Source organism: Chiloscyllium punctatum, chromosome 3, assembly GCF_047496795.1.
Source record: "Chiloscyllium punctatum isolate Juve2018m chromosome 3, sChiPun1.3, whole genome shotgun sequence".
Taxonomy (NCBI): domain Eukaryota; kingdom Metazoa; phylum Chordata; class Chondrichthyes; order Orectolobiformes; family Hemiscylliidae; genus Chiloscyllium; species Chiloscyllium punctatum.
In genome coordinates this window covers 58,392,070-58,508,470 of record NC_092741.1, presented here as the reverse complement: position 1 = coordinate 58,508,470, position 116,401 = coordinate 58,392,070, and the positions used below count along the sequence as shown (strand labels likewise).

The 116,401-nt window shown below is 40.4% G+C and overlaps 2 protein-coding genes across 3 annotated transcripts; both read left to right on the top strand.

Moving 5' to 3' along the window:
* The first annotated feature begins 8,881 nt into the window (after nucleotides 1-8,881).
* ube2j1 (ubiquitin-conjugating enzyme E2, J1) lies at nucleotides 8,882-47,269 on the top strand. Its single transcript, XM_072553746.1, has 8 exons — nucleotides 8,882-9,147; nucleotides 22,890-22,963; nucleotides 27,290-27,421; nucleotides 33,502-33,586; nucleotides 36,100-36,205; nucleotides 37,269-37,398; nucleotides 38,041-38,181; nucleotides 44,658-47,269. The coding sequence occupies exons 1-8, from the start codon at nucleotides 9,117-9,119 to the stop codon at nucleotides 44,937-44,939; spliced, it is 981 nt and encodes a 326-aa protein (XP_072409847.1). The 5' UTR covers nucleotides 8,882-9,116; the 3' UTR covers nucleotides 44,940-47,269.
* Nucleotides 47,270-55,782: 8,513 nt separating this feature from the next.
* LOC140454656 (gamma-aminobutyric acid receptor subunit rho-2-like) lies at nucleotides 55,783-114,580 on the top strand. 2 transcript variants are annotated; one of them, XM_072549586.1, is made up of 9 exons: nucleotides 55,783-56,121; nucleotides 60,326-60,432; nucleotides 81,165-81,232; nucleotides 89,012-89,235; nucleotides 90,949-91,031; nucleotides 92,583-92,723; nucleotides 95,880-96,032; nucleotides 101,052-101,248; nucleotides 113,868-114,580. In XM_072549586.1, the coding sequence occupies exons 1-9, from the start codon at nucleotides 55,931-55,933 to the stop codon at nucleotides 114,165-114,167; spliced, it is 1,464 nt and encodes a 487-aa protein (XP_072405687.1). In that variant the 5' UTR covers nucleotides 55,783-55,930; the 3' UTR covers nucleotides 114,168-114,580. The 2 variants fall into 2 exon arrangements, with proteins under 2 accessions (XP_072405687.1, XP_072405697.1); XM_072549596.1 differs by lacking the exon at nucleotides 55,783-56,121 and having other exon boundaries at nucleotides 60,361-60,432; nucleotides 81,121-81,232.
* Nucleotides 114,581-116,401: the final 1,821 nt, after the last annotated feature.

The following is a 116,401-nucleotide window of genomic DNA, read 5'->3' as shown; positions in this document are numbered from 1 at the left end:
GGGAAGGTAATTGCAGCAATAGTTCGACATTTCCTAATGCCAGAAATGCCATTGGAATCTTTGAAAATGGCTAAAATTCAAATGCAAATGAAGCAGCATGAACATGAAAAGGAAAAGTTTGAATTATGATGGAAAACAGAAGAAAAGCTAGAAGAGAGAATAGAATAGCTCTAGCAGAGGGAAAAGAAGAGAATATCCCTGGCAGAATAAAAAAAGGAAAGGAAGGCCCTAGCAGAAGAAAGGGAAAAAGACAGATTTTGAACTTCAGAGGTTAGAACTGAAAACTCAAAGTCAACTTAAAGTGATGGAGGTAGAGGTAAAAGATAGGAGTAGTGATGAAGTCAGTGATGGTGAGCAAGTATTCCTAAGTTCTTAAGAAGGATATAGAAATCAAAGTTTGTGAGAAGATTTGTAGCTCGGGTGCTCGTTGTTGTGGTTCTGTTCGCTGAGCTGGGAATTTGTGTTGCAGATGTTTCGTCCCCTGTCTAGGTGACATCCTCAGTGCTTGGGAGCCTCCTGTGAAGCGCTTCTGTGATCTTTCCTCTGGCATTTGTAGTGGTTTGAATCTGTTGCTTCCGGTTGTCAGTTCCAGCTGTCCGTTGCTGGACAACACTACTATTATAGGACAAGCCAAACAGAGAACAGCCAGGGAATTCCTAGAGGCATGGCACTCATCCACAGATTCAATCAATAAGCACATCGATCTGGATCCAGTATACCGACCATTGCAATGGACAGCTGGAACTGACAACCGGAAGCGACAGATTCAAACCACTACAGATGCTGGAAGAAAGATCACAGAAGCGCTTCACAGGAGGCTCCCAAGCACTGAGGATGTCACCTAGACAGGGGACGAAACGTCTGCAACACAAATTCCCAGCTCAGCGAACAGAACCACAACGATATAGAAATCATTATCCATCTCATTTGAGAAAGTGGCCAAATAAATGAAATGACTGGTGACCACGTGGGTATTGTTGTCCAAACAAAATTAGTAGGTAGAGCTAGTGAGGTATTTGCATCATTATTAAAGGAGGTATCTGGGGAGCAGAATGAGGTGACAAAAACCCTCTTAAGTGCATATGAGGTGGTACCAGAAGCCTACATGCAACATTTCAGGAATCTAATTTTGATGTAAAATTTTACTCTTGATCTGATTATACTTGTATGGGTAGTCCAACTCTTGGGGAAAAAACTTGAGTAACTCTTCTGATACTGCATAATGGAATGGTCTTTGGAAATCTGGTAGACACAACAATTATGGTCAACAAATACTAATTCCCACATTTTGTTTCAGGTAGCGGTCCTACACAAGCAAATAAGATTCTTTAAAATTGTTCCTCGCATGAAAGGATCAAACAAAAAGTAATTTTGATAGGTGGATAAGGGCATTGAAAATAGATCAAACATATGGTGCTCTTGGATGATTATTTTGGAGGAGTTCAAAAATTCACATCCTGAAGTAGTGAGAACTAGTGTAGAAGAGCAGAGAGTTAAGATTGCAAGATTAGCAGAGGAAATGGCAGATAAATCAAAGTTTGGCTTCCAGCATCAATTGGTGAGGGATAGAAATTGGGAAAAAGAGAAATCTTAAGGTGGTAAAGAAAAATGAGAGCTCATTGAAGATAGTAAAAATAGTTTAGCACAGCGTAAAAAGGAAAGCCATGAGGGGGAAAGAGATGTTTAAAAAAAAAAGTTCAGGTGTTTCCACTGCAATAAGTAGGCCACATGAAGTTGCAGTCTGTGTCAAGCTTCTTGTGTTGTTGGAGCTGCACTCATTCAGGCAATGGAGGGGTATTCCATCATACTCCTGGCTTAAGGCTTGTGGATGGTACACAGGCTTTGGGGAGTTAAAGTGTGTTAATTGCTGTAGGATTCCTAGACTCTGACCTACTTTTGTAGCCATTGTATTTATACAGCTAGTTCAAAATTGAGTAAAAGCTACTCCCTTTTCAGTGATTAGCATTGACATACAACAATGCTGTATGCTTACTAGACAGTATATATAAATCAAATGTCAAGTATAATATGTAGATTATGTAGCTGGCTGTTTTTATTATTCTGATTCAAACCATTAAAGCAAATGCTGATTTAGAAAAAGTCAGGCTCATATGTGGCTTTTAAACAAATTAATATATTATTGAATTGTTGAAAATATTTCATGTAGGTGCAAAAACTTACAAAATTCTACAGAAGCCAGGAGACTGATCAAGTTAACCAATGTACATGCCCAATCTACATAATGAGGGAAGTTCCACAATAAGACCACCTACTTGCATTGCTTCCTCATGTGCGTTTGCTCGAGGCATATTTGAGGTCTGTTGCCATGTTTGATAATAAATTTAAACAACTGAAATTGATTTAATAGTTCTGCAACTTGTTTTGAGCTTGGTACAGCAAAACTTGGAGAAGATGATGCTCTTCTAGCTAAGAATACAGTTGTTCACTTTTTTGTTTCTCCACATCGTAATGTTTCTTTATACTCCACTGTAATTTTTTCATTCCCAATTTTCTTCCTTTGCCACTTGCTTCATTCTCATCCAACTTAGCTTCTCTTCACCATTTTCCCTCTGCTCAAAATTTTCAAATATTTACCTTTTTCTTTTTGCCTCTAGAACAATTTTTCATGCTCCCCCAGTCTTGACAACAGATCACTGTCTTACAGGTATTTTATTTCCTCCTCTTTTTCATATTTCAACTGGAGTTGTGAATTTCTGCCTAATGCATAAAACTCTTTCAGTTAAAATTTCCTGCTGTACATCTGTCCCAGTGATGCTTCTCACTAGTTTCTTACTAGTTTCCTCTCTTTACAGTCATCTTTGAGATTTTTTTTAATTGATGTATTTTTCTTTCCTTTTGAGTCATTGCCAATTGTCCATTTTATCATTTTCCTATGCTGAAATTCCATTTTGTGTTTGTGATTTCTCAGTCATTTGTATTAGATGTCCATAGCGGATATCTGCAATTCTTACCTCACCCTCTCTCTGCTTCCCCACCCATTTCCACAAAGTATTTTTTTAAACCATTTGAAGGAGGATGAAGGTGATGTTTTTTGCCATTGCGAGTCTGTAAGCTACATGTATCTTAAAAATTCAAGAAGGACCTTAAACAAAGTTGGTACGCATATAGGGACCAAGAAAAAAAAACAAATAAGGTTTAGGCAAAATTGCAAATTTGGATCCTAGACATTTTTTCTTATAGGATCCATTTGTTAATGTTGTGAGATACAGTGAATTTACATTTTATTTTAGTGCGTTTGGGTTGTGTGATTTTAAAATATGGTTGGTTGTTTAAAATATTGTGGATTTCTCAATGGTACAATTTGTCACAGCTGTCAAACATGCAGAGTTTTCAGAGCAGGTGGTTGGATGTGGGTTGGCCTGAAGCCACCTCAATAAGATAGCTCTTATAATTACAGCTTTGTAATTACAGAGCATTAGCAAGTCAGGGAAAACCCTCAAAGAGCTGTGTATATTTAATACGATAGAGTAAAGAAAGCATGGTATATGTGTATACACTAATGAATACCACCTTCATTTGTCTTTTGTTGTTTTCTCTCCCCCATGCTGATTCTCCATAGGAGATAAGAGTGTCCAGTCACATTTGTTTCATTTTAACATCTTTGTTAAATGTTGGTAATTGTTTTCCCACACCGTTGTCATTTGTGCAGTATCAGATTGGACATCAGCTTTTTGACCTTGCAAGACTGCATTTAACGGAGATTGACACCTGAAATATTATTGACCAGAATATGAGAGAAGCTGCTCTTGATGTTCAGTCAAACTAAAACACTCAGTTTTAGAATTGTTGATTTTAAAATGTATTCTTTCCTAGGATGTGGACAATCCAAATTGTCCTTGAACTGAGTGGCCTGCTAGGCCATGTCAGACGGCAGATTTAATATATTTCTAAGAGTCTGAAGTCACTGGGACATAACTCTAGATGAGTTTTTATGACAATTTATAGTTTCACAGTTACCATTACTGGGGAAAACTTTCAATACCAGACATTGAATTTAAATTCCACTAGCTGCTGTGATCCCAAAGCATTAATCCAGCCCTCTGGATTACTAATGACAATAGCACTAAGCCACTGTTTCCTCCTAGCCAGTGTTAAGAATTCAATTATCTCACCAAACATATTCTACATATCAGTTGTCACCACGTTCCTCTTTTAACAGTTATAGATAGGGTTAATGATAGATGGCTTTTGCCTACAATGGGGCATGTCAAGACTAGGGGGCACATTATTAAGGTGAGAGGAGAGAGATTTAAAAAAGACATGAGGGGCAAATTTTTACACAAAGGGTGGTTTGCATGTGGAACGAACTTCCTGATGAAGTGGTGAACGTGGGCACAATTGCAATGTTTAAAAGACATTTGGATAAGTACATGAATAAGAAAGGTTTGGAGGGCTTGGGCCAGGAGAAGGCAGGTGGGACTAGTTTTGTTTGGGATTATGTTCGGTATGGACTGGTCGGATCAAAGGGTCTGTTTCCGTGCTGTATGACTCTATGACTAAGTAAACACAGTGCACTTGAAGTTATTAATTTAAGGCAAAGAAATAAATGGGACCAAGTATCTGCAAATCTAATCTAAAAATCTCAAGATAATTTATTACCTATAATTTTGTTGTTTTCTGGACACATCTCAAAGGAACAAAGTTTTTGTTAAAAGTATTACTTCCAAAATAAAATGGTAAATCAATTGCAGTGCCAGCTTATCTATCTACCCTTGTACTGAATTGAGGAAGCCTGGCTAGTTACCTTATATCTTCTCACCATATCTTCAGCATCTGAACAGTTCATTTTACAATTGTATTCAATTCATTCATGGAATGTTTTGCTAACACAGGAAGGTCTTTGCTGTTTGCTTATTTATTGCCCATCCATAGTTAACTGGAGGAGAAAGTGATGGTAAGCAATCCCTCAGTGCTTTTGGTAGTGTGTTCAAGGACTTTAACCTGATGACAGTGAAAGAACGATGGCACAATGCTGAGGAATCCCTACAATGATGTACCAGGACTGAGAAGAACCACAGACATCCTTCATTTACAGTGCAAACTGGTGAAGGGAATGAACCGTGAAGGTGGTGGATCAGGTACCAGTCAAGCAGGCTGCTTCGAGCTGGATGGTGTCAAGTTTCCTGAGTGTTGTTGAAGCAAAATCCATCCAGGCAAATGGAGAATATGCCAACATATCCTTGATTTATGCCTTGTAGATAGTGGACAGGCACTGTGAGACAGCAGGTGAGTTAGTCACTGCAGAGGTCCTAGCCTTTGACTCTTGTTGCTACAATATTTATGTAGCAGTCCACTTTGTTTCTGGTCAGTAGAAACTCCCCAGATGTTGACAGAGAGGAATCCAGCAATGTTAATGTCATTGAACACTATGTGTGCTCGTTCAATTCATTCTTGTTGCAGATGGCTATTGGTTGGTACCAGTGTGGTGTAAACATTACTTGCCACTTACTGGCCAAATCATTGCGTTAAGGGTTCAGATGTAGAGGCATTTGTTAAGTGTGTACAAGAAAATTTTCTGATTCAGTCTGTGGATGTACCTACTAGAGAAGGTGCAAAGCTTGACCTACTCTTGGGAAATAAGGCAGGGCAGGTGACTGAAGTGTCGGTGGGGGAGCACTTTAGGGCCAGCGACCATAATTGTATTGGTTTTAAAATAGTGATGGAAAAGGATAGACCGGATCTAAAAGTTGAAGTTCTAAATTGAAGAAAGACCAGTTTTGACAGTATTAGGCAAGAACTTTCAAAAGCTGATTGGGCACAGATGTTTGCAGGTAAAGGGAAGGCTGGAAAATGAGAAGCCTTCAGAAGTGAGATAATAAGAGTCCAGAGAAAGTATATTCCTGTTAGGATAAAAAGAAAGGCTGGTAGGTATAGGGAATGCTGGATGACTAAAGAAATTGAGGGTTTGGTGAAGAAAAAGAAGGAAGCATATGTCAGGTACAGACAGTATAGATCAAGTGAATCCTTGGAGTATAAAGGCAGTAAGAGTACACTCAGGAGAGAAATCAGGAGGGCAAAAAGGGGACATGAGAGAGCTTTGGCAAATAGAATTAAGGAGAATCCAAAGGATTTTTACAAATGCATTAAGGACAAAAGTGCAACTCGGGAGAGAATAGATCCCCTCAAAAATCAGCAAGGTAGCCTTTGTGTGGAGCCGCAGAAGATGGGGGAGATACTAAATGAGTATTTTGCATCAGTATTTACTGTGGAAAAGGACATTGAAGATATAGAATGTAGGGAAATAAATTGTGACATCTTGAAAAATCTCCACATTACAGAGGAGGAAGTGCTGGATGTTTTGAAATGCATAAAAGTGGATAAATCCCCAGGGGCTGATCAGGTATACACTAGAACTCTGTGGGAAACTAGGGATGTGATTGCTGGGCCTCTTAGTGAGATATTTGTATCATTGATAGTCACAGGTGAGGTATGGAAGACTGGAGGTTGGCTAACGTGGTGCCAATGTTTAAGAAGGGCGGTAAAGACAAGCCAGGGAACTGGAATCCTGAGGGACAGGATATACATGTATTTAGAAAGGGAAGGACTAATTAGGGACAGTCAACATGGCTTTGTGCGTGGGAATTCATGTCTCTCAAATTTGATTGAGTTTTTTGAAGAAGTAACAAAGAGGATTGATGAGTGCAGAGTGGTAGATATGATCTATATGGACTTCAGTAGGGCGTTTGACAAGATTCCCCATGGGGGACTGCTTAGCAAGGTTAAATCTCATGGAATACAGGGAGAACTAGCCATTTGGATGCAGAGCCGGCTCGAAGTTAGAAGACAGAGGGTGGTGGTGGTGGAGGGTTGTTTTTCAGACTGGAGGCCTGCGAAAAGTGGAGTGCCACAAAGATTGTTGCTGGGTCCTCTACTTTTCATCACTTACATAAATGATTTGGATGTGAGCAGAAGAGGTGTAGTTAGTAAGTTTGCAGATGACACCAAAATTGGAGGCATGGTGGACAGCGAAGAAGGTTACCTCAGATTACAACGGGATCTTGATCAGATGAGCCAATGGACTGAGAAGTGGCAGATGGAGTTTAATTTTGATAAATGTGAGATATTGATTTTGGGAAAGCAAATCTTAGCAGGAAGGGACAACTTTTTCATGCAGAGGGTGGTACTTGTATGGAATGAGCTGCCAGAGGAAGTGGTGGAGGCTGGTACAATTACAACATTTAAAAGGCATCTGGATGGGTTCATGAAGGGTTTTGAGGGATATGGGGGAAATGCTGGCAAGTAGAAGTAGATTAGGTTAAGATATCTGGTCGGCATGGAAATGTTAAGTTCTGTTTCTGTGCAGTACATCTCTATGACTTATACACTTAATGGTAAGGTCCTAGGGAGTGTTGCTGAACAAAGAGACCTTGGAGGGCAGGTAGATAGGATAGTGAAGAAGGTGTTTGGTATGCTTTCCTTTATTGGTCAGAGTATTGAGTACAGGAGTTGAGAGGTCATGATGTGGCTGTACAGGACATTAGTTAGGCCACTGTTGGAATATTGTATGCACTTCTGGTCCCCTTTCTATCGAAAAGATGTGGTGAAACTTGAAAGGGATCAGAAAAAAATCTACAAGGATGTTGCCAGGGTTGGAGGATTTGAGCTATAGAGAGAGGTTGAATAGGTTAGGGCTGTTTTCCCTGGAGCGGCGGAGTCTGAGGGGTAAACTTTTTAGAGGTTTATAAAATCATAAGGGGCATGGATAGAACAAATAGGCAAAGTCTCTTCCCTGGGGTGGGGGGAGTCCAAAACTAGAGGGCATAGGTTTAGGGTGAGAGGGGAAAGATAGAAACATTCCTAAGGGGCAACCTTTTCATGCAGAGGGTGGCACATGTATGGAATGATCTGCCAGAGGAAGTGGTGGAGGCTAGTACAACTGCAACAATTAAAAGGCAGCTGGATGGGTAGATGAATAGGAGGGATTTGGAGGGATATGGGCCAGGTGCTGGCAGGTGGGACTAAATTGGGTTGGGACATCTGGTCAGCATGGACAAGTTGGACTAAAGGGACTGTTTCCGTGCTGTACATCTAAGTTCAAGATCAATGTGCAATCAGCAAACATGTGACCCTGTGTAATGAAGCTGAGGTGATACATCTCCAACAGGCACAACTTGTCCAGGGATGCACTAAGTTCGAGAATACTCCTCGCTATTACTTTTGAGTGTTGTCAGAGCTCATAGCCTTCCGCCGTTTCTCGCTATCACGTGGTCAATTGATTTGGTTGGAAACTGTGATGCGAGGGAACTCTAAAGGAGGCCGTGATATATGATTGACTCGGCACTTGTAAAGTAGATTCTGGATTAGTGGTGCTGGAGGAGCACAGCAGTTCAGGCAGCATCCAAGTAACTTCGAAATCGACGTTTCGGGCAAAAGCCCTTCATCAGGAATAACAAGTAGACCAATCGTGTAAGCAATCTTAGCGAGTCAACAATTAGCAAATAATATTGTCGCTTGTTTGGGTTGGAACATTCCAGAACATCCTTTACACAACATGGGATGGAGCGCATTTATATCCGAAACAGTATTTGACCGAGATATCCTTGTTCAATATTTTGGGTTTTTTTCTCTAAATAAAGTTGACGACTTTCGTCTGTCGAAAGAGGATGTTGGATCAATGGTAATACTACAAGCTTCACTGGTTATTACTGTCACTCTTCCTATTTACAAAGTTCGATGTGCTGTACTTTTGAGTGTGTATGTTGTTCACTAAATGCACTCCCATAAATTTGAATGGTACTGCGGATACGCTGTGATGATGGGAAGGAGGGAGTCACGGCTTTAATTGATTTGGTTCCGGTCCCGCCGGGAAACTCGAAGGCGGTACCTTTATTGCGCGTGCGCCGGAACCACACGGTTAACGCCACGTCACAAAAAGGTCAAAGCTCGCGCTGGAAGGTTTGGAGAGCAAACTGTTCAAAGCCGGCGCGCGCCCCCGGCCTGATTAACGCATTGTCCGCGAGCCCCCCGGGGTCCAGCCTGGGTGGTGGGTGTGTGTGACGGTGCTGCTGTGTCCGCGAGCCTCGGTGGTGGTGGTGGGGTCACAGCGTTTGTGACCGCGATCCCGTAAAGCCGCTGCGCCGCCGCAAACTGACAACATGGAGGGCCAGTACAACCTGAGGAATCCGGGTAAGTGAAACGAGTGTGGAAACCAGAGACCGGTTCATTCTTTCCACACATCCCACCCCCGTGAGGGAGGGAGGGAGTGTGCGCGCGCGGGCGGGCGCGTGCGTGTGTCTGAGATGCCGTCCTGCTCCAGCCCATTCCCCGCCCCCGCCGCCGCCTGTCATACCGTAGAGACGACACTGCTGCTCTCCTGTCGCAGGCCTCTCACTTTCTGCCCTGGTGTGTTGAAGGCCCGAGTTGTGCCTCACTCCTGAGATGCCTTCAGATTCCGGTTGCTGTTGCTCCTCGGTGCTTCGCTGGGCTGGCACCGAAGTTGTTTCGGGTGGCTTTAAACATCAATCCTCGATTCGCTTTTTGCTCTGTTATAATCTTCCATTAGGCAGGAGGTCAGATGGCACACCGCTCAACCTCTGCCAGCTCTCTTAGTCTTGATCTACCTAGAACGTATATAATTGGACTGCTGGTGTGGTATTCAGCCTCTGAGGGGGTTTTCTCTTAATCCCACACCCGCCCTGTTTAAATATTGGGGAAAACCAAAACTACCGCTTGGAACTATTTGTCATAAACTCCATTCTCCTCTAGAAATGTATCAGGTTAAAGTAGACGGTTCAGAACCTGTTAAACTGTTGTCTCTAATTCCATCCATCAGAAGGATCGTCTGTTTCGGACTACTAGATTTAGTTATTCAATTCCTTCTGTCACTTCTCTCATTCGTGCCTATTAACTCTGTCAACTAATTAGAGTTATAGAGATGTACAGCATGGAGATAGACCCTTCAGTCCAATTTGTTCATGCTGACCAGATATCCCAACCTAATCTAGTCCCATTTGCAAGCACTTGGTTCATATCACTCCAATCCCTTCCTATTCATAAACTTGTACAATGGCATTTGGATCATTGCCTTTTAAAAGGCAAAGTAATTGTACCAGTCTCTACCACTTCCGCTGTCAGCTCATTTCCATATTTGCACCACCCTTTGTGTGAAAACGTTGCCCCATAGGTCTCTTTTATATCTTTCCCTCCTCAACCTAAACCTATGCCCTCTAGTTCTGGACGACTCCTCTCTTCCCCCCCCCGAAAAGAATTTGTCTAATTATCCATTCCATGCCTCTCATAATTTTGTAAACATGGCCTTCCCAACTCCTATACTCAAGAGCTCTGACCAGTAAAGGAAAGCATACCAAAAGCTGCCTTCACTATCTTATTTATCTGTGACTCTACTTTCAAGGAGCTATGAACCTGCACTCCAAGGTCTCTTTGTTCAGCAACACTCCCTAGGACCTTACCATTAAGTGTGTAAGTCTTGCTAAGATTTGCTTTCCCAAAATGCAGGACCTCACATTTATCTGAATTAAACTCCATCTGATCAAGATCTTGTTGTGGTCTGAGGTAGCCTTCTTTGCTGTCCACTACACCTCCAATTTTGGTGTCATCAGCAAACTTATTAACTATACCTCTTATGCTCATATCCAAATCATTTATATAAATGATAAAAAGTAGAGGACCCAGCACCAATCCTTGTGGCACTCCACTGGTCACAGGCCTCCAGTCTGAAAAACAACCCTCCACCACCCTCTGTCTTCTACCTTTGAGCCAGTTCTGTATCCAAATGGCTAGTTCTCACTGTCTTCTGTGAGAACTAACCTTGATAACCAGTCTCCCATGGGGAACCTTGTCGAATGCCTTACTGAAGTCCATATAGATCACATCTACTGCTCTGCCCTCATCAATCCTCTTTGTTACTTCAGAAAACTCAACCAAGTTTGTGAGACATAATTTCCCATGCACCAAGCCATGTTGATTATCCCTGATCAGTCTATGCCTTTCCAAATACATGTTCATTCTGACCCTCAGGATTCCCTCCAACAACTTGCCCACCACCGAGGTCCGTCTCACCGGTCTATAGTTCCCTGGCGTGTCCTTACCACCTTTCTTAAACAGTGGCACCATGTCAGTCAACTGCTGGTCTTCTGGCACCTCACCTGTGACTATCAATGATACAAATATCTCTGCAAGAGGCCCAGCAACACTTCCCTAGCTTCCCACAGAATTCGAGGATACACCTGATCACGTTCTGAGGATTTATCCACTTTTCTGCATTTGAAGACATCCAGCACTTCCTCCTCTGTAATATGGACATTTTTCAAGATGTCACCATCTATTTCCCCACTTTCTATAACTTGCATGTCCACAGTAAAACACTGGTGCAAAATACTCGTTTAGTATCACCCCCACCTCCTGCGGCTCCACACAAAGGCTACCTTGCTAATCTTTGAGGGTTCTATGCACTTTTCAGTTACTCTTTTATCCTTAATATATTTGTAAAAATCCTCTCCTTAACTCTATTTGCCAAAGCTATCTCATGTCCACTTTTTGTCCTCCTGATTTCCCTCTTAAGTATACTCCTACTGTCTTCACACTCTTGTAAGGATTCACTCTATTTCTCCTGTCGTAACCTGACGCACGCTTCCTCCTTTTTCTAAACCAAACCCTCAGTTTCTCTAGTCATCTGGCATTTCCTATACCTACCAGCTTTTCCTTTCACTCTAACAAGAATATACTGTCTCTGGACTCCTGTTATCTAATTTCTGAAGGCGTCCCATTTTCCAGCCGTCCCTTTACCTGCAAACATCTACGTCCAATCAGCTTTTGATAGTTGTTGCCTAATACGGTCAAAATTAGCCTTCCTCCAATTTAGAACTTCAACTGTTAGATCTGGTTTATCCTTTTCCATCATTTATTTTAAATCTAATAGAATTATGGTTGCTGGTCCCAAAGTGCTCCCCCAACTGACACCTCCGTCACCTGCCCTGTCTTACTTCCCAAGAGTAGGTCAAGCTTTGCACCTTCTCTAGTAGGTATATTCACATACTGAATGAGAAAATTTTCTTGTACACACTTAACAAATTCCTCTCCATCTAAACCCTTACATTGGGATTGCCAGTGTTATGTTTGGAAAGTTAAAATCCTTACCATAATCACCCTATTATTCTTGCAGGTAACTGAGATCTCCTTACAAATTTGTTTCTCAATTTCCCTCTGACTATTAGGGGGTCTATAATACAATCCCAATAAGATAGGCCTCTTGCACTGAAATAAATGCTGTTTAATTAATCAGTCCTCCTGTCTTGATCTCTGCTTTGTTCCTGCCTGCCCTGACTGTTTGACTCGCTTCTTTTCTCAACTGTACCAGCCTTAGATTGATCTTTCCTCAGTATCTCCCTGGTTCCACCCCGCCCCCTTACTATTTTAAATCCTCCCGAGCAGCTCTAGCAAATCTCCCTGTCAGTATATTCATCCCCTTCCAATTCAGGTCCAATCTATTCTTATTGTACAGGTCACTTCTACCCCAAAAGAGATTCCATTGATCCAAAAATGTGAATCCTTCTCCCATATACCAGCCCCTCAGCCACGCATTCATCTGCTCTATCCTCCTTTTCCTACCCCCTCTAGTGTGTAGCACTCGGAGTAATTCAGATATTAACACCCTCACGGACCTCCTTTTTTAAATTCCTGCCGAATTTCTATATTGTCCCTTCAGAGTCCATAAGACCATAAGACATAGGAGTGGAAGTAAGGCCATTCGGCCCATCGAGTCCACTCTGCCATTCAATCATGACTGATGCGCATTTCAGCTCCACTTGCCAGCGTTCTCCCCGTAGCCCTTAATTCCTCTAGACAACAAGAACCTATCAATCTCGGCCTTGAAGACATTTAGCGTCCCGGCTTCCACTGCACTCCGTGGCAATGAATTCCACAGGCCCACCACTCTCTGGCTGAAGAAATGTCTCCGCATTTCCGTTCTGAAATGACCCCCTCTAATTCTAAGGCTGTGTCCACGGGTCCTAGTCTCCTCGCCTAACAGAAACAATTTTCTAGCATCCACCTTTTCAAAGCCATGTATTATTTTGTACGTCTCTATTAGATCTCCCCTTAATCTTCTAAACTCCAACGAATACAATCCCAGTATCCTCAGCCGTTCCTCATATGCTAGACCTGTCATTCCAGGGATCATCCGTGTGAATCTCCGCTGGACACGTTCCAGTGCCAGTATGTCCTTCCTGAGGTGTGGGGACCAAAACTGGACACACTACTCCAAATGGGGCCTAACCAGAGCTTTATAAAGTCTTAGTAGTACATCTCTGCTTTTATATTCCAACCCTCTTGAGATAAGAGACAACATTGCATTCGCTTTCTTAATCACAGACTCAACCTGCATGTTTACCTTTAGAGAATCCTCGACTAGCACTCCCAGATCCCTTTGTGCTTTGGCTTTATTAAGTTTCTCACCATTTAGAAAATAGTCCATGCTTTTATTCTTTTTGCCAAAGTGCAAGACCTCGCACTTGCTCACGTTAAATTCCATCAGCCATTTCCTGGACCACTCTCCCAACCTGTCTAGATCCTTCTGTAGCCTCCCCACTTCCTCAGTACTACCTGCCTGTCCACCTAACTTTGTATCATCGGCAAACTTCGCTAGAATGCCCCCGGTTCCCTCATCCAAATCATTAATATATAATGCGAACAGCTGTGGCCCCAGCACCGAACCCTGCGGGACACCGCTCGTCACCGGCTGCCATTCTGAAAAAGAACCTTTTATCCCAACTCTCTGCCTTCTGTTAGATAGCCAATCCTCAATCCATCCCAGCAGCTCACCTCGAACACCATGGGCCCTCACCTTGCTCAGCAGCCTCCTGTGTGGCACCTTATCAAAGGCCTTTTGAAAGTCCAGATAGACCACATCCACTGGGTTTCCCTGGTCTAACCTACTTGTTACCTCTTCAAAAAATTCCAACAGGTTTGTCAGGCATGACCTCCCTTTACTAAATCCATGTTGACTTGTTCTAATCAGACTCTGCTCTTCCAAGAATTTAGAAACCTCAGCCTTAATGATGGATTCTAGAATTTTACCAACAACCGAGGTTAAGCTGATTGGCCTATAATTTTCCATCTTTTGCCTTGATCCTTTCTTGAACAAGGGGGTTACAACAGCCATCTTCCAATCATCCGGGACCTTTCCTGACTCCAGTGACTCTTGAAAGATCTCAACCAATGCCTCTGCTATTTCCTCAGCAACCTCTCTCAGAACTCTAGGGTGTATCCCATCGGGGCCAGGAGATTTATCAATTTTAAGACTTTTTAACTTTTCTAGCACTATCTCTTTCGTAATGGCAACCATACTCAACTCAGCCCCGTGACACCCTTTAATTTTTGGGATATTACTCATGTCTTCCACTGTGAAAACTGACGCAAAGTACTTGTTAAGTTCTCCTGCTATTTCCTTATCTCCCATCACTAGGCTCCCTGCATCAGTTTGAAGTGGCCCAATGTCTACTTTTGCCTGTCGTTTGTTTCTTATGTACTGAAAGAAACTTTTACTATTATTTCTAATATTACTGGCGAGCCTACCTTCATATTTGATCCTCTCATTTCTTATTACACTCTTTGTTATCCTCTGGCTTTTGTATCCTTCCCAATCTTCTGATTTCCCACTATTCTTAGCCACTTTATAGGATCTCTCTTTTTCTTTAATACATTTCCTGACTTCCTTTGTCAACCAAGGTTGTCTAATCCCTCCCCGGTTAATCTTTCTTTTCTTGGGAATGAACCTCTGTACAGTGTCCTCAATTATACCTACAAACTCCTGCCATTTTTGCTCTAGTGTCTTCCTGGTTAGCCTCTGCTTCCAGTCTATTTTAGTCAGTTCCTCTCTCATGCCCTCATAATTACCTTTATTCAACTGTAACACCATTACATCAGATTTTGCCTTCTCCCTTTCAAACTCCAGACTGAACTCTACCATATTATGGTTGCTACTTCCTAAGGGTTCCCTTACTTTAAGATCTTTTATAGAGTCTGGTTCATTGCAAAGCACTAGGTCCAGAATAGCCTGCTCTCTTGTGGGCTCCATGACCAGCTGTTCCAAAAAGCCATCCTGTAAGCATTCCATGAATTCCCTTTCTTTAGATCCACTAGCAACATTATTTACCCAGTCCACCTGCATATTGAAGTCACCCATGATCAATGTAACCTTGCCTTTCTGACATGCCTTCTCTATTTCCCGGTACATATTGCGTCCCTGGTCCTGACCACTGTTAGGAGGTCTGTACACAACTCCAATTATGGTTTCATCCTTTTCCCTTTCTATGTCATTGGTGCCAATGACCTCTTGCTGGTACCCCTCCCCTTTGAGAACATTGTGCACCTTTGAGATATCCTTGATGCTGGCACCAGCGAGGCAACACACATTCTAATTTTTTCCCTGTTGGCTGCAGAAACTTCTATCTGTGCCTCTGACTAGAGAGTTCCCTAATACAATCGATCGTTTGGAACCCGACATCTCCCTCATTACATTGGAGCCTGCGTTGATATCAGAAACTTGGCTGTTTTTGCTACATTCCCCAGAAAGTCCATCACCCCAGCATTTTCCAAAACAGCATAATTGTTTGAAATTGGGATAGCCACAGAAAATTTCTGTACTACCTGTCTACCCCTCTTACCTTTCTTGGAGTTAACCCATCTACTTGACTGTATGTGCAACTTTCCTCCCTCCCTATAAACTGACATCCATCACACCGCCTAGCTCTTGTAAACCTCTCATTGCCTTTAACAATATTTATTGCAGATATAATCCTCACTAGCCCAGAAACTCTCTTGAAACTCCCACATTTGACAAGAGCGTATCACTCTATTAAAGGCCACTTTGCTCCTTCCAATTTATAGACCCAGAAAATTGCTTATTGGTTATTGCTCTTATTGCTCGACTAAACACTGCTCCAGACTGATTTAATACTTATGCATTATATTTTTAAAATTTCATGAAGAGACAGATCCCAATAAAAACATAATCAGGAAAGAACCCACGCTACTCACTGTCATATTGTAGCAATGCTATACTTAAAAGTATTCACTTACTGTTTCTGTGCTGTGACCTCCCAAGCAGGTTCCTCCAAGATCAGTTGTGAATTTTGTTGTTTAAATTTTCCTAGATACACTCTCTGATATCCAGCGATACATAAATTAAAGCAGCAAAGGCAATAACCGTGCAGATTCACTGTTGTCAGTTAACAGTGTAGGTTTCTGCTCTCGCTCTCACTCTTACAGACCATGTGCTTGCTGCCTTTGTCTGTCTTTCTCCCTTTTTAAAAGTACGGTTGTTTTGACTTTGTTTTGGAACTTTTGGAGAAAAAAATGCGACAGCATATAAAACTGTAATTGCTGCTCCTGGAATTCGAGGAAATAACCTCCAACACCTAAAATACCTCAAAAAAGGAGCAGCTGTTACAGCTACAAATTTTTCCCTGTCCTCTATCTTGGATTACCCAGAATCCTTTTTGTTTGGAGTGAGTGCTATTTCTTGGTACCTTTTCGAGCATATCTCTGAACAGTCACTACTTATTAATTCTGGATCCTAGCCTTTTGGTATATGTTTTGATGGCTGCTGGAGGATCGGTGTAAAAATACTGACCTGCTGAACTTGTTTTTCACCACCTGTGGGTTGAATTTGGGATTATGAAATTATTGGGAAAAGGATTGATCAAAAAGGATGGTTGGTCAAGTCAGGCATCCACTGGGAGTGTTCGTATGGAGGGGTGGTGTGGTGATTGGTGGAAGTGGTGGTTGTCAACTTCAGCCTTAAGTTAGAGTAGGTTTTAATTCTTCCAACCTTTCCTGGTTAGCTATTCAGGTAAGTGAATTAGAGACCTCTCAATATTTTTTTGAAGGGTTCTAGATGCTGGCTATTTGTCCACCAGATGTTTCAAGTCTTGACTATCTGAGGCCCATGTCTTCTGGTCTGAACCAATTGCTGCTATTACTAGACACATCTAAGTTGAATCTGTTGCCAATTAGTTCTCTTTTTTTTGTATACAGATCCTTTAATTTTGTTCAAAAAGTGAATTTCACAATTAGGTTATAAACAGTGCCATTATAAACTTTAAAATATCTTATTTCCTTTATAAGCAAAATAGCCTATGTAGAAATGAATGCAAACTTTATATATTCTTGTGATTGCTGATGAGAATTTCTGACAGTTCAATAAAATGGGCACTTTATGGAACTGTGTACTTTGGGACTAATACTTTCAAAATAGAGTTGTGGATTCAGGAGTCTATCTAAATTATCTAGCAATTATTGTGATTTTTTTAAAAATTCGTACCTTGCTTAGTACTGTTTGTCATAACTTAAATAGTGCATAAGAAATCAGAACTGAATAAAATTTACAATAAATTTGCCTGTTTAGGATAAGTTTAGCAAAAAGGAAGTGTGCTACGTGTGGTTCTTAAAATATATCCGAGAGAGAAAAACTGCAAATAGCTGGAGGATACTTATGCATGAAACCCAGAAAGCTAGCATGCAAATACAGTGGGTAAAAAGGGAGGTTAATGCAATGTTGGCCTCTTTCAAGGTGCTTGGAATGGAAGAATAGGGAAGTCTTGCTGCAACTGTACCAGGTGCTGGTGGGACCACATCTGGAGCATTGTGAGCATTTTGGTCCCCTTGTTAAAAGATATTATTTCATTGGAAGCAATGCAATAGGATGATCCCTAGTATAGAGGGTTTGCTTTGAGCAAAGGTTTAAAAAGGTTGGGACTCTACTCTCTAGATTTTAAAAGAAATCACCACTCATTGCAACATATAGAATTCTTGAGAGGCTTGCACGGTAAATGCTGAGAAGATATTTCCCCTCATGGGAGAATCTAGAACCAGAAGGCATTGTCTCAGAATTCAGGGGCACCAATTTAAGATTGAAGTGAAGAAGAATTTCTGAGAATTGAGTCTTTGGAGCTCCTTGCCACAGTAGTGGGGGCAGAGTCCTTGTGTATATGTAAGGCTAGGATGGATTCTTGATCAGTAGGGAAATCAAATGTTATGGGAAAAGGGCCAATTGAGTGTTGAACCATGATCTCATTAATTGGTGAAGTAGGCCTGATAGGGTTAATAGCCTATTCCTGTTTCTATTTCTTAAGGTATTATAGATATGTATTGTGTCAAACTTTTTTTTTGCAGTTGACTTGGCTTTTGGGTTTCAGAAAAGAACAATGGATTACAATCTAAACAGGCAGTGTGTGAATTAAGCCTGCAGGAAATGGCTGGTTGTATTTTCCATGGAACTCTATTAAGGACGTGTGAGAGCACTTGAGTCAGTTGTCTGCAAAGTCTATTAACAAGTGAATTTTTTTTTTAACTACTTATTCTTCAATAAACTTTTTTTAAAGTTTTTTAATGTACAAATATACAAAAATGATTTACAACATGATTTATAAATAATTAATACTGTTTTTATAGTGTCCGATTACTTTGGGTGACATCTCAGCCAACCCCAACATTGTTCTTTCTAAAAACAAAACTCAAGACCTCGGGTTCTTGATCTCCAAGAAGTGAGTGTTAAGATTCTTCATTTTTAGTACATGCTACCCATTGCCCAGAGATAAAACAGGAGCAATAAAAAGGGAATCCCCATATTGTCATCACTAGATTTCATTAACTTGATATGGCTGACTTAATGCACGTAGACTAGTGAACTCAGCATATCGTTTAGCTCTCTTTTTATGTTTTTGGATATTTCAATTTAGCGTTTCTATTTTTGGTGCTGTTTGTATGGCTTAATTTAAATGACAAAATTGAATGTTTACTGTTTTTAAAGAAAACTTTAATTATTAGGACATTTTAAAGTTGGTTAGAGATCTTTACACGCAATACTTTTTTTACCCATTCTGTCAAACTTGGACTGAAGTGCACCAGATGAAATTTTAATGCATTACCAGTAGGGATGTACTTTTTGATTGAATCTAATGCAAAGGGGAAACTGGCTAAACAGAACCATGACCATTCTTTGGAGCTGTAATATGTGTCATTCAAGATTAATTTATGTTTTTCTGTTAAGTCAGCAAGTTTATTCCTAGGTTAGTTGTGTTCCATTGCAAGTGTTTTATACATTTTTATTGTTCATGAATTGTGGACTTGCTGGCTAGACCCACATTTTTATGCTCACTCCTGATGTCCTTGCACAGATGGTGAACTGTTGCAGTCCATGTACTTTAACCTCAGTGCTGACAACAAAGAAGTTCCACGATTGAGTCAACAACAATGAAGTAATGGTAAAATAGTTCCAAATCAGGTTGAGGTTCATAGAGGAGCTTGTAAGTGATGATTCCATGAATGCTGCCCCCATCTTTCTGAGTGGTAAAGGTGCTGGGTGAAGTATTCTTGCAGTGCATGTTGTTGGTGGTACATGTTGCTGCCACTGTATGAATGGTTTGGGCAGTTTTTGACATATCTCTCGGGCCAGTGAGACTTTAACCTGGGCCATCTGATACAAAGGTAGGGGCGTGATTACTGCGCCACAAGACTCTTGAGGGAATTACTGTTTAAGCTAGTGGATGTGGCTCCATTGAAGTAGATTACTTTGACCTGAATGGTGTCAAGCTGCTTGTCTTGTTAGAGCTGTATCCATGCAGGCAAGTGATGCATATTCCATTACACTCCTCACTTGTGCTTTGGACAGGCTTTGGGGAGATGTGGTGTGAATTAATTCACACAGAATTCCTGACCTTAGCCTGCTCTTGTAACCTTTTTAGTATTTTTGTGGGAGTGCAATTCAGTCACTAATCAATGTAAATCCACAGGATGTTGCTGATATAACACCCGTATTCAAAAAGGGAGGGAAGCTAACATGGGAAAGTACTACAAACCAGTTTAACATCTGCTATTGGGAAAGTGTTAGAATCTATTATCAAGGAAGCAGAATCAAGATATTTGGAAAGTCAAAACGCGATCCATTAGAATTGGTTTTATGAAGAACAAATGTTTGACTAATTTGCTAGAGTTGTTCGAAGATGTAACAAGCAAAGTGGATCATGGGGATGCTGCAGATGTAATTTATCTGTACATCCGGAAGGCATATGACAAGGTGCTGCACAAAAAGTTAAATCACGAGTTTGGATCATATGGGAGAGATGACTAGCTGATTGATGGACAGAAGGCAGAGTTGGGATAAATGTTTTTTTTTCTGGATGGCAAATTGTAACTAGTGGGGTGCCAAAGGATTCTGTCCTTGAACCCCCAGCTATTTACAATCTACATTAATGGCTTGTACACAGGGATGGAAGGGTCTATTGTCACATTTTCAGATGACGCAAAAACTGGTAAATTGCAATGAAGAAATAAGAACTTCACGAATGGATATAGATAGGTTAGGAGAGTGGGCCAAAATGTGGCTGCTGGAGTTTAACATAGATAAGTGCAAGGTCATGCACTTGGCTCCAAAAAACAAGGTGACCTTTGGGCTGCTCCAATCTAGGTGTACTCATTCATAAGTCACAGAAAACATGCCTTCACCTGTTGACTGGGAAAAGCAATTGATGGGTGTGCTACTCTGGAGCATTATCAGCCCATACTGTGCAAATTGTTAATACACTACTGTATTTCCTGTTTGCATATCTCAGATCTTTACCAAAATAATTTTTGGAAGAATTGTTCAGAAGAATCAGTAAAAAAATTAAGTTAATTTGCAAGTAGTACCTGTACATGGTTAATTTTGTACAGTCCTTAAAATGTGCAATATAAGTCAAATCCTGCAGCAGACTGAAATTGAATTTATTAAAAGAACTGTTAAGATTATGTCACACTGAAACTTTTTAAAAAACTACAGGCAGTTCCCCGGGTTGCAAGCAGCTCTGTTCTTGTGAGCATTTGCAAGTCGTTTGTATGCAAGTCAGCGCACAGCACATAGGAAATAACTGTTCATAATTACAAGGAAACATTTGCATATCATTTTTCAAATTAATGTTAATACACTCCTGTATGGGCTGCATTCATTAGTTGGGCGTTTTTAAATTGTGGAGTAGCTGTGCACAAATTTTGCAGTGGTGGTGATTACTTTGTGTTTGCTATTATTCCACTGGAATTCGCAGGAAGTACAGAAGCAGTGAAGTGTAGAAATTGCTGCTATGAATCAGTTTCTCTTAAGTTGAGACCCTTTACTCTTGAAATGTTGTCTTTGTGCATTTCCACATTTTTTGAATTCTGCACTTTTAAAGTTTATTCTAGCTTTTGCTTAAATCCAATCATGATTGATCTTATTTGATCTCTTGAATTAAAAGCGAAGGCTAATCTGTGATTTTTAAACTTTGGATTTTCTGTGTATGAATACTTGTGCAAATGGCCCAGCAGTTCTAATAGGCAGATAGCTATTATGCCCCCAGCATGAATGACTATGCACGTCCGTACCATGCATATGTGCTGATGCATTCAAGTAATTAAAATAGGAAAAGTTGAAGGGAATAAATCTATAACTGTTTAACTGACAGGTTTACCCTCCCCTCTTTTCTCCACCCACCTCCCATTTGATCTGACCCTTACCTACCCACCTGATTCATCTCATCTACTTTCCCATCTGTCATCTTGCCTCCTTAACTATTTACCATGAATCATGCAATACTACCCAAAGTTAAATAATAAAACTAAGTAAAGGGAATAAAATATTCATTGTGTGCTGTTAGTCAATTACAGCATTATCTGCTTCCATGGAATGGTTTGGGGGATGTGCGAGGAAGCAATGTAATATATGAAAAATGCAACACTAGCTTCATTCAGTTTAGCTTGCAGTGTAAAATCTAGTGCTGTCTCAGAAACTTGTATCTTTTGCTAATATCAAGCTTTAAGTTGACCCCATATAAGTGCCAAGCTTTTTGGCTCCTTTTTATCAAATAAAAATTGTTACTTAGCTTGCAAATACATAGCCCTCGATCTTTTACATTCTGCATTGTAAATGCATTAGGTGATATTGGTTTGTCATTCACTGCAGCATTTTCTGGAATAATGTTAGACACATCTCTATGACTATAAGTGGGTTAAAGATACTAGCTTAGCTTTCAACTTCCAACAGTCATAAGAGGTCTACGTGACTAAGGATGCCCTTCAACCCATCGAGTCAGCACCAGTAAAAAGCAACTACTTTGCTATTCCAATTCCAAACCCATTTTCTAGCACTTGACATGTCTAAATATGAAAATATTATGAAAGTTTCTGCTTCTAACGTCCTTGCAGACAGCGAGTTCCAAATTTTAGCTGCGCTCCAGGTGAAAATAATTCTCCTCACATATCCTCTAAACCCTCTGCCCCTCATCTGAAATCTATGGCCCTGGCCATAGATTTCTCTGAGGGGGCAAAAAGTCCTTCCCATCTACCTTCTCTAAGCCCCTCATAATTTTATACATCTCAGTCATGTCCCTCTGCTCCAAGGAAACAACCCCAGTATATCCAATCTCACTTCATACTTAAAATGCTCCAGCCCAGATAATGTTCTGGTAAATTTCCTTGACGATCCTTCTATACAATGGATTCCAGAATTGCGCCCAACCAAGATCTTGTACAGTTCCAGCATAACCATCTGCTTTTAAACTCAGCTAATAAAGGCAAGGGTCCTATACGCCACCTTTAATTCTTTTATCGGGATGTCCTGCTACCTTCTGGGATAGGTGAACACATTAACAGAGGTCTCTCTGATCCTCTGTTTCCCAGAGTCCTACCGTTCTTCGCATTTTCCCTTGCCTTGTTGTCCTACCCAAGTGCATAACCTCTCTCTTATTTGGATTGATGGTAAGCCCCCAGGTCAATTCTCACATCTCCAGCTCTATGGCAAGTAACATGTCATTTTGAATTGTATTTATCATACCCTGTTTCTTTCACTTTGACCTTTTAATCGCTGATCTGATGCTGAAGGTTATATTTTGTTTTAACAGCTGTTAAACGTTTAATGAAAGAAGCACAAGAGCTGAAAGACCCAACAGAACAATACCATGCACAGCCTTTGGAGGTAAGACCAGATTAATTACAAAATGAAATCTATTTTGAGTGTATGTTTTTGCTAATGGAATGGAGACATGAGCAGCCATCACATGGTATACTAGTGATTGAGGGAAGATATATGCTTTGGTGTAAAAAACGGAAAGTAAGGGTATTCCTTAATTGATCAGTTGGGAAGCATGGATGTTCACAGGGATCTGGATGTCCTCGTAGACCAGTCGTGGAAAGCAGTTGGCTGAGTGCAGCACACAATTAGGAAGGCAAAGGCTATGTTGGCCTTCATTGTAAGAGGATTTGAGTTCAAACGTATGAATATCTTGATCTGAAAGCATATAATTATCATAAGGAGAGTGTTGGGGTTTCCAGGAGTGTCAGATGAGGGGAAGATATGTTTGATTTAGTCATGTATTGATTAGAGTTTGGAAAGCTGAAAGGGAATCTGATTTAAATGCACAGAAGTCTAGTAGGGCTGAACAGTCTAAATACAGAGAGGATGTTTTCCCTGATTAGTGGGTTTAGAACCAGGGGTTTCAGTCTCAGGGTACAGGGTAGATCATTTTAGAATGGAGTTGAGTAAAATTTCTTCACTCAAAGCATAGTACACTTGTGGAATTCTCTACCACGTAAGGTTGTGAAGGCAGAGTCATTGAATATTTTCATGAAAGAAAGAAATATTTTAGATTTCAAAGGTGTCTGAAGAAAATGGGGGAGGTGGATGATCTTTAATTCCATAGCTGATTCAATGTGGGCGGCACGGTGGCACAGTGGTTCGCACTGCTGCCTCACAGTGCCGGAGACCCGGGTTCAATTCCCGCCTCAGGCGACTGACTGTGTGGAGTTTGCACGTTCTCCCCGTGTCTGCGTGGGTTTCCTCCAGGTGCTCCGGTTTCCTCCCACAGTCCAAAAACGTGCAGGTCAGGTGAATTGGCTATGCTAAATTGCCCGTAGTGTTAGGTAAGGGGTAGATGTAGGGGTATGGGTGGGTTACGCTTCGGCGGGGCGGTGTGGACTTGTTGGGCCGAAGGGCCTGTTTCCACACTGTAAGTAATCTATTCTAAAAAAAAACTTTGCTATTTAGACATAGTATCAAAGAATATGGGATGCTTTGGAGTAAATGTGCTCTCCTTGATGAGGTACAAAATGGAAATAGATCATTCAGTCTCTTGAGCCAACTCTGCCATTCATAAGGAATGCAGAAAGAGTTGGACATGAGGTTAGTTTGGCTAGCTATGCCACAGAGCCTATTTTACATTTCCAGTGAGCTATAGAACAATAGAGACGATTAACATTGTGGAGACTTTGCATTTTGTTTTGGAAGAACCATAGCATTCAGTGCTGAATAAACACCTTTTTTAGTTTTGTAGAGTTTTAAAAATTGGATTAGTGGTGTAAAATTTTATATTGGATACTATAGTGATGTGGGACTTTAAAAAAGCAAATGCAACAGGAAAGCAAATTGGGTCATTTTCAAAGTATAGGAGTTTAAAATAACTAAAAGTAAAGGTTCTTTATGCATGAAATGTCTAATAATATCATCTGGTGGCATCAATAGAGGAAAATGATTTGGATAACTAAAAGCCATTACAGGTGGTCAAGAATGGAAAGTAAATATTCCTAGATACACTTTGGAAAGAGTGGTGAAATAGGAAAGATGCCGGATAGCAAAGGATGTCATGAAGACATTAGTGAGACAGCATCTGGCTCAAATGATCATGAAGCAATATCAGTTCGGATGGAAATTAGAAACAGCAGAAATTTGTTTTTAAAAGCAGTAGAAGAAGCAGCTTACAGGCCTTCTAATGGCAGTGATAGCTTTAGTCCAGTAATAAGCAAGAAGTTATAGGCTTTGCTACAAACCTCATTGTAATAATTGTGGGAATCTTAATATTCACACAGATTTGGACAACTAAATTGGCAAAAGTGATTTAGAAGATGAGTTTGAATGTTTATATGACCAGTTGGCCTTTCTTGTAAGGGAGTTGGAGTACAGGAACAAAGAATTCTTGTTACAGTTGTACAGGGTGTTGAAACCATATATGGAAAAGTGTGTACAACTTTGGTCCCTACGTACAAAAAATATATTTACATTGGCGAATTGATACCTGGGATGAAGGGTTGTCCAATGCTGTGAACTAATCAAATTAGGCCTATTAAAATAATGAATAGTATTCTTGTTGAGCCTTGCATGATTCTGAAGGGGCTTGATAGGGTAGATGCTAACGGGTTGTTTCTGCAGTTTGGGAATCTAAAATGCTGGGTTGTAGGATTGTATGCTGATCATTTAGGATTGAGATGAAGAGAAATTTACCTCATTCAAAGAATTGTGAATCTTTTGAAATTTTCTTTCCCTGTGAATGCTCTATCATTGAATACATTTAGGCATGAATTGGTCAAGCTTGGTTTCTTGTGGAATGATGGGATAGTGGGAGCTGGCAGCAAAGTAGAATTGAAATCCAAGGTCAACCACGATCCTACTGAGTGACAAAGAGTAGGCTCAAAAGACGTGTAAACTACTCTTTCCATTTCTTGTGTTGGTAAATTTCAATGGATGCTGCATGTATAGACTTCCAGAAGGCATTCTGTTACTCATCACACAAGACTGTTAATGGAAAACTTAAATGCATTGAATTGGAAGCAACCTGTTGACATGGGTATAAAATTGGCTTTCTTGCAGAAGACTGAGGGATGATAAACATGTACTCGGTAGGATGTGACTGGCCTCCCATACTTCTGCCAGTGCTTCTCTGAAGTACAATCAGTTCATCTTAGTAAGAACATTTTGAATTTGTTTTCATTCTACTTATTGATGCTGGCTGGAGTCATCTTTCCACGACAGTGAAGCTGCTGCCAAAAATGCATCTTGCCTGGTCTTGCATTATAAAACTGCAACACAGGCCTGGTGTACCATGAATTGTAATCAGTTTTGGTTTATTATACAATAAGTATTCATCATTTGGTCTTCTGCTGTGTTAACTTTGGAAATAATGAAATAATACAGGTACAGCAAACAAATGGTATATTGGTCTGCATAGTGAAATGATCGGAGTAAAAGAGCAGGAATGTCTTGCTGCAATTGCATAAGGTCTTGATGAGCCCTCATTTGAAGTAAGTGTGCGGTTTTAGTCCGTTTATCTGAGGAAGGGTGTTGTGGCAATAGGAGTGCAACAAAGATTTACCAAACTGATTCCTTGGATGGCAGGACTGACTTATGCAGAGAGACTATATCAGTTACAAGAATATTCACTGGAGCTTAGAGTAAGGGGTGATCTCATAGAAACGTGTAAAATTATAACAGGACTAGAGAGAGAGTAAATGCAGGAAGATTGTTCACAATGACTGAAGTCCAGAACCAGGGGTAGCAGTAACGATATGGAATAATCTGTTTTGGACTGGAATGAGGGCCAATTTCTTCATCCAGTGTGGTGAGCCACAGAAAGCAATTGGAGGCCAAAACATTGAATATTTTCAGGAAGGAGTTAGATATAGGTCTTGAGCTTAAAGGGATCAAAGGAAGAAAGCTAGAGAAATTCAGGTGGCCTAATTTCTCCAAGCAACTTCATCGGGTTAGAATTATTTTTAGCTTGCTCTCGCACTCCTATCTTTTATGATTCTGGATTTGTATTCTGTCTCAATGTGAATACTTAATTCTGACTGAGGAGCTTCTGTTGCTTGCCTTATTCAGCCACCATTGTATCTGGAGAGTACTGTGCTAGTCAAGATGTTAAATTACTGGATATCTACACAAAACAGGTTTTCTCCACTTAAAAATGTCTGGACAGTTGTCAGCAAAGTGAATGACCAGCTATTATAGATGGTGAAAAATCCTGTTATGGGCAGCATGCTGGCTCGGTGGTTAGCACTGCTGCTTAACAGTGCCAGGGACCCGGGTTTGATTCCCACCTCGGGCAACTGTGCAAAATCCACACCGACATTCTCCCCATGTCTGCATGGGTCTTCTCCAGGTGCTCCACAGTCCAAAGATGTGTGGGTCAGGTGAATTGGCCATGCTAAATTGCCTATAGTGTTGGGTGCATTAGTCCGGAGTAAATATCTGGTAGGGGAATGGGTCTGGGTGGGTTACTCTTCAGAGAGTCGGTGTGGACTTGTTAGGTCGCAGGGCCTGTTTCCATATTTTAGGGAATCTAATCTGATCATAACCCAATATGCTTCATTAAAAGTTAGAGATTACTGTCTCCTTCAAATATGTTTGCATATTGCAGATAAATAGCATGCATTTATACTTTTTTTATAGGTTACTTTTGTTTTTAAGATTTAACTTTAAATTAAACAGTGGTCAGATTAACCTTTTAGCTTTTTCTCCTTTTTTTGCTTTAAGGATAATCTCTTTGAGTGGCATTTTACCGTCCGGGGTCCTCCAGACTCTGACTTTGATGGTGGGGTTTACCATGGCCGAATTGTGCTTCCTCCAGAATACCCCATGAAACCACCCAGCATTATTCTGTTGACAGTAAGTGTGTCTGAAGTGTCTTAACAAAATTTTGTAGTATTGCAGCCATATCACTATGGAAAAGTGAAGCCCTTCAATCAAAGCAGACCTCTTACTTTGAGTTGCTCAGTTGGGAAACAACTAGGATTCCAATTGTTGCGTTCTGTTTCATGATTTTTGTACCCTTTATTTGAACATCCCTTTTTTTTATGATTTAACTTTGCTATCCTGTCATTACCATGAATGGATTGTTACAGGTTTCTACCCTGGCACAGTATGTGCAAATCTCTTGGTTTTTAGTTAGCATTTCCTCTTTTAGTAAGGAGATGTATTCAACTTAAGAACAAAAATAGGCATCTTGGCCATTCCTGCATGTTCTGCCATTCGATGAGATCCTTGCTCATCCCATTTCCGCATATCTCCGTCTACTTCTGATGCCTTTCACCCCTCAATTATCAAGAATTGACCTATCTCTGCTTTTTAACATAGTCAAAGACAGTGCTTCCATCGCTTTGAGGAAGAGAGTACCAAAGACACTCACGATACTGCAAAAAAGCATTGCTTCTCACCTTTGTCTTAAATGCGTGACTCTTTATTGAACAATTACCCCTAGTTCTAAGTCTTTGCACAAGTGGAACCATTCTTCGCACATACCAAGACTAATCAGGATCTTGCATGTTCCAGTCAAGCCATCTCATGCTCATCTTGGTTCCGGCAGATGCAAGCCAATCCTCTCAGATCTTTCTTCAAAAGCCTACTATTGTGGGTTGTAGTCTAGCAACCTTCTATGATCTGCTTTCAATGTATTTAGGTCTTTCCTTTTTAAATAGACCATATCTAGAGTACTGTGCCATTAGAATTGGTCTCCGTGTACATAGTACACCAGGTCTGGTTTTAGCAATGTTGTGTATAACACAACTTCCAAATTTTTGTATTCAGTTCTGCTTATTATAAATTACAGCATTCTGTTTGTCTTCCTGCCTTTTTTATTCTTCTGCCAAAATAGACCATTTTACATTTTCTACATTTAAACAGTAAACTTTGTTTTAACCGGCACTTTATGAATAGGTAGTTTTGATAACCTGCAAAAAATTATATGCTTCAAATACCATAATATTTATTGTATTATTTGGTCCAATCATTATAGTTTATTCATTTCATTAACTCAGTGTAGATATACTTGTTCAATTGAGTGGCCACATGAAATACCACCAGTTGATTGTTTCTCCTCAAATACCACTATCTACTGCATTTTCCCGTATAGTCATTTGAAAGTGAGAGAGAAGGCTGTCTGCTGGGGAGTTTTACTTGTCAAAATTTCATTATTTATAATGTATGCTGCAACAAAGGTATAATAGTGATATGTATATTTCCCTGCATTATGTTTCTAGACTTGGGTTGTGTTTTTATATGGATTATATGAATGTCTTGATTATCCGGAATATTTGATCAACTAGCACACTCCAAGTACCATACATACTGGTTAATTAAAAAAAATTGCTGTACTTCATTTGTCAGATTTCTTATCCAGTCAGTTAACGTATCTGTATTAATTTGTTCTCAGTTTATTTTCCAACCTATTTTTGTCGTCATCAAATTTAACAATAATATATTTAGTCCCTTCATCCAAGTCATTTATATTAAATGAATAAGTTTTAGCTTCAGCACAGATCCTTGTGGTGCACCAGTTACATTTTGCCAATCAGAAAATGATCTAATTAGACCAACCCTCTGTTTCTATTACTAGTGGATCTTCTGACTGTGTGCAATAGGTTATCATCTATACCATGAACTATTATTTTCTGCAATAACCTTTTTGTGGAACCTTCTGAAGTGCCGCCTTCAAATTGAATTACGGTACTTTTATGGTTCTCCTTTATTCACAATACATGTTACATTTTCGGAGTTAGTTCATTGTTTAAAAGATGACTTCCTTTCCTCAAAACCACGTTAACTCTGCCTGATTGCCCCTATCCTACCTAGATGACCTGACACCATGTCTTTAAGAAAAGCTTCTAACATCTTCCTGTGACAGATGTTAAGCCAACTGGCCTGAATGTTTCCTGTTCCTGTTTCCACTTGAATGGAGCCATCCCCAAATCCTAAGAATTTTTTTAAATTAAAACCAACGCACCAGCTATTTCACTTTGCTACTTTTTGAGTCCTTGGCTTAAGTCCATTAGAACCCAACAATAAGTAACCCTTTAGCTCAAACAATTTGTTCAGTGTCAGTTCCTTGATGTTTGTTGTTTTGAGTTCCTTCATCCCTTCTCATTTCTTCACTTACAGCTTTTTTTAGAATATGGTTAAGACAATGCAAAATACCTGTACAGTACATCTGGCATATCCCTGCTTTTCTTTATTACTTCCCCAGATACAACTTTGACAAAACATTTTAACTTTTTTTTTTGAAGTTTCTACAACAGATCTTGCTTTCTTGCATTCTCTCAAATTTAACTTTTCCATCCTTGATCTTTTAGTTAGTCTTTGGCTTTTTTGTATTATACCCAGTTTTCTGACCTGCTATCCCAGCTGAGTAATTTTGTGTTTATCTTTAAATGTGCATCTTTTTGGATTTTTCCTTTCTCACTTATTATTTGTGTTCTGTGTATTCTGAAATTTTCCTTTTAAATGTCTGATACTGCATCCTTTTTGACCCCTCTCTGAACCAAGTTAACCTAATTTGCCAGCTTGATCTACTTTCAAGCCCTTCACAATTGGCCTTATTTTAAGTTTTGTAAAATGCTTGTCTTTGATCTGTGCTCCTCTCCACTAAAACTGTTATGTGAAAATCAGTCATCTTATGATCACCACAATCCAAGGGCATTTAGATCATTAATCCTATCTCCATGCTCGATACCAGATCTTGCATAATCTCCTGTCTGGTTGGTTCCAGAACATTCTCTATGAAGCTATCCCCAAAACATTCCTTGAACCCCTTACCTAGGCAGCCTTTGCCCATCTTATAAACTTATAGAAATGTATAGATTTTATCCCTTTGGATTATTGGTGTATGTATCTGGCAAGGCACAACTTTATTGGCAATGAATCCTACCATATGCTTACTGTTAAAGGTCCTGTACACCACACCTACAAGTGTCTGCTTGTCGTCTTCATTCCTGTGAATGATAGCCAGCTACCATATTATAAATAAAATTCTAAGTATAACATAATGTTTTAGTATCTTTTTAATTTTGGTCTGACTCTTGGGTTTAGTTATTTAATCTGCCAAAATAACTCTGCTGGAGTCTATAAATTTTCTGTGATAAATCTTTATTTACAACTTGATGGCATTGACCTTACTGTAGATGTTATTGTCTGTGCTTCTGATGTCAGTATCTAAGAATTTAGATTAATGTGGTGGTGATGATGCAGAAATACAAAATTAGCACCATTGACTTTGCTGGGCACTTATTATTTTGAGAGATGTGCACAAGGTTTTCCTCTTAATGCTGTACATTTTGTCCAGCAATTTGAGCAGAGTGTCCAGTCTAATGCCGCTGGTTCTTTGAGGAAGTGCTTAATGTAATAGCAAAGCATCACGACATTTCCATATCAGTATGTACACATTGGAAGGCCATTTTAGTACTCCATCTATGTGTGGCTAATGGAAAGAAAATGTTCCTAGTATCTTTATGTAATCCACCTTGTTTTGTCTTTTCTCCATTGGATAAGATGAAGTAGTAAAGCCTGTTTCTGGAATTCTGAGGAGTATAAGCTCCATCTGTCCCAGTTGTACTCAGCTGTTTGCTCAATTAATGCAAAATGCAGGAGAGATTTGATCTGTTCCTATATATTTTCCCTTGTGAACGAAAAATAATTTGTTTGCCAATCCATAGATGCATTCAGTTCCTTTTTAGAGCTCTTAACATTTGCATTTGTCAAACTCTTAGTACTTCAGACAGTGCCACAATATTTTTGTATGTCCCTTGGACAGGCAGGCTGGCCCTCCCATTTAGTGTTTCATCCAAAAGATGACCACTCAAACAATGGGAGTATTGAAGTGAAGATTTGATCTGGATTATAAGTGTCAGAAATAAGAGTACATGCAATGACCCCCTCCCTCCTACCCCTTGGCCTGCTCAGGGATTCAATAAAATTGTAGCTAATCTTCCACCTCACTTTCACTTTATGTACGAAGCTCCAAGGTGGTACCTGATCCCATAACTGGATGATGAGAGGATATTAACTCCGCCAAGTTGGCAACTGTTAAGTGGCACTTTAACAAAAAAAACTACTATCTATTAACGTTTTTGCGAAAGTCTTAATAGGGAGGTTGACTTTTTTAATGCTTAATATAAGGGGTTTGTAGATAGGCAGATGAATATTTTCCTCCTCCAAAGATCACTTCCTGTTGTTCCCAGGAACTGTTGAATAGTCCTTTACCTTTTTTTTTCTTACTGATTAAGAAAAATTTCATATTTGTTCTGTGGTGTTACATTATTGCAAGCATTAAGATCTATTTTGAAATTTTCCAACTACTGTATATACATGAGTAATAGTTGATCTCATGTAAAAGTCTACCTTTTTTATCCAAATATCCTGGAATTTTTACATATCTCATGTAAACGTTGACCCCAGATCTTCACAAATAACAGGTCAACGTTTGAGTCAGGTGGGCTAGTCGTCACATTCCACTCCAGCTTTCCAGTCTGCCAGTTCTGCTCCCTTCTCAGTCTTCAATCTACTGTCTGTTGTGTTCTGCTTCAGGTTTTCAGAGTTACCGTAATTTTTTTAAAAATTCATTTTAGATATCATTAGCAGAAGCCCAATTGATATGGTATGAATTTTGACGGGTATGAATTTCAGCCCCTCCAAAAATAATATCCATGTAATAGTTGACCCCATAAATTTAACCTTAAAGTTGTCAAAAAAATTCTACTATTACTCAGATATACATGGTACTCATTTAAAAGTTAGGTTTTCAAGATATTCAAAATTATTAGTTTGTTAATGGAACAAGAAGTTTAGCATACAAATGCATTTGGTTCTTTGTGGTTTATCCCTTTTCAATCCTGCTTTAGCATCTTTTTTGTACAGTATAATTTTTAAGATGCAGGAGAAGGTGTATCAGTCATTCCAGTTGACGGATAAAACATTTGGGGAGCTTTTGGGAAACGTTCCCATAGCATGATGCACAGTAACAACTTAGTTTGGCTTTCTTGCTATGTCTGGACTTATCAGTTAATTTGAAACACTTGTCAAATAGTAATCTGAAGCTTATTGGTTTAGTATAATATTTAGTCAAATAATAAAGCCAAAGCACAAAGGGATCTGGGAGTGCTAGTCGAGGATTCTCTAAAGGTAAACATGCAGGTTGAGTCTGTGATTAAGAAAGCGAATGCAATGTTGTCTCTTATCTCAAGAGGGTTGGAATATAAAAGCAGAGATGTACTACTAAGACTTTATAAAGCTCTGGTTAGGCCCCATTTGGAGTAGTGTGTCCAGTTTTGGTCCCCACACCTCAGGAAGGACATACTGGCACTGGAACGTGTCCAGCGGAGATTCACACGGATGATCCCTGGAATGACAGGTCTAGCATATGAGGAACGGCTGAGGATACTGGGATTGTATTCGTTGGAGTTTAGAAGATTAAGGGGAGATCTAATAGAGACGTACAAAATAATACATGGCTTTGAAAAGGTGGATGCTAGAAAATTGTTTCTGTTAGGCGAGGAGACTAGGACCCGTGGACACAGCCTTAGAATTAGAGGGGGTCATTTCAGAACGGAAATGCGGAGACATTTCTTCAGCCAGAGAGTGGTGGGCCTGTGGAATTCATTGCCACGGAGTGCAGTGGAAGCCGGGACGCTAAATGTCTTCAAGGCCGAGATTGATAGGTTCTTGTTGTCTAGAGGAATTAAGGGCTACGGGGAGAACGCTGGCAAGTGGAGCTGAAATGCGCATCAGCCATGATTGAATGGCGGAGTGGACTCGATGGGCCGAATGGCCTTACTTCCACTCCTATGTCTTATGGTCTTATAGTCTAAATCGTATTATGATTTAGTTCAAAGTAGGTAGTAATTTCATTCCAAGCAATTTGTTTACTGAAGGTTATTTGCTTTTCAGTACTGCTATTTGAACAGATAATTTTGTTTCAGCCTAATGGAAGGTTTGAAGTGGGAAAGAAGATATGTTTGAGCATCTCAGGACATCATCCTGAAACTTGGCAGCCATCCTGGAGCAGTAAGTATCTTCCAGATTCCAGTGTTGATCTAAATCATCATCATTAGATAGCAACTGTAGCATTTAAAAAAAAATCCAACTACTGGTTGTCTTAAATCAATTTTCAGAAAAAAAAAATCATCTCTGTAATATGACCAGTCACATCCCAGAGAGCGATCTGGCTTCATAACCGTAAGCTAATTTTGCAAATTTGGTTACCATAGTAGTCAGTCACTGAGCATAGAATTGGCTGCCAATGTATTTTTAAGGATCGAACATTAACGTTTTTTTTTTGCACACCAAAAGGGGAAAAAATATAAACTCTCGCACTTTTAATAATTGTTTCAAATAATTCTTCCAAAGTATCACAAAGTTGGATTTAACTCTTTTGCCCTCAACAAGAAACCTAGAGCTAATTAAACCTCAGTTAAGAGTAACCTTGTTCAGTTTTAAGTTCTTTTGTTCAGTTGGTTTGGTTGTACTTGGTTTCGTTTCAGCAAACCTTTTTAGTCATCCAGTGTTTTTTTTTAAGTTGATGCCACTTCATTAAATCTTTAAACTGCTAAGACAGGGTCACTTAGAATCAAAGTCATATAGCAAAGAAATAGATCCTTCAGTCCATCTTGTCCATATGAATCAAGTTTCCCAAACGAAACTAGTCCTACTTGCCTGCATTTGGCTCCCATCTCCCTAAAACTTTTTCTGTTCATGTACCTGTCCAAACTTTTAAATGTAACCCTACCTGCATCTACCACTTCCTCTGGCAGTTTATTCCACATGCTGGGTAAGATTACAACATTTAAAAGGCATCTGGCTGACTATACGAACAGAAAGGATTTAGAGGGTTATAAGCCAAATGCTGGCAAGTGGGGCTAGGTCATATTGGGGATGTCTGGCTGGAATGGACGATTTGGATAGAGGGGTCTATCTCCTTGCTGTATGACTCTATATCAATCACCGTCTGTGGAAAAAGTTACCCCTCAGGCCACTTTTAGATATTTCTTCTCACCTTAAAAATATGCTCCCTGGTTTTGAATTCTCCAAACCCCACACCCCACCCTCCACCAGCCTTTGGTGGAAAAGACCTTTGCTATTCACCTGATCTATGCCCCTCCTAATTTTATAAACTTCTATAAGGTCATCCTTCAAGTCCTTTACTCCATTGAACAAAGTCCCAAACTCCCCTTAACTCAAACCTTTCAATCCCAGCAGCATTCTGGAAAATCTTTTCAGAACTCTCTCCAACTTAATAATAATCTTCTTAAAGCAGGTGACCAGAACTGCACACCGTGCACTCTTAACAGGCATTTTTTAAACTTCACTTCCGCAACCTTTTGTTTGCAGAACTTCTCAAGATGGCCTCCTCCTGCCCCGACACTGCTGGAAACTGATTCCTTGCTTTGCTGCTAGCACAGATGGTTTTTCTATGAAGAAACCTGCACAGCATGTACAGACAACCTTCACACTGAACTACTGGATAGTTCTCTATCAAACAGGAAATCTGCTTCTGTCGTTGCCTCTTTAAGTCATAGGATACCTTATTGTGAGGCTCCAGCCCAATTTTTTTCTCTTAGTAGGCTCTGAATTATTAATTAGAAGTTTCTTAAAAGCTTTGTCTGAATGCACATAAACAAACAAGACAGCCTGACGTTACTTTGAGAACTCCGAATGAAACTAAAATATCCTTATTAACATAGATGTAATAGAAGTGCCAATTTAACTTGAAACTCTGTGGCTGTTTCCATTTCAGAGCACAGGATGTAAATAAATAAAGTATCGTGAATCATCATCTCACTTTCTCATGGGGAAAAATCTTTTCGGAGGCAGTTTCAGTTTTCTGACACACTTTCCTCTCCCTATATCTGTTCTATTCATACAAAGTTTACTTGAGCAGTGCCAATGTTGGGATTAATTTTATTTTGTTAGCTTTTCATAAACCATTTGCTACAATAATTGACACTCTCTTTCTGCGCCATGAACGATCTTCAAATCAGGTTGCTGGAGATTAAATTCCAACAAAGCCATCAAGTTCTTATGGAATTGTTCAGGAAAAGTGAGAGGATTACCATCCATACAAACAAATGCACTGGGGTGTTGGCTTTTTTTCCTTCTTTTGTGCTCAATCACTTGAATCTTTATAATTCAGAGGATACAGCTGACCCACATTTGAGACTGTTGACCCATTGATCAGTAGACATACATTGTGGTGACTGACTTAGTAGCATGGTTTAGTTATAGTGCATTTAGCTATGGATTGGTATAGGCAGGTTTATGACTCCTTATTTTGAAAACTTTCCATTTTGGCCGTACGTTACTGGCAACATATGTCTCCTATTGCTTCTCCATCCTTTTGCGCAAGAAGCGAGGAGAAACCAAATCGAGATTGCATGCTTACTTAAAATCTCCGTGCTTTTCATTCTATCTAATTTAATTGTCATGCCAAATAGTGCAGATAGACATCTGGATGGAAAGTGAGCAACAAAAGTATCACTGCTGAAAGTAATTTTGAATCATCATATTGTATTTGTTTCTAGTTCGGACGGCATTGTTGGCCATTATTGGGTTCATGCCAACAAAGGGTGAAGGAGCTATTGGTTCTCTGGATTACACTCCTGATGAAAGAAAAGCGCTAGCCAAAAAGTAAGATCTTTGTTTTGGATATTTGTATTATTTAAACAAAAGGATAATTCCTTATTTGAGAGGAAGTGTTCCCTTCCATTACCTCAGCCCTCTTACTCTCCCAAATACAATAGAAAAAGAAAATATTTACCAAAATGTGTAAATTTAGAACAATGTTTAATATGCAAGATGCATGGAATTAGATTCTGATAATCTAATAGATTGGAAATTAGATGTCAACTTATCTCAAATTCTCTTGGTTAAATAGAGATAATAGCTTGGAATGCTGAAGTACATAACTAGCCACTTGACTCCCCAAAGTCTGTCCAGTGTATCCAAGGCACTACACAGGAGCGTGATGAAATGCTTCTGCTTGCCTGGATGTATGCAGATCCAACAGCACTTGAAAAGTTTGACACCAACCAAGATAAAACAGCTCGCTTAATTATCACCTCTCGGCAAATATCCATACTTTTCACCGCTGACATTTAGCACCAGCAGTACATTTACCATCAACGAGATGGACTGCAGAAATTCTCCAAAGAACCTTAGTCTGCACATTCCAAATCCATGACCACTTCCACGTTCAAGGACAAGGAGAGCAGATAAATTGGAATGCAACTACTTCTGATTTTTCCTTCAAGCCACTCACCACACTGACTTGGAAATGTATCGCTGTTCTTTCAGTATTGTTGAGTCAAAATTCTGGAATTCCGTCCTTAACAACATTTGTGGGTATACCTACAGCATAAACAGCAGTAGTTGAACAAGGTAGCTCTTACCACCATGTGCAACCAGGAGTCAGCAACAAATGCTGGCAGAACCAGCAGTACCCACATCCATGAGTGAATTTAAAAGAAAAGCAGTTGTACTGAGCAAGGTAACTTGAGAGCTGTGTACCAGAGTTATTGAGGATTTTTTTCTTTTTAAAATGCATGAACTTGTTTCTTTGCCAAACCGCAATTGTGCATCTTTACAGTGGTCAACTGAAAGCAATTGACTGCTGCTTGTTGAACAATGGAACATAAAGACTTATGGGTGCAACAGTAACTGTGTATCTCCAATCTATTTTTTTACAATTTAGGTCACAAGATTATAACTGTGAAAATTGCGGTTCCCACATGAGGACAGCTCTCCTTCCATGCACAGAAAGTAGCATTCCAAGTATGGCTGATGTGGAGGCAAAAGAATTAGCAAAACAAATCAGTTTTAAGGTGTGCCTTTATAAATTGTGCTTAAAAATTGGTATGGATTATTAGTTGAGCCAATTTGCGTCATACAGCAAAGAAATAGACCCTCAGTCCAACTCATGCATGCTAGCCAAGTTTCCCAAACTAAACTAGTCCCATTTACCTTTGTTTGGCCCATGTCTCTCTCAACAAATGCAGGGCTTACATATTCTCAGGAAATTCAGTGACGTTCTAAGTCTTGCTTTTTGTTTAAGTATTGTACAATAATTCCTCTTGAGATGAAGCAAAGAATTTATTTGAATTGATTTAGTATCTAATGTACCCCAGTTATTTTACATCAAAGTAATTGCTCAGTGTAGTTGCTATTATGTTGACAGCATGATAGCAAATTGCATTCCACAGGATCTGAACTGCAGCTAATATAGATGGCCATTTAGTTTTATTTTTATGGTTAATTAAAAGAAAAATATTGCAGGTTGCCCTGATTTTTAAGTTTGAGCAAACAAAGGCCTTGGTTTAATGTCATAATCTAAAAGATAGCACATTCCATGATTATTGAAATTCTGTGATGTATTTATAGCCATAACTCCTGAATCAGAAACAAATAGACTGAATTATTAGCAATGTAATTCTTTCAAGTGTTAACTTCATTTATTTCTTTAATAGGCAGAGTCTGGTTCTGCTGCCAGTACAACTGCTGAACCTTCTCCAGCACCAACACCTATAAAAATTGCAAAGCAAGAAGCTCCTGTTTCTGATGATGTTACATTCACTGAAAATAATCCAGAAATTGAAGCTATGAGAGAAGTATGTAAACAAATTCATTTTCTCTTTGTATCCTTGCCTTTAGCCAAATTTTTTGTGGAACAGATCTATTTACGTGGAGACCCAATAATTGGGGTGGCTCAGTGGTCTCAACCCTCTCAACCCTTTCTATTCATCAACCCATCCAGATGCCTTTTTAAATGTTATAATTGTACCAACCTCCACCACTTCGTGTGGCAGCTCATTCCATACTCTGTGTGAAAAAGTTGCCCCTTGGGTCCCTTTTTTTTTTGAATCTTTCCCCTCTCACCCTAAACCTATGCCCTCTAGTTCCGAACTCTTTCTCTTCTCTTCTCTTCTCTTCTTTTCCCTCCCCCAACCACCATCACCCCCACCCAAGGCAAAAATCTTGTTTATTTACCCTATCCGTGCCCCTTATGATTTTATAAACTGTATAAAGGTCACCCCTCAGCCTCTGATGCTCCAGGGAAAAGAGTCCCAGTCTATTTGGCCTCTCCCTATAGCTCAAATCCCCCAACCCTGGCAATATCCTTGGAAATCTTTTCTGAACCCTTTCAAGTTTCTTAACATCCTTCCTATAGGACGGAGATCAGAATTGCACACAATATTCCAAAAGTGGCCTAACAAATGTCCTGTACAGCCACAACATAACCTTTCAACCTCAGTGCTCCGACCAGTAAAGGAAAGCATACCAAACCAAACTCCTTCACTATCCTATCTACCTTCAACTCCACTTTCAAGGAGCTATGAACCTGCACTCCAAGGCCTCATTGTTCAGCAACATTTCCCTGGACCTTACCATTAAGTGCATAAGTCCTGCCCTGAATTGCCTTTCCAAAATGCAACACCTCACATTTATCTACATTAAACTCCATCTGCCACTCCTTGGCCCATTTGCTGATCTGATCAAGAGCTCAATGCACTCTGAGGTAACCGTCTCCACTGTTCACTACACTTCCAATTTTGGTGTCTCTGCAAACTTACTAACTCTGCCTCCTATGTTCACACCCAAATCATTTACATAAATGACAAAGCAGTGGACCCAGCACCAATCCTTGTGGCACACCACTGGACACCGATCTCCGATCTGAAAAACAACCTTCCATCACCACCTCTCTTCTACTTTCAAACCAGTCTGTATCCAGGTGGTTAGTTCTCCCCCTAATCTAACCTTGCTAACCAGTCTATCATGAGGAACCTTGTCAAATACCTTACTGAAGTCTATATAGAACACATCCACTACTCTGCCCTCATCTAACCTCCTCATTAGTTCTTCAAAACATTTGATCATGATTTCCCATGCACAGTCATGTTGACTATCCCTAATAAGTCCTTGCCTTCCTAAATACATGTACATCCTGTCTGTCAGGATTGCCTCCAACAACCTGCCCACCACTGATGTCAGGCTCACCAGTCAACATTTCTCTGGCTTTTCCTTACTGCCCTTAAACAGTGGCACAATATTAGCCAACCTCCAATCTTGTGACACCTCACCTGTGACTATCGCTGATTCAAATATTTTAGCAAGAGGCCCAGCAATCACTTCCCTAGCTTCCCACAGAGTTCGAGTACTCCTGATCAGATCCTGGGGATTTATCCACTTGTGTGCATTTTGAGGTTCAGCAGCACCATCACCTCTGTAATATGAACTTCCATCTATTTCCCCATGTTCTGTACCTTCTGTGGCCGCCTCCACAGTAAACACTGATGCAAAATATTCATTTAATATCTCCCCCATGTCCTGTGGTTCCACACATGGGTTCCTTGCTGATCTTTGAGTGGGTCCTATTCTCTCCCTAGTTACCTTTTTTGTCCTTTAATGTATTTGTACAATCCCTTTTGGATTCTCCTGAACCCCATTTGCCAAAAGTATCTCGTTCCCTTTTAACCTTCCTGATTTCCCTCTTAAGTATGTTCCTATTGCCTTTATATTCTTCTAAGGGTTTACTTGCTCTCTGCTGTCTATACCTGACATATACTTCCTTCTTTTTCTTGACCAAAATATCAATTTCTCTAATTATCCAGCATTTCCTACACCTACCAGCCTTGCCTTTTACCCTAACTGGAACATACTGTCTCTGAACTCTCATTATCTCTCCTTTTTTTTAAGGCTTCCCATTTTCCAGCTGTCCCTTTACCTGCAAACATCCACCCCCAATCAACTCTTCTTCTTCTTCTTCTTTTGAAAGTTCTTGCCTAATATCCTCAAAATTTAGCCTTCTTCCAATTTAGAACTTCAACTTTTAGATCCGCTCTATCCTTCTCCATGACTGTTGAATTAGCTGCATTGATTATTGATGCTTTTCCTTGCTATTGCTCTGATGTTCACGCTTTCATTCATGGCCTTTAAATCTCATTCTTCTGTTACCATTTTTGATCCTTCTCTTCCTAGTCTAAACTTCATTGCTTAATGTGTTCATAGCCATAGAGTTATATATCACAGATCCAGACCGTTTAGTCCAACTTGGCTGGACTGACTAGATATCCTTAATGATCAAGTCCCATTTGCCAGCATTTTGTGCATATCCCTCTAAACCCTTTCTATTCACATACCCATCCAGGTCCCTTTTTAAATGTCTATAATTATATCCACCCACCACCTCTGGCAGCTCATTACATACACATTCCACCCTCTGCATGGAAAAGTTGCCCCTCAGGTCCCTTTTTTAAAATCTTTCCCCTCTCATCTTAAACCCATGCCCTCTAGATTTGGGCTTCCCTTCCCTGGGCAAAGGACTTTGACTATTCACCCTATCCATGCCCCACATGATTTTATAAAGCTCTATAAGGTTGTCCCTCAGTCTCCACTCCAGCCTATTCAACCTTCCCCCCCCCCCTGTTGTGCTCTGAGATACCCTTTCTCGCTGTCCACTGCACCATCCAGTTTGGTGTCATCTGCTTGTCAACCTTTATTTGCTTCCAAATAATTTATGTAAATGACAAAAAACCATGGATCTAGCATTGACTCTTTCAGCACACCACTCTGAAAAACAACCCTCTGCCACCACATTTTGTTTCCTATGTTCAAGCTAATTTTGTATCCAATTGGCTAGCTCCCTCTAATCCTATGTGATCTAATTTTGCTAACCTTTCTATTGAGAAACCTTTATTGGTTACCTTGCTGAAGTCCATGTCAAACATGTCCACCGCTCTGCCATCATTAATCATCTTTGTCACCTCCCCAAAGAAACCTCAAATGGAGTGGCTCAGTGTGTCGGGGACCCAGGTTTGATTCCAATCTCTGGTGTCTGTCTAGAGTTTGCATATTCTGTCTGTGCTGAATCCCTCTGGGTGCTTTGGACTGTGGGAGGAGACCAAAGATATGCAGGTTAGGTGTATGACGGTGTTAAATTGTCCTTAGTGTCTAGAGATGTGCACTAGGTGGATTAGCCATGGGAAATGCATAGTTACAGAGAATGAGAGATGCTCTTCGGAGGGTCAGTGTGGACTTGGTGGGCTGAATGACCTCCTTTCACGCGGTAGGGATTCTGTGATGTTAGTGACAAAATTTGTAATGTGTAAAGCCATGTTGACTATCCCTGATCAGTCTAGCCTTTCCAAATACATGTAATCCTGTCCCTCAGACTTTCCTCCAACAACTTAGCCACTACTGATGTCAGTCTTGCTGGTCTAATGTTCCCTGGCTTTTACTTATGTTACGTAAATATTTGTCACCAGTCCATTTTCTCCTAGATTCTTATTGCATTTTCTCTGGTTCCAAGTTTCTCATCAAAGCTTTAGAAATGCCCTTTTTAGTTCTTAGGTTTGTATGATGGGCGAAGGATTCTTGAGTAACCCACTTCTCCAGCCTCTGCTCTAACCCCACTCTCCACCCGTCCCACTTCACTATCAAAGGATGCACCTTGCCTTCAACTTCCACACCGACCACTTTTACATGCTTGCCCAATTGTTTTGTACCACTTATAGTATGATTGCTAAATTAAACAAGCTTGTCCCTTTTTGTTTTCCTGACAAATTGCTCTCCAAATATACTCCTGTCTGCACTAACACTTCTTGATTGGTAGCTTTTGTCTTTGCACTGCTGCATGATTTGCCTCCTTGTCCATTCTGAAATATTAAACACATTTGTTTAATATTACATTCCTTGACACTGCAATCCTGTTGCTGTAAAATCTGTGTCTTGTGATTCTGCTCCACAACCACCTGATGAAGGAGCAGCACTTCGAAAGCTGCTTCCAAATAAACCTGTTGGGCTATAACCTGGTGTTGTGTAATTTTTAACTTTGATCGCCCAGTCCAACACCGGCACCTCCAAATCATGCAATTTTTAGGGTAGTAGTGAAGTCAGCCCGTTCAACTGGTTTATTTAAATAAATTCTGAATGGTTTTACCTGAATTTTTGTTTTCCTTAAAATACTGGCTTTACATAACCGTACAGCATGTTTATGAGCCAAATTATAACAACTTTAACTTAAAAATTCATGTCTTAATTCTGATTGCAGGCCATTAAATTTACATACTTTATAGTCTATGAATTTTGAATATTATGACCATTCGAATTTTTGGCATTTGCTTAATGGATGATTAAGTTGATTTGAGTTTGTAACTCATTTGTAATAAGTTCTCTTGTTGATCTACCAAAAGAAACTATTTAGTGGGTTGAATGTTTACATAAAACATCTCATTAAAAAACCTGGAGCTTGGCCAAAATGGGTTGGACTGAAGGATACTTCCACTTGAATTTATATATAAATCCTAGTCAAAGTCCAAGATGATCTGTGGTTCAGAAATGACAAAGACAGGAGATCATTTAACAAAAACAAATTGATGAACTTTGTTCCATCTGCTCATCTTCATTGAAAGTGGGGAAAAGCTAAATTGTATGAACAACATGCATCAGAAAATTCATTTTAAGCTTTTGAATATTTTTGCTTAATTTTCAGATCGTGTTTTGTGTATTCATAATTGAACAATTCCAACATAGAATTTCATTTTCCTCACCTACCCGTTCTAAAGGACATTTTCACCTTTTCAAGTACCTGAAACATTCAATCTTTTTTAGAATGGCCTGATTTCTTCCTGGGGAATGAGGAACATACAAGGACAAATATGTTCACTACCCTGTAATGAGGAGGGAGATCCAGTGCAATACTCCTTTCACAAAATAGAAAGCAGTACTCTTCAGCATAATTCATGCTGTCTTTACCTTTTTTAAGGAAGAGTTTTTAAAGATAAAATCAAATGGAACAGGGCTATCATTAGTGAAATTCAATGAGTAAGAGTAATATTTAGTTTCTGGTCTGTCACCTTTTGTCACCTTTTGCCATTGACCATGTCTCTCTCTTTCTACAAGTAAAAGGAAGCAATAGGGTGCAATTAAATTTATCAATATTGCTGAAAAATGCCAGCATTTTCTCAATGGCAACCCCCATACTAATCTGAATCCACTTGCCTACAGATCAACCGTATAAAAATTGATTGTCCCCTTGAATCGGTACTTCTGTGAAATAGTGCGAGATGAAACGCTTGGAGAAAATTAATTTTTCAGCAAAATTCATGTTTTATGCTATCAAATGGCTATTAGTCATGGACTGTTGAGTAGTCCCTTTTTCTCTTTTAGTGTGAAATTTAAGTTATTTAATGCTGGGAGATACATTGAATATTGCCATTAAAAATCTTATTTTACTTCAGACTATTTTTTGATGGGGATTAGAGTTCCAATACATAGGGCACTTCAAACTCAAATGCAAGTTAGTAAGGCTGCTAAAAATGCAAGCATGCACTAGTGTCTAGTGCTAGAGAAAATTGAGAAATAGAGATGTTATGTAACACCTGTATTTCATCATGGTTGTACATCAGTTGGAGTACAGTGTATAGTTTTGTCAGCAAATTATAACATGAAATTGTACACCACTACAGAAGGGTAGAACAAAGATTTAAAAATATGATTCCAGAATTGAGGTTATACCATTTAGGTATATGGAAAGACTGAACAGAGGGTCTCCTTCTCTGTGGTAAAGCAAAGTCTGAAGTGTAATCTAAATTTTTTAAATTGAGAATTTTTAAAAATAACATGTTGTGGGGGATATATTTGATTGCTTCCTTATTTCAATATAAACAAGCAATCAAATAGGGAACTTCAAAGAACATTCGTTTGCCCGATGTGGTGACAGTATGGTTTTTACTGTCACAGTAATTGAGCCAAATAATTTAAATACCCTTAGTAGATAAGCAGATAAAGGAGAAGAGTATAAAGGCACTCATTGTTTGGTAAAGAAAGGCAAAGCCTCCAATGAAAAATTTTTATTTAAAAATCTGATTAAATAAAACCTTGTTTTTTTACTGTAGATTCAGATTTCATCACTGAAGAATAGCCCAGAATTTAGCAAAGATGCATTGACATGCAGTATGCTTTGTAATTTAAGTGTGAGGAAATAGTGGAAGACGGTGTGGTTTACTTGATCAAACAAAACTATTCACTGAGCATTTAAAAAGGATACCCTGAAAACTGCTTTCTATAATTTTATTGTTTATAGACTGATGCAGATGACACTTCTGGGATTCAGGAGCCACCACAAAGCAGACCAAATACTACAAGCTTAAGTCCTCGGCAGCGACGTACCCAACAGCAGCGACGTGTTCAGCAGCAACAAGCGAGGCGTCCAGTTTCACCATCATATACTCAAGTCCGTCAACCAGCAAATGCCAATCAAATTGGATCCACAGTCCTAATTGTCATCCTTACGTTGGCACTGGCTGCACTAATCTTCCGAAGGATTTACATGTCAAATGAATACAGATTTGACTATGAATTGTAATGATCATTACTTTGCATAGCCATAAACTGAATTTACTATATGTCATATCATGTACTTTTACATCAATCCCCATTTTACTGGCCAAGATTTGCTGAGGCTTTGAATGACCCACACGCAAGGGGGACTTTAAAGTAATACAAGATGCAAAACTTGTGCATATTTATTATCCTTGGGGTAATCAGTGGCATTTTACAAACTTTGACTGCAGGGAACCCATTCAGGAATATTTTTGATCAAACTCTTGTTAAATTGAATTTATCTTCAGTAGAAGTTAGTTGTTTTTGTTGAGGCCATGCTGTTCAACAATATCAATTTTGAGGGTGCTAATCTGTTTACTGGGAAGTTTCTGTGGACCACTGTAATGTTCATTTGGCTCATATCCTGAGTGCTAGTGGAGTTGTATGCAATGTTAACTTTTGAATTGAGTCCCGTTTTTGCACATTAACAATTGCCTTAACCCTGTCAAAAATCCAGATATTTCATCAGAATTTGATTATGTAGTCAGGATTTTCAGAATTGTCTCCAACAAATCTAAAATCCAAAAGATGAACTTTCAACTTTGTTATGTGGTGGTGTTGTAGGCCGAGATATACTAGTTTTTTATGGTACAAGATTCACTGTTATTGAACAGGCACCCAAAATTAAATTTGCGAATCTTCTCCTATGAAGATCCAAGAGAATTGATAAAATCCACAATCAGTAAGTGTTACTTGTAATTTCTGCATGAAGTCAAAGGAACCATATTTGTAACAATCAAAAGATGGTTATTATTGGTTTTGGATGAAGTAATTAAAGTTCCTTTATAGAACTTTTCTTCCCAGTTGGACAAAGTAATTAAATATGCAATCTTCCAGCAAGTAATAGAAAGACATCGCTTCTCCAATACTCCTGCTTGTTGATTTTCCTTTACTGAGCTGTGAATGCTGTAGCATAAGAGTTGATGGTAATGAGTATGTATAAAACCTATTATAAAATTGTACAAATGTCAATGGAAAGTTCAATGATGTTTTTAATTTTCATATGCAGGATATTACTTTATTTTAAACAATCTGGTCTCAAGAATGTATGAGTAAATATTGTCTGCTTAATTAAACAGACAGGAATCTATTTGCCCTATGAACAATGATTTTTATCGGTGTAAAATTCAGTCTCAAATATAAACCATGAGAACAAATTCTCATACATAGAATATTAAATATTTATCTTTTCCTGCTCTAGAATTGATTTTTGTGGACCCAGAGTACTTGGCACAAATAGTGCCACTGCACTTTACAGTTAAGGGAACAATGCAATCATTCTTGCAGTTACTCTCTGAACTTTCTCATACATCATTGTTATTGAGTTGCTCAAGATGAATATTTGATGAAAAGCCCATTATTTTTGTTTTGTGAAATGCCTTGCTTTTGGCTTCTAAAGAAAAGTTGCCACATCTTGAATGTGGGCCAGGCATATTGCTGAAGAATGCAGTATATTTGTTCAAAAGTTCCTTTAGCATAGTATTAGAAACAAGTTGCTGCAGTACGACAATGGAAAATCTCTAAAATAGACTACTTCCTTAATACTACACATATATTAAAAGAAAACTCATTAACCTATGCCCATAAAATAAATGTGCTGTTGAATAAATATAAATCCAATTTGTCTTAGACTTGCTTACCTTCAGTTTTCTGTCATTGTGCAAAAAAAACTGCATTTTTTCATTGTGTTTTATCAATAATGGTCCAGGCAAATGAACTGAATAGACCCTTGCAGTTTCAAGTAGTAACTTGAAATAGTTACCAAACATCTCATCTCACAGGTTTAAAATGGAAAAGAGCTACACAAAGGACTTGAATGTTATAAAATATTCTTGTTTGTAATGAATATTTTATGGACATTTTCTTAAAAAAAAAAGAAATTATTGCAGGGCAATAGGGAAAGAGCAGGTGTGTAGGATAAATTTATTTTTTTCAAAGGGTAGCCACAGAAGGCAGAATGACCAACTTCTATGGTTTGTGGTCTTGTGTACAATAGTTCATGATTAACACTTTTTTTACATAAAGCCTTCTGTTTACTTCTGTTTTAGAAATCTGTTCCATTTACACAACCAAAAGATAAAATGTCAAATATATGCTGCAGGTGAAGTTAGAACAATGAAATTAGCATGTTCTTTTCCATTAAAATTGTTAACCATTTCTCAATACTGATATTCATCAATATATATCCAGCATTTACATGTTCTTGTATTAACATTTAATTGTTATTATAGGCTTCTTTGCCTTGCGTTACCATGCATTTTCTGCAAGTGACAAATCCAAGGTTTATTGTAATAAAATTAAATATGTAAAATATTCTAATTGTGATGTTTTTTAAGTAAAATTCTGTAGTGGAAGCATAGATTTTAAAAAATTCAATCTGTCTACTGTCATTCCCTGAAATAACACTCTGTCCATTTATGTTACTCCTTTTTTTTTTCATAATCCTCTGACATTTTCCATCAATGAAACTGACGCTTCTCATACTTTCAAGCTGTTCTGTTATCTGTATTCCAAAGTTGATTCTTGATTATCCTCTGTACTGAGATCATAAGGGCAGGGGAGCATCACTACAGCAAATCCTAAAGGAGAAATTTTAAAAATCTTGTAATCTGCTTAGACTTGAATAATTATTTTTCTTTAATCTTATAGCAACTTACACTTCACGTTGTTACATTTTCATTTTTATGCTAGCATTTTTTTAATTATAAATTGCTTTGGGCATTTTGTAAAGCAAAATGTGTGCAAATGTTTTGCTGGTCCACATTCATGTTACGTAAGCTTGAACTCTTCTAAATTCTGTTGACTGTATTTAATGCACACCAGTTTCATGTTCATGTCCATTCATTGGCTCCTCCCAATATGTTAAATACATGTTCTTGTATTCAAATCCTCATAGATTTAACCATCTTTACAATCTTTAAAGATGCTGGAAATATTCAGATCTGGCAGTAATCTGTGGAGCTATGATATACTCCATTTTAAAATATTGAGTGAATTTCAGTATGTGGCAAGTACAGCAATGCAAGTGGCATTCTGTGTCTTGGGATATACAGTCATTGGTGGATTCAAAGCATAAAGAATGGAATTTCATCTGGAATTACTTGGAATATGTCCAGCAGGAAAACAAAATCTGGAATTAAGAGTAACGATGACCATGAGTCCATTGTTGATTGTTGCAAAAACCCATCTGGTTCATTAATGTCCTTCAAGGAGGGAAACTGCCTGGTCTGCCTTACCCTGTCTGGCCTACATGTGACTCTAGACCCACAGCAATGTGGTTGACGCTGACTGCCCTCTGGGAAATTAGGGATGGGCAATAAATGATTGCCTAGGCAGCAACACTCTTATCCCATGAACGAATGAAGGGAAAAAAAAAGAGGCAGGAAATTTAGCTGTGAAGATCTGTCTTGGTAGGTATCAAGAACCAGTAGGGAAATAGGAAGTAAAAAAGGTGACAAGGGGTAAAAGAGATCAACTGAAACTCTTTGTAGACATTCCTAGAAGAGAAATGGCAGTGAATTAAACTAAAATGAAAATGCCTGTCATATTTGACTTGAAACATAAAGTTTTTCTCCACAGCTGCTTCCAACTTGCTGACTTTTATCGGTACTTTTTTAATAAATTGCTTTAAGATAAAAAATTTACTTGCCCTACCAGGTTTGTAGTCATACTTTGATTCAGTGTCTTTTTTTTAAATTGCTTTTTGTTCAGTACGTCTTGGAATGTATTTTAGTATTCGTGATGCTGCATCATTGAATCCGGTGTGATTCCTGAGCTGATATCAGATGAGTTGTCTGATAACTGAAGGATCTTTGAGCTTTGCAGAATATTGTTGGGTTTATATTTTTGTTATTGATACTTCAAACATCTGTTATTGAGACTTGTTCAGTTGATGTGTACAACATATTATATTACTGAAAGTGATTAACTTGATACCAGGCTTCAGTTTGAGATTAGCTCAAGGTACGGTTATTATGTGTAACCCTCTTGTGTTTTGGAAGTGATTTGTTGTATTAAATAATCTAACCAATATCAAGATACTAGGAAGGCTCCAAATGTACGCTTTTCAATTATTTGAGCATTTCGTGGTTTATAAAGTAATGGCTTAACAAAACCCAGTTTAATTTATCAAACAGTTTGTAATAGCTGGCTGTGATTCATCAGCAATGGGGCAGTTAAAGACTAGATTTTTAAAAATTGTACCAGTAAGAATTTTACTAAGCCACCAGAGACTAATGTTGTATCTGCTGATCATAATGAGCATAAACTATGTAGTCTGAAAGCCTTCCTTAGATCACTCTGTTTCAGAGGTGCAAGTTATTATGATCCACATGAAGTTCCCTACCTGTTAAGGTTATAATCCAGTTTTGCATTAAATGCAGTATCCACCTACTTTTCACATCAAGCTGGATTATTTAAAAATAATTCCAATAAAGTCATTTGTCAAAACTTTTTCCTATTAAGCACTAAATCGCCATGCTTGTTTTCTGCAAAAGCCGCTTGACTAATCAAGCCCCTGCTTTTCTCCCCCAACACCATAGCCCTACTACATTTTGTTTTCTGTTGAGGTGCGCATCCAATTCTCTTTCAAAAGCCATAACAGAATCTGCTTCTAGTAGTGATGGTGAAAGCTGGCACTACAACTGGTTCTGTTGTACAGTAGTGGCACAGATAGGAGTTTGTGGCTGCAAAAGGGCTTCCAGGATGCTGTTACCTTTGTGGTGCCAGGTTCAAGGAGGTTTCTGAGCAGGCAGAGAAAATTCCCAAAATGGGTGAGCAGCTGGAAGTTGTGGTGCACATTGGTGCTAATGACATAGGCAGGATGAGTGATAAGGTCCTCCAAAGGCAGTTCAAGGAGTTAGGTAGTAAATTGAAAAGCAGGATCTCAAAGATTGCAATCTCAGGATTGCTCCTCATGCCATGTGCTAGTGAAGGTAGAAATAGGAAGATTAGTATAGTTAAGTAAGTGTTTAAAGAGTTGGTGTAAGAAGGAGGGCTTTTGATATGTGAATCTCTAGGATGTCTCCCAAGGCATATGGGATCTGTGTTCCTCTTATGCTGACCCAACCAGTATCCTTCCACTGACGCACTCATTTGATTGGCTGAATTGGTCCTCACCCTCAAATTTCTCCCTCTCTCTGAACCCGAAGGCCAGGTTGTACCTAAACTGGAGGGGCATTAATATTCTGTTAGGGAGTTTGCTGATATTATCCGCAAGTGTTTAAACTAGTGTGATGAGGACGAGAACCAATGCAGTAGGTCAAAAAGTTAAATGACTGCGGAGGAGTTGGGGATAAAGGCCAAGAGGAAGAATAGACAAAATTTATTAAACACAATGGGATTGATGGTCTGAAGTGCTTTTGTTATAATACAAGTATGATTGGTAAGGCTAATGAATTTTGAATTTGGATTATGCATATAATTTAATGTAACTATTGCAGGGACTTGGATGTAAGAGAAACAAGACTGGCAACATAATGTTCTAAGATTTAAATGGTTCAGCGAGATGGAGATGGAGAGGGATGTAAAAGTGATGGGGGAATTCCTTTACTGATTAGTGGGAATATTGTAGTTGTACTGAGGGAGGACATCTTGGAGGGTTTATCCAGAGAGGCCTTTTTGGTAGCCTCAGCAAAAGGATGTTTCGTTAGGCGCATCCGGAAGGGTTTCTTGAAACAATATGAAATTAGTCCAACTAGGGAAGGGGCCATACTAGATCTGGTATTGAGGAATGAGCCCAGCCAGGTGAGCGAGGTTTCAGTGGAGTTGCATTTTGGGAACATTGACATTTGTGCCACAAATGCCAGGCTATGACCATCACCAATAAGAGATGATCTAACCACTGCCCCTTGACATTCAATGGTTACCATCACTGAATGCCCCCACTATCAATATCCTGGAAGTTATCATTGATTAAACTAAACGGGACTCATCACATAAAGGCAGTTGCTACAAGAGCAGGTCAGAGGCTAGGAATACTGTGGCGAGTAACTCACCTGATTCCCCAAAGCCTATCTACCATCTACAAGGCACAAGGCTGGAGTGTGATGGGATCCTCCCACAACCTCAAAAACCCTCAAGGAGCTTGACACCATCCAGTACAAAGCAGTCTGTTTGCTTGGCACTACATCCATAAGCAGGCACTACATCCATAAGCAAGCACTCCCTCGACCACCTACACTCAGTAGCAGCAGTGTGTGCTATCTACAAGATGCACTGCAGAAATTCAGCGAAGAACTTTAGACAGCACCTTCCAAACCCATGACTAGTTCTATTTAGAAGTACAAGGGCAGCAGCTATATGGAAATACCATCTCCTTCAAGTTTCCCCTCCAAGCCAATCACCAACCTGACTTGGAAATATGTCACTCTTCTTTCACTGGCCGGGTCACAATGCTGGAGTTCCCTCTATAATGGCATTGTAAGTCAACCCACAGCAGGTGGAATGCAGCGGTTCAAGAAGGCAGCTCCCCATCACCTTCTCAAGAGGCAAATAAGGATGGGTAATGAATGCTGGACAGACAGTTACGCTCATATCCCACAGAAAAAGAATAAATAAATACCATAGTTTTAAGTTACTAACAAATAAGGAAGAGTAGTCCTTGAGCTAAAGTTTTAAAGTGGGGAAAGCTAACACAATATTAGTCAAGATCTGGTGAATGTAGATTGGGGGCAGCTGTTGGAAGGTGAATCCACATCTGGCATGCAAAATCTTTTAAAGGCCAGTTGATTAGAATTCAGGACCAACACGTTCCTCTGAAAGCGAAGGACAAGGATTTCAAGATTCAGGAACCTTGGATGTCAAGATAAAATTGTTAGTTTAGTCATGAAGAAGAAGGGAGCTGAAAACAGACAGAGTCCTTGAGGGATATAAAGAAACCAGGAAAGAACTTAACAAGTAATTAGGAGAGAGAAAAAAGGCCATGAATTAACCATGGCAAGCAGGATTAAGGAGCAAGAGGGATGTCCACTCGAGTAAAAAGGAGGAAATTTATGCATGGATCTGGAGGGTGTTGATGAGATTCCTAGTGCAAAGGAGAAGAATGTGATGGATGGTGAGTCTCGAGAAGGGATGTTTGTATTCTATGGTATGTTGATATAAAAAAAGGTGTTGGGTGTTGATATAAAAAAAGGTAGGCAAGTCCCCAGAACCTGATGGGATCTATCCCAGAATACCGAGGGAGGCAAGGGAGAAAATTGCTGGTGCCTTGTATGAAATATTTGTATCCTCTCTAGTCACAGGTGAGGTTCAGAGGATTGGAGAATAGTCAATGTTGTTCCTTTGTTTATGAAGAGCAACAGGGGTAATCCAGGAATTTCAAGCTGGTGAGCTTTACATGAGTGGCAGGGAATCTTAGGGACAGGATTTTTATGCATTTGGAAAAAAATCATTTTAAAAGTTACAGGCAGCATGACCTTGTTTAGGGGAGGTCAGAACTCACAACTTGATGAAATCTTTGAGCCAGTGACAAAGATGATTGAGGCAAAATGGTAGATATTGTCTGCATGGATGTTAGCAAGGCCTTTGACAAGGTTCCTCATGGCAGGCTGGTATAAAAGGATCTGCAGTGAACTTGTAAAATGGATAGAGCTGGCTTGGTGATAGAGGACAGAGAGTTGCAGTGGAAGGGTGTTTTCTGACTGGAGATCTGCGACCATTGGTTTTCCGCAGGTAGTGCTGGTATCTCTGTTGTTTTTAATGTATATAAGTAATTGGAGGAGAATATAGGTCTGATTAGTACGTTTGTGGGTGAATGACATAAAGGTTGAGGGAGCTGTTTATCCACAGCTCCCTCAATCTTTGTTATTTACCCACAAATCAGACCTATATTCTCCTCCAATCACTTACATACATTAAAAACAATAGGAGTACTAGCACTGATCCTGCCAAACAGGAGGATTACCAGATGATACAGCAGGATATAGATAGGCTGGAGACTAGGATGTAGAAATGGAAGATGGAATTTAATCTGGAAACATGCAAGATCATTTGTTTTGAAGATCTAATGCAGAAGGGATGTACACAGTCAATGGCAGAACCCTTAGAATCATGAACATACAGAAGTATCTAGGCATATAAGTCAACGGTTCCTTGGAAGTGGTAACACAAGTGAATAAGTTAGTCAAGAAGGCTTATGGCATGCTCAAAGCATAATGTATCAAAATTATCAAGTTATTTTGCAGCTGCATAGAACTTTAGTTAGGCAACATTTGGAAAATTACACACAGCTCTGGTCTCCACACTATCAAAAAGATTTTGAGGCTTTGGAGAGGGTACAGTATCAGTTTACTAGGATGTTGCTTGGTTTGGAGGGTGTTGGCTATGAGGAGAGACTGGACAAACTTGGTTTATTTTCACTTGAACGTTGGAGGCTGAGGGGAGACCAGATAGAGTTTTACAAAATTATGAGAGGCATGAATAGATTGGATAATGAGAGTCTTTTTCTCAGGGTAGAAATGTCAATTACTAGGGAATAAAGGTTTAAGGTAAAAGGGGGAACATTTAAAGTAGAAGTGAGAGGGAAGTTTTTTTGTACAAATGGTGGTAAGTGCCTGGAATGTGATAGTAGAGAGATGGTGGAGACAGATATAATTGCAACATTTAAGAGGTATCTTGACAGCCGAATAGGCAGGGAATAGAAGGATACAGAGCATGTAAAGGCAAAAGGATTTTAGTTTAGAAAGGTATCATATGTCAGCGCACTGTTAGTGTGCCTATGAGCCTGTTCCTGTGCTATATTGTTCTTTGTTCACTAGACTCTCCGGCAGTGTATCCTAACTATGTTCTGCATTTAAGAAAACTCATGTTGCTTTTGGCAACAACTTAGATGGTTGTCCTCTGATTCTTGGTCTTTCCAACAATGGGAATTGGTTATTCCTATCTTGCAAGCCTCTCAAGATTTTGAATACTGCTATATATTCTCCTCTCTCACCTTCCCTTTTCACTAAGAACAGCTGCAGCCTCTCTGATCTCACTGAAATACTCATCTTTTGAACTATTCTGTCTTTTTTTTAACCTGCAACTTCTGTGGTGGTTTCACCAGCCTTGAGTGAGTGAAACTGGGAGTCAAGGCCACAATCAGATCAGCCACCAACTTTTCTGAGAGGTAGAGCAGGCTCCAGGACCTTCTCCTGCTCCTATTTCTTCTGCTTTTACGAGTTCACACCAGAGTTTCCTTTCCTGCATTGGTATGTTTATTGTATCATGTGCCCTGGTAGATATTTGCGTTTATAAACAAAGTAGAAACGCACAAGCTTAAGAGCTCTGTTGTAGAATGATAGTGTCCCTACGTCTGAGCCAAGTTCAAGTCCCACCTGTTCCAGAGGTATGTAATGACATTAGTAAATCGTCAATTGTGGTGACAATTCTTTGACATTGATGGCATAGAATTAGTGATCTAGATTACTGGCTCCCTGTTACAGAAAGGTGTGTGGGCATTGTCCTCATGTATATTTAAGATGAAGATTGATATATTCTTGGTCAGGAGGGACAGCACAATGGCTCAGTGGTTAGCACTGCTGCCTCACAGCACCAGGGTCCAAGGTTCCATTCCAGCCTTGGGTGACTGACTGTGTGGAGTTTGCACATTCTCCCCATGTCTGCGTGGGTTTCCTCCAGGTGCTCTGGTTTCCTCCCACAACCCAAATATGTGCAGGTCAGGTGAATTGCCCATGCAAAATTGCCCATAGTGTTAGGTGCATTAGTCAGAGGGAGATAGGTTTGAGTGGGTTACACTTCAGAGGGTCGGTGTGGACTGGTAGGGTCAAAGGGCCTGTTTGCACATTGTAGGTAACCTAATCTTACAATGCATTGAATGTGGAGACAGCTGCTTCATGAAGCTGCTTTCATTGTACTGTGTTATAAATCTGAAACTGCATGTATCATTTATTTCCCATGCAAACTTAATTCTTTTACCTTGTTAATTGGTTTCCCTGCTATAGGAAAGATGTGAAACTTGAAAGGGTTCAGAAAAGATTTACAAGGATGTTGCCAGGGTTGGAGGGCTTGAGCTATAGGGAGAGGCTGAACAGGCTGGGGCTGTTTTCCCTGGAGCGTCGGAGGCTGAGGGGTGACCTTATAGAAGTTTATAAAATCATAAAGGGTATGGATAGGGTAAATAGACAAGGTATTTTCCCTGGGGTGGGGGAGTCCAGAACTAGAGAGCATGGGTTTAGGGTGAGAGGGGAAAGAGTTAAAAGAGACAAGGAGAAGCCTTTTCACACAGAGTCTGCCAGAGGAAGTGGTGGAAGCTGGTACAAATACTACATTTAAAAAGCATCTGGAGGGGTATATGAATATGAAGGGTTTAAAGGGATATGGGCCAAGTGCTAGCAAAATGGGACTAGATTAATTTAGGATATCTGATCAGCATAGCTGAGTTGGACTGAAGCGTCTGTTTCCATGCTGTATATCTCTATGACGCTAATAGTCATAAATACTATCTTCTATCACTTGCTAAAGAGCAAGTGCTTGTCATTTTAACGTTAAAAATCACACAATACCAGGTTATTGTCCAACAGGTTTATTTGGAAGCACTAGCTTTCGAAATGCTGCTCCTTCATCAGGTGGTTGTGGAGTATAAGATCATAAGACACAGAATTTATAGCCAAGTTACAGTGTGATGTAAAACTGAAATTATATATTGAAAAAGACCAGGTCTAAGGCATGTGATGCAGCAAGAGGCTGCTTTTTCAATTGTGTTCCATTTAATCGCAGTCGAAGGTGTCAGCTTGCCCTAACATCTTCGCCAGGATGCGGTTAGTGGCTGAATGGATGATGGTCGCTTGCCAATCACGAAGCAGATCCACTGCCGAAACCTGACCAGACGGCATCGGGGCACGGAGCAGTCCGGCTGGGCGGCGAGCCCAAGACCCCTGAGAACATTGAGCAGGATCAGCAGCTGCAGCATCAGCCGGGCTATGCTGCTGGAGTAAACAACAAAACAAACTCAGAAACCAAAACACGAACGATTCAATGTTTAAACCAGAAGTGATTCGCACCGCACGTTTTAACAGGACTGTTGCTGGGATTATCTCGATTTTACAAGTCATGCCGCATTTTTTAAAAACTATCCTGATCCTCTTCTGCCTGACCATAGCTGCTGAAAGCAGGAAACACAGAAAGAGAAGATGGGCATCTCAGGTAGAACCACGCAAACAGGGCAGGTAAGGAAGGAGGTTTGCACGGAAAGCAATGTCATTCAGATAAAATAGTCCAACAACAATTGTTTAAGTGACTGGTGAAAGTCCATTATTTTATAATTACAAAGGTATAAGCGGAATTAATTCTTCACTGGCAGGTGAGTGGAAAATGAAAGTCAGGAACCCTGCTTTTCACTCTACAAAGAACGGTCAAATACTAACGTTAAAGCGACTGGAAGATTAGTTATAACATAGTGCATCCCACAACAATCTCATCTGCTTATATATACAGGGCTGGAAGAGACCAAATGGCGACTTAATTTTCTAGAGTTTGAAATAAAAATGTCCTTCGGGGGAATCCTGCTCGAAGTGTAACTTTTAAAAACATTTTTTGTGGTATATGTTGTAGGGAAATGCTGTTTTCTGGATCAACATGACAGGAAACTTTATAATATGTTTCCTCTTTTTTTCACGGGAATAATGCAACATAAAGAGTTGTATGTATTCAGTTAAATGTACTTCAGTTATTGGCGAATATACACTTTGAAAGTCGTGGCCAACAGGCACCTGTCACTAGCAAGAAGAAGCCAGAGGCATAGTTCTGTTTTTGTTAGGTAGCCCCGAATTTGAATATTACTGCCAGGCTTCAATACACTTTTGAATTTTTGCACAGATCCCAAATATATCTACTTCTGATAATTCAAAATCAGTTTGTGTTATCGTTTTAACTTATGTAGTAAATTGAAATAGCCAATGCTGAAAAAAAAGAATGTTAACCAACATTGAACTACGAATATAGTATACTGCTGTCATTGGTAGACTTAAAATAAATTGGATAGAATGATATTGGTCCATGTCTGTCACAAAGAGCTGTGCTATTTAGATCAAGTATCTCTTTAAATATTTATTTCTCTGACAGGAATTCATGACATTCCAATATCATTCTAGTAAAATATTTCAAACAATTTCATTACAAAAACAGCATTGTTGATGTGGGACATAAAAAGATGCAGTGTCCACACTACTCATCCACTGCTTGTAATAATTCAAATTCTGGAATTCCTAAATCATGCCAGTTCTTTAGAAATTTCTGTTAGCATCTTTGAAAGTAACACTTGGATTGAATTCTTAATTAATTTTTTTCCACTTAATGTGAGAATTTCATTTCCTTTTCTATCAGTTTCATTTGCACTGATGCAGTTGCATGTAATTAGTCTTTTTCTGAGCATACAGCAATATATTTTCCAGCTGGAAATACAGAAAAATATCTTGTACTTTTTTCTCTATAAACATATTATCCAACGTCTGAATTAGTTTCTATATTATTTGACTTTATGTCAAATCTTTATCTTGAATATTGTGAATAGTTATTACATAATCCTCACTCATAACCACTCTTTGGAATTTCTTAATGGCTGCAGCTTTGCATTCTGTCAATTTTATCAATCTTTTCAAAACTACAAGAGAGTGCCATGACTATGGTTGCTGAAACACACATTTCTACATAAGTAGCACAGTTTGAAACACAGTAAGGTTCTTGTTAAAAGACCCACAATTATTTAACAAAATACAAGCAAAGACTTGCATTTACATGTTTACAGGATATCCCAAATGGTCCCAGTGACAAATTACTTGAAAAGAGTGGTCACTATTGTGATGTAGGTTAATCCGGTTGTCAAATCTATCCACATTAATGTTTTAGCAATAGCAATTTTCAATGATCAATGACCATTGTTTCAAAGGTGTGGTTTGAGGGATAAACTTTCACCAGAATACTTCTATACACTGCTTTTCAAATAGTATGGGACTTTTACATCTGCCTGGACAAAACCACTGTTTAAGATCTAATCAAAAATATGACACTTTTAACAACACAGCACCTACTTATTACTGCTCTGATGTGTCACTCTAGATTATGTGCTTAAGTCCTGCAATGGACTTGAACCTATAGATTTTCTGTCAATTTGCAGCGACAGAACCAGGATGACATTTAGGAAATTTAAAGTATTGAATTCTGTCCATCAACTCTTAACACATATGGATCTGAAAGGGAGGAGGAAACCTACTCGTAAAATAACCCTAAGTCTCCCACACACCTTCTGTAACTACACATTGTGAATATAAGGCAGAGTTTGTTCTCCCAACATTGTTGCAGTAGAATAAAAACAGAAAGTGCTGAAGAAACTTAGCAGGTATGGTGGTGTCTGTGGAGAGAGAAATCCATTTCAGATCTACAGTATCTACCATATTTACTTCTGTACTTGAGTACACATGACAATAAAATCTAAATCTAATCTCAAATCTAAATCAATTATAGTTCTGTAGTGGGATTCTTTCAACTCCAACATTAGTGGTCATGACTCAGATTGCTTCTGGCAAACACAAAATGATGATCATTACTTTGAAAATAATGAGTTCCATAGTTAATTAAGGAAAGAGATTACCTATTTAAGTGAATTAAGCCAACAATTTTAAGTTGTTGGGTTTTACGCACAATGTGGCCTAGATATTCAGTGAGATTATGTGAACTTGATGCCAGGAAAGATCCCAGTAAATAACTGAGAAAGATCCATTCAATATTGAACCTCAATTACAATGATAAAAGATTGGAAAGCTGCAGACAGCTTTAGGCTGTTCTAAGTCTCTGCAGTTTGGTGTCACAGCCGTGATTCAGTGCTGTCTAATGGGTTCCCAGTTGGAATCGGAAAGTGTTGAGTGGTTACTCTCACTTACAAAATTTTATGGGCACTCAGTCAGTTCAGTATTCTAACAGGAATTGCCCCGGAATCACAGGCAGCAGTACTCATCAATTGATACTTCCTTACTGAGATCATTAAAGATTAATATTGCAATCTTAAGTGCACATAGTTCATATTATTACGGGTAACCAAGGATACCTTGAAGATATAACGTATCATGGTGTAATGTTGTGCGCTTTTCCAGCAACACATTTTTCAGCTAATGTTTACTTCAGCTTTGTGTACTATTGTACTGGTGGAATTTGAAAACATGAGGAGGAATAACCATATTCAAAGAAATAGAGTAACTCTCCCTTAGAATATGAAATGGTGCATAGTATCTCAAAGCAATATACCTAAATTATGGTTGAGATGTTCCAATTGACAAAAGTTTTTTTTATTAAAAGTTGAACTGTTAAGGATTATTTTTCAGCAGCTATCATGCTGAATAATGATTGACAGAATAACGTTTTAATCTAATTTGGGGAGGTGGTAGTAGCATAATGGTAATGTCATCGGACTGGTAACCCAGAACACCGGACCAAAGTTCTGATGACATTGGTTAGAGCTTCACTGTGGCAGGAGGTGAAATTTGAATTCCCTAAAAAAGGTCCCGAATGGAGAGCTGACCTATGGTGATTGTGTAATCATTATTGATTTTCATTAAAAACCCACTGGTTCACAAATGTCCTTTAAAGCAGGAAATCTGCCATTCTTATCTGGTCTGGCCCACATCTGACTCCAAACCCAAGGCAATGTGGTTTAATCTTAACTACCCTTTCGGCAAATGGGCATGGGCAGTAAATGTTGGCCAAGCCAGCGATGTGCACACCCAGTGAATATTTTTTAAAATTGTCATTTCTTATTCTTATGGAAATCACAGAATGGCGATAGATTGGAAGACTGCCATTCAATCCAAGATATCCACACTGACTCTCTGTATGAGCTATTCTGCTGGTCTCACTCTTCTTTTCTTCACGCACAATAAAAGCATAGACATTTGGTTAAGAGGTTATAAATATTCATCCTATTGACATTAATAATAATTAATGGTCATTACCTTCAAAAAGCTTTGCCAGTAATTGTCATATCCGTTGTTTAAAAATAAAGGGAACAGGTGGTGATACTGAAGCATTAAGGCATTACAATGATTCAACAGATCAATGGTTCATGGCCAGTAACTCACTTGTTACTAAATCATACATCACAGCCCTGTATCTAGTGTTTCTTTATATGAATAGGGAAAGTCAGTCGAAGAGCCATCATCAAGTGGCTTCTTATGGCTCTCTTTTGGAGTCACAAGGGTGAAGCTGAGTTGTCTGTTTTATCACCCATGAATGATATATGTGGTATAGGATAAAGAGAAAATAGCTTGTGCTGACTGTAAATAAACTGATCTGCTATGAATCACATTGTGATATTATTCATGATATATTTCTAAGGACAGTGGAAATGATCAGATATTTCTCTCCCCTACTCCCTCACTGCAGCCCTATATTAAGGAGAATTCCAGATACAACCAAAACTCGAACAACAAACTCTGAACATCTTCTCAGAGTGGGTGATCATGATTTCACAATGAGACCTGCATTTGGTGGTAGGAACTTGTTTTTATACATTTCATCAAGAATTAAACTTCTCATGCATGTTTTTCTGACAGTGTTGCTCAGTTTTCTAGTTCCTTGATTCAAAACAAGTACTTTAATTCTAATAAGCAACTCATGTGACTGATAGCATTTCTAATATCTAGGGAGAAGTGCACTAAAAACTGTAAGGGTACATTTTGAATGGTTGATGAAGAATGGCAGTACTGCAGAATCAGGTTATAATCTTAAACAGATTATGAAGGAGGAAACTATTTAGAATATATTACCATTATTTAATAAAATCCATACTGATGGAAGACCTCTGCTGGGAGTGAAGGCTGTTGAGCAATCCAGCCAATATTTTGACGAGTATATTGAAATGATGTTTCAATATCAGAAACACAGCCTTCAATCATTTTGTTTTGTCATTAACACATTAGCAACGTTGGACTTTGGAGGTGGCAATGTATCCCTGGCATCCAGTGTTGCTAAGGCAGGGAGCAGGTTTTAAAATATTGTCCAATTCAGGTGATCATAAAGTATTTTGTTCTCAGCCTGTCCCATTGACCACACTGTGTTGCCAAGTGTAAATGCTGCTGCAACTCTCACCCATTCTCCCATCCATTTTCTCACCCATTCTTCCGTCCATTTTCTCACCCATTCTCCCGTCCATTTTCTCACCCATTCTCCCACCCTATTCAAGAGAAGTCGATACGGGGTCCCAGTTAGTACTGGGAATCTGTGGCGGTCTACTAAAATGTGTCTAGACTACATGTTGAGAGATGGGGGAGTGAAAGCTACACTGCTAGTCAGTGAGAGGCATACTTTATGTTTCTTGGGGTAGAGTTTGGGTGGTGAGGATAGAGAACGTTGATTTGTTACATTTATTTTGCTAACCATTTTGGATTTGAATTATAGTTACCCATCTTTTACATGATCTGCTGCAATACTAACCTGATAGACCTGGTCCAAGAAGCTTGATCAGTCCCAGTTTATGTTTTGTAATATTGCCCACTATTGAGTCGATATTGGTCTCACAAATATAACATGATTCTTTAAATAAAGATCCTTATTGCGTAATGTTTGCTCGGTTACTTCCCTAGTGTCAAAGTCAAAGATATCACTGAGCAACTGCAGAGAACCCTGAGGCAGAAGGAGGGGTGTAGTCTTGTAGTCAGAACTTAGAAAGCTGGGTAGGAAATTAGAAAGCAGGACCTCAAAAGAGGTAATTTCTGAATAATTATCAGTGCCATGGGAGAATAAAGAAGACAAACACATGGTTGGAAATATGGCACAGGAAGAAGGACTTTAGCATGAAACATTGAGACTGGCTGTGGGGAAGCTTGGAACTGTATAGGTCAAATGGTTTGCACCTATGTAGACCTAGGATTTACCAGTGTGGTCTGCTAGTGTGATTGTAAAGTTTTAAACTAACTTGGCAAAGGTTTGAGAATCAGGAGATAATATCAGAGAAGGATACCAAAATTCACAGAATATTGAGAGGGATACATGGCAATAGAAAAAGGAATATTTCAATAATTGGGGTCAGAGAGTACAATGGGATCTTGTTCAGATGGACCAATGGGCTGAGGAGTGGAATATGGAGTTTAAATGAGATAAATGTTGCATTTTGGAAAGGCAAATCAGATTGGGACTTATTCAGTTAATTGTAGGACCCTGAGGAGTGTTGCCAAACAAAGAGACCTAGGCGTGCAGGTTCATAGTTCCCTGAAAGTGGAGTTGCAGGTAGGCAGGTGGTGATGGTGATGTTTGGCACACTTGTCTTCATCGGTCAGTGCATTGAATATATTTGGGAGGGACACTTTTAGAATTTCTGGTCTGCCTGCTTTAGGAAAGGTATTGTTAAACTTGAAAGGGTTCAGAAAGGATTTACAAGGATGTTGCCAGGATTGGAGGGTTTGAACTGTAGTGACAGGCTGAATGGGTGTGAGCCTTTTTTCCCTGTACCGTCAGAGGCCGAGGGGTGACCTTATAAAACCATGAAGGTCATGGATAGGGTGAATAGCCGAGTCTTTTCCGAGAATAGAGGTGTCCAAAACTAGAGGGCTTGGCTTTAGGGTGAGAGGAGAAAGACTCAACGAGGACCTGAGGGAAACTTTGTCTCACAGATTGGTGCATGGATGGAATGAGCTTTCATAGAAGCCCTATAGTGTGGATCAGGCTATTTAGCCCAGCAAGTCCACACTAGCTCTCCAAATAGCATCCCATCCACACTCATCCCCATACACTATCCATGTAACCATGCATTCCCATGGCTAATCCACCTAACCTATACATCCCTGTGCAATTTAACATGACCAATCCACCTTGCCTGCACACCTTTGGATTGTGGGAGGAAACTGGAGTACCTGAAGGAAACCCACGCATACACGAGGAGAATGTACAAATTCCAAACAGCCAGTTGCCCAAGGCTGGAAGTGCCAGGGTCTCTGACACTGTGAGGCAACAGTACTAACCATTGAGCCACTGTGTTGTCCAAAGCTGCCAGATGAAGTGGTGGAGGCTGGTACAATTACAACATTTAAAAGGCATCTGGATGGGTATATGAATAGCAAAGGGTTAGAGGGATCTGAGCCAAATGCTGGCAAATGGAAGTAGATTAATTTAGGATACCTGGTCGGCATGGACAAGTTGGACCAAAGGGTCTGTTTGCACGCTGTATAACTTTATGACGCTATGAGTAAGGCGAAAAGTCCAAATCAGGGTGAAGTGCATGATAATTAATGCACCGTCTATAGTCAATAAGATTACGCAGTATCAGACACAGATTGCTACTTGGAAATAGGCTGTTTCGGTAACAGAGATTTGGCTTAAAGAAAAACAGTATCAAGTGTGAAATATTTCTGGATATAATGCCCAGGAAATGGAGAAAAGGTAGAAATGAATACAGAAAAATTGAAATGCTGGAGAAGTAGGATGTTCCAGGGGGGTCAAGGAGAGAAGCTGTTTAGCCAGAGATAAGGAACAAGAAAGTTCAATTTTTTTTGTTTGGTGTAGTTTTTAAGCCATTAAGTAGTGCAAAGAATGTGCAAGAGAATTACAGAGAAATGTAATAAATTATAAAGTAAATGTAATGGAGAAAATATGTTAGTTGTCTGAATATAGACTTGGATAGTCGTCTTGTAAAGAGGAGAGGGGAACTGTGGGCCCAGCTGAGGTATTACATGAATGCTTTAAGGTATCAGAACTGGATAAAATGTATCTAAAGGTGATGAGGAAATTGCAGAGCCCCTGGCCATAATCTTTCAGCCTTCTTTAGACTCAATGATGCTGCCAGGGGACTGGAGAATTGCAACAAAAATAAGTGTCAGGCAAGCCCAGCACCTACAGGCCAGTAGTGGGAAAATTTCAAGAAACAATAATTCAGACAATATTAATCATCACATGAACAAGTGAATGTAAATTACAGAAAGTCAACGTGGATTTCTTAAGGGAAAATCATGTTTAACTAACTTGCTGAATGTTTTTTTGATAACCAAATAGAAAGGGTTGATAAGGACAACGTTGTTGATATGAGATACATGGATATTTTATATAGTGTTACACAGCCAAACTGTGAACAGTCATAGTTCATAGGAAGAAAAGAGAAAGTAACAAAATGGATACAACATTGGTTGAGTGACAAACAGCAACTAGCAGTAGTTAATGGATATTTTTATTTGTTTCTGTCCTTTGATGTTTATTTCATAAATTTGTACATGGGATGTGGGCATCACTAGCAGGGCAGAATTTATTGCCCATTCCTAATTGAAATAACTCCACAGAGGCCGGTATCCTGTCATCAAATCACGCTTTATCTACACGCGGGGAGTCCTTGACACTGATCCGGCTTCCTCAGAGCCAAGCTCTCAAAGTGAACAGGATGTCTGTCATTCTTATTTATATCCGTCAGCCAGGGCTCCCTGATCGGACCAGATTAACAGCCCCAATCAGGGAACTCATATTCTATGAGGACTACCTGGCTGGCGTTATTACAATCGCTACATTCCTCCACCTGTGAGTCTGAGGACAGAGGCTTGTATTTTGTAGCTCCCCCAGGGCATTTTAGCACCAGGACAAATCTTCCAACTCTGCTTCTGATAAGGGCAGAATTGTCGTTGGAATGTCTCTATTTTGTGTATTTTGAAATATCCTAGAAAATGTCTATGTCTATGTCTATGTATTATTCACCCATTTAACTTAATTTGCCAATTTAATCTGCTTTCATGCCTCAATAATTGCCCTTACTTAAGTTTAAGTATATTTTTATTTGTAAAATTCAATCATATTGTGATTGCTACTACCTCAGGGTGCCTTCATTATGAGGTCATTAATTCATTGCACAATGCCAGCTCTATTATAGCCTGGCCTTTGGTTGGCTTCAGAACATGTTGTTTTCAGAGGTGATTCCAAAAGCATTTTATGGACACTTCATCTAGCTTATCTTTGCCCATCAGATTATTTATAATTTAATTTATTTATAAATAGTTTATTTATAAATTAAAGCTTTCCATGATTATTGCTGCATCCTTTTTGACAAGTTCCTATTATCTCTTATGCTCTATTCTACCATGTTGTTACTGTTAGTGAGCCTGTCCTTTCCCACAAACTGCTTCTACATCCTACTTTAGGAAACTAAGGTCATTCCTCTGCATTTTGCTAATACCATTTTAATTAACAGAGCCATCCCTTTACCTTTCCTTAGCTTCCTGTCCTTCCTAAGTGTCACTTAAGCTTCGATATTCAGGTTCCAATTTATGTCATTCCTAAAACCATGTCTCTGTAATTGCTATCTGATCATTGTTATTAATTTCTATTTGTGCTATCAGGTAATCTGTTTTGATTTGATTGCTACTTGCATTCAGATACAGCATTTTTAGCACTTCTTTATTTTTGTAACCTTCAGCTTTATCTGTTGATTTATAATGATATTTGTACTCTCTCCCTTCCTATCACAGTCTATTTACCATTTCCTATGTAAACATATTTCTCTCTTTCCATGCCTTTATTCTTTGATTTACCATATATTATCAAATTTGATTGCTTACTATTTTGTACTTAAACTATTTAGTTTAAGCTCCCCTCTACTTCGCTACTTATCTGGCATGCTAGTCCTAGTGCTATTCAGGTATAAATTATCCCACAGTACAGCATCCACTTTCCCCAGTACTGGTGCCCTTGCCCCAAGAACTGCAACCCATTTCTCCCATTCCAGTGTTTGAGCCATGCATTCATCCCTCCAATTGTATTTGCACATCATTCAGGCAATATCCAGAGATTTTCTGCTTTGGGATTTTCTGCTTAATTTGGTGCTCTTGTACTAACTATGCAGAATCTATTTCTTTGCCCTGCCTATGCTGTTGGTACTTACTAGGAGCACATTAACTGGATCCTCATTCTCCCACTCATCTCCATCCCACAGCAAATTGCCCAAACCCTGGCACTAGACTGGCAACATGGAGTTGTGCATTCTCACTGTTCACCTCAGAGACAGTGTCAATCCTCCTCACTAAACTATGTCCTATTACCATGACATTCTCTGTCTTTGTATGGCTTCCTACATCACAGTGCCATGGTCAGTTAGTTCATCCACCCCGCAGCCCACACTCTCATACAAATAAGTTAAAGGAATTTCTAGTCTATTGGACATTTGCAAAGGATATTGATTGACAGGGCGATTGGGCAAAACTCTAGCTGATGGATTTCAGTCTCAACAAGTAACCTGAATGCGTCCTACACATTTCCAGGCATTGCATTCCATATCCTAACTATTCTCAGAACTCTCTTGCTTCTTTTGTACATCATTTCAAATTTACACAGTCTCATTCTTGTTCCTTTTATGAGCTGGAACAGCTCCTCCCAATTTACTCTGTTCACCTTTGAGGTGAACCTCTATCATATCTCCCCTCAGTTGCCTTCTCTCCAAAGGGAACAGTCCTAACTTCTTCAATCTATCCTCATAACTGATGTTTCTCATATCTGGAACTATTCTTGTAAATCGCTTTTGCACTGTCTCCAATTCATTTACATCTTTCTTATAGTGTAGAGCACACAACTACACAAAGTAGTCTAGGTGATGTTTATAAGTGTCTTATACAAGTTCAACATCAACCACTTGACCTTATACTCAATGCCCTTAATAGTAAAGCCAAAAACACTGTATGCTTTACTAACTGCCCTCTCCATCTGTCTTGCCATCTTCAATGAGCTGGACACATATACACGTAGGTTCCCTTGCTCCTGCACCCCCTTTAGATTTGTACCCCCTATTTTATATTGTCTTTCAATGTTCTCCCAACCAAAGTACATGACCTTACACTTCCCTGCACTGAACCTATCTTCACACTCATTGGCACTCTCATATTTATGAATATTCATTGGCACTCTCATATTTACCTGGACATAATTGTTTTACAGCTTGCATTTATTTTATTTGTTCACAAGATGTGGGCACAGCTCACTGGGGTAGCATATTTGACCCCGTAAAAGATAGCTCTGAGCTGCCGTCTTGAACTATACAGTCCATGGGTTGTGTGTACACCCATCGTATTCTAAGAAAGTTCCAGAATTTGACTCAGCAACTGGGAAAGAAGTACAATATTGGTCCAAGTCAGGATGCTGTGGGACTTGGAAGTGAACTTCCAGTTAGCATTGTTCCCATATATCTACTGTCCTTCTTGATGGTAAAGGATGTGTTTTTGGAAGGTGCTGTTGGAGTAAGTCTTGTAAGTTATTGCTGTGGATTTTGTATATGATATGCAATGTTGCCACTGTGAGTCAGTGCTGAAGGGAGTGAATGTCGAAGGTGGTGATTGACATGCAATCAAGCAGGCTGCTTTGACTTGGATGACGGTATGCCTTTTTTAAGCGCTGCTGGAGTAATAGCCATTCAGGCAAGGGACCAATATTCTGTCCCACCACTGACTTGGACAGGTTTTAGACAGGGGATGAGTTTCTCCCTGTAGCCTCCAACCTGCTGTTGTAGTCACAGTATTTATGTGACAGTCCCAGTTCAATTTCTGATCAATTGTGAGGCTGTTAATGGTGATGGATTCAGCAATGGTAATGCCATTAAACATCATGGGGAGAAGCTTCTCTCCAGATCATACTATTCAAAGAGGGAAGAATGGGAACTTTGAGGCCCAGAATCTGTAGTAAATTGAAGATAAGCAACTTGAAAGGTGCCAATCATTAGAGATGCAATGCCCTTACTCTTTCCAATCTCAGGGCCTATACTTGGACACAACAGAAGTGTTGTGTCATTGATATCTCCACTTCACAAGGCAGGTACCCATGGGATTGATTGCAAAGTGCATCTGACATCCCAGTGCATTGTAAACTTTCTGATCACAATTTGTCTATACTTGTAAACCTTTCAAAGTAGAGTGTCAGGCATATCCTGAAAAATATGGCCTATTATCGGTTTATACAGGATGGGGAATCCAAGATGGAGGACAGGAAAGATTGTGGCTGTAACAGCTGATCCTTCGTTGAGGTATTTTACTTGTTAGAGCTGATTTCCTTGAATTCCAGGAGCAGTAATTACTGTTTTCTAAGCTTTTGCATTGTTTTGGAAATTTGGTGGAAAAATGATCAAAACAACGGCACTTTAAAAAAAGAGGAAGGGAGACAAAGACAGTAACCACATGGGAAATGATTCAAATGGAGAAAAAAAACCTACACTGCTGCCTGACCCAGCAGTGAGTCTGCACAGCTGCTGCCTTTGCTGTAGTGTTTCATGTATCTCTGGACATAGGAGTTGGTTCTAAGAAAAATAAACAAACAGCGAAATTCATAGCTGACCTGGAGAAACCTGGGGTGGGGGGCGGGGGGGGGGAGTGGGGGGCGGTGGTGCAGGAAGAGGGTGGTGGAGATCACAACAGGGGAGCAGTAAAGTGGCTAATTTTAAAGCCTAACCTTACTTGTTTTTGTAAATCTACAGTAGTGAGGACAGGGAGTTCTTTCTTGTTTATATGTTTTTATTGAGATCTGTCTCTTGATTAAACCTAAATAATATAAAAACGTAGGTACTAAGCTAGCCTGGAGCAGGGATTTTAGAGCAGTAAGATTGTGCTATTTTCTGGGTCTATAGATTGTTAAGGTGCAAAGCTGGGCAACAGTGAGGACTTGCAGATGCTGGAAATCAGAGTTTAGATCAGAGTGGTGCTGGAAAAGCACAGCAGGTCAGGCAGTATCCGAGGAGCAAGAAAATCGATGTTTCGGGCAAAAGCCCTTCATCAGCCCTTAAGGTGCAAAGACGGCCTGTATTAGAGTGATCTGCTTTTCTTATTGGATGTTGGAAATTAGGAAGAGTTTCCATGTTACTGATGTTTATGTCTGCAGCAAGTCTGTTTAGTTGCGAATCCTATTGGTTCCTATGGATCATTTGGAGCAGCTGTTACAGGCAATGAGGAATTTACAGGAGCTCAGGGTGTGATGGATGGCAGTTGCAGGAAAGGAGATAACCTGAAGTTATGGGTGACGTCCAGGAAAGGTAGGAGAGGAAGGGCAGGTAGTGTAGGAATCTCCTATGGCTCTCCCCATCTCAAATAAGTATGCTGTTTTGGAAAATGTAGGGGGTTGATGGACTCTCAGAGGAATGTAGCATGAACAGTCAGGTTTCTGGTACTGAGACTGGCTCTAATGTAATGAAGGGTACACCAGGTTCCAAGCGATTGTTTGTGGTTGGGGACTCTGTAGTCGGAGGCACAGATAGACAATTCTGCTGCCGACAGTGAGACATCAGAATGGTATGTTGCCTCCCTGGTGCCAGGATCAAGGATATCTCAGAGATAGTCCAGAATATTCTCAAAGGTGAGAGGGACTTGTGGGAGGCTGTTGTACACATTGGTTCTAACATCACAGGGAGAGAAAAGAACGAGATTCTGAGGAGAGAATATAGGAAGTTAGGCAGAAATTTAAACAGGAGATCCTCTAGGGTAGTCATAACTAGACTACTCTTGGTGCCACAAGCTAGTGAGGGTAGGAATAGGAGGATAGAGCAGATAAATGTGTGGCTGAGATGCTGATGTAGAGGAGAAGGGTTCACATTTTTGGATCATTGGAATCTCTTCCGGGATAGAAGTGACCTGTATAAGAAAGATTGCATCTGAATTGGAAGGGGACTAATTTACTGGTGGGGAGACTTGCTAGAGCTGCTTGGGAGGATTTAAAGTAGTAAAGGAGGGTGGGGAGGTGGGACACAGGGACATAGTGAGGACTGGTACAGTTGGGAAAAGGAGTAAGTCAAACAGTCAGGGCAGGCAGGAACAAAGCAGACAATGAGGTTGGACTGATAAATTAAAGTGAACTTATTTCAATGCTAAAGGCATAACAGGTAAGGCAGATGAACTCAGGGTATGATTGGGAACATGGGACTGGGATATCAACAATGACAGAGAAATAGTTCGGAGATGAACAGGACTGGCAGCTTAACACTTCAGGGATAGATGCTATGGGAAGGATAGAAAAGGGGGAAAGAGAGGAGGAGGAGCAGTGTTTTTGATTAGGGGTAGCATTATGGCTGTACTTAGGGAGGATATTTCTGGGAATAGGTCCAGGGAAATTATTTGAGTGGAACTGACAAATAGGAAAGGGATGATCAACTCTTTCGGATTGTACTAAAGAACTTTCAAAAGCTTATTGGCGAGGGGGGGGGGGGGCAAATGTTCACAGGTAAAGAGACAGCAGGAAAATAGAAAGCTTTCAAAAATGAGATAATGAGAGTCAAGAGATTGTATGTTCCTGTTAGGTGAAGGGCAAGGCTGGTAGGTGAAGGGCAAGGCTGGTTGGTGTAGGGAATGCTGGATGACTAGAGAACTTGAGGTTTTGATTAAGAATCAGAAGGAAGCATATGTCAAGTATAGACAAGGTAGATCAAATGAATCCTTAGAAGAGTATAAAGGCATTAGGAGTATACTTAAGAGGGAAATCAGATTGGCAAAAAAGGGACACAAGATAACTTTGGCAAATAGGGTTGAGAGAATCCAAAGGATTTCTACAAATGCATTAAGGACAAAAGGATAATTAGGGAGAGAATAGCACCCCTTAAAGATCAGCAAAGCCGCCTAGGTTTGTAACTGCAGGAGATGGGAAGATACTAAACATGTTTACTGTGGAGACAAATGTGGAAGATATAGAATATGGGGAAATAAATAGTAATGTTTTGAAAAATGTCCATATTGCTGAGGAGGAGGTGCTGAACATGCTAAAATCTGTAAAGGTGGATAAATCCCCAGGACCTGATCAGGTGTACCCTAGAACTCTGTGGGAAGTTAGGGAAATGATCGCTGGGCCCCTTGCTGAGATATTTGTATCATCGAAAGCCACACGTGAGGTGCTGGAAGACTGGAGATTAGCTAACGTGGTGTCACTGTTTAAGAAAGGTGGTAAGGAAAAACCTGGGAAGTATAGAGCTGTAAGCCTGACATTGTTGGTGGGTAAGTTGTTGGAAAGAATCTTGAGGGGCAGGATTTGCATATTTTTGGAATGGCAAGGACTGGCTAGGGATAGTCAACATGGCTTTGTGGGTGGGAAATTGTGTGTCACTAACTTGATTGAGATTTTTTAAGAAGTAACAAAGAGAATCGATGAGGGCTAAGTGATAGATGTGATGATTATGGACTTCAATAAGGTGTTTGACAAGGTTCCTCATGGTAGACACTTAGCAAGGTTAGATCACATGGCATATATGGAGAACTAGCTACTTGGATAGAAAACTGGCTCAAAGGTAGAAGACAGAGAGTGGTGGAGGCCTGTGACCATCGGTGTGCCACAAGGATCAGTGCAAGGTCTGCTGCTTTGTGTCATTTATATAAATGATTTAGATGTGAACATAGGAGGCATCGTTAATAAGTTTGCAGATGACAGCAAAATTGGAGATATAGGGACAGCGAAGAAGGTTATCTCAGATTACAATAGGATCTTGATCACATGGGCCAGTGGACAGAGGAGTGGCAAATGGAGTTTAATTTAGAGAAATATGAGGTGCTGCATTTTGGAAAGGCAAATCAGGGCAGGATTTACACACTTAATGATAAGGTCTTGGGGAATTATGCTGAACAAAAAGACCTTGGAGTGTAGGTTCATAGTTCCCTGAAAGTGGAGTCACAGATAGGATAGTGAAGAAGGCATTTGGTATGCTTGCTTTTATTGGTCAGTGCATTAAATGTAGGAATTGAGAGGTTATATTGTGGCTGTATAAGACTTTGGTTAGGCCACTACTGGAATACTGTGTGCAATTCTAGTCTCCCTGTTATAGGAAGGATTTATAAGAATGTTGCCAGGGTTGGAGGGTTTGAGCTATAAGGAGAGGTTGAATAAGCTGGGGCTTCTTTCCTGTATCATGGGAAGCTTATAAAATCACTGTGTTATCTGTAAAATCAAAAGCCCTGTGATTCCTTTTCAAGGGTCACTGTTCAGTGGACTGCAAAATTAAGAAGTGAGAAATTTGAAATGTATTTTGTTACAGGAAATTATAACAGACAACGTTGGTAGTCATATTTTTGGCTTTTGTTTTGTTAAATCTATCTCTTTTGTGTTAACATGTGCTATGATGTTGTCACTCTTGATAACAGCGCTCAAATATTCTTCTGCAGGACAGAAACAGTAATTCATTACATCAAGTTTAGATTGGTTTCTTTGGAGATTAATGGAACTTTAAAGCTCTTCACATCTCTCACAGTGTGCAGCCACATGCATTTAGAATTAAAACTGCAAATCGCTTTTTTGGATTTTGCATTGCAAACCCATTGGCTGTGGTATTTGACTAACCATCTGGAAGCTCAGTTGAATGTACAAGTGAGGATTAACTAGCTCAGGCTTCTGAGGACCATGAGATTAAAAGAAGCAGCAATTTACGCATGTGTGTCTGCACAACAGCTGTCTACCTATCTATCTTGGGAAATACGGTATTTGCTCACGTATAATATGTTGTTTGCAATAAAGTGTTCCCCAGGCAGTGATTCCACCGTGGAAAATGAAAATTGTTTAAATTCTGAAAAGAAAATACATATCTAAAGTAAAATGTATACCAAGGCTTATTTAATTTTAGAATTATGTAATTTCGTAGATCATATAGGTGGCTTAAAGTTAATGAAATGCAGCATTAACCCAAAGCATTTGTAAAATGCTTTTTGCAGGAATTATGTCATATCACATGGTCTGATTTGTGCACTTGAAGAGGATGTGATCAATTCCTTAATACTCTTGGGTTAAAAGCTCATTGGTCAAAGTTCTGAAGGAAACCTGTCAGCCACTTTGTCATTAATGTATCATGAATAAATGAAGAGGGAGATTATTGGAAGAGGAAATATGTTCTCCCACATTTTTATGTTAAAAACATTTTTCATTCCATTACTTTACTAAGCATGTGTTCCCTTGGATTAGTTTATCAGTCATTTTCATGTTACCTATATGGACCAATGATCTTAATTACACTTCAGTTTCCTTAACAGTGTAATTCCATGATCCCAATTCGCAAAAGCACTCTCACGCAGGATGAGGAAGGAGGACAGATCGCCTCAAAATCACCTTGAGTGCTTCACTGTCAGTGAAATATTTGATGATGATAAGACTTGTGGGAATGGGGGAATTGGTTTATGTTAAATTATGTGAGTGAGCTTCACCCTGAGAAAAGCAGCTGTGCGGCACTACTTGTCAGTGCCCTTCCTGATCTTCCTTCTCTTCATGTTTCTCCTCCTCCCATTGCATTTCTTGCTATCCAGGTCCTGGTGAGTTCTGGTCCCTCATGATGTTGAAGTATTCAACAAACAGAAGAAATGCTGCTGTAGTAATAATATCACTGAACTAGTAATCCAGCTGCCCAGGCTAATATTGTGTGAACATAGGCTCAAATCCTACAGTGCCTAATGGAACTTGAATTCAATTAATAAATCTGGATTTTAAAGCTAAACTCAGTAAAGGTGACTATGAATGTATTGTTGATTATTGAGAAATCTGATATCCTTACCTTCTCAGGCCTACATGTGACCCTGGATCCATAGAATATCTTACAAATTGACAGACCACTCATTCTACATATGTATGAACAAGGAGCAAGAGGCCATTCAGTCCCTCCTGCCTGCTGTGCTACTCTGTAAGATCATGGCTGGTCTGCTTGTAACTTCAAATCGACATTCCTACCTACCCCTGATAACCTTTCACCCTATGTTTAACAAGTTTATATCCACTTCTGCCTGAAAAATATTCAAAAACTCTGCATTTTGAGGAAAGGAGTTCCAAAGACTTTTGAACCTTTTTGTAAAAACAATTTGTTTTATCTCTGTTTTAAATGGGTGACTCCCCATTTTTAAACAGTGACCCCAAGTTCTAGATTCTTCTTTCAGACAAAACATCCCCACTTCCACATTGTCAAGACCCCTCATGATCTGATATGTTTCAACTAAGTTCCCTCTTGCTCTTCTAAACCCCAGTGGATGTAAGCCTAGACTGTCTCATAAGACAACCTGCCTATCCCAGGTATTACTCTGATAAACAATTTGAAAATGGCTTCCAACACGTTTACATCCTTCCTTAAATAACCTGACCGATATTGTACTCAGTACTCCAAATATGGTCTCATCAATACCTAGTGTTATTGAAGCATAACTTCCCTACTTTTGTATTCAATTCCCCCCTCTCAATAAACAATAACATGCTATTAGCTTTCCTAATTACTTACTGCATATTAGCCTTTTGTGATTCATGCACTAGGACACTTTCTGCATCTCAGAGCTCTGCAGCCTCCCAACATTTAGATAATTTGCTTCTTTGTCATTCCTCCTGTCAAATTGATAATATCACGTTGTCCCACATTACACTTCATTTTCCAGATATTTACCTTGTCTGTATCTTCTTGTAGCCTCCTTATGTTCTCTTCAAAATTTACTTTCCTACCTATCCTCGTGGCATCAGAAAGAAATGGCAACTTTCAGCTCTTTCATCCTCGTGATGTAAGTTGTAAACAGTTATGGTTCCAACATTAACCCCTGTGGCACAGCACTTGTTACATCTTGCTAATCAGAAAAAAATAACGTTTCAAACGTTTCAGCCAAATCAACATGCTACCCCTCGCACCATGAATTTTATTTTTTGTAATAACCTTTCATAGAGTCATAGAGATGTACAGCACAGAAACAGACCCTTCCGTCCAACTCGGGTGACACTTTATCAAATGCCTTCTAGAAACCTAAGTACAATTCATCCAAAAGTACCTTTATCCTCAGCATGTTACTTCCCTAAGGTAAAGAATTCCAGTAGATTTGAGGGACACAATGTCCCTTTCATAAAACCATGTTGACACAACCTGAATACCTTCAACTTATTTAAATGTCCTACTACAACTTCTTGACTAATAGTCTCTAACATTTTTCCTTTGACAGATGTTGAGCTGCCCTGTAGCTTCCTACTTTCTGTCTCCCTCCTTTTGAATATTCTACCATCCCTGAATCTAGGGAATGTTAGTGATCACAACGAATGTTCTCTCTCAAACTGCGCAGCCACTGGGAGGTTCCATACATGCTCATCACAATACATTGGCTGTCACTTACAGAACCTGCTGCTCTGCATGGACCTTGGAGATCTGTGTATACTACCTTGCAGGAACAGAAACAGTTCAACAACATTTCTCAGCTTCTGGTTCTGGACTCTGCTTTCTTCAGTTTTCTGCAGCTTGCCTGTATTGCACAGTGGATTCGTCAACTGCTATCCCTGCTTGCACTTATTTATGTTCTTTTATATCTTTTATAAAAGGATCTGTTCATCCAGATATTCTAGTCCTCTAATTTCAAACCTTTTGTTTCCTTAGATACTATGAAGGTCAGTTTCCTTTGTAAAATTATCTGTTCTGTTACCCCTTCTCTTCCCTTTTCAGTGCAAGTTCGGTGAAACAGTTAAGGCCTGTTTTAAAAAGTAGAAATCAAGTCGAAAGACACAGATTCCCTCACAGTAGGCAAAAACATAGAGATAGGAGGAGACCTGTCAGTTTTTTCTGAGCTCCATCCACCTATTTTGGCTCCATAACTTTTAACATTGGTTAGCCAAATCTGTTAATCTTCAATTTCAGGCAGTTAATCAAATAAGTATTGGATTTATTTTGAGGAAAAGGATTCTGCATTTTAATCACTCTTCATATGAAGAATTTCACTTCTGAAATGATATGTATATCCACTGGTTCTAGGCTTACCCTGCAGATGTTATCCTCTGTCAAATCCTTACATTCTCAAGCAAAAGCATCCCTTAGCACTCTATATTTTATGCTTTGTTTATGAAATTCCTCCTATACCCTTTGGTAATATTCTAACAAATCTATCCTGGTCTCTTCCCAAGATCCAATATAGACATTTTTAATCAACCCCTTCAAACATCTAATGAAACACCTCTGGAGCAACCAGAACTTGAATCCAGGCCTTCTGGGCTGGAGGTGGGACATTACCACTGTGCTGCAAGACCCATCAAACACAAAGTATATCCTATCTAAAGTGCAGTGCCTAGCTCTGTACACAGTAATGTGTGGTAACTAGTGTTTTTTATAGCCATAGTAATTATAAAGTCAAATATTCCATTGTGAAATACTAGAAAATGCAACTTCTTGGGAGTCAGAATTGTTTTCTTAGGTGGAAAACAGACTATAAAATCTCCAAACTGTTAACCAGCAGATATAGAGTCATAGAGTCACAAAGGTGGTCAGCATGGAAACAGACCCTTTGGTCCAACCTGTCCATGCCAACCAGCTATCCCAACTCAATCTAGTCCCACCTGCCAGCACCCAGCCCATATCCCTCCAAACCCTTCCTATTCATATACCCATCCAGATGCCTTTTAAATGTTGCAATTGTACCAGCCTCCACCACTTCCTCTGGCAGCTCATTCCATATACGTACCACCCTCTGCGTGAAAAAGTTGCCCCTTAGGTCTCTTTTATATCTTTTCCCTCTCATCCTAAACCTATGCCCTCTAGTTCTGGACTCCCCCACCCCAGGGAAAACACTTCGTCTATTTATCCTATCCATGCCCCTCGTGATTTTATAAACCTCTATAAGGTCACCCCTCAGCCTCTGACGCTCCAGGGAAAAAGCCCTAGCCTATTCAACCACTCCCTATAGCTCAAATCCTCCAACCCTGGCAACATCCTTGTTAATCTTTGCTGAACCCTTTCAGGTTTCACAACATCTTTCTGATAGGAAGGAGACCATATTATTCCAAAAGTATTCCACAATATTCCAAAAGTGGCCTAACCAATGTCCTTTACAGCTGCAACATGACCTTGCAACTCCTGTACTCAATATTCTGAGCAATAAAGGAAAGCATACCAAACACCTTCTTCACTATCCTATCTACTTGCAACTTCACTTTCAAGGAGTCATGAAACTGCACTCCAAGGTCTCTTTGTTCAGCAACACTCCCTAGGACCTTACCATTAACTGCATAAGTGCTGCTAAGATTTGCTTTCCCAAGATGTAGCACCTCACATTTATCTAAATTAAACTCCATCTGCCACTTCTCAGCCCATTGGCCCATCTGATCAAGATCGTGTTGTAATCTGAGGTAACCTTCTTCGCCGTTCACTACACCTCCAATTTTGGTGTCATCTGCAAACTTACTAACTATACCTCTTATGCTCACATCCAAATCATTTATATGAATGATGAAAAGTAGTGGAACCAGCACTGATCTTTGTGACACTCCACAGATCACAGACCTCCAGTCTGAAAAACAACCCTCCACCACCATACTCTGTCTTCTACCTTCAAGCCAGTTCTGTATCCAAATGGCTAGTTGTCCCTGTATTCCATGAGATCTAACCTCGCTAACCAGCATCCCATGGGGAACCTTGTCGAATGCTTTACTCAAGTCCATATAGATCACATCTACTGCTCTGCCCTCATCAATCCTCTTTGTTACTTCTTCACAAAACTCAATCAAGTTCTGAAAAGGACAAACCAACAACCAGCTATATGTTGTGGTTAAGCTCTTCAAGTATCACTGCTGAAGGTTCCTTCCTGCTTATTAATGGCATGAGTTGCTCTGTGAGTTTACCAAATGTCCGGTCAGGTTTTGGGGCAGACACCTATCACAAAAATACCCTACTCCAAATCTAGATCCCTGATTTAAATATCTTAATCTTTGTTTGAAAATTTCTGCCATGGAATAAACACGATCACCACCTCCCATAGGCAAGGTTTGGTGCTGATAATGCACACTAAAAATAAATGCAGCATCAACAATTTTCTCGGTCCCTGCCTTCCATTACAATATCAGCTTGGACAGAAAATCAATGCAATACTTTACTTGAAGGATTATTTTGAACAAAACCACAAACTCATGATTTGTAACCATATTTATAGCCTTGTTAAAATTAACATGGAGGGAAGGCATCGCCTTGTTTATCCTCCATAGGGTATTCCCTCCACTCTCAATAATTCTATTTACTAACAAACCTAAATATATTATTTCCCTTCAGTAATTGTCTTTATCCAGCAAGATTTATTCTCTGTAAGTAAATTGATTGTTTTATCCTTTGGCCCATGAATCATCCAGATCTTACATAACTTGCTGCAAACCCTGTCCCACATCATGCAGAGGGCATGTTTTCATTATTACTATCGGAAAAGAGATTTAACTTTGAGATGGCTCTGCTGCATCCCTGTTGCCCAGATTGGGTTATCGAGAGGAGATCAGCTCAGCTCGATGGCACACTGCCCAGTGAATGTGAATGACTGATTTCGTGTTTCAACTTAAACTAATGAAAAACCACCTCAATCCTTCTTCCTATTTGGTTTATATCGACAGCAGAAAGCTACACGTGGTTCAGTGCTGAGTAACATTGAATTGGGTAAGGTTTATATGATAGTTGATATTGGAAATAAGACACATCACTGGGCATGGTAAGCAGAACACATGGTACCCAAAACTAAATTTCCGTTCCCCAGCAACAACAAGATTTACATATTGACTTTAATATACGGCATACCGAAACATTATAAGCAAAACCTGACATGGGGCTATGTAGGAGATATTCAGCTGAATTTTACTGGCTCCAGGAGGCAGAGAAAGCTATGGTAATGGCGGGAACCATGTCCACGTCCTGACCACGTCCTGCCTTTGTGGAATTTTACCAAGGGAAAGACTGGATTGGATAGGCTGCATACCCCAAGGATGCACACACCCAATTTACGTATGTAAAGGCCCTGGGTAAGGGGCATTTTAGTGTGCTATTAGTAATTCTTATATTCATTTATAGAATGTGGGTGTCACTGGATAGGCCGGCATTCATTGCCCATTACTAACTGTCCTGGAAAAGGTGGCAGTGACATGCCTTCTCGATCTGCTGCTCTCCTTGGGATTAAGGGACACCCATGGTGTTCTTAGGAAGAGTTTACCAGGATTTTGGCTCAGCAACATTGAAAGAATGACTGGACCAGACAGTTTTAACCTCCTCCATTTGATAAAGACAATTTATTTGGATGAAAATGTCCCTCATTATGCTGATTCTTCAGCTACTACCAATAACCACACTATTACCATCCCAGGCTTTACCAGTGATGAGAAACTTAACTGGTCTAGACATATAAATACAATTGCTACAAGAGCAGGTCAGAGACAATGAAGTCTGCAGCAAGTAATTAACCTCCTGATTCTGCAGAACCTGTCCACCATTTGCAAGGCACAATTCAGGACTGTGATGGAAGTTTCAAGAAGCTTGACACCATCTAGAATGAAGCTTCAGGCATGATTGACACCACATTCTCAAATATCTACTCCCTCTCCCACCGACTCTCAGTAAGAACAATATGTACTATTGTCAAGATGACCTGCAGAAATTCACCAAGGCTTCTTAGGCAGCACTTTCCAAACCCATGACCACTAATATCTAGAAGGACAAGCGCAGCAGGTACATGGGAAAATCGCATCTGCAAGTTCGGCACTCAGTCACTCCCCATCCTGACTTGGAAATATATCACCAGTGTCACTGGCTCACAATTGTGGAACATTTTCCCTAAGGGCATTGTGGGTCTCTCTAAACCAAATGGACTGAAGCAGTTCAAGAAGGCAGTTCACCACACCTTCTGAAGGAAAACTGGGGATAAACAATACGTGTTAACCCAGCCAGAGAAACCCATATGCCATGAATGAATTCAAAAAAACTTTGGAGAAGCGTTTTGAAAAGACCATCCAGAGAGCCTGCCAGCAGGGCCAAGAGAACTAGGGCTGTTAATTCTGGACCTTCAAATAACACTCAGAGGAGAGTCTGCTCCAAATTTAACCAAACTACCCTTAAATTACCCTGTCTGGCTTTTTGTCAGCTCAGCATGACAGTTCCACATTAACTGACCTCAGTAAGCAGTGAGCTGTGTTAGTGCCATTGTTTCAGGGACAGCTTACACATGATCTCCAATTATATTGAATAGGTGGTCAGCACTCTATTGTTATTAACCTTCTGTTATTAACATACACGCAATTTAAAGCTTTTATTACCATTTTTAAATCTGTGACATCCATCTCATGTCAAACTTTCTGACAACAAGGGATCTGTCATGGGGAAATTGCTCGAACAAATTATTAAGAATGTTATACTAGGATAGTTGGAAAGCCAAAATAGGATTGGGGAGGAAGAGATATAGTAGTGATATCACTAGAATCGTATCTTAGAGATCCAGGCTCATCCTCTGGGGATTTGGGTTTGAATCCTACTGTGGCGGGTGGTGAACTTTGAGTTCAATAATAGTGACCATGGGCTGAATCTAACTTTTTTTTGGACTAAGTGCGAGTTGCATTGAGATTTTTAAATGGATTCTGGCTGTGAGGCCTACCAGGTCTTTGTGCCATATCAAACGTGCCTAACTGATGACCTATCCTACCACTTTGGCATCCCTCACATCCAATTCTTTACCCAGCTTCCCACACGCTGTTCATGGAACAACCTCCAAATTCATCAGATACATTTTTTTAGGGAGGGCTGTTCTTCTGTGAAATTATCTTCCTGAGAAAGTCAAGGCTGGACCTTGGATTAATTCCAGGGTGAATTAGATAGATTTTTCATAGATAAGGGAGTCAAGTGTTATAGTAAACAGACAGGAAATTGTGTTTGAGATGAGGACCAAATCAGCTGCGATCTTATAGAAGAAATAAATAATTTCAAAACATTAAAGTTGCTAAAGGGTATGAGGGTAAACCTGGAGTACGTCATTGAGATAAGTTGATCAACCATGAACATATTAATTAAGATGGATCTAATAGCCTACTTCTACTTCCACTACTATTATCTCTGTTTCTGTTGATCAGACTCAAAAAGTTGAATAGTCTACATCTGCTCCTAAATCTATGTTCCTTTGACAGATTAAGCCTCGCTTTCATCAAGAATGTTTTCTGAAGAATAGCTGAAGAGTTATTTGTGTTTTAATTAACAAAGCTTTTCATTTCAATATTTAAATGATAACATGGATTAATGTGATGCTGCAATCATGTAACATCTCTTGTCATGGCTAGTAGCAGACAGTAAATCAATACTATTTTTGTAGTCTATTTCTAATCCTTACAGAAGATTCTGAGCAAAAACCCACGCAGCTGGCATTTTGATATAACGTGAAAGAAATCCACTGATTTTTGGATAAGGTGAACATGTTTTTCTCCTTCTATTCAAGTGTCAGTGAGAAATTAAATTATGGTTTTTACAAAAACGCTTTTTTGTTTGCATTAAGAATCATTTCCAAATGCATGGATTGACACTATTTTGCACTGTCAGGCCCCGCAATACCTGTTGGAGTTGATGTGATGGTGGAAAGCCTGGACAGTATTTCTGAGGTGAATATGGTAAGTAATCAAAATGAGCTTCACTATTTACATTAAGATGGGCCTAAGACCAAAACAGGCAGCACTATCTGATCATATATATTTATGTATGTATATATTGTTTAGATGAAATGCTATTGTCTAATTTCTTTTTCCTGTGTGTTTTCTCTCCTGTCTTGACAAGGTAATGTAAAATTTGGACTAAAAGAGAACATGACAAATAGATTTCAACCAATTGCTTTGAGAGTTTGTGAGTGAGAACCTTTCCTCTAATATTTTGTCCCTTCTTAGTCAGAGGGAGTAATAGTGACATGATTAAGATCAGTAATGAGAGGACTGAAAATGGCTGTCAACTATTATGTGGGCTTTCATATTGTTGGAACTTCTGATTTTCTCATATGAGTTTTATAAAAATTGTGAATGGCCTAAATGTACTGGCAATAATGCATAGTAAAAATTGTAGAAATTATACGTTTATTTCATGAGAAACTGAATATAAGATTGCTGTTTGTAGCTCAAACATTTTGATTAACTTTTAGATTTCTAAAGCCTAAAATATTTTGGTTTTCAAAGTAATGATAAAATATTGTTTTGATGAGAATTGACTTTTCAAGTAGTTTGAAAAGTAATAGTGTAGCGCATGCCAAATATGATGTGGACAAATTGAATGTGTGGGCAATGCAAGGCAGATGAAGTATAACGTGGATAAATGTAAAGTTATCCATTTTGGTAGCAAAAACAGGAAGGCATATTATAATCTGATTAGTGATAGATTGGGAACTGCAGTGAGACCTGGGTGTTCTTATATACCAATTGCTGAAAGTAAACATTGCAGGTGCAAAAGGTAGTGAAGAAGGCAAATGAGATGTTGGCCTTTATAATGAAAGGATTCTATTGCAAGTTGTGGCAATTATACAGGACCTTGTTGAAACTGTACTTGGAGTATTGTGTGCAGATTTGGTCTCAGCTGAAGAAGGAGGGAGTGCAACAAAGGTTTACCAGACTGGGATAGTGTGGTGCTGCTCTTCATCAGGAATGTTGGTTGGGGGGTGGGGGGTGGGCTGGGGAGTCAAGGGGGCTGAGAGATAAATGGGATGGAGGCTGGGGGAAGGTAGCTTGGAAGGCGATAGGTCGATGAAGATATGGGGTGATGGTGATAGGTTGGAATGGAAGAAGGAGCAGATAGGAAGGAGAATGCATATGTAGGACAGTTCAAGAGGGCAGTGCTGAGTTGGAGGGTTGGATCTGGGATGAGGTGCGGGGAAGGGATATCAGGAAACTGATGAAATCCACCTTGATCCCATGTGGTTGGAGGGTCCCAAAGCGGATGATGAGGTGTTCTTCCTCCAGGCGTCGAGTGGCTAGCATTTGGTGGTAGAGGAGACCCAGGACTTGCATGACCTTGCTGTAGTAAGAGGGGGAGTTGAATGGTCAGCCACAGGACGGTGGGGTTGTTTAGTACGTGTATCCCAGAGATGCTGTCTGAAACATTCCACAAGTTGGCGTCCTGTCTCCCCAGTGTAGAGGAGACCACATTGAGAGCAATGCACATAATAGATGAGATGTTTGGAAGTGCAGGAAAATCTCTGCCAGATGTAGAAGGATCCTTTGGGGCCTTGTATGGATGTGAAGGGGGAGGTGTGAGTGCAGGATTTTCATCTCTTGTGGTGGCAATGGAAGGTGCCAGGAGTGGAGGGTGGGATGGTGGGGGCCAGGAATGGACCTAACGAGGGAGTCGGGGAGGGAATGGTGTCTGCGGAACACAGAAAAGGGTGGGGAGGGAAATATATCTCTGGTAGTGGGGTCTGATTGTAGGTGGCAGAAATGGCGGAGGATGATGTGTTCTATCCGGAGGTTAGTAGGATAGAAGGTGAGGACCAGGGAATTCTGTCCTTGTTGCGATTGGAGGGGTGGAGTTCAAGGGCGGGGGTGCAGGAAGTGGAAGGGTTGTGCTGGAGGACATTGTTGAACACATGGGAGGGAAAATTGCAGTCCTTGAAGTAAGATGCCATCTGGGATGTTCTGGAGTGGAATTGGTCCTCCTGGGAACAGATATGGTGGAGGTGGAGGAATTGGGATAGCGTTTTTACAGAAGGGCGTTTGGAAGAGGTGTAGTCCAGCTAGCTGTGGGAGTTCGTGTGTTTGAAGTAGGTGTCCATGTTGAGTTGGTTGCCGGAAATGGAGATGGGGAGGTCCAGGAAGAGGAGGGAGGTATCCGAGATGGTCCAGGTGAACTTGAAGTCAGGGTAGAAGGTGTTCATGAAGTTGATGAACTGTTCAACCTCCATGTGGGAATATGAGGTGGCGCCAACAGTTATCAATGTAGTGGAGGAAAAGGTGGGGAATGGTGCCTGTGTTTAGGCAGAAGGTGGACTGTTCCACATATCTGACAAAGAGGCAGGCATAGCTGGGGCCCATGCAGATGCCCATGGCTACTCCTTTGGTTTGAACGAATGGGAGGATTCAAAGGAGAAATTGTTGAGGGTGAGGACCAATTCAGCCAATTGAATGAGTGTGTTGGTGGAAGGGTATGGGTTGAAATAAACGGAGGGCTTGGAGGCCTTCACCATGGCGGATGGACATGTACAGGGACTGAATGTCCATGGTGAAGATGAGGCATTGGAGCTGGGGAACCAAAACTCATGGAGGAGGTGGAGGCTGTGGGTGGTGTCCTGAATGTATGTGGGGGGTTCCTGGACCAAGGGGGACAGGACTGTGTCATGGTATGCGGAGATCAGTTCGGTGGGGCAGCACCAGGTGGAGATGATGGGTTGACTGGGGCAGTCCTGCCCCCCTGAACTTATCCCCACAAACCTGACTGTTCCAGTTGACCCATTGTCTCCGCCTGCTCCTGCCCCACTGATTATCGCTGCATTCTGCCCCACTGAACTTATCCTCACAAACCTGACTGCCATGGTCGACCCATTATTTCCGCCTGCTCCTGCCCCACCGAGCTTATCTCTGCATATCTTGATACCGTCCTGTCCCCTTGGTCCAGGATCTTCCCACATACATTTGGGACACCTCCTCCATGACTTTTGGTTCCCTGGCTCTAAATGCCTTATCTTCACCATGGACATTCAGTCCCTGTGCACATCCATCCACCATGACGAAGGCCTCCAAGCCCTCCATTTCTTCGTTGCAGATGGACTTTAATTTAGATAAATGCGAGGTGCTGCACCTTGGGAAAGCAAATCTTAGCAGGACTTATACACTTAATGGTAAGGTCCTCAGGAGTGTTGCTGAACAAAGAGACCTTGGAATACAGGTTCATAGTTCCTTGAAAGTAGAATCGCAGGTAGATAGGATAGTGAAGAAGGCATTTGGCATGCTTTCCTTTATTGGTCAGAGTATTGAGTACAGGAGTTGGGAGGTCATGTTGCGGTTGTACAGGACACTGGTTAGGCCACTGTTGGAATATTGCATGCAATTCTGGTCTTCTTCCTATCAGAAGGATGTTGTGAAACTTGAAAGGATTCAGAAAAGATTTACAAGGATGTTGCCAGGGTTGGAGGATTTGAGCTACAGGAAGAGGCTAAACAGGTTGAGGCTGTTTTGCCTGGGGCATCGGAGGCTGAGGGGTGACCTTATAGAGGTTTATAAAATCATGCGGGGCATGGATAGGATAAATAGACACAGCCTTTTCCCACAGATGAGGGAGTCCAGAACCAGAGGGCAAAGGTTCAGGGTGACAGGGGAAAGATATAGAAGGGAGCAGAGGGGCAACCTTTTCACGTAGACGGTGGTGAGTGAATTGAATGAGCTACCAGAGGAAGCTGCCAGAGGCTGGTACAATTACAGCATTTAAAAGGTATCTGGATGGGTATATGAATAGGAAGGGTTTGGAGGGATATGGGCCGGGTACTGGCAGGTGGGACTAGATTGGGTTGGGATATCTGGTCAGCATGGATGGGTTGGACGGAAGGGTCTGTTTCTGTGCTGTACACCTCTATGACTCTATGACTCTAAGTTCATCTGGACCATCATGGACACCTCCCTCCCCTTCCTGGATCTCTGCATCTCCATTTCAGGCAAACAACATAACATGAACATTTACTTCAAACCCACTGAGTCCCATAGCTACCTGGACTACACCTTCTCCAATCTATGAAAAAAAATGCTATTCTTCCGCCTCTGCCGCATCTGCTCCCAGGAGGACCAATTACACTCCAGAACATCACAGATAGCCTCTTACTTCAAAGGCTGCAATTTCCCCTCCCACATGATGGATGGTACCCATAGTACATCTCCTCCACTTCCCACATCTCTGCGTTTGAACTCCCTCCAATCACAACAAGGACAGCAGCCCCTGATCCTCACCTTCCACCCCACCAACCTCTGGAAACAATGCATCATCCTCCACCATTTGTGCCACCTACAATCAGACCCTACCATCAGCGATATATTTCCCTCCCCTTCCCTATCTGCAATTGCACAGACCATTCCCTCTGCGACTCCTTCGTTAGTTCCATGCCCCCCACCAACACAACCTCCACTCCTGGCACTTTCCTTTGCCAATGCAAGAGGTGGAAAACCTACACCGACACCACCCCTTTCACCTTCATCCAAGGCCCCAAAGGAACCTTCCACATCTGGCAGAGATTTTCCTGCACCTCCACACACCTCATCTATTGCTCTCAATATGGTCTCCTCTACATGGGGGAAACAGGATGCCTACTTGCGGAATGTTTCATACATACACCAATCAACCCCATAGCCCTATGGAGGCTGAACCCTTCAACTCTCCCTCCCACTCGATGAAGGACATGCAAGTTCTGGGTCTCCTTCACCACCAAATGCTAGCTACCCAACGCCTGGAGGAAGAACACCTCATCATCTGCCTTGGGACCCTCCAACCACATGGGAGCAATGTGGATTTCACTAGTTTCCTGACCTCCCCTCCCCCCATCTCATCCCAGATCCAACCTTCCAACTCAGCACCACCCTCTTGAACTGTCCTACCTGTCCATTTTCCTTCCCACCTATCTGCTCCACACTCCATTCTGATCTATCACCATCACCCCACACCTTCATCTAACTGTTGCATTCCCAGCTACCTTGCCCCAGCTCCCCCCTCAAATTTATCTCTCAGTCCCCTTGGTCTCCCCTCACATTCCTGCTGATGACCCTATGATTGAAACGTCGATTCTGCTGCTCCTCGGATGCTGTCTGACCTGCTGTGCTTTTCCAGCACCAGACTTTTTGACTCTGCAGTCCTCATTTTCTTCTGATTTCTGGGTTAGCAGGATTGACAGATGGAGAGAGACTGGATTGGTTAGGACTATATTCACTGGAGTTAAGAAGAATGAGGGGAGATCTCATAGAAACTTATAAAATTCAAAAGGACTCAACAGGGTAAATTCAGGATGGATATGTCTGATGACCAAGAAGTACAGAATCAGGGGTCACACTCTAAAGGCATGGGGTAGACCATTTAGGACTGAGGTAAGAATACATTTCTTTATCCAGAGAGTAATGAGATTAGATTAGATTCCCTACAGTATGGAAACAGGTCCTTCAGCCCAACATGTCCACACCGACTCTCTGAAGAGTAACCCATTCCCCTACCCTATATTTACCCCTGACTAAGACACCTAACCTACACACCCCTGAACACTATGGACAATTTAGCATGGATAACTCACTTGACTTGCACATCTTTTGCATTGTGGGAGGAAACCCATGCAGACATGGGGAGAATGTGTAAACTCCACCCAGACAGTCACCCGAGGCTGGAATCAAACCCCGGTCCCTGGCGCTGTGAGGCAGCAGCGCTAACCTCTGAGCCACCGTGCTGCCCAGTGCTATTGGAATAGAATCCCTACAGTGTGGAAACAGGCCCTTTGGCCGAACAAGTCCACACTGCCCCTCTGAAGAGTAACCCACCCAGACCCATTACCCTACCCTATTATCCTATATTTACCCCTGACTAATGCACCTATTCTACACATCCCTGAATACTGTGGGTAATTTAGAATGGCCAATTCACCTGACCTGCACAACTTTGGATTGTGAGAGGAAACAGGTCACGCGGAGGCAACCCACAGGGAGAATGTGCAAACTCCACTCAGACAGTCACCCGAGGCCGGGTCCCTGGCACTGTGAGGCAGCAGTGCTAACCACTGAGCCACTGGAATTTTCTGCTATAGAAAGTGGTTGAGGCCAAAACATTACATACTTTCAATTTAAGTTAGATATAGTTTTTAGGCCTAAAGGAATCAAAGAGTACAGGGAGAAAGCAGGAACAGGGTGCTGAGTTGGATGATCAGCCATGATTATATTGAATGGCAGAGCAGGTTCGAAGGGCCAAATGGACTACTCCTGCTCCTATTTCCTATCTTTACAAAAGCAGAGATTCGATCAGGGAGTTTCTTGGTCTATGTGTGTAAAACAATTTTAAAGACTGAAAGAAAAAAATAGTCCTTGTGGTTTTACTCAGAAAAATCTAGCAAACTATTTTGAGGAATGGTGGCTATTCTGTACAGTAAACCATGGGCAGCCCTTGTGCCCACTGGAAAATCCCACAAACAGCATTAAGATGTACGACCAGTAAATGTTTTTTATGACCTTGGTTGCTGGAGGAATGTTGGTCTGGATGTAGGGATAAATCTCGGTTTTTGAAACAATGTCATGTGATCATTCGAATATACTTTGTTTGCCAAAGCAGATAGATTATTGTAATTTCTCAATCTCAGGAAGAACGGAATGGCAACCCTGGTTCTGGAGTGGGGCTTGAACTCCCACTCGTCTTAAGTAGAATCAAGAGTTATAATGGCAAATATAAACAAATCAATCACTCCTTTGTCAAACATGTGGCCTGACTGTCACATTTCATATTTCATTTATAATCATCTCATGGTAAATTATGCACCATTACGAACAAGGTTATTTCTGGAAGTAAAGTGATCAATATCAAAAGATATTCAGTTGTCTCTTCTATTTTGAGATTTAATTTTAGACTATGATCAGAGGCAAGCTCATGCAGATGTGAGGTCTCCAACATTAATGATTTCTGCACAGTTAAAAGAGGTATCTATGTGTAGTAAACGTCGTCTACTCTTCAATGGTAGGACGAGTGCCTACTTCTGAATGTCAATGTCTGTGGTGAGGGATACGGCTTCAATCTCATTATCATGGTCACTGAGTGAGAAACACAAGTTGCCAACGGTCTCTTTTTCCATTCCACCAACTTGTGGTACATGTAGTAGTGACATTACTATGCACTCCTAGACTAAGTGTCACCCTAAAACACAGTGCGAGTAATCTATGGAAGGAAATAAAGATTGGTTCTCACAGAAAGGAATCTACCCGGTCTGTACAGGAAATAAAATCGGGGTAGTAGGAGTAGGCGCTACATTTAAGATAACTAAACATCGAGATAATTTTAATACAATTTATCATGAGCACTGCAATTTTCAAAAATAACTCTCAACATTCAAAAGAGTCATCAGCTTGTTTTAAAATGAAAAGTCTAATTGAAAGATGAGTCCCACAGAACAGGGCAGTCCATGGATTATAAAAAGTATCACTGAGACTGGGAAAACTAAGATGTGACATTAAACTTAGTTTGTAAAAAACTGTGGGTGGTAAGGTTAAATGCATTTAATTAATGTATCATGTGATGGTGGTTAAGGCAGCACCTTCAATGTGATCTTATTTTTATTGGAACATCCAAAGTATTGCTGATCTATTACAAGATCATCAGATCATTCTAATATTGACCCATTTCACTGATGCTGCATGCCATTTGAGAATTTGAGAATTCAGTGGGTGATTATTGAATTGTTGTGTTTTCTGCAGGATTTCACAATGACTCTGTATTTGCGCAATTACTGGAAAGATGAGCGACTTTCATTTCCCAGTACCACAAACAAAAGTATGACATTTGATGGAAGGCTGGTCAAAAAGATTTGGGCACCAGATGTGTTTTTCGTTCACTCAAAGCAATCGTTTATCCATGACACAACCACAGATAATATAATGTTACGCATCTTTCCTGATGGAAATGTGCTATATAGTATAAGGTAAGTTGCATTTCTTCTCCAGAAATTCTATTGGGAATTCTACCACATCACAGGAACCCCTCTTACATTTTTAATTTCCCATACCAACCCTACATAAGAAATAAGAGTGGGAATAAGCCATTTAGTCATTCAAGCCTGTTATTCAACAAAATCATTGCTGATCTGCCCCAACTGTCAAATGCTCATTCCTGCCAATGCCTCATAGCCCTCAACTCTCTGATACTTCAGAAAAACTATTTACATCCTTTTTAAATACTTTTAGTGATCTAGCCTCCGCCACACTGAAGTAGAGAATTCCAGACTTTCATTCCCCCCGGCAGAATAAATTGCTTTGCATCCCACTTTTAAATAATTGTCCCCTAAAAAAAAGGGGCAGCACAGTGACTCAGTGGTTAGCATTGCTGCCTCACAGCGTGAGAGACCCAGGTACAATACCAGCCTCGGGCAACTGTCTGCGTGGAGTTTGCACGTTCTCCCTGTGTCTGCGTGGGTTTCTTCCGGGTGCTCCGGTTTCCTCCCATGGTCCAAAAATGTGCAGGTTAGGTGAATTGGCCATGCTAGATTGCCTGTAGTGTTAGGTGTATTAGTCAGGGCTAAATGTAGAGAAATGAGGCTGGGTGGGTTACTCTCCGGAGAGTCAGTGTGGACTTGTTGGGCCGAAGAGCCTGTTTCCACACTGTAGGGAATTGAATCTAAACTTATTCTGTAACTCATTAGTAGAAACGTCTTCTCAACCTCTAACCTGTCCAAGCCCCCTCAGAATCTTGGGAGCATTGCACAAGAGGATTTCTTTAGTGTCCATGAATTTATCAACCCAAGAGAACAAGCTGATTTTAAAAATTAATTCTCCTGGTTCCTGAAAAGAATTAAAAGGAAATTTTCTTGATCTGCTCCTTGGATGTGATGGTTCACTGGGGTGCAGCAAATACTGGGAAATCAGAATGGGTTAGACCGTTTCCCTTATTAAGAAAAATTCTGAAATAAAAGCAGCAAACCCTGACAAAGAGTCACTGGACTCAAAGAGTTAGTTCCCTCTGTAGATGCTGCCAAACCTGCTGGGTTTCTCCAACAATCTCTGTTTTTGTTACAGATTTCCAGCATCCCCAGTTCTTTGTGTTTATTTCCATGTGATAATTGTGACCAGATTCAAGATTAGAGTGGTGCTGGAAAAGCACAGCAATTCAGGCAGCATCCGAGGAGCAGGAAAATCGACGTTTCAGGCAAAAGCCCTTCATCAGGAATAGACAATAGACAATAGATGCAGGAGTAGGCCATTCTGCTCTTCGTGCCTGAAATAGATGAAGGGCTTTTGCCCGAAACGTCGATTTTCCTGCTCCTCGGATGCTGCCTGACCTGCCGTGCTTTTCCAGCACCACTCTAATCCAGAATGTGGTTTCCAGCATCTGCAGTCATTGTTTTTACCTCATTAACTGTGACCAGATAATCCAAAGCTGTTGGGCACAGGACCAGGAAACCCTCTCTAGGAATGGTTTCCTGTTTCGGAGGCCGATACTTTAATCTTCAGGCAATCACTCAGACAGTCTTAAGAATGATGGCACTGGAAATAAAATAAAAGGTCTAATCGCTTCCACCTGGCAGGCATAAGGAAATCAGATCAGAACATTGTATCAGTTTTTACTCTACAGTAATATTTGACAGGGCTGTATTCAATGACAGGTACAAAACAAATGATAAATCATCTTATATTTATAGGGTTACAGTAACGGCTATGTGCAACATGGATTTCAGCTGCTTTCCTCTTGACACACAGACCTGTTCCCTGGAGATAGAGAGCTGTAAGTCATCTAAACAATGTATTTGGTCAGCTATGTGTATTCTCATTGCACTCCAGCCACACAGTCGTTCCAGATTGTAGACGAGCTGCTCTGTGGGCAGGATATATTTTTAAACAACATCATGCTCTCATACTTTATTATTCATGAGGTGGAATATAAAACTCAACTAAACTGACAGGATTTCTCCCCACACAGCATGATTGATTAGAAAAGATCAACCCAAAATGGATTTCCATCAGCAAACCAATATTTTGCGTGGAGACGGACAGTTTATTGAGAATTTATTACAAAATTACCATGTAATTATTTTATTGCATTGTCAATCATAATGAAAAAGTTAGCAAAGGTATAGGGCTGGGTATGAAGATGGGCCAGTGATGAATTTAGTGCCCTGAGTCTGTGCACTAGTCCCTAACTCTATCCCACTTGTAAGCGGTCTGTAATCGGAAACAGATGGAAGCCTCTACAGAAAGGAGAATGGGGAAGTGGTGCAAGGCACATCATAGGTGTTTTCAAGGTGTGAGTCCATCTCTTTCTGTTTAAAAGGGGGCAGAATCTCAATAAGGAATGGCACAATGTAAATAAAAAGTAAGGACAATAGAGTCCAATAAGCTTAAAGCACCTTGGACTCTTGGCCCAATGGGGTGAGTCAGGCCTTAATAAACATCACTTGTACTCCCATGTCCAACTGTGTGTTTTGCCTTTTAACAGCCCACCTCCTGCTTGTCCCAGCATTGAGGCTGCTGCTGCGCCTCCTCCTATAACTTTTCCTTCATGCAGTCATGATGCAAAAAAATCTCCCAACTGTAACCTGCAAAATTTTAATTAGAGTGAGTAAAGCGTAGAAATAAAAAGTCAAGCAATTTCCAAACTTAATAATGAGTTGGAAATGCATTAAATCCAAAAGAACTCAAAACCATACGAAGGCTTCTTTAAATATCACTGAAAGTCAGTGCCTGAGGTCAAACCCATGGCAAAATGTCAAGTCCTAATTGCTTCATAGCATTCTGATTGGTATGGCATTCACGGAACACCTGCCTGTTCGTGGCATGTAGCTCAGCCACATAAAGGAAGGCTGCAGTTGAAATGGTAGTCAGCACAATTAAAGTGAAGAGGATGTGGCAAATCAGGTTGATCTATCCTAACAACTTCCCAACCCCATTCCTGCCAAATAGGGTGGTTTAAAATCAATCTCAATATATAAATACAGTGGTGTCAATCTGTCTGTATAATGTATGTACATTCTGTCACAACCTTGCTGGATGGTTACTTTTGTAAAACATCTCAAGATCAAAATTAATCCAAACAAGCAATCTATCTTTTTGATTGAATACTTGGAACCTAAAATGGAGGTGCTCTGCTGGTAGGTGAAGAAGCTTCTGCACCAAAGTGTATTGAGCACATCACAGCAGCTTTTGAATTTCAAATAATTGGTGATTTTGTATTTAAAATTAACACTACAGTATAATTTGTTCACTAGACACTGAGTTCTTGATATCCAGTTTTAATCTGTCACAATTAAACACTGGGTTAGTATTTCTTTCATGGCAGATGCTTACACTGAAGATGACCTTATGCTGTATTGGAAGGGTGATAAAGATGCATTGAAGACAGATGAGAAAGTCTCTTTGTCTCAGTTCCTTATCCAGAGATTTCACACTACCTCCAAATTGGCTTTCTACAGTAGTACAGGTGAGTGTTTGCAAGTGACTAGAGAATTGAAATCTGATCCAATTTATTTGGTAACCCAACAGAGAGATTATAAAATAGCTGAACAACTGGGCGGCTCAACTGTATCTATCTCTGTTGTTTTTTTAGATTACTTACAGTGTGGAAACGGGCCCTTCGGCCCAACCAGTCCACACCGACACGCAACCCACCCATACCCCTTCACCTAACACTATGGGCAACTTAGCATGGCCAATTCACCTGACCTGCACATCTTTGGACTGTGGGAGGAAACCCACACAGACATGGGGAGAATGTGCAAACTCTACACAGTCAGTCACCTGAGGCGGGAATTGAACCCAGGTCTCTGGCGCTGTGAGGCAGCAGTGCTAACCACTGTGCCACCGTGCCGCCCACCGTGTTACTCCTTCTTCCTGGGGCATTTCCTCACTTCCTTTCAGGAGGCTTCGTGATGACCTTCCTGAAGTCAGTATCCCACTAAGTAGAGAATCACAAATGGAAATCTACACTTAACCTTATCAAGATACAATGCATTTAATACTGTCAAGTCACAATGCTGTGGGAAATTCTGCTGCTGAAAGAAAAATATTAATACTGCATTTAGATAAAAAAGTAGCTGAATGTGGAATTACGCTTGGCTAATGTAGAATACAGAAAGTAAAATTTGATCAGTCATTGGATGGAACTTAGTTAAGGAATGGATGTTAAATGGGTAAGTAAAATGGCCTACAATTAGACAAACTTCTGTGGATAATTGAATCGAATTGAATTGAATTTATTGTCACGTGTACTGAGGCCCAGTGAAAAGCTTTGTCTTGCGAGCAATACAGGCAGATCACATAGTTAAGTAGCATTGTTAAGTAAATAATAGATAAATTGCAGCAATAACAAAAACACAGGAACAGGCGAATGTTAAAAGAGTTTTTGAGTCCATTCAATATTTTAACAACAGTACGGTAGAAACTGTTTCAAAACTGGCTGGTGCATGTGTTGAGGCTTCTGTACCTTCTCCCTGATGGTAGAGGTTATAGAAAAACATTGCCAGGGTGGGATGGACCTTTGAAAGTGCTGGTAGCATGGTAGATGGATTCTATAGACAGGAGGTTGGCCTTTGTGATTGTCTGGGCTGAGATCACCACTCTCTGTAACCGTCTCTGATAAAAGTGAATCTGAGAACCAAGAAGTTTTAACCAAATATATCATCCTTACTGTGGCTGGTGAACTACCTCTCAAAGCAAAAGCGCTGTATTAAAGATTCTTATGTAAAATCATGGAAAGCATTTTCCATTCAAATGCACCTTTATGATGTGTGAGGTGATAGAAAAATCCTACTTTCACAAGAGGATTCATTTAGAGTAAACTTGCGCATAAATTAGGAATAAAATTGTTCTTATTTTGAAAGACAGTTAGAGAAACACAGTGCAGCTGGAATTTCTGAAGGTAGTAATCTTCTATTCTGACAGGTTCATTGAGGATTAATGAAGGGATCCAAAACAATAGATTTTCATTGTTAATGAAACTTCTCTGAATTAAGTACATTAACAGAACAATACATTTGCCCATGAAACAATTTGTAGTTCATTAACTGAGTCAAATAAGTTGTATGGGTGAACATCAGAGCTGTAAAGTTCTAGGGTTTTCCCAGTCTCCTCCTACAATGTTGGCAAAAGACCAACAAAATGTGCAGTACTTTTGATCAGGCTGAATATTTCCTATTTGAATGGACATGACTTTTTAATGATTATTTATTTTAATCCAAATTATCACTATTTACTTAAAAAGCTACTCGCTTTGTGAAATTAATATTCGCATGGAAGCTGTATTAACAAATTCTTATTAGGAACTCAAGACTTATTCTTAAAGGGTTGACACCAGATCGACATGTTTGACCTGGGAAATTCACTGTCAGAATACCTTTCCTAATCCCCATTATAAAGATATGATGCATTGTTGAACATTTTAAATATTATGGTCATAATAGAGATTTGGTTCGATCTTAAATGGACCTTTGAACCAAAGTTAACGAACTAAAATTAATTACTCAGTGACAACCTTTAGCTTGCTCATTTCTCAGGAAAATGCCTTGACCGATCAATCACCCTCTTTGATTTAAAATTTAAACAAAGTTTGACAGTTAACTGTCAATCACCATTAATGTATGCATTCTCTATGGCAACACTTCTACCTATCAGAATCCAGTTCCCAACACTGTCTTCTCATGCAATATACCGAGGAACCTCGATCATCCGAATAAGAATTATCCGAAAATCATATTATCCGAAGGAGATCGCGAGGTCTCGATAGAAATATTATATCAAAAACATATTTCCAACAGTGATTGTGTCTTTTGTTTACAGTGAATAAACAGGCACTGTCTCCAAATGACTGACCTCCTGCCCTCTTTCTCTCCCCACACTTTCCCTGGAGTTCTACGCAGGGGTGTACCCTAAACCCCCCCAACCTCCCCAGATAATCTGACCAATATTGTACTGTACAGGGCAGAGGTGGAACCTCTCAAAAGGTTGCAGTAGAAAGTTGTATGTGTGCCTGTGTGTGTGTGTGTGTGCACGCACACTATTTGGAGACCTACCCCACAAAGGCAGCAGCAGCTGCAGTCTCATTGTTGGTGTCCAGTCTGGCTGCCTTGGAGAGGGGCGGGGCAGTGATGGGGGGTTGTGGGGGTGTCAGGGGCGGGGGGCAGTGTTGGACGGGATTGGGGGCAAGGGGTGGCATTGGACGGGGTTGGGGGGCGGGGACGGCATTGGATGGGATTGGGGAACAGGGGCGGGGGGGTGGTGTTGGATGGGGTTGGGGGCCGGGGGGACAGTGCTGGGGGTGGGGTCTCACGCACTGTGTGCTGCTGCAGTCTCCTGATCAGGGAGCAGACTTTAAAAAACTCCAAGCCCCAGAGAAAAGGCATTTAATCGATTAACCGAATAATCAGTTATCCGAACGAAATAGTGCCTGCCCATCTCATTCGGATAATCGAGTCTCCCCTGTAAATGTTGATTTTTCGCTTGAATTGTTAATTTTGCCAATTGTCCCATCAAAAGCAAGACAGATACCTTTGACAGAGTGTGCCTTTTTTCAGCAATGCAATGTTTATTTAGGGAAAATATATGAGAATGTATACTGACAGTCATCTACTTTCGCAAATAGGTTGGTACAATCGTTTGTACATTAACTTCACTTTGCGCCGCCACATTTTCTTCTTTTTGCTACAAACCTATTTTCCAGCGACTCTGATGGTCATGTTGTCCTGGGTGTCATTCTGGATTGATCGCCTAGCTGTACCAGCTAGAGTTTCATTAGGTAAGCTAAGATGTCTTTTTTTTTGTACAAAGATGTATGTCACCAAAAAAATTAAAACCATTGCTGTAAACAAAGACATTCAGTTGATAAGCAATTACTGGCTTTATCTTTACCAAGGGTGTTTAAAAGAGAGCTTTGGGGAATTATTGAGTTGATTATGATCCTATTCTAGTTAGACTTTCATTACACTACAGTCTGCTCAAAACAAACCTCTCCAACATACTTAGAACTCTGAGGGGCAGAACTTTATCTCAGGCAATGATAAAGAGCAGGTGGTTATTATATGTGCACTAACCCTATTGTGCACCTCACCATGTGGTTGGTTTGGTGGTACCATCTTCTATAAGTACTGGGATCTACATGATATGTTGGTCTAATGTGGTAGAAGATGACCATATGCTGGTCTAACTGGACAAGTCGATTGTGCTGATCACAAATTAGTTTATTGCATGTTAGCAACTAATCACTAGTTACATTGATATGATTGACATTGTTACCGAAGTTCTGAGAATCTGTGTTATTGTGTTTAGTGCACTGTCACTTTAAGAGTGCCAGTTAAGTGACACATTGATGATGTGATTGGCCATTTTGAGCAAGGAACAGCTTGGGCTAACCTTGCTGCCCTGAGAGTAAAGATCTCTAGAGAAACGCTCCTGTTGTTCAACACTTTGCCTGGTCCTTCTTGGAATGTACATGAATTCCCATCTTTTGCAGCTAAAATGGATGATTCCCGCAGTTCGTGACTTATTCAATGGTTCTCCTTTTCTTAAGTTAATGTGACTTAAAGCCTGTGGTATAATAAATAATGTCAACTTCAACCTTTGTTTTACTAAATTAATATTCGTGGCTTTATGAGATTAGTCTTGTTTCTTTAACAGATTTTTTTTTTGGACTGAATCTCATGGTCTATAAAAACAATGCCTATTTCTTTCACCATTTTCCTGCATCATTCCCACAACCTATGGTTTAAATAAATGCTCTTCATCTTTAATAAAAACCTTTGATTTTCTTCTTCTGGATCAGAGCTGTTTAGGCTTCAAACCTCTCTGTTTTTTACTTTAATTCTATCTTTATGATGTCTTCAAGTCGGCAATTTCCATTTTAATTGCTTTTCAGGCCCTTGATTTCTTTACTGTAGTTGTGCATTGTGGTGTCCACCCATTCCAGTGGCAATGCTATTTGAACTAGAAGCCCTTTCCTTACTTTCCTTACTTTCTTGCTTTCACAGACTGCACAGTTTTAGCCCCTTTGCCCACTAAGGCTTTTAACTTTACTAGTGGAGCCTCTGATGCCCATTGATTGTTCTTCAATTGAACTCTGACTTTGGTCTGCTCTTGGTACAATTTTGCTAATTCTTCCTAAGGAGTTCCTGACTCACTTGCTGCAGCACATCTCTTACCAGGTCTGAAATACCTTCACCACTAACAACAGATTCGTCCTTGTTGAATCCTACCCAGAGGGTTTTAGTACAGTTCTTAGATGTTCAGCTTTTCCCTATTGCAAACTGTTGCAGGTGACTTAAAACTGAGTCTTAAGATGCTGAGAAGTCTTCAGGTCTCCACCACTGCCAACATGTTGAATGAGGCAGCTACATGAAATCCCTACCCATGACTCACCATGTCATATCAGACAGCCAGATAGACCCTGCACTGCAACAAGTGGTAGTTTTATTATAACATTCCTCTTTAAATGTGGAGATCTGCAAGTCCTGCTTGGCCTACTGTTGTAAAGGAATTTCACTTACTGGTCTAACTAGAAAATGTTCATGCATTGAACAAGAAATAGTTTACTGCATGTTAGTACCTAGTTACATTTTACATGATAGACATTATAACAGAGATTCTGAGAAGGACCAAGATGTTAAGTCCTACTCCTTCAAGATCTTAATCTGTTCTTTCCACAAGTCCATGTGACATCTTACATCATATGCTTATAATACTCCTCTGTATTAACTCTTTCAGAGTTATTACTCAGGTATCAGATTGTCTGCTGATTCAAATCGTGCCTGATACTCAGTTCTATTGGAATTAACTATCAGATGTTGTGTGTAACAGTCCACCACCTGAGATGAATTTCCTGTCCTTAATGTTTTATTTTGCTGCTTCTGAAAAATACCAAGTCCTTAGCAAACCTCAGTCAATGAGATTTGATGCTGTAATCCTTCTTCATTAAGGAAGATGAAAAGATTTATTCTCCAAACTTTTCATTCCTTGATTAAAAAGATTCAGGAATTGATTTTTTTTTTCAAATGCATTAATGGGATGTGCGCTTCACTGGCTAGGCCGATGTTTAATGTTCATTTCTAGTTGTTTTTGAGAAGGTAGTGAGCTGCTGCAACCTATTTATCTTAAACAACCTGTTTACACAGTTTACAACACACCTCCAGGGTTGGTGAGATTTGAACCCAAATCTCTGGCCTAGAGACAAGGACATTACAGTACCATACGAGACCAACCACAAACGTACTGCATTCTTTCCCGTATGCTGTACCTGAGCTTCAACAATTTTTCTGCCTGGTTTCAAACTGAAGACTGTTGCCTTTGAAAGGGAATACTTTAAACTCTTTGATCCCTCAAAGACCAATGTGACTTTAGTTTCTTTGTTTAAGCATTTATTCATGCAGGCTTGGAGGATGTACCCATCAAAGATGGCACACAACTCCCTGATTTGATATGAAACAATGGTATAATACTATTCTTAAAGAAACAAATTTTTCAATACAAAGCTTACACATTTACACACTTTTATCTTTATCCAACAGTGCACCTTCTACCTGAACATTCTACTTTACATTCCAAGTTAATACGCATGACTATATTATCCAATTATATTCAAATTAGTGCACATAATTATAATATCCAATCAAATCATTATATGTCCATATCTATTGACTGAAACTATGCACTTGGTGATTATTAAAACTCTTTACTGTCCTTTATCCTCTAACAGTTTCTCAGGCAATCACTACACTACAGAAACACAATGTTTGCAATCAATTTACAAGCTGAGGATGAGATAGGGATAAACTTTTTTCAATGGTAGGTACCCATTCTAATTGTTAGCAGTTAACTACAATGATTCATAGAATCAAAGAATCCCTACAGTGTGGTCAGACCATTTGGACTGAAAGTCTACACTGAACCTCCGAAGAGCAACCCACCCAGACCCATTCCTCTATCCAATTACTTGATATTTACCCCTGGCTAATATACCTAACCTACACACCCCTGAACACTATGGGCAATTTAGCAGAGTCATTTCACCTAACCTGCAGATCTTTGGATTATGGGAAGAAACTGGAGCACCTGGAGGAAATCCATGTGGACATAGGGAGAATATGCAAACTCCACAAATGTAGTCCCCCGAGGCTGGAATTGAACCCGGGTCCCTGGTGCTGTAAGGCAGCAGTGCTAACCACTGAGCCATGATTGTTAAAATAACTTCAGGTTGTAAGTTTGCTCGCTGAGCTGATAGGTATGTTCACAGATGTTTCATCACCATGATAGGTAACATCATCAGTGAGCCTCCGGTAAAACTCTCGTGTTCTGTCCCACTTTCTATTTATGTGTCTTGGTTTGTTAAGGTGAGTGATATCAGCTCTTGTTCTTTTTCTCAGAGCTTGGTAAATGGTTAATGCCTTAACAGATCAAGGCCCAACAAATAGACAGCGGGACAGAACACCAGTGCTTCAATGGTGGCTTACTGATGATGTTACCTAGCATGGTGACGAAATTTCTGAGAACAAACCTATCGGCTCAGCGAGCAAACTTATAACCTAAACCTGCGGAGGAATGGGATTGTGGGAGATATAGCAGTTTGGATCAGTAATTGGCTTGCTGAAAGAAGGCAGAGGGTGGTGGTTGATGGGAAATGTTCATCCTGGAGTCCAGTTACCAGTGGTGTACCGCAAGGGTCGGTGTTGGGTCCACTGCTGTTCGTCATTTTTATAAACGACCTGGATGAGGGCGTAGAAGGGTGGGTTGGTAAATTTGCAGATGACACTAAGGTTGTGGAGTTGTGGATAGTGACGAAGGATGTTGTAGGTTACAAAGAAACATAGATAAGCTGCAGAGCTGGGCTGAGAGGTGGCAAATGGAGTTTAATGCGGATAAGTGTGAGGTGATTCACTTTGGTTGGAGTAACCAGAATGCAAAGTACTGGGCTAATGGTAAGATTCTTTGTAGTGTAGATGAGCAGAGAGATCTCGATGTCTAGGTACACAGATCCTTGCAAGTTGCCACCCAGGTTGACAGGGTTGTTAAGAAGGCATACAGTGTTTTAGCTTTTATTAATAGAGGGATCGAGTTCCGGAACCATGAGGTCATGCTACAGCTGTACAAAACTCTGGTGCGGCCGCACTTGGAGTATTGTGTACAGTTCTGGTCACCGCATTATAAGAAGGATGTGGAAGCTTTGGAAAAGGTGCAGAGGAGGTGTTGCCTGGTATGAAGGGAAAATCTTACGAGGAAAGGCTGAGGAACTTGAGGCTGTTTTCATTAGAGAGAAGAAGGTTGAGAGGTGACTTAATAGAGACATATAAGATAATCAGAGGGATTAGTGTGGACAGTGTGAATAGTGTGGACAGGGAGAACCTTTTTCCAAGTATGGTGACAGCCAGCACAAGGGGCCATAGCTTTAAATTAAGGGGTGATCGATATAGGACAGATGTCAGAGGTAGTTTCTTTACTCAGAGAGTAGTAAGGGTATGGAATACTTTGCCTGCAATGGTAGTAGATTCGCCAACTTTAAGTACATTTAAGTCGTCATTGGACAAGCATATGGACGTACATGGAATAGTGTAGGTTAGATGGGCTTCAGATTAGTATGACAGGGTGGCGCAACATTGAGGGCTGAAGGGCCTGTATTGCGCTGTAATGTTCTATGTTCTATGTTCAACCTGAGCTACAAATCTTCTAAAAAATATTGTTATAATAAGTTTTTAAAATTATATGTATCAAGTGTTTGAAATTTTTTCCATGTAAATTGACATAAAATTTTTCAAGTTTTCTGTAATTCCAGGTATAACAACAGTTCTAACGATGTCCACTATTATCACGGGTGTGAATGCTTCAATGCCAAGGGTGTCGTATATTAAAGCTGTGGACATTTACCTGTGGGTTAGTTTTGTGTTTGTCTTTCTCTCAGTGCTGGAGTATGCAGCTGTGAATTACCTAACCACAGTACAAGAGAGGAAAGAAAGAAAATTCCAGGAAAAGGTGAGATCAAAGAGCAACCAATCTCGATATTTGGCACTGTTTACCGGTAGTGATCAAAGACTTCACACATCCGCTTTTACATTTGGTTATGCCAGGTTTTTACTTTTACACATAATCTGCTGCCTACATCATCCTCTGACTAAGACCTGTTAACCCATCACAACCATTTTGATCAACCATCACTGGCACTTTGTTCAGTGATGCACTTAATTCATAATCCTTGACGTTGTTTGCAAATCCGTCCATGACCTTGTCCCATCCCGCATTTGCCCATGTTTATTTCTGTCATTGCTGTGTTCTGATGATCCCTAGGCAGTTTAGAGCTGAGAAGCTCTTTTTAAGGTTGTATATAGACTGGTTATAAGCAGATTTTCCTGTCACCTCTGGGACCTGTGTGGTCAGCCAGACTGGACAATAACAGGAAGAGCATTTTAGATTATAAAGTAAACAAATCATTTGGAGTGCAACTCCATTTATTAACTTGATTAAATAAATGCTTAGTAGTACAGAACTTAAAAATTGATAATACAGAACTAGAAGTTTAAGCTTTTCATCTTGCACTCATCAGAACTAGGATGCAAGAAACAGACTTGTAAAAGCAACACCAATTTATACAGATGGAGAAGAGGGTGCTGATTGGTTGGGCCACAGTTGGTGTGGAGATGCAGCATAGGAACATAAGCACAGGAGTCAGCCATTCAGCCCATCAAGCCTGCCCTATCATTCAATGTGATCATTACCAATCAAACATTTCTTTTACCCAGCCCATCCACTTAACTTTATGCACAGTTGGTAATCAGAAATCTATCAATCTCTGCCTCAAACATTCTCAAAGAGTGAGCCTCCATAGCTCCTCTGCACTAGAGAATTCCAAAGGTAAAGGATTTCTTCTCATCCTAAGTGGCATCCATTTCATTTCTAAGCTGTGCCTTCTGGTTTTAGACTCCCTAACCAGTGGAAAAATCTTATGTGCATCTATCCCTGTCTATCCCTTTAAATATTTTGTGTGTCTCAATGAAATCACCACTTATTCTTTAAAACTCTCGAGAATACAGGCCCAGTTTGCCCAATCTCTCTTCATAGGACAATCCTATTATCCCAGGAACAAGTCTGGTGAACAGTTTGTTGCATTCCTCTATGACCATAATAACTTACCTGAGTTAATGAGACCGAAACTGTACTCAGTACTCTATGCAGACTAACCTAGCCCCTATACAATGAAGCAAGGCTTTCTCATAGCTTACTGCACCTGCCCATTAGCCTTCAATGACTTAATGACAAGGACAGCTTGGTCCCTTTGAACATTTATTCTTTCTGACCTCTTACCATTTAAGGAATATTCTGAGCATCTGTTTCTCCAACCAAAGTACATAACCTCACATTTTCCCACATTTCCCATCTTTTAACTTCTTATCCATTTTCTATTGCAAATTCTCCTGAAGCCACTTCACATCTTCCTCACAACACATGTTTCCACTTAACTTTGTATCAACTGCAAAATTGGAAATATTACATTTGGTCCTCACTTCTAAATCATTGATACATCTTGTGAAAAGCTAGGTATCAAGTACTGATCCTTGCAAAATCCCAATAATCCCAGGCTGCCAACATGAGAATGACCCACTTATGCCTACTCACTGTTTTCTCTGTTAACTAATTACTAATCCATGCTAATGTGTTACCTTCTATCCCACATGCTCGTATTTTGAACTTTATCAAAAGCCTTCGGAAAATCTTAGTGTACTATGTCCATCAGCTCATTTGTCGCTTTTATTTAAGGCATCTTTAAAATCTTTAACAATAATATCTCTTTCACAAATCCACAAGTTGTCCAATAAGATGTTTATTTGGACTTCAGCAAAGTGTTCGACGAGGTTCCACAGGTAGACAAATTAGCAAGGATAGATTGCATGGGATCCAGGGGTATCTGATTGGATACAAAATTGGCTTTATGGTAGGAGCCAGAGGGTAGGGTGGAAGGTTGTTTATTGGAGTGGAGGCCTGTGACCAGCAGTGTGCCACAAGGATTGGTGCCGGATCCACTGCTTTTCGTCATTTATATAAATGATTTGGATGTGAAGATAGGAGGGTGTGGTTGGTAAGTTCGTAGATGACACCAAAATAGGTGGTGCAGTGGACAGTGAAGATTGACTCAGAGTACAACGGGACCTTGATCAGATAGGCCAAGGAGTGACAGATGAAGTTTAATTGAGATAAATGCGAGTTGTTGCATTTTGGTAAGGCAAATCAGGACAGGACTTATACACTTAATGGTAGTGCCCTGGGGAGTGTTGCTGAACAAAGAGAACTAGGGATACATGTGCACAGTTCCTTGAATGTGGAGGTGCAGGTTGACAGGGTGGTGAAGAAGGCATTTGGCACACTTACCTTCATTGATCAGAACATTGAGTATTGGAGTTGGGATGTTATGTTGCCGTTGTACAGCACCTTGACAAGGCCTTTTGGAATACTGTGTACAATTCTGGTTGCCCTTCTACAGGAAGGCTGTTGTTAAACTTCAGATGGTGCAAAAATGATTTACGAAGGTGTTGCTGGGACTGGAGGGTTAGAGTTATAGAACATAGAAGAATACAGCGCAGTACAGGCCCTTTGGCCCTCAATGTTGCACCGATCCAAGCCCACCTAACCTACACTAGCCCACTATCCTCCATATGCCTATCCAATGCCCGTTTAAATGCCCATAAAGAGGGAGAGTCCACCACTGCTACTGGCAGGGCATTCCATGAACTCACAACTTGCTGAGTAAAGAATCTACCCCTAACATCTGTCCTATACCTACCACTCCTTAATTTAAAGCTATGCCCCCTCGTAATAGCTGACACCATACATGGAAAAAGGTTCTCTTGGTCAACCCTGTCTAAACCCCTAATCATCCTGTACACCTCTATCAAGTCACCCCTAAACCTTCTTTTCTCCAATGAAAACAGCCCCAAGTGCCTCAGCCTTTCCTCATACGATCTTCCTACCATACCAGGCAACATCCTGGTAAACCTCCTCTGCACCCATTCCAGTGCCTCCACATCCTTCCTATAGTATGGCGACCAAAACTGCACACAATACTCCAGATGTGGCCTCACCAGAGTCTTATACAACTGCAACATGACCTCAGGACTCCAGAACTCAATTCCTCTACCAATAAAAGCCAGTACACCATATGCCTTCTTCACCGCACTATTTACCTGGGTGGCAACTTTCAAAGATCTGTGTACATGGACACCAAGATCCCTCTGCTCATCCACACTACCAAGTATCTGACCATTAGCCCAGTAACCCATCTTTTTGTTACTCTTACCAAAGTGAATCACCTCACACTTAGCTACATTGAACTCCATTTGCCACCTTTCTGTCCAGCTCTGCAGCTTATCTATATCCCGCTGTAACCTGACACATCCTTCCTCACTGTCAACAACTGCACCGACTTTCGTATCATCCACAAACTTGCTCACCCAACCTTCTAGCCCCTCCTCCAGGTCATTTATAAAAATGACAAACAGCAATGGTCCCAAAACAGATCCTTGCGGAACACCGCTAGTAACTGCACTCCAAGATGAACCTTTACCATCAACTACTATCCTCTGTCTTCTTCCAGCCAGCCAATTCCTAATCCAAACCTCCAACTCACCTTCAATGCCATACCTCCGTACTTTTTGCAGTAGCCTACCATGGGGAACCTTATCAAACACCTTACTAAAATCCATATACACCACATCTATCGCTTTCCCCTTGTCCACCTCCTTAGTCACCTTCTCGAAGAATTCAATAAGGTAAATTCAATATGGGGAGAGGCTAAATAGACTGGGGCTTCTTTCCTTGGAACATTGGAGGCTGACTGGTGACCCTTATAGAAGTGTATAAAATAATTAGGGGGCATTGATAAGGTGAATAGCCAGGGTCTTTTTCCTTGGGTGGGGGAGTTGAAAACCAGAGGGCATAGATTTAAGGTTAGAAGGGAAAGATTTAAAAAGGACCTGAGGGGTAACTTTTTCAAACAGAGAGTGGTGTGTGTATGGAATTAGCTGCCAGAGAAGTTGTGGAGGCAGGTACAATTACAACATTTAAAAGACATTGGTACATGATTGGTACATGAGTAGGAAGGGTTTAGAGGGATATTGGCAAAGTGCTGGCAAATGGGGCTAGGCCAGATTGGAATGTCTCGCCGTTGCAAACAAGTTAGACCAAAGGGTTTCCATGCTGTATAACTCTATGACTCTGTGAGATCATTATTGTTCAAGGGTCTATTTATCCTGTCTTCCTTTTAACAGATTTTAGCATTTTCCTATTCCTAATGTAAGGCTACCGGGTCTGGAGTTCCCTATTTTCTCTCGAGCTCCCTCCTCATGTGGATCCCTCAGATTATTTTAAAACAAGATTGTTAATTTCTTTCATTACATAAAACTAACTCTAAAAAAAATCACAACTTCCAGTTGGTTCCTCAATATACAGCTCTAGAAGACATCCCTAACACATCCAGAAACAGCTCAATTGGTTAATGCTGTCTATATGCAGATTGAAGTGATTTGTTAGCCCTATGGGCTGGTTTGCAACATAGAGTGACACCAACAGAATGGGTGACCTTCAGGTTAAGCCATTACCAGTCATGTCTCTCTCTCTCTCTCTCTCTCGCTCTCTCTCTAATAAAAGAACAGCCGTATGGTCTGGTAAAATTATGATGCCTTAACTTTACCAATGCAGATTGGAGTCACTCGTGATAACTTTGTTGTCCATGCTACATGTTTCTCTTAGAATTTCTTTACACTGCTTAATAAATGGCAGCCTTCCCTCAAATTTCTCTTTGAAATTGAGCAATCAAATGAGTTCCTCTTGCTCAATATATTAGTTGAAAAGTCAGAAAATGGATGTTTAACAACTATCTACCAAAAACCTACATTTTATTTTCAAAGGGAGTTAGATATAGTTCTTAGGATTGAAGGGATAGGGTATGGGGAGAAAGCAGGAACAGGATGCTGAGTTGGATGATCAGCCATGATCATATTTAATAGCACAGCAGGTTCATGGGGCAGAATGGCCTACTTCTGCACCTAGTTTCAGTCATAGAGTCATTGAGATGTACAGCGCGGAAACAAACCCTTTAGTCTGACTTGTCCACGCCAACAAGATAACCTCAATTAATCAAGTCGCGTTTCCCAGCATTTGGTCCATATCCCTCTAAATGCTTCCAAGTGCCTTTTAAATCTTGTGACCCAGCTGTCACCAATTTCTCTGGCATCTCATTCCATGAGATTCACTGCTGGGTCAGACAGCAGTGTAGGTTTCTTTCTTCATTGATTCACTTCCACCGTGTGGTTTCTGTGTTTCTACATTTCGCTGGTTAATATACCTATTCACTCCTACAATCCCATGCAGTACAAGATCAATCTTATTGGCAATCTCATGAGTAGATCCCTGGCCATCTACTCACCATGTAAGCTTGATTCTGAGATAGTTTTTGGATATGCCCTATCCCAATCAGATATGCCCTATCAGATATCCTGAACAGATAATCACTTCTTTCATATTGTGAAAACTCATGAAAGGGCCTATGTTTACTACCTTTCGGCTGAGCAGGGCACAGTCTACCTCAGATTACCCCAGCAGGGGAAAGTGTTCTCAAAAATGAGAACAACAGGTGAAGCTCACTGCCTTGTGTTACTATGGGTCATCACTCCTGTTCCTGCAGTTTGGGATGTTTCCAGGGTGATGTGGTGCTGCCAAGAATTCTACCTTCGGTACACCTGACAAGTGATGGTTTTATTTTGGTCCAGGCTGGGTTCTGTACATCCAAAGGTGATTGGAATTTAAAACGATTTGTTTCTCTTTTGCCATTGTTTGATTGGGAACTCAGGCTCCCCCTTTGACTGATACTCTCCTTATTCCATGGACTCCTCCATGCAACCATTTAATAGCCATCAGGACAGTAACTGGCCCAGGGCTAGACCTCTGCCCCCACCTGAGAGAAAGCCCTGCCTCTGATCAAGCACATGGTTAGCAGCTCTAAACAGCCACCAGGAGCAGTGGCTACTGCTAGAACTACAGATTGCCTCCACCAAAAAGGAATGTAAAGGCCTGATACTGAGATTTAGTCTGCGGGCTTTGCTGGACTAGGCTGGTGGACCTCACTTAAGGTGGGGTGGGGGTGTGAGTTCAGGGGAACAAGTAGTTAACCATAAATAAAAACAGAACTTCCTGGAGAAACTCAGCAGGGGGTGTGGCATCATCTGTGGAAAGAAAAACAGTGTTCACATTCCAAGTCTGATATGACTTCTTCAGAATCAGAGGAAGAAGTCCGAAGAAGAATCATTGAACTTGAAACATTAACTTAATTCCCCTCTCTCCATGGATATCGCCAGGCCTGCTGAGTTCCTCCTGGACTTTCTGTTTATATTTCAGACCTCCAGCATTGCAGTCTTTATCTGAGTTGTTAACCATTGCGGAGTGGCCTCCATTGGAAACAGGGTGCCAAGCAGGTGGATATTCCTTAGTTTTGTCACATGGTACTTACACCTTCTGCCACTGATAAAGCAGAGGAGACCCTTCAGTGGTCAATAATTTAATAATTCTCCAGTTGGCCAATGGAACAGCTAGCTGCCAGATACCTCTCTCATTGCTGGTAAAACACAAGTAGAGGCGGGTGGGCAAGGTACTGCCACCATTGGACATGATTGTACACCCACAATCTCAGCCAGCCCACTCTTGGCATGTGTAGGGTGCAAGGTTAAACCCTCTGTTTCACCCCAAAGTGTGTAAATGTGCCAACTATGCAAACAACTCTGTCCTCACAGTTCTGGTGAAAGCAACCGACGAGAGTTAATGTAACAAATGAAAACTATTGATCCACTTTGAGAAAAAGAGCAGACCAAGAAAAATTGCCACATTGGATACCACTCAAGAAAGAGGAGATATTAGTCCAACATTTCCAGGTAGTGTTGTTTCACACACCCACTAATTCATTCATTGTAAACACTGTTACCGTAACTTCAGTTAAAAATTTTCAAGCTTATTGAAGTGTCTCAACATCACTGGAAATGAGGAAAAGCTTTTTTCTTGTTGCATTTCAAAAACTTTAGAAACAGATATAAAGTTCGGCACAGTCAGGTTTCTTGGGTGTATCTGTTCTATGGAACGTCCTCCCCTGTCTCTTTGCACTTGCTGAAATGATAACCTTGCACACACTTACATCTAGGTTCAAGTGGGTAAATAAAAAGAAAATCACAGCACAAAAGCCACTGTAATTCATCAAAATTTGTCAATTCCACACAGAGGGCTGGACTTTCCTGACTTTATGGAGATTAATTTGAAGGCATTGCTGGAGAAAGTAGTGGCAAAACTCAATATTGTCCAGCTTCCAATTGACATTCTTAAAGTGGTGTTGCCACAGAATTTAGCAACATGCTGGATGGGTGAGGACAGTCAATAAACTGACTTAAGCTTGATTCAAGTGCCATTTCCCACTAGTGCTACACCTTTTGTAGCACCTTACAGAGTCCCTGCTGTGTTGAGAGCCATGCAGGGAAAATTGCAGTCCGCTTCTTGCTGGGAGGTAGGCAGCAAATTAATAGGATTAGGGGCACTCTGTGCTCATAGTAAACAGCCAGAGGAACTCGTCTGGAGAGTCAATCCTCCATCCAGAGGTGTCTTACAGCAAGGCCGCTACAAGAGTAGTAGGAAGATTAGGCAAAGCTTCAACCATGAATCATATACCACCATGCCCCACAGCCCCCTATCCCCCTCAACTTCAGCCCATTCAAGTTATTTTTGAAAATGAACATTGTGCATTAATATGGGTAAAAATGCTGCATTTATAATTGCAGATTAATTTTGCATGAGAGAGGAGATTATCATGATACTGATTGTGCATTCTCTTTGCATGAGAACTTTCACTCGATATGATTTGGAAGGAATGCACACTACAATATATAATGTGGCTCATTACAATATGTATTTGCAACAGTTACTGGGGTGGAACTTTCCCATATGTTTTCAAAATGTGGGAGCAAGTGTGTTAGATTACAACCAACATGCCAATCCTGTTGGCATGGTAACTCACCAATTACCTTCCAATCGGCTCATTAAGAACAGACAGGCGAGGAAAGGTGTTATGAGCTCACAAAACAACACTCTGACTGGAAACATATGGTGTCTTTCCTAATCTGACTGAGATGGATCTCTGCAGTAATGGCTTCATGGTAGAGAACACATGGCAATGGAAATCCAGAAGGAACATTGTTAAGGCACATCTCTAGGAGAGGTGAGACTTGAGCCCAGGCCTGCTGGTTTTGAGATAGGGACATGACCACCGCACTACAAAAGCCTCCAAGTTGCATTTTTGTCGCAAAATAGAAGTTCAAAAGATATAGGAGTGGAATTAGGTTGTTTGGTCCATCAAGTCTACTCCACCATTCGAACATGACTGATAGGTTTTTCAACCCCATTTTCCTTCTTTCTCGCTGTAATCCTTGATCCCCCTACTAAACAAGAACATTTCTACCCCTGTCTTAAATACACTCAATGATTTGGTCTCCACATCCCTCTATGGCAATGAATTCCACAGATTAACCACCCTCTGATGGAAGAAATTCTTCCTCATCTCAGTTCTAAAGGGCAGTCCCTTCACTCTGAGCTTGCACCCTTGGGACCTAATCTCTCCTACTGGTGCAAACATCTTTATCATAACCCAATCTTCCACTCTATCCAGGCCACTCAGTATTCTGTAAATTTCAGTAAGCTCCCTCTCATTCTTCTAAACTCATTCAAGCACAGACCCAGAGTCCTTGACCACTCCTCAGCTGACAAGCTCTTCATCCTCAGGATCATTCTTGTAAAACTCCTCTGGATCCCCTCCTTCCTCAGTTCTGATGAAGAGTCACTGGACTTGACATGTTAACTGTTTTCTCTCCACAAGAGTTTTCCAGCAATTTCTGTTTTTGTTTCTGATTTCCAGCATCTGCAATTCTTTGATTTTTGCTCAGCAGTATATTGCTGCTCTTGTATTCTGCCAGTCAGCCAATTGTCTATCCATGCCAGGACTTTGGGCCTAACATCATGGGATCTTATTTTATTTAGCAGCCTCCTGTACAGCACCTTGTCAAAGGTTTTATGGAAATCCAAATAGATCACGTCTCTGGCTCTCTTTTGTCTTACTTGCTCATTACCTCCTCTAAGAATTCTAACAGATTTGTCAGGCTTGAGTTTCCCTTGATGAAGCAGTGCTGACTGAATTCTATTTTACTTTACACTTCCAAGTATCCTTCAATCTCATTCTTAATAATGGACTCTAAAACATTACCAATGACTGAGGTCAGGCTAACTGGCCTATGATTTCCTGGCATCTGCCTCTGTCTCTTCTTAAATAGGGATGTTACATTAGTCATTTTGCAGTCCTCTGGGACCCTCTCTGACTCCAGTGATTCCTGAAAGATTATTCCTAACATTTCTCTATCTCCTCAGCTATGTCCTTCAGAACTGGGGGGTGCAATCCATCTGTTCCAGGTGAATTCTCCACCTTCAGACCTTTCAGTTTCCCCAGCATCTACTCCTTAGTGATGGCCCCTACACTCACCTCTCCCCTGACTCTCTTGAAGTTCTGGTATGCTGCTGGCATCTTCCACTGTGAAAACTGATGTAAAGCACCTACTCAATTCCTCTGCCATTTCTTTGTTTCTCATTACTACTTCTCCAGCCTCATTTTTCCAATGATCCAATGTCCACTGTTGCCTCTCATTTACATTTCTACATTTCTAAAAACCTTTTACATTTCTAAAAAAACGCTTGCAATCTTCTTTTATATTATCTCACTTTTCATCTCCTCCCCACTTGATCTTTCGTTACACTCTGCTGGTTTTTAAAGGCTTCCCAATCCTCTGGCTATACACTAATCTTCACCATATTGTACGCTTTTTCTTTTGTTTTTATGTTGTCTCTGATTTCCCTTGTCAACCATGGTTGCCATATCCTCCCCTTAGTATTTCATACAAAGTAATTGCTTGCATTATCTTTTCAGTGTCTCAGCAATGTGCATCTGTTTTTCTTGCCTGTATCTCACATTCAGATTATATAGTTGTATCTGGAGTAATATGCTTTGCAGATGCTTCGGAATAAATAATAATTGTTTGAAGATAATATTAGAAAGTGCCTTCAGGTCTGGATTAACTGTTGATTTGTTTCTTCCATGTAGATGTTGATAAAAATGTTCACAAATAAATACAATGGCCAATCTGAATGTCGCATTGTTCCATTTGCATTAGGCATCTAGTTTCCTTACTGCATTTGGTTTACTCCACACCCTATCTCTCTGTCGCACTTCAAGTTGACTGCATCATTTATGTCAAAGTATTTTAATCAACGGGGCGGGGGGTGATGACCTAGGGTATTATCACTGGACTGTTAAACCAGAGACCCAGGCAATGCTCTGGGGACCTGGGTTCGAAGCCCACCTTGGCTGATGGTGAAATTTGAATTCAATAAATATCTGGAATTAAGAATCTAATGGCTGCTATAAATCCATTGCCAATTGTTGGAAAAACCCATCTGGTTCACTAATGTCCAATAGGGAAGGAAACTGCCATCCATACCTGGTCTGGTTTAATGTAACTCCAGACCCACAGCAATGTGGTTGACTCTCAACTGCCCTCTGGGTAATTAATGCTGCCTTGCCAGTGATGCCCTCATCCTGTTGCAGCATAAAGGAAAAAAAATTTGTTTGATTTTAGTGAATGCTGCATCCTGATCTTTGACTCACTGCCACTGCTTTGTCTTTGGCTATGAATTGGCGTAATAATTCAATTGGTTGAAGGGTTGATAAATTGGGCAAGAAATTTATTAGAATTGATGAGTCCAACAGGTTGCTGCATTGCATTTATATTTGTTAGTTGCTGGATTGCACCTACTGTTCTCACCTTTTTAGCACACAGGCAAAGACTATTTCTTGACACTTCTTGCATTAAAATAAACACACTTCAACCCATCACACTGCAACTTTGCCCGATCAACTAGCTATCCTTCCTCACAGACTCTCTGCACTCTGTATCTGCCTGTTCACCAGCTACGCCATCCTCTGAGATGTAGCTTTGGTTCTCATCCCCCTGCCAAACTAGTTTAAAACCTTCCAAAGAGCCCTAGAAAACCTTTCCCCAGGATATTGGTACATCTCCAGTTTAGGTGCAACCCGTCTTCCTTGTACAGGTCCCACCTTCCCCAGATGGAATTCCAATGATCTATGTGTCTGAAGCCCTCCCTACTACATCACTTCTGCAGCCACGTGTTCAGCTGCACTCACTCTCTGTTCCTAGCCTCACTAACCTGTGGCATTAGTAGCAATCCTGAGGTTACAACTCTGCTTGTCTTGCCTTTTAGCTTCCAACCTAACTCCCTATATTCACTTTTCAGGTCCTCATCCCTTTTCCTAGCTGTGTGATTGGTACCACAGTGTACCATGACTTATGGCTGCTCACCCTCGCTCTTAAGAATCCTGTAGACTTGATCTGAGACATCCCTGACCCTGGCACCCAGGAGGCAACATACCATCCGGGAGTTTTGTTTGCAACCACAGAATCTTTTATCTGTTCTTCTAGTCATTGAATTTCCTATCACTATCACTTTCCTATTCTCCCCTTTTCCCTCCTTAGCCGCAGAGCCAGAGAGCTGGTAGATCATCACCCACTACAGTATCCAAAGCAGTATACTTGTTATTGAGGGGAACGGCCACTTGTGGTTCAAAACGTGCGTTCAAGGCTTTCAAAACTTCTGGCAAAAAGCTAGAACAGAGCTAATTTTTAAGGGTTGCATTAGATAAGGGAAAGGAATTAGAGGAATAAATCCAAGCATTAGCAGCTAGTCATTGAAGGCACAGATGGTAATGGTCACGTTATTAAAGTTATAGATCCAAAAGTGGAGTGAAGAGATCTTGAAGGTTTGAGGGGTTGGAGGAGGCGACACAATTAGAGAGTAACAGAGAAAAGCCATGGGGAGAATTGAAAAGAAGGATGAGAAATGGTTAAAGGTGGATAAATCCCCAGGACCTGATCAGGTGTACCCGAGAACTCTGTGGGAAGCTAGAGAAATGATTGCTGGGCCCCTTGCTGAGGGTCTGTTTCCATGCTGTACATCTCTATGACTTATAATTTAAAACGTGTTGGACCAAGAGATAATGCAGGTCAGTGAATAACAGATGAATGAGAGTTGGTGTGAATTTCTCCATAAGTTTCTCAGAGGTCTGTTTTAAATTTGTAGCTTTTCAGTCCTCTGACACAATGCCTGTTTACTTGGTTGAAGAAAACAGCTCACTTCCGCCTTCCCAAAGGCGATTAGGGATGGGTAATAAAAGTTGGCCTTGCCACTGATGCTAACACCCCATGAAAGAAAAAAAAATTCCAGATGGAACTACTTGTTGTGAATGCTGGAGGACCAAAGTGGTAAAAGAGTTTGTTTTTCCCAGGAATGTAATCTTGCAACAATAATGACTTAAAACTCATCAAAAATGTTTTGGAAACACAGCACTACACTTAATTATGCTGTGTGTATGACTACTAAACTGTTCAGTCCATGCACATAATTCCAGTATCTCTGCTCATATTTGAAAGAAATTTCCTGTCTCTTTTCCTAGTTTGCCTGCACATGTGGGATTACCAGCACCAAGGACTTAATGTTTGATGGTACCTTTAGTGAAGCAGATGCCAACAGTCTGGCAGGATATACCAGAACGTCGATCATTACTGATGACAGGGTCAAGCAAGTTCGCCTGTCCATTGGTGCAGAATCCAATTTACAAAAAAAAAGTCGCCTTCGGGAGTTTGTTGGCATGCGGATCATGAAGAATACCCACATAATAGATAGATACTGCAGAATGATATTTCCAGCATCTTATATATTATTTAACTTAGTATATTGGTCTGTATACTTATAAATGTTAATTTGAACAAGTCTATTTCCTTTTCAAACCAAAACAAATAGGATGCAGCACATGTACGCAGATAATGATTGCACCGGGTACAATGATACGGCATTCTATAACGTTATTTTTGGCTCATAATGTATTTATGTAACAGTTGCCTTGATATTGACCTTACATTTGCAGTAGCCTGAATATAATTTTTTTCTGTAAAGTAAAAACTGCTTACATTGAACTCTGCGTGGAACTGGGTTAGTCTTTAACATTTCATTTCTGGAACCTGGGATTATTTTCAACATGGGCTGACATGATGAAAGTTTCCACTGTGTTCTTGGTTGCAGTCATCCTATGTGAAATGACCTTGGATAATCTAGTTCCTTAAAGGCTCAGGCAGCACAAAACTATTCATCATTTAGCAGAATTGGATGGTCACCAATGGTTGCTGGGGGGGGGCGGGGCGGTGTGGAGGGGGGGGGGGGGGGGGGCGGTGTGGAGGGAAGGGGGGAAGTCACACCATGTAGGGATATTCTTTAGATATTGTGACAGAGAATTATTTTGAGGATCTTTGCAGCCAAGCTAAAACTGCAGTGCTTGCTGTTGTTAGTAAACAGGTGAATTGCAAAAGTGATTTTGTTTCCCAGCACCATTTATTGTACCAGCTCAAGCTACCCAATTCTGCTTGAGTACCAAGTTAAAAATCACACAACACCAGGTTATAGTCCAACAGGTTTATTTGGAAACACTAGCTTTTGGAGCGCTGCTCCTTCATTAGGTGGTTGTAGAGTATAAGATCGTAAGACCCAGAATTTATAGCAAAGGTTTACAGTGTGATGTAACTGAAATTATATATTTAAAAAGACCTGTATTGTTTGTTAAGTCTCTCAACCTTTAAAACCTTTGGTTTCAGTTCTTTCATACGTAAATTGCAGAACTTTTTAAAGTTACATTCTCAAGTGAACTTTAACGATTGGTGTCATGTTGCCCCAGATAATGCATTTAAGGTGTGAGATGCCCTGTGTGAGATTGTCTGTGCCATAATGTTCAGACTGATTCTAATCTAGAAAAATGGATTTACAGAATCTTACATGGATTCAGGCAGTTTTTGAGCAAAATAAACTGTAATTCTGCAAGTACAAATTCACCCCACAAAAGTATATGTATATGTGTGTGTGTGTATGTAGGTGTGTGTGGGGTTGTGGAGGTTATGGGTGTCTGTGAGACAGTGTGTGAGTGTGAGCGTAAAGGGGTATAATTCTGTGAGAGGGTGCGCGTGTGTGTGGGAGTGTATGTGTGAGCGTATGAGAGAGGATCTGCGTGAGTGTATGGGTCTGCAGGAGTGTGTGTGTGTGTGTGTGTGTGTGTGTAGGAGTGTCTGAGTGTGTATCTGTCTGTGAGTGTGTGTGTGTGTGTGTGTGTAGTGCAGTGGGGTCACCTGTAGTGTGACATGAACCCAAGGTCCCGGTTGAGGCCATCCTCATGGGTACTGAACTTGGCTATCAGCCTCTGCTTGGCCACTTTGCATTGTTACCTGTCCCAAAGTCCGCCATGGAGGATGCTCACCCGAAGGTCTGAGGTCGAATGTCCCAGACCACTGATGTGTTCTCCAACTGGGAGGGAACACTCCTGTCTGAGAATTGTTGTGCAGTGTCCATTCATCCCTCGCCATAGCCTCTGCTCATTCTCACCAATGTACCATGCCTCAGGGCATCCTTGCCTGCAGCATATGAGATAGACAATGTTGGCTGAGTCACATGACTACCTGCCACATACATGTTGGGAGGTGTCCCCATGTATAATGGTGGTATCCGTGTTGGCACTCTGACATGTCTTGCAGCGTCTCCTGTGATAACGTTGTATGGTCCTGAAAACTGGGCAGTTTGCTACGACCGGGTAAAAACAATGACTGCAGATGCTGGAAACCAGATTCTGGACTAGTGGTGCTGGAAAAGCACAGCAGTTCAGGCAGCATCCGAGGAGCAGTAAAATCGACGTTTCGGGCAAAAGCCCTTCATCAGGAATGCTTGGAAAGTACTGGACATCCTGTATTGTTCCTCCTCACCAATAATGTGTTGCATGCTGCGAAGAATATGGCGTAGTTTTTCGGCCCCTGGAAAGTACTGGATAACAAAGAGTATGCTGTTGCTTGCAGCTCGTGTCTGTCTCCTGAGAAGATCATTACAGTTTCTTGCTGTGGCACTTCCAGGTGGTGAAGGATGCCCTCATTAGAACTGAGTACAATGTTCAACTCA

Excerpts from the sequence above, each read along its gene's own strand:
- LOC140454656 (XM_072549586.1), top strand. The coding sequence starts at position 55,931 with ATGTTTAAACCAGAAGTGATTCGCACCGCACGTTTTAACAGGACTGTT. Across the intron at positions 89,236-90,948 it reads AATGTGCTATATAGTATAAG|GGTTACAGTAACGGCTATGT; the intron begins GTAAGTTGCATT and ends TTATATTTATAG. Across the intron at positions 96,033-101,051 it reads ACCAGCTAGAGTTTCATTAG|GTATAACAACAGTTCTAACG; the intron begins GTAAGCTAAGAT and ends CTGTAATTCCAG.
- ube2j1 (XM_072553746.1), top strand. The coding sequence starts at position 9,117 with ATGGAGGGCCAGTACAACCTGAGGAATCCGG. Across the intron at positions 9,148-22,889 it reads GTACAACCTGAGGAATCCGG|CTGTTAAACGTTTAATGAAA; the intron begins GTAAGTGAAACG and ends TTGTTTTAACAG. Across the intron at positions 37,399-38,040 it reads CAAAACAAATCAGTTTTAAG|GCAGAGTCTGGTTCTGCTGC; the intron begins GTGTGCCTTTAT and ends TTTCTTTAATAG.